The sequence below is a fragment of the Prionailurus bengalensis genome, chromosome X, assembly GCF_016509475.1.
Source record: "Prionailurus bengalensis isolate Pbe53 chromosome X, Fcat_Pben_1.1_paternal_pri, whole genome shotgun sequence".
Classification (NCBI taxonomy): Eukaryota; Metazoa; Chordata; class Mammalia; order Carnivora; family Felidae; genus Prionailurus; species Prionailurus bengalensis.
The window spans coordinates 14,685,369-14,829,547 of record NC_057361.1 but is presented as its reverse complement, the minus strand read 5'-3'; the positions used below and the strand labels follow the sequence as shown (position 1 = coordinate 14,829,547).

The window sequence follows — 144,179 nt, the reverse complement described above, 5'->3', positions numbered from 1 at the left end:
CACAGTAATTGAGCTCCTTTAAAATTGTCGTGACCATGTGACACAATGACAAAGGAAGTGGTTGTGAGAGGCACCAAACTAGCAGAACGGTAGCAGACACAGGAGAGGACCGCAGCCCATACGCCCATCACATACACACCCCACGTGGTACATGGGGAAGCCAAGGCTCCTAGGGAGGAGGGGATCTGAATGGGAGATTTTTGTAAACATCAGATTACATGTGATGATTTTTAGTGTTTAGATCATGTGGGTCGTGATGCTTGTATCTCATGGATAATATTTTATTATTATATTTTCATCTTTTATATTTTCATACTTTTCATACTTTTATATTTTATATTTGGCCACTTTTCATCTGTGGCCAAATGCATGCTCTTTATCTTTCGCGGCTGACTGCTTTGGGTTCATGTTCAGTTTGTTCCAAGCTGAAAATAAAATCATACTTAAAGACTTTTTTTAACTTTTATTTATTTTTTTGAAGTTTATTTATTTATTTGTTTTTGGGGTGGGGAAGGAAGGGCAGAGGGAGCGGGAGAGAGAGAACCCCAAGCAGGCTCCACACTGTCAGCACAGAGCTCAACAAGGGGCTCAATCCCACGAACTGGGAAATCATGACCTGAGCTGAAATCAAGAGTCAGGTGCTTAACTAACTGAGCCACCGAGGTGTCCCAACTTTTTTTTTTTTTGAGTGCCCAATGTGGGGCTCAAACTCACAACTCCAAGATCAAGAGTTACATGCTCTACCGACATAGCCAGCCAGGTGCCCCTAAACTGAAAACAAAATTACATTTAAAGATAACTGCTCAGGGCACCTAAGTGGCTCAGTCAGTCAAGTGTCAGACTCTTGATTTTGGCTCAGGTCATGATCTCACGGTTTGTGAATTGGAACCCCACATCGGTGTGGAAACTGCTTGGAATTCTCTCTTTCTCCCTCTCTATGTGTCCCTTCCTTGCTTGTGCTGTCTCTCAAAATAAATAAATAACTTTTTTAAAACGAGAGAAAATAAAGGTAACTGCTCAAGATCAGAAACTTGGTGGGTAGTCGGGGAAAGGGTGGTCCCTGAAGCCAACAAGATCCTTCCAGTATATCACACTGCCTGCCTATGAGGCAGGACACAGATTTATTTATGTAACCTATTACTCATTAGAATATTCACAGGCAATACAAGGAAGCAGGTTGTTGGTTACAGTGATATAATATTTTTTTTCTCAAATGATCACTGTAGTTGTTACCGTGTCTAATAATTACAAATAAACTTCCTTAATGACTATACCAGTAACATTGACTTTGTGGTTGAGCTGAAACGTACCTTTGCATTTGCTATAGTGAAAAGTTTGTTAAACAAATTAATTGTGTAGACAAGCCTACTGAGTGGAAAGGCTGTATTCAATCCCTTTAGAGGCAACCTTTTACAAACAACATGCAAACACTTGATACGCCAAATATAAGCACTAAATCAGTATGCTGATGGCAAACATTTTTATCTGTTTGCTACAATTGGTTTCCTGGGTAAGACATTATAAGTCTAATTACAGATGCTATATGTTTTCGAAAGCATGAAAACCTGATTTAGATCACGAAATTCCTACTGTTTTCTAAACAAATTATGCTGTTCTTACTTCATTGTAATTATTAAATTTGACTATTTCTAAAATAATAGGAGTCTAGCCTAACCATGTCATTTTATGAGTTAGGAAACTGAGGCTCAAAAGCTTCGGTGATGGAAATATACATCCCCTGGTGACATTCAGTTTATGTCACAGTCTTGAGCAGTTTGTTTCATGAGTACAAAGAAGGTTCAAAGTCACTGGCACTTTCCTGCTGCTGCTGCCACTATAAACTTCTAATTCTGCCATCTATTTGTCCTACACCAGTTTGGCTGGTATGATCAATTGGCACCCGGCAGACATTTCAACCTCCTTCTTGTAGGTATCCTGTACCGCATAAGCTAAAAGGCTAAAAAGTACATTCCCCAGGTGGAAGTGAGGTGGAAACCACCTTCCTGTTGCTTCGGCGCTACCACTGGCAAGCGCGATCCTGACGACGTGGGGTTCATGCACCCAAGACCTGGGGTCTCGTTGGCCTGGTGAGCGTAAAGAGGCCATTGTAGCCATGGAAACTAGATTTCAGCTGGGCATCCAATCACTACGGTAGCAGGCCCTTACTCCTCACTTTCTTCCTCACTGCACTGTTGTCTAGTCTCCCAGGCAAAAGTGGCCACCAGGACTTCCTTTCTCCCAATGTCAGCTACTCTGAGCTACCCTAGGACAGCTGGAGAAGCCAGGGCTCTGCGCCCTCCTTGCCCCCTGCACTCCCTGCAAATGAAAGCTGGTGGGAGCTCCGGGAGATCCAAATCTTTTCTTGCAAAAAAGCCCAAACACAAAACCATACATCATTTCTGGAGGAAAAAAAAAATGTATCTTCCTCATAATACAAAAGCTTCCGTGAAGTTAGATCGCGTAGGAAAAAACTATGGATTCCTTGAACACTTTTGTACTTGACCTTTAAGAAACAGGGAGAAATGAAATGTTTCTAGCGTGACCACAGCGCTGTCTTAGGAAGATAGATCTAGCAAGAATTAGAGGAGAAGAAGGTGGAATCAGGTAAGCTATGGGGGAGGCTGTTTTCATAACACATTGTGCGTTCATTCACTTGAGATACACTTATTAAGCTGTTATTACTCCCCACTCATCGCACCACATGCTGAGGATACAACCGAAGCCAGACTGCCCCTGCCTTCGAGAAGCTTACAGTAACCAAGCGGGAGATGGCAATCCAGCAGAGTCAACACTAAATAGAGGACACAACCAGACAACCTCTGAAGACACAACCAGAACAACCAGAGAAAACAACATTTAAGTTGACAACAGAAGGATGAGTCAGGAATCGGCCTGGGGAAGGGGTGGGAAGAGCCCCTCGGGCAGCAGGAAGAGAGTTCAAAGTTCGGAGGCGAGGGAAAGACAGCTTCTTTGAGGAACTGAAAGTTCAGTGTATCTAGAGCCTCTGAGTTGAAGGTGGGGAAGAAGAGGATGAAATGGGGAGAGATGAAGTTGCAGAGAGAGAACGAAGCCTTGAAGGGCTTTCCAAGCCTGTTAAGTGTTCCGGATTTCCCTGGGGACCGACAGGAAGCCACTTAAACAGCACAGTGAATAATTACATTTGCTTTGCAGAAATTTATTCTGGCCGCCGTATGGGAAATGCACAACCTAGAAGGAAACTGGAGGTTGAGAGACCAGCTGGGAGGCTGCTGCCAAAGGCCAGGGGCAGGACAACGATGGCCTAGATTCAGGCAGTGGCAGATGGCGATGAAACAGATGAAAAACACCTTTCAAAGAGGAATCTTCAAGACATCCCTTTGTACCATTCTTCTAAGAAATGATTTTGCTTTTTCAAAATCAGGTAAGTGGATGGGGCGCCTGGGTGGCTCAGTCGGCTGAGCATCCGACTCTTGACTTCGGCTCTGGTCATGATCTCACAGTTGGTGGGTTTGAGCCCCGTGTCGGGCTCTGTGCCGACAATGTGGAGCCTGCTTGGGATTTTCTCTCTCCCTCTCTCTCTGCCTCTCTCTCTCAAAATAAATTAATTAAAAAAAAATTTTAAAGATCATGTAAGTGGAAATGTGGATTTTGACACACCTCTCATTGTGTACATTGGAGTGCCTAACCACTGGATACCTATTAAGACACCAAGATGAATGGCTTATGGCCACAGAGAATAAAACTGATTTTTATTTTATTATTTTTTTTTTTAATTTTTTTTTCAATGTTTATTTATTTTTGGGACAGAGAGAGACAGAGCATGAACGGGGGAGGGGCAGAGAAAGAGGGAGACACAGAATCGGAAACAGGCTCCAGGCTCTGAGCCATCAGCCCAGAGCCCGACGCGGGGCTCGAACTCCCAGACCGCGAGATCGTGACCTGGCTGAAGTCGGACACTTAACCGACTGCGCCACCCAGGCGCCCCAAAACTGATTTTTATAGGGTAGTCTTGCAAAATTAAATCAATTATGTGATGCCAAATGTCTATCTCATTTCTCCAACTGAATTCTTAATTTCTGTTTTTTTAATATGAAATTTATTGACAAATTGGTTTCCATACAACACCCAGTGCTCATTCCAAAGGGTGCCCTCCTCAGTGCCCATCACCCACTTTCCCCTCCCTCCACCCCCATCAACCCTCAGTTTATTCTCAGTTTTTAAGAGCCTCTTATGGTTTGGCTCTCTCCCTCTCTAATTTTTTTTTTCCTTCCCCTCCCCCATGGTCTTCTGTTAAGTTTCTCAGGATCCACATAAGAGTGAAAACATATGGTATCTGTCTTTCTCTGTATGACTTATTTCACTTAGAATAACACTCTCCAGTTCTATCCACGTTGCTACAAAAGGCCAGATTTCATTCTTTCTCATTGCCACGTAGTACTCCATTGTGTATATAAACCACAATTTCTTTATCCATTCATCAGTTGATGGACATTTAGGCTCTTTCCATAATTTGGCTATTGCTGAAAGTGCTGCTCTAAACATTGGGGTACACGTGCCCCTATGCATCAGCACTCCTGTATCCCTTGGGCAAATTCCTAGCAGTGCTATTGCTGGGTCATAGGGTAGGTCTATTTTTAATTTTTTGAGGAACCTCCACACTGTTTTCCAGAGTGAATTCTTAATTTCTAAAAGGCAAGGGTTGTGGTGTGAGTTGACATAGAGAGAAAGGAAGGGGAAGCTTACCAGAAAACCTTATAAACCATGGGAAGGACTTTTGTCTTTACCTGAAGCATAATGGGAAGTTATGGAGGGATTCTAGGTAGGGAATTCACAGAATCGGCATGCATTTTTTTGTTCATATATTCAAAAATATTTTATTTTATTTTGAGAGACAGAGAGAGAGAGTGCATGAGCATGGGAGGGGCAGAGAGAGAGGGAGAGAGAGAATCCCAAGGGGTGCTGTTACCATCTCAGGGCCCAACTCGGGGCTCAAACTTGAGAACTGTGAGATCAAGACCTGATCTGAAATCAGGAGTTGGATGTTTAGCCAATTGAGCCACCCAGGTGCCCCTATGATGGATATTAATTCCTTAACTGTAATATATGTCACACACATTTTTTACTGCTCTACTGCCGGTCTTTTTTTTTTTTTTTTTTTTTTTAATTCATTGTTGGGAGAGAGTGTGTGAGCGCCAGCAGGGGAGAAGCAGAGGGAGGGAGACAGGATCTGAAGCAGGCTCCGAGCTGACAGTACAGAGCCTAATGAGGGGCTCGAACTCACGAACTGGGAGATCATGACCTGAGCCGAAGTTGGATGCTTAACTGACTGAGCCACCCAGGCACCCCAATGTTTATTTTTGAGAGAGAGAGAGACACAGAGCATGAGCAGAGGAAGGGGCAGAAAGAGAGGGAGACACAGAATCCAAAGCAGGCTCCAGGCTGTCACCTCAGAGCCCAATCTACTGCCTGTCTTTAAATTTGTAATGTCTTTTTGGGGTGCCTGGGTGGCTCAGTTGGTTACATGTCCAACTCTTGGTGTCGGCTCAGGTCATGATCTAATAGTTCGTGGGTTCAAGGCTCTATGCTAATGGTGCAGAGAGCTTGCCTGGGATTCTCTCTCTCCCTTTCTTTCTACCCCTCCCCTGCTCTCTCTCTCTAAAATAAATAAACTTAAAAAATTTTTTTAATGAAAATAAAAAAATAAACTTATAGTGTCTTTTAAAATGGGACAGCAGGTTTTAATTTTTACTTAGTCAAAATTACAAATATTTCCCTTGATGGTTTGTGAACTTTTTTCTTGCTTAGGATGAGTGACTCTGTAGCAGGTTTATAAACACAATCCCTTATGTATCTTTTTTTAATATTTTTAGAGATTTTTTTTACAGTTACACCCTTAATCCATCTGGAATTCCTTTTTGTTTATCATAAAGTATGGGTCCTTTTTCCCTACTGGATAACCAATTGTTCCAACCCTTCTAACTGACCAAGCTATCCTTTGCCCACTGATTTGAAATACTACCTTTATCATACATTAACTACTCATATAAATAAGTCTATATTCAAATTCCCCGTTCAGTTTCATTGATCTGGTTTTTTCATCAGTACCATATTATTTTATTTATATAATTTTATTATTTATTTGTTTATTAAAAAAATTTTTTTAATGTTTATTTTTTTCTGAGACAGAGCATGAGTGGGGAAGGGGCAGAGACAGAGGGAGACATAGAATCTGAAGCAGGCTCCAGGCTCCGAGCTGTCAGCACAGAGCCCGACGTGGGGCTCGAACTCACAGACCGAGAGATCATGACCTGAGCCAAAGTCGGATGCTCAACCAACTGAGCCACCCAGGTGCCCCTATTTATTTATTTTTTAAAGAACAGCCTTCACTGTTTTTTGTTTTGAGAAAGAGAGAGAGGAGAGAGAGGACAACCAGGGGAGGGGCAGAGAGACAGGGAGGGCGGGGAGGGGGGGACAGAGGATTCAAAGCCGGCTCCGTGCTGCCAGCTGAGAGCCCGATGGGCTTGCATTCACGAGCGATGAGAACATGACCTGAGCCGAAGTTGGACGCTTAACAGACAGAGCCACCCAGGTGCCCCCACTTATATAGTTTTAAAGAATATTTCATATCTAGTGAGGTGTTATCTCTAACTGGTATTATTGCGATTTTTAAAATTCTGTATGAAAAGCTGCATCCCTTCATTACGTGACTAGTAACACCCGCTCCGTGTTACCATGAAGACGGAACTGGCTTCTTGCTTGAACACTCCTTGCTAGGGAAGAATACCAATTGAGTCCCCCACCACTGCAGCTGGTGCAGCCAAGTCCCAGGCATCTGGGGAAGTAGCAAGGACCCATGTGTCTCCTGTGTTTCAGGTAAACCCCCAACTGGGAAATGTGCCCTCGTATAAATCTCTAACTGGTGTTATTAAATTCTAGTTCTGAGATTCAACCCTCCTCTTCTGTTAAAGAATCCCTAAGGTCCACTGTCTGCTTGCATCTGTCATTACAAAATCTCAATGCACATGTTACAGTTCCCAGGTTTACTAGAATTTTTTCTATACATTTTAGGTTGAGAAGAGATTGTAATCTTTAAAATCAGTTGGTCTTGGGGTGCCTGGCTGGCTTAGTCGGTAGACTATGTGACTGTTGATCTCAGGATCGAGTTCAAATCCCACACAGGGCACAGAGATTACCAATAAACAAACAAACAAACAAACAAACAAATCAGTCCGTCTCAAATGACACCCTGCTGTTGGATCCTGGGACACATTCTGTCAGCCAACCTTTTCATGGGTTCTAGATCCTGGTGAATTTCTAATAATACTTCTTTCCTTTTTTTGGGTCTGGATTTGGGAGTCTTTACATGTTAATTTTGTTTTGTTTTATTTTTTTAAATAATCTCTACACTCAACATGGGGCTCGAACCTACAACCCCCCAAGATCAAGAGTCTCATGCTCTACCTACTGAGCCAGCCAGGGGCCCCTTTCCATGTTAATTTTGATTAATCTCTAGCCACCTTCATCAGACTATGGAAGTGAGGTATCTCCAACTTGTTGTATTTAATTGAATGTAACCAAATGTTAGCTTTGCTTTTATTCTTTTTTTTTTAAATGTTATTTTATTTTTGAGGGGTGGGGGAAGGGCAGATAGAGAGAGAGGGAGACACAGAATCCGAAGCAGGTTCCAGGCTCTGAGCTGTCAGCACAAAGCCTGGCGCCCGGCTCGAATCCACGAGCCATGAGATCTGAGCCGAAGTCAGAGACGCTTAACCAACTGAGCTACCAAGGCGCCCCAGCTTTGCTTATATTCTGACAGGTGGGCAAACTCTTCCCCACCGTTAGAATTCAAGGAGCAGAAGAGTCTGACTTTGAAGCAACTTTTGAGTTGCTTTTAGAAAAATGTTTTTCAGTGCCTTCAGACAATTAAGACGGTATCTGTATGAGTGAAAGCTTTAAGTGAAGTTAACTTTGTAGCTAGAAAAAGAGGGGTGGCTTGATTGCTAAGACTTGCCTAATGCATTTTTTTTTAAACTGGGAAAATGAAATATGACATCTTTTAACTTGAAAAAAATAGCACGATATTAATCTGATCAAGATGTGACTTTTAAGTTTTTACCATTCATCAAAATCCTTATCATTTTAACTATTCTAAGGATTTTTTTTAATGTGAAAAACCATAATAGAAATTAGTTATAAAAATAGCCCCTGTCAGTAATCCTTCATGCCTGGAGTCTGCCACATGTACAGAATTTTGAAACTAATTAGACTTCATTTTACAAAAGGAGCTTTTTAAAGAAAGCACTCATTTACATACTAATGAGACAAGTCATTTGCATGTTCATTGAACGCCTCACAAGTTCCCAAACTCATCTTGCCCTGTCTTGCAGAGCTCCATGATATATTTGTACGTTTCCCCTCCTCGGTCCTTTACTGGGGCTATAGCAGCTTTGTCTCTTGCCTGAAATTTTTCGCCTGCAAACTCCAATTCATCTATCACGATCCAGTTCATTTTTAAAAAAATTTTTTTAAACATTTATTCATTTTTGAGACAGAGAGGGACAGAGCATGAGCAGGGGAGGGGCAGAGAGAGAGAGAGGGAGACACAGAATCTGAAACAGGCTCCAGGCTCTGAGCGGTCAGCACAGAGCCCAACGTGGGGCTTGAACTCAAGGACCGCAAGATCATGACCTGAACCAAAGTCAGACGCTTAACCGACTGAGCCACCCAGGTGCCCCAATCAAGACCCAGTTCAAATGTCACCTCCTCTGAGAAGCCAACTCTTACTTTCCCGGGAAGAATTGGTCACTTTTCTTCTAGTAGACTGTCCTTCCCTCTCTTTGTATCAGTTGACTCGCTTACCTTCCTTTCAAAACTCCGAGTTCCTCACCCCCAACAATGCTCCACCACAGTTGCGCTCCATAAATGGAATGGATGAAGAAATATGAAAAGCTGAGATTTTCTTACCTTTCTCTTCTTGGTATTCCAGTCCTTATTCTTTTCTCTAATATGCTCGCAGAATGTTTTCCATAATAATAATGTGTTATTTTTCCCAGTGTTTTGCATTTTTTTAAGCAGTTTCATTCATCTGTTTCTTTTCAGCCTTTCAACTATCTTTTGATGGGCAGGTAGGTTCTCCATCCCCCCATTTTACAGAATCCTTAAAAAAATTTTTTTTTTAATTTTTTTTTTCAACTTTTTTAAATTTATTTTGGGGACAGAGAGAGACAGAGCATGAACGGGGGAGGGGCGGAGAGAGAGGGAGACACAGAATCGGAAACAGGCTCCAGGCTCCGAGCCATCAGCCCAGAGCCTGACGCGGGGCTCGAACTCCCGGACCGCGAGATCGTGACCTGGCTGAAGTCGGACGCTTAACCGACTGCGCCACCCAGGCGCCCCGTGAATCCTTAAAAAATTTTATTTATTTATTTATTTCTTTTCAATTTAAATCCAAATTAGTTAACGTATAATGTATTAATGATTTCAGGAGTAGAATGTAGTGATGCATCATTTACATATAACACCCGGTGCTCGTCCCAACAAGTACCCTCCTTATTGCTCCTCACCCTTAACCCACCCCCCACCCAGCACCGCGCTAGAGACCCTCAGCTTGTTCTCCATATCTAAGAGTCTCTTATGGTTAGTCTCCCTCTCTGTTTTTGTATTATTTTTGCCTCCCTTCCCCTATGTTCATCTGTTTTGTATCTTAAATTCCACATATGAGTGAAATCATATCATACTTGTTTTTCTCTGACTGACTTATTTTGCTTAGCATAATATACCAGTTCCATCCATTTGGTGCAAATGGCAAGATTTCATTCTTTTTGATTGCCAAGTAATATTCCATTGTGTATATATATATATATATATATATATATATATACCACATCTTCTTTATCCATTCATCCGTCGATAGACATTTGGGCTCTTTCCATACTTTGGCTATTGCTGATAGTGCTGCTAAAAACATGGGGGTGCATGTGTCCCTTCGAAACAGCATACCTGTATCCCGTGGATAAATGCCTAGTAGTGCCATTGCTGGGTCGTAGGGTAGTTCTATTTTTAGTTTTTTGAGAAACTTCCATACTGTTTTCCAGAGTGGCTGCACCAGTTTGCATTCCCATAAGCCGTGCAAAAGGGTTTCCCTTTCTCCACATCTTCACCAACATCTGTTGTTGCTTGTGTTGTTAATTTTAGCCATTCAGACAGGTGTAAGGTGGTATCTCATTGTGGATTTAATTTGCATTTCTCTGGTGATGAGTGATGAACATTTTTTCATGTGTCTGTTAGCCATCTGTATGCCTTCTTTGGAAGTGTCTATTCATGTCTTTTGCCCATTTCTTCCCTGGATTAATTTGTTTTGGGGATGTTGAGTTTGGTAAGTTTTTTATAGATTTTGGATACTAACACTTTATCTGATATGTCGTTTGCAAATATCTTCTCCCATTCTGTCATTTGCCTTTTAGTTTTGCTGATAGTTTCCCTTGCTGTTCAGAAGCTTTTTATCTTGATGAGGTTCCAGTAGTTCATTTTTGCTTTTGCTTCCCTTGCCTCTGGAGACACGTCAAGTAAGAAGTTGCTGTAGCCGAGGTCATAGAGATTGTTGCCTATTTTCTTCTCTAGGATTTTGATGGCTTCCTGTCTTATGTTTAGATCTTTCATCCATTTTGAGTTTATTTTTGGGTATGGTATAAGAACGTGGTCCAGGTTAGTTCTTCTGCATGTCATTGTCCTGTTTTACCAATACCATTTGCTGAAGAGACTTTTTTCCGTTGAATATTCTTTCCTGCTTTGTCAAAGATTAGTTGGCCATATGTTTGCGGCTCTATTTCTGGGTTCTTTATTCTGTTCCATGATCTATATCTTAAACATTGCACGATTTATTTATTATTATTTTAAATGTTTATTTAATTATTTTTGAGAGAGAAAGAGAGGGACAGAGCATAAGCAGAAGAGGGGCAGAGAGAGAGGGAGACAGAGAATCCCAAGCAGGCTCTGCACCATTAGCACAGAGCCTGACATGGGGCTCAAACTCACGGCCCATGAGTTCATGACCTAAGATGAAATCAAGAGTCGGACACTTAACCAACTGAGCCACCCAGACACCCCTTTAATATTGCACAATTTAAAATGTATTAAAAGAATCGCTTAAAAAACTAAGTCTACTCTTAAATCTCCAACTTTGAATTTTTTTTTAATGTTTATTTATTTTTGAGAGAGACAGAGACAGAATGTGAGTGGGTTAGGGGCAGACAGAGAGGGAGACACAGAATCGGAAGCAGGCTCTAAGCTCCGAGCTGTCAGCACAGAGCCCGACTCGGGACTCAAACTCACAAACTGTGAGATCATGACCTGAGCTGAAGTCGGACGCTTAGCCGACTGAGCACCCAGGCGCCCCTCCAACTTTGAATTTTTTTTTAAACTCCTGCTCTGAACAATAGTATTTGTTCTAACTTGAAAAAAAAAACCCATATATATATATATATACACATATATATATATATTTTTTTTTACTCATACTCTAAGAATATATACAAAGATTACACTGGCATGCTTCATACATTTTTGGATGAACCCTGTCCCTTTGTAATATCTACATGAAAAAGTGTACTAAATTACAAAAAGGGAGAAAGCAGTACCAAAATATGTCCTTGATTATTAGCCATTTCTTGAACTGGTGCAGGCAAAGGCATGAATCTTCCAAAATGATTCATCTCTTGATTTGGAACTTGGCATATATTGTTCCACATAACTGGTATTCCCAGAATTTCTTCCCTTGTTCCTCTTTTCTTCTTCAACTCTGTGTTCTCCTTGGTAATCTCAGCCCCTCCTATGGCTTCACCTTCCAGGTGCCGATTTAGAACTGCCAACATTTTAACTCCAGCTGTGATCAAAGCTCTTCCCTAAAAATTCCCTGAGGTTACTTGGTATCGTCCAGATCTTCATCTCTGGCCTAGTTTGTCCCACAGCATCTTTTCTGATCTTTTGGTCACCTGTCTTTCCCTTCTTTTTTTTTTTTAATTTTTTAATGTTTATTTATTTATTTATTTATTTTGAGAGAGAGAGAGCGCACAAGTGGGGGCGGGACAGAGTGAGAGGGAGAGAGGGTGAATCCCAAGCAGGCTCCATGCTGCCAGCGCAGAGCCTGATCCCATGAACCATGAGATCAAAACCTGAGCCGAAATCAAGAGTCAGACGCTTAACCAACTGAGCCACCCAGGTGCCCCATGTCCTTCTGTAGCCCATTCTTCACACCAATGTCAGGTTCCCTCCCCAAACCAAATCTAGCAGTCCAATTTCCTTGATTGAAAACCTTCCCTAGAAAAAAGACAAATTTCCCACGCAGAAGAATTCCAAATAATTTATGTAGACACTCCAGCCTTAGGGAGGTGAAGTTTAATACACACACACACACACACACACACACACGTACACATGCCTCTTGAGGGTGGGCTGCACTGACTTCTTTCCAAAGAGAAGAGTATGGAAATTGTGGGGCCAGGAGTGAGGGGAGTAGCTTTACAGTGGAGAAACCTGGCAAACACTATCTCAGCCAGGTGATCAAGTTTAACATCACCAGTGATAAGTCATGTTGACAGCATGTTCCCTTAATATGATGTGGTAGCAATGGTATTTTACCTCTGTGGTCTTCTTCACAGAAATGCATAACATCTATCTTCCTGAGAAAAACACAAGACAATGGGGCGCCCAGGCGACTCAGTCAGTTAAGCGTCTAACTTCGGCTCGGGTCAGGATCTCACGGTTCATGGGTTCGAGCCCCACATGGGGCTCTGTGCTGACAGCTTGGAGCCTGGAGCCTGCTTTGGATTCTGCGTCTGCCTCTCTCTCTCTGCCCCTCCCCTGCTTGCGTTCTCTCTCTCAAAAATAAATAAACATTAAAAAATGTTTAATTAGGGGCGCCTGGGTGGCGCAGTCGGTTAAGCGTCCGACTTCAGCCAGGTCACGATCTCGCGGTCCGGGAGTTCGAGCCCCGAGTCAGGCTCTGGGCTGATGGCTCAGAGCCTGGAGCCTGTTTCCGATTCTGTGTCTCCCTCTCTCTCTGCCCCTCCCCCGTTCATGCTCTGTCTCTCGCTGTCCCCAAAATAAATAAACGTTGAAAAAAAAATTAAAAAAAAATGTTTAATTAAAAAAAAAAGAAAGAAAAACACAAGACAAATTCCAATTGAGGGACATTCTACAAAATACCTGACCAGTCCTCCTCAAGACTGTCAAAGTTATCAAAAACACGGAAAGTCTGGAAAACTGTCATAGGGGCGCCTGGGTGGCGCAGTCGGTTGAGCGTCCGACTTCAGCCAGGTCACGATCTTGCGGTCCGGGAGTTCGAGCCCCGCGTCAGGCTCTGGGCTGATGGCTCGGAGCCTGGAGCCTGGTTCCGATTCTGTGTCTCCCTCTCTCTCTGCTCCTCCCCCATTCATGCTCTGTCTCTCTCTGTCCCAAAAAGAAAAGAAAAAAAAAAAAGAAAAAGTTGAAAAAAAAGAAAACTGTCACAGACAGTTGGGCCTGAAGGAGACATGATGACTAAATGTAATCTGGTATTCGGGATGGGTTCTTGGGACAAGAAAAAGACATTGGGTAAAAACTAAGGTAATCCTAACAAACCAATATATCAATAGTGATTCTTTAGTTGTGATAAGTGTGCTAAACCAATGTGAGCTGTCAGCAATAGGGAAAGCTAGGTATGGGGTATGTGAGAACTCTACTATCTTCACAACTTTTTTTTAAGTAGGCTCCATGCCCAACGTGGGGCTCGAACCCACGGCCCCAAGATCAAGAGTCACATGCTCTGTCGACTGAGCCAGGTGCCCCTATCTTCACAACTTTTATGTAGACCTGAAACTATTCTAAAATAAAAATTTTATTTTAAATTTCTTAAGGAGAAAAAAACACAACCTCTGCTGGCTACCTCTTACCTTTAGGATAAATCCAAATCCGGTATTATTGGCATTGGAAAACTGTCCACAACGTGGCCTCATCCACTATTTCATACTAATTTTCTGCCACTTCCTACATGTCCAGCACTCCACGCTCGATTAGCTTTTCACCATTCTACAAATGCACCGGGTTTCAGCATATTTTGTTGGGTCAATGATTAGATGTGCCCACAAAGTCCTGTTTAACCCAAAGACATGGTATGTGTTAGTCATACTTATTCTAAAAGATATTGGGTTTGCTAAGCCTCTTGAAAGAGCAAAGTAAACTGTTTTGTCCAGTACCTTGCAATCACGCCGACGACCTCCCATACAATGTCTTCTGGCTCTACTTCTATGGGACATTGGCCTTTCAAAGAATTCCAATAAGATCAGGGTTAAATGTTAATGAAGAGAAAAAAAACAATTTTGGTCTCAATTTTATAAGTTTTATGGTATAATCTCAATTTTGTAAAAACACAGAAAACAGAAAGGGTGTTTATGTCCAGGAAAAGAGAAAAAGAACAGGAAGGAAATCTCTTAAAATGCAAAACTATGTATATTCCCAAGTGGTGGATTATACACAATATTTTCTCTCTTTTTTGTACTTGCCCATATTTACCTTAATAAAATAATGAAATATAACCTACATATAAAAATGTGGCTCATACATATGTGCTTTCTATTTCAAAGTCAAAAAAAGACCAACAAATACAGTGTGACTGCCATCTACATCAATAAAATAGAACCTCATGGAAGTTTTTCACAGGCAACCCCCTTGACCACGACCCTCAATCTCCTCCCCAGATGTAACTCCTAATTCCTGATAATCAAGTCCTTGTTTGTCACGTTTCTTTGTTTCTGTTTTACCGCTAGGTTTGCATCCTGCGTTTGAGTATTGGCTGAATGGAATCATACTGTTTGGGTTCTCTCTCTCTCTCTCTCTCTCTCTCTCACACACACACACACACGCACACAGACACACACAAACACTCTCTTGCTCTTTCTCTTCTCTTGTTTAACATTATGTTTTTGAGATTTCATCTATGTCACAGTGTGGAGCTGTGTATTTTATTGCTATAGCATATTCATTCCATTGAATAAATATTCCACAGTATGTATTTCCATTTTACCATAGACGCACTCGGGGTTTTCATTTGGGCACTATGACAAATCATGTTGCCATGAACATTCTTAAACATTTATCTTGTTTACAATGTTCATGTGCCAGTTTTTCCAGAGTATATACATAAAGAAGTGCTGACCTCAGGCTGTGTTTGCCTTCAACTTTATTAGATAATGTCAAACTGTCTCCTAAAGCATTTCTACCAATTTATAGTCCCACCAGCAGTGTATGAGTTTTCCTGTGATCCACATTATTGTCAAAAGCTGATATTGTCATTTTTTTGGATTGGCGTTCTTTGAAAAGACTGCACATTAAATTTGTTGCCAATTTGGAGGGTTTGTAGTGGTATCCCACTGTGACTTTAATTTGCATTTCCCTTATTGCTAATGAGGTTAATGACTGTTTAGTATGTTTATATTTAAAAACAAAAACAGAAAGTGAAATTTAAGTAAATATACCATTTACAACACCCACAAAAATTCATCATACTTTTCCCTTTTTCCTGGAAGTTCATGGCACTTAGAATACCTTAATTCTACTTACCTACTTCTCGATTTATATTCACGATGGTTAAATACTCTGGTTTGCCCAGCAACATCCCGGTTTACGCCTGTTGTCCCTGTGTAATTATTAATATCTCCGCCTTTCACTCTCAACCATTTCTGGGTTGTATACAAAATAATACAGTCATCCTACTTGCATGTCTTTGTTTTGTATATTTTTATTTTCTTGTTTCTGTCTGTCTCTGTCTTTTTTAAAAATTTCTTTCTTTATTTTTTTGACAGAGAGAGAGGGAGCAGAAAAGAGAGAGGATCCTAAGCAGGCTTCACACTGTCAGCTCACAGCCTGACATGGGGCTCGAACTCATGAATTGTGAGATCATGACCTGAGCCAAAATCAAGAGTCAGACCCTTAACCGTCTGAGCCACCCGGGTGCCCCTGTCTGTCTCTCTCTCTATATATATATATTTGTGTGCGTGTGTGTGTATGTGTGTGTACATGCATACTGGATATTTGGTGTCCTCCTCAAATTCACATATGGAAGACTTAACTCCCCAGTATAATGGTATTAGGAGATGGCACCTTTAGGAAGTAATTAGGTTTAGATGAGGTCATAAGGATGGAGCCCCCATGATATGATTATTACCCTTTTAAGAAGAAGAGGCCCCAGAGCTTCTCCCCTGCCATGTGAGCACATAGCAAGAAGGAGGCCATCCTCAAACCAGGAAGAGGGCCCAGACTCCACCAGAACCCAATCATGCTGGCATCCTGATCTCAGGCTTCCAGCCTCCAGAACTGTGAGAAATAAATTTTTGCAGTTTAAGCCCCCTCACCCCCAGTCTGTGGTATTTTATTATGGCAGCCCAAGCTAAGTAGCACAGATGTATGTGTCCCATACGACATTATAATACTGTTACATGCAGCCAATATTCATTTAGATTTACCCGTGTATTTACCATTTCATTAGCCTGTAATCTTTTTTGTGTCTCTGATCTTCCTTCTGGAATCTTTTTTTTTTTTTAAACTATTCTCTGTGCCCAATGTAGGGCTTGAACTCATGACTCTGAGATCAAGGGTGGCAGGCTCTACCAACTGACCCAGCCAGGTGCCCCTGGGATCATTTTTCTTTTGTCTGGAGACCTCACTTTAGTATTCATTTTAGTGCAGGTCTTACAGAAACTCATTCTCTCAGTTTTTGTTTGTCTTCAATCTTGAAGAATATTTTTAACGGGCATAGAATTTTAGGTTGGCTGTTACTTTATTTCAGCATAGTGAAAAAATCTGCCTTCCGGGTTTTCGTTTCTTTGTTGAAAATTCACCTATGAATCTAGCCATTACTCCTTTGAAATGGTCTATTTCCTTTTCTTTGCTACTTTTCAGATTTCCTTTGTCTTTGGTTTTCTGAAGTTTTGCTATGATGTGACTGCTTTGAATTTCTTTTATCTCACTTAAGATTCACTGATATTTTAGAATCTGTGGGTTGTTATCTTTCAACAGGTCTGAAAGATTTTCAGCCAATTTTTTTTTTTTGAGAGAGAGAGGGTGTAAGTGTAGGAGGGGCAGAGAGAGAGAGGAGGAGAGAGAGAGGAGGAGAGAGAGAGAGGAGGAGAGAGAGAGAGAGAGAGAGAGAGAGAGAGAGAGAGAGAGAGAGAAAATCCTATGAGGGGCAGAAAGAGAGAGAGAGAGAAGGAGGGAAAGAGAGCAAGAAGTGGGGCTCACCGGAAGCAGGGCTTGTGTTTTGCTGAAGCAGGGCACGAGCTCACCTGATGAGGGACTTGAATTCATGAACTGTAAGAGCCGAAGTCAGATGCTTAACTGACTGAGCCACCCCAGGCGTCCCAGCCAACATCTCTTTATGTATTCATTCATTCATTCATTCATTCATTCATTCATTTATTAACGTTTATTTATTTTTGAGACAGAGAGAGAGAGAAAGGGAGGGAGAACATGAGCGGGGGAGGGGCAGAGAGAGAGGGAGACACAGAATCCGAAGCAGGCTCCAGGCTCCGAGCTGTCAGCACAGAGCCCGACACTGGGATTGAACCCACCAACTGTGAGATCATGACCTGAGCCAAAGTCGGATGCTTAACCGACTGAGCCACCCAGGCGCCCCTTTTTTGTCCCTTCAAAAAAAAGTTTATTTATTTATTTTGAGAGAGAGAGAGAGAGAGAGAGAGAGAGAGAGAGAGAAAGCAAGAGCACGAAAGCAGGGGAGGGGCAAAGAGAGATGGAGAGAGAAAGAATCCCAAGCAGGCTCCAGACTGTCAGTGAGGAGCCCAACGCAGGGCTAGATGTTGGACCAGATGCAGGCTTCGAACTCACGAACCATGAGATCACAACCTGAGCTGAAACCAAAAGTCAGAAGCTCAATGGACTGAGCCACCCAGGTGCCCCTCTCTTTTCCCTGCTATTCTTTCTGAGTCCAGGCAAGCATTCCTGCAGAGGTAAAAGCAGTGGCAGGTTGACTTCTGGTTCACTTTTGTCCCAGTTCAGTGTGGTCAAGGTCTCCTATTGGACTCCTCTACTTTGGCTTTCAAAACCAAAGCCTGATTCTGCAACTTAGTATTTTACAGAATGCTTTTTTGCTTAGGGCAAAAGCAGCAAAAAGTGCCCTGTTTACCTCCCTGTCTACTTGATTTCTCTTAAATTTTCACCTGATTCTTAAAATCCTGTCGGCTTTTCGATGTTTTTATGAAGTTTTTCTGTTTGTTTTCATGAAGTTTTAAAAACAATATTTTATTCAGGCTTTGTAGTTGTTTTCATAAGGAGAATTGGTCCAAATATCATGGCCTATCACTGCAGAAATTAGAAGTCCTCTTTTCTTTATTTTCCAAAGTTACTCAGGGAAGGTAAAAAATTATCTTCTAAATTTAGAAACATGTTATTTTTAAAAATCATTTTATTTCAATTCCAGTATAGTTAACGTACAACATTATTAGTTTCAGTTTCAAGTGTGCTTTTAATTTTTAAAAATTTATGTTGTTTTAATTCCAGTATAGTTAACATACAGCATTGAAACAAATGTCATTAAAAGATTTTTAAAATTGAGATATAATATACCTAAAGTGCACAAATCTTAAGTGTACAGCTTGATTAATTTTTACTTATGTCTACACCTGTGTTACCACGACCCAGATCAATACACAGGATGTTTCTAGCACCTCTAAAGTCCCTCTTGTGTTCCCAGTCAGTATCCCATCTCCCAAGGTTAACTGCTGGAACTATAGATTAGTTTTGCCTTAAAAAAAAAATTAGAAAGAAAAAACCCCAGATATCTCTGATAACCTCCTAGTCACCTAAATACAGTGGAGTTTCTAGGACTTTGATTGGTGGACGCGTCATACTTGCAATTTCGAGTTTATCTTGTTTCTTGCCCAGCGTCTCTTTTTCCCATCCTCTAAGTTTAGATGAATACCAATGTCCCAGATAGATATTTTTTAATGTTTATTAATTTTATTTTGAGAGAGAGCACGAGCAAAGGAGAGGCATAGAGAGAAGGAGAGAAGGAGAATCCCAAGCCGGCTCCCCGCTGTTGGCACAGAGCCCAACCATGGCTGGAACCCACCAACCATGAGATCATGACCTGAGCTGAAATCAAGAGTCAGACACTTAACCGCTTAACCAACTGAGCCACACAGGCGCCCCACCAATGTCCCGGTTATTAATTTATTGACTCCGGGCTTCAAACCCACCCTTCTTTTTCCCACTTTGTAAAATTGGAGCCCGTCTCTACAAACCACAGTTCCTCCTTTGGCAGCGGGCTCGATGTTAGGCTCTGCCAATAGGGGGCGCTGGAGGACTTTTCTGCTTCCTGTTTGCTCATTCGTTTCATCTTCCCATTGCTGTGATTGGCTTGACTGGCTCGGTGAGCCACTGGTCCCTTCGGTGTTCTCTGTGGGGTGGGCTCCTCTTGACAGTTCTGCGGAGCTGCCTCCAGTGGGTTTCTTTCTCAGTCTTGCGGTGGATAATGAGTTCCTGCAGCAGTGGCCCCATCTATCCAGAGGTCTGAATCTCAGCTTTGCCGGGGCGGGAGTTGGGAGGCTCCTCGAATTTTCCAAGGTACTTCTTTGTTCACTTTTCCCTCAGCCCTGCAAGTGGTAGCCCCTTTCCTCAGTAGTTATTTCTGTTACGACTTTGAGGTCTCTACATTTCAGTAGTTAACCACCCTTCGCTTGGTTAACAACCCTTTATATTCAGTTTTCACTGTTAGGATCACTGGTGTGGTTCCTGTTTCCTGCCTGCACCCGGATTCTGCTTTTGATCTAATCCTCGCTTTCTGTATACCTCTCCCTTATAAATCTCCCCCCAAATCCATGACTTTGAAATTTATATCTCCATTTGTACCTTTCTCTAAGATTCCAGCTTAGCATGATCAGTTGTAAGCTGGCTCTGATTTTCCTCCACTACCTCCTCCAGCTGTCATACTGCGATTTATAATAAGAAATATATATTTGGTCTTCCACCAGTTCCTGGCACAGAGCTCCTAAAGCCCTTGGAATTTCCTGTGATAAGAGCCACAAAGGTGTCTTTAGTTATGTTAATGAGCGGCTTTTGGAAAGCCCTTAGGTAACTGAAATGGGGGCTGGTTGCTAGGGGAACCAACCTATGATTAGAGAGTTGGAACTTGGGATACCCACCCCCCACAAACCTCCGGGGAGGGGAGAAGGGTTGGAAGTTGCATCCACGGCCGGTGACTGAATCAATCATGCCTGTATAATGAATCCTCCATAAAAACCCGAAGGGACTGGGTTCAGAGAGCTTCCCGTTTGGTGAGGAAGTGCGGGAACAGTGGTGCCCTGGAGAGAGCAGGGAAGCCCTGTGTTTCCCCATGCCTGGCCTTGTGTATCTATTCCATCGGGCTGTTCCCGAGTTACGTCCTTTTGTAATACACTGACAACCTAGTAAGTAAAATGTTTCCGGAGTTCGCCAGCCGCTCTAGCAAATTAACTGAACCCAGGAGGGGATCCTGGGAACCTTTGATTTATAGCCAGTCGATCAGAAATGCAGGTGACAACCTGGACTTGCATTTGGCATCCCGAATGGGAGGTGGTCGTTGGGACCTCCGGTTTGTGGCCGGTCGGTCCGAAGCACAGGTGATAATCTGGATTTGTGAGTGGCATCTGAAGTGTGGGGAATGGGCAGTCTTGTAGGACTGAACCCTTAACCTGTGGAATCAATGCTGTCTCCAAGTAGGTCGTGTCAGAATCGAGTTAAACTGTAGGATACCCAGCTGGTTGGTGTGGGGGGAATCTACCCACACACACTGAAATTGGTGACCAGAACCCTAATTACCCGAATTCCTTATTTCTGTCAAACACAGTGCCATCGTCCTGGACTGCAAGTCTCAAAGTCATCTATGAATAGTGAAACCAAAAAAGAGGTAAGTATTGGTTATGACAGCCTATCTTTTAATTTTGTCTCTTCTACAACTCGTGTAATTGTCCCCCCCGCACCATCCCTTCCCATTAGGACTGCTTTAAGTTGGCTACTCATTATGGGCCTCCAGTTTATAAGCTGTACACCTGTTCCATAAACTGTCCGCCCGTTCCATAAATTGTACACATATTCCATAAACTGAAGAAGAGCAGCTCTGATCATGTCATTCTGAAAAACCTGTAGTGACTCCCCATTTTCTAGTGAGCAATATCCAGGCTCCATTGATTGTCATTCAAGGTCCTCTAGGAAACGGAATCAGCCTGTTTAACCGACACACTCTGCTCTGTGCTTTGCTCCAGCCAAGTGGACTGATTTGCTCTTATGCACCTCACCAATTTCTTCACTTTTGTGCTCTTGCCTAAAAAAGCCCTTTGGAGCTTCCGCATGAAGTCTTCCCAAGTGCATCCTTTTGTCTAGAAAGAAATCCCTCTCTTCGTTTGCTTAGCTCTCTGTGCACTCTTGACCCACACTTGTTCTAGCATCTACAGTCGTATCCTAGTTTTCATGGGGGCAGGGGCAGTAATACCTGGCTGGTCGAGAGGTGGGGCCTGGAACTGACTCCTCCCTAGCTTGGGTGAGCTGGAACAACAAGGAGGGTGGACATATGAAGGGGTTTAAGGTCCAAGAACAATTATGGTGAGTCTAACAGAAACAGGGAATAGGGGACCCAGGACGATGTAGTCGATGTAGTCGGCATCCTCAACAAGTCACAGTAATTTGAAAGTGCGCATATGTCGCGTCAGCGAGCATATTCAAGAAGAACTTACAAGGCTCAATCTATTAGCCGCAGTTTGGGGACAGTTCCCTGGTTCAAGGACCCCAAGCCAAAGAGAAGACATTTTCTTTCACATACTGTGAAAGTTACTAGAACCAGAAACGAAGGGCAGTGGCCAAGGTAGAATTCATTGATAAGCCCTGGAGCGGGGCTTGATCTCACAAACCAAAAGTCAGACACTTAACAGACTGAGCCACCCAGACGCCTCTGTTTTTAACTTTTAAAAAGGGTATCAAGGTGCACCTGGATGGCTCAGTGGATTAAGCGTCAGACTTCGGCTGAGGTCATGATCTCACGGTTTTTGTGTTCGAGTCCTACGTTGGGGTCTGTGCTGACAGCTCAGGGCCTGGAGCCTGCTTCGGATTCCTTGTCTCTCTCTCTCTCTCTCTCTCTTTCAAAAATAAACATTAAAAAAATTGTAAATAAGTAAATACATAAATAAAAAGGGTATCAAGTTATAGGGAATATTTGCAGCCTTGATCTACTTAGTATTATATTGCTAAGCTTTGTCCTTATTGGTATGTGTTGTTGTAGTTTATTTATTTTGATGGGGTATAATAATCCGTTGTATGAATATACTACAGTTGATCAAATCTACTCTTCTGTCAATGAATATTTAGGTTGTTTTCAGATTTTTGATATTGTGAACAATGCTACTATGGCCATACATGTACATGTCTCCTAAGATACTTGTATAAGAGTTTCTCTGTGATGGATTTAGGAGTAGAATTACTGGATCATAGAGCATGTGACTGTTCAACTTCATGATATAAGGTCAAACTATTTTCTAAGATGATTATATCAATACACTCTCCTAACAGCAATATATAAGAGATTCTCTTGATGTATATCCTTTCCCACACTTGGTAGCCAGACTTTAAAATTTTTGCCAACTAATAGGTGTGAAATAGCATCTCATTGTGGTCTTGTGATTTGAATTTCCTTAATCATTATTGGTGTTTAACATCTATTAACATGTCAGTTGATCATACGTGTTTTCTGTGAAGTGTCCATTTATGCCTGTCTTAGTGCCCCAAGGCTGCTATAACAGAATACCGTAGACTGGATGGCTTATAAACAACAGAAATTTATTTCTCATGGTTCTGGGGTCTGAGAAGTCCAAGATCAAGGTGATGGCAGATTTAGTGTCTGGTGAGAACTTGCTTCCTGTTTCCTTTTTTTCCTCTCCCAGTGTTTATTTATTTATTTTGTGTGTGTGTGTGTGTGTGTGTGTGTGTGTGTGAGAGAGAGAGAGAGAGAGAGAGAGACAGAGAGAGAGAGAGAGAGAGAGCGCACGCATGCGCACGCACACGCAAGTGTAAGTGAGCTGGGGAGGGGCAGAGAAAGAGAGGGAGGGAGAGAATCCCAAGTAGGCCCCATGCTGTCATTGCAGAGCCTGAAGCAGGGGCGGGGGTGGAGGTGAGGGTGGGAGTGGGGGGGTGGTCTTGGTCTCAGGACCTTGAGATCCTGACCCAGCTGAAATCAAGAGTCAGATGCTCAACTGATTGAGCCACCCAGGCGCCCCTGGGGTCTTTTTTATAAAGGCGCTAATCTCATTCATGAGGGCTCCACCCTCATTACCCAATCACCTCCCAGAGTCTCCATATCCTAATATCATCACACTGAGGGGTTATTATTTCAACATATGAATTTTGGGAGGACACAAACCTTTAGTCCATAACAATATCTTTTGTCCATTTTCCTGTTTGGTTGCTTGTGTTGTTTTTATTCATTTGTTTTTTTGTTTTTTGTTTTCTTTTTCAAATTTTTATTTAAATTCTGGTTAGTTAACATATGTTCTTATTCATTTGTAGGAGTTCTTTATATATTCTAGTTGTCTCGATTGCAAATACCTTCTCTTAGTTTGTAATTCGGGAGGACTATATCTGGGCTCGCTGGTCTATTCTAGTACCATATCATTGTCCTAATTACTATAACTTCATAATTAGTCCTGAGATCTGGGAGACCAATCTGTTCTACTTCAGAAGTATTCTGGCTATTTTTGGTTCCTTCCTTTTAAAGTTACAAAGCTGTTGTTCTCATCTGGGAATGATATTATCACCTTCTCCCCCGGGGACATTGGCAGTGTCTATGGTCATTTTTGATCGTCACAACTTGAGGTGGGGAAATAGGTTTCTACTGGTATATAGTAGGTGGAGGCCAGGGATGCTGTAAGACATCCTCCAATGCAATACAGCACAACTCCCCAGGACAAAAAATTATTTGGCCCCAAATGTCAGCATTAACATACAAGGGTAAGAAACCCTGATACAAAGTTTAGAGTCAGCTTATCAGGAAAGGAACCTTATTGGAATTTTGACTGGAATTGCCCTGAATCTACAGATTAATCTGAGGAAAATTGATTGAATATGAGAATCATTTCTAAGTATGTTTCCTTTTTTTTCAAGAACCAACTTTCAGCTTTGCTAGTCTATTCTTTTTTTATTTCATTGATATTCTCACTTGCTTTTATTTTTTCTTTCCTTCTGCTTTCCTTGGATTTATTCTTTATTTTTAAAACTTTTTTAAAAGTATTTACTTATTTTAAGAGAGAGAGAAAGCCTGAGTGGAGGAGGAGCAGAGAGAGAGGGGGAGAATCCTAACTAAGCAGGCTCTGTGCTGCCTGATGTGGGATTCAAACCCACAAACCATGAGATTGTGACCTGAGCTGAAATCAAGAGTTGGACATTTAACCTACTGAACCACCCAGGTGCCCCCCTTTTTTAAATGTTTTAGGTTGGATAATTAATTTTAAATCTTTCCTGTTTTCTACCCTAGGCATCTATAAAAGTTAAGTTATAAAGCATGACAATAAAATTAGTATCTGGGAACCAACCACTTACCTTTTGTTTTCTGATTCTGGACACTTCCTTATTAATAGCATATTTTGCCACTTCTCTTTTTGTTATCCATTCTTATCTTTATAGGACTAGTATTTCTTCATTGGTAGGTGTTCTTTTGTCTGGGGGTTTCTTATCTGCTGCTGTTGCTGTTAAAATACTGTGGTTGTGTTTTATCTGGGTCTTATTATTGGCTAGAGTCAACAAGTGTGTATTTAATGGTAGGAGTTATAGGGTTCAGAAAATGAGAAAACCTCATTTTTATCCTCAAGGATGTAAACATTTTATTCAGAAAGCCAACACTTAAAAAACAGATAAAACATAGCAAATACAGAAAAATACTGTATAGAATTCTGTCTGATTGTATAAGCTACAAATTGGCAAAATACTCAGCCCAAACCTTATATCAATACTTGTTTTAGCTCATGGAATATAGAATAAGGAGATCTTTAGCTGAGTTTCTAAGGTGCATAAACTGTTAGATTTACTTATAGTATCATTTTTTTAATTTTAATGTTTATTTAATCAGCCTAGTTAAACAGCCTAGAGAGAGAGAGACAGAGCACGAGCGGGGGACGGGCGGGAAGAGAGGGAGACACAGAATCGGAAGCAGGCTCCAGGCTCCGAGCTTTCAGCACAGAACCCAATGCAGGGCTCGAACCCACGAACTATGAGATCACAACCTGAGCTGAAGTCAAATGCTTAACCGACTGAGCCACCCAGGCGCCCCATACGTATAATGTCATTTCATTTTACCTCTGTTTAAAACTCTAATACTCAAAGTTTAAGACCAGAAGCAGTTTTGAGATCAAATCATTTATAGCAGTGGTTCTTAACCTCGGCTGCCCATCAGAATCCTGGAGAGTTTTAAAAACAGACCAGTGCCCGATTCCAGAGTACTAAGAATCACCTAGAGTGATTGTTTAACATACAGATTCCTATACACCTGCTCTTAGGAGTCAAATTTAGTAGGTCAAGGGCAAAGCCCTGGACTCTGAATGGTTAATGAGTATACTAGGTAATTCTTATGATCAAGCCAATCTGGAAAACACTGATTTAGACCAGTGCTCCTCAAACTTTAATATGCACGCAAGTTGCCTGGGCCTCTTGTAAAAATGAAGATTCTGATGAAGTGGGTTTGAGGGGGGGCATGAGATTCTTTGTTCTTTTTTTTTTTCAACGTTTTTTATTTATTTTGGGGACAGAGAGAGACAGAGCATGAACGGGGGAGGGGCAGAGAGAGAGGGAGACACAGAATCGGAAACAGGCTCCAGGCTCCGAGCCATCAGCCCAGAGCCCGACGCGGGGCTTGAACCCACAGACCGCGAGATCGTGACCTGGCTGAAGTCGGACGCTTAACCGACTGCGCCACCCAGGCACCCCGATTCTGTGTTCTTAACAAGCTCTTGGATGCTGCTAAGGTTGCTAGCCCATCCTTTGAGCAGTAAGAGTTTAGAACAGGGGCGCCTGGGTGGCTCAGTCTGTTGAGCGTCCGGCCTTGGCTCAGGTCATGATCTCACAGTTTGTGAGTTCGAGCCCTGTATTGGGCTCTGTGCTGACAGCTCAGAGCGTGGAGCCTGCTTCGGATTCTGTGTCTCCCCCTCTCTCTGCCCCTTCCCCGCTCATGCGCTGTCTCTCTCTCTCTCTCTCTCTCTCTCTCTCTCTCTCTCTCAAAAATAAATAAACATTAAAAAAAAAGAATTTAGGGGCGCCTGGGTGGCTCAGTCAGTTAAGCGGCCGACTTTGGCTCAGGTCATGATTTTGCGGTCCGTGAGTTCGAGCCCCGCGTCGGGCTCTGTGCTGACGGCTCAGAGCCTGGAGCCCGTTTCAGATTCTGTGTCTCCCTCTCTCTGACCCTCCCCTGTTCATCCTCTGTCTCTCTATGTCTCAAAAATAAATAAACGTTAAAAAAATTAAAAAAAAGAATTTAGAACCATTTTGTTCTGTATGACTTTCTTCGAGATGGAAATGTTCTGCATTGTCCAATATGACAGCCACTAGCCACAAGCAGTTGTGTAGCGTTTGAAATGAGGCTAGTATGACTAAGGGATTGAATTTTATGTTTTATTTCATTTTAATTAATTGAGACTGAAATTGAAATAGCTACATGTGGCGAGTGGCTACCATTTTGGGAGGCAGGTTTAGAGCAAACATCCTTCAGGATAACTAGGCTGAAAGAACTCTAGAATCATTTCAGGTTAGTAAGTTCTGCTGGTTACTCAAAACTTTGATTTAGAAATCAGTATTCTCATATAGTAAAAACTGTGGGTGTGTATTATTCCTGGAAGCCTCAGTAGCCATGTTGTCTTTATAGTATGCTTTCTAGGAAATGTTTATTTGTCTCAACCTTTGCAATTTTGGCTGCTAAAGTTTGTTTCACATTTACAAAGTTTTCCAAAGTCATCAACATGTAAGAAAGGGAATTAGGATAACTCATTTATTGAGATATTTGTTGGAAAAACTCCCCCTAAAAGAATCCTGAATGTCCAATTCAGAAATAGTAAAACATATTTGGGACTGTTGGCAAGTCTATTTACCAAGGGTTTAAAATACTTAAGGCTGTTCACACTAAAAAACATTTGCAGTCATTTCCTTAGAGAGACCGCCAGAAAGCTGGCCCATCCTGTGCTGCCAAAATGTTTTCTGAAAATTTAGAGCTTGCCTGTTATTTGTGGAAACTGTGCTAGCAAATGGGTAGACGACAAGGACCTGATTGTTCATGACACTAAACCTTTAATGCGTTGTGTCGTGCTTTGGAAGCTGGCAGACTTAGGTTTGGTATATTTTTTTCCCTTTTCCTAGCCGGCACTATATAATAAAAAAGGTTTACACACTGGGGGTTTACACAAAGCATCCTAACAAAACCACAACTTTCCATCTTCTTTTCTCAGGCACCTGGGTTGAGGTCCCTGGCCCTAGATGGGAGAAGAGAGGCCATTGAGAGCACTGTGCTATTCAAGACCTGCCGGACCCCAGGCTTTAGACCGTGTGGTTGACTGACTTCCTCCCTCTAGATGCCTAGAGGGAAGGTTTGGAAAGACAACTTGCTGAGAATGTATGAAGAGTTTGGTGGAAATTTCCAGAAGCCAGGAGCTAAAGAACTTCTCTAAGAAAAGGAGGAAAATGTTCTCTGAGTGAATTTCATGTTACCTTGTCTACTTTCACTGTGTCCTGTGTTCAAAGTTTGCAGGAGTTTGCTTGACGGGTCATTTTTGGTCATTTACATAAACATGTAAAGGTCCATTTGCTCAACAAAGGAATACGTGTTGGTGCCTATAATCAATGTGTTAACTTCACTGATGGCCCTTACCCTTGAGATTGCTTGTTTATTTGTCTGCAGACTGGATGCATCTAGCACAGGACCTGGCACATAGGGGGCTCAGTAAATACTTCTTGCCTGGATGGGAAATGAATGTGCAAGGTGTTACAATGTGTCTGGCATTACAAGGCCAGATGCTGGCTTTAGACAGGTTGTCTGGACCAGCCTGAGAGGGGGTCATGGCTGGCTGGTGGGGTTGTTTTCCACTCACGTTACAGTCTGGCGCTCTTTAAGTTAGTCACAGTCCCAGAAAGGGGCAGAGCCGAATTTAATCCAGATCCCCTGACTCCCCATGCTTTCTCTATTATTCTCTATTCCGAAACCATGTATGTTGGAAATAGAGGTACTGCTATCAAACCTGTACAGAATGATTTGAATTGTGATTGTATCTTTCTGAATTCAAGCATTTGAATGCCAAAGTGCCCAAAGCATTGCCTTTTATTCTTTCCATCAACTTGTTCATTAACTCAACATTACAGTTGTTCTCCATTTTTAAAAATCTTGATGAGACTGTGCAGATTCTAAAGCATTCTTAATTTACCCTATTATTTCAAAGAAGTAATTTAAAATATTTTAAAAGAGTAGCCTTTATTTTTGAGTTTCTTTAACGTGTATTTGTTTTGTGTTGTTTTTTAATGGGTTTAGATCAGTGTTTCTCAACGTTTTGTTTCTTTTTTGTTATCGATTGAGGTACAATTGACATATAACATTAGTTTCGGGTGTACGATGTAGTGATTCAATATTTGTATATATTGCAAAATGTTCATCACAGTAAGTCTAGTTAGCGTCCATCACCACACATAGCTACAAAGAATTTTTTTCCTGTGATGCGAACTTTTAAGATTTGCTTTCTTAGTGGCTTACAAATATACGATATAGTATTAGTAACCATAGTCAGTATGCTGTACATTACATCTCCAAGGACTTGTTTATCTTATAACTGGAAGTTTGTGCCTTTTGACCACCTTCCCCCATTTCAGCCTTCCCCTCCCCCACCCCGCAACCACCAGTTTGTCCTATTTGTGAGTTTGGTTTTTCTTTCCTCCTTTTTTTTTTTAATGTTTACTTATTTCTGAGAGAGAGAGAGACAGAGAGAGAGAGCGTGCCAGTGAGAGTGGGGGAGGGGCAGAGAGAGAGGGAGAGAGAGAATCCCAAGCAGGCGCCACACTGTCAGTGCAGAGCCCAACTCAGGGCTCAAACTCATGAACTGTGAGATCATGACCTGAGCCAAAATCGGATTCTTAACCAACTGAGCCACCCAGGCGCCCCAAGTTTGGTTTTTCTTTTCTTTTTTTAAAAAAAAATTTTTTTTAAACTTTTATTTATTATTGAGAGACAGAGAGAAACAGAGTGTGAGCAGGGGAGGGGTAGAGAGAGGGGGAGACACAGAATCTGAAGCAGGCTCCAGGCTCTGAGCTGTCAGCCCAGAGCCAGACGTGGGGCTCGAACTCACAACCTGCGAGATCATGACCTGAACTGAAGTCGGTCGCTTAACCAACTGAGCCACACAGGCGCCCCCCAAGTTTGGTTTTTCTCATGTGTGTTTTTCAATGAAGCAGTGTTGATTCTATATTTACACCTTTTGAATTAATCACTTAAAAATATGTTTGCTCTTCTGGCTGCCTCTTTTGAGCATGGTCTTTCTTTTGGAGGTTTTTCTTTATTTTGCCAAAACCCTTTTGGGTTAAGGTCAGTCTTTTTTTTTTTTTTTTAAGTTTATGTATTTATTTTTGTTGGGGGGCAGAGAGGGAGAGAGAGAATCCCAAGCAGGCATTGCCTGATAGTGCAGAGCCCCATGCGGGGCTCCAAACCGTGAACAGTGAGATCATGACCTGGGCTAAAACCAAGAGTTGGACGCTTAACTGACTGAGCCGCCCAGGCGCCCCTAGTTCATGTCAATCTTAAATTTCAGCATTGGGCAACCCATGAACTATCAGCAAGACTTCCTAAACTTTAACCTGCATCAGAACCTCCTAAAGGACTTGTTCAAACTCAGATTGCTAGGCACCACCTAAGTATTTCTGGTTCAGTGAGTCTGGGGTGAGGCCGGAGGCTTTGCCTTTCTGACAAGTTTACAAGTAAAGCAGACACTCCTGGTCTGAGGACCACACTTGAGAACTGCTGATCTAACAGATCTGGGCACTGCCATCAATATCTGCTGACATCATAAAATGAGGGACAAACAGGCATTATGTGCCTCCTGATGGGAGAACACATTATATGTACTACCCAGGAATTAGTCTTGCAGAAAAAAAAAAAAAAAAAGAACTTGGTTCTTACCAAGCTCTAAATTACCAATTTATAGAAAATATGAGGGACAGAGGAACACGTTAAACCGTGGGGATGACATTAGCAAAGTCCAGACCATAGGAAACCAGAGTCCTCCAACTAATAAATTGCAAGGAAAAATGAAGAATGGAGGAGGAATCTATAGAGGAGAATGTATAGAGAGGAATCTCTATAAAAGAGACCTCAAAGGCATATCATCCAATTGCAGTGTGTGGACCTTATTTGCATCCTTTTTTACCTAAGTTGTAGAAAGATGTTTGATATTTTATGGGACAATTGGACATTTGAATAGTGAATGGATATTTGATATTAAGACATTTCTAATTATTTATTGAAATCAAATTATTTTTAATTATGTTATTGTGGTAGACACGATAATGCCTTTCCCCCAAAGGGATCTACACCCTGATCCCTGGAACCTGTGAATATGCGGCAAAAGGGACTTCACAGATGTGATTAAGTTAAGGATCTCATATGGGGAAATGATTTTGGATTACTGAGGTGTGCCAAGTGTCATCGCAGGGTCCTTATAAAGGAAAGAGGGTTTAGGAGGGTCAGAGTCAGGGGAGATGTGATGATTGAAGCAAAGGTCAGAGTGAGAGAGAGGGAGATCGGAAGATGTTACACTGCTAGCTTTGCAGATGAAGGAAGCCGCCACAAGCCAAAGAATGCAGGTGGTGTCTGGAAGCTGGAAAAGCAAGGAAACCACTTCTCTAGAACCTCCAAAAAGAGCATATCCCTACCTACCCATTTTAGACTTCTGACCTCTGGAACTATAATATGATAAACTCTCGTTGTTTTAAACTGATAAGTTTGTGGGAATTTGTTACAGCAGCATAAGAACAGCAATACAGTTAGTTTCTTTTTAAAGCTTATTTAATTATTTTTGAGAGAGACAGAGACAGTGCAAATGGGGGAGGAACAGAGAGAGAGGGAGAGAGAGAATGCCAAGTAGGCTCTGTGCTCACAGCGTAGAGCCCGATGCTGGGCTTGAACCCACGAAGCCAAAGCCAAGAGATCATGACCTGAGCCGGCACCAAGAGTCAGATGCTTAACTGGCTGAGCCACCCAGGAGCCCCAATACAGTTGTGTTATATAGAGAGTCGCCTTTTAGAGATATCTAATTAAATATTTACAAAATAAATGATATGGTGTCTAGAATCTGTTTCAATATAATAGGAGTCTGGGCAGATTACAGAGGGGTTTGGATGAGGCAGGATTGGCCATAATTGTGGGTGCTGAGTGATGGGTGCATAGGGTCCATTATAGTATTCTACTTTTGTGCATTTTAATTTACTTTGTTTATTTTTAAAGATTTTATTTTTAAGTAATCTCTACACCTAATGTGGGGCTTGAACTCACAACCCCGAGATTAAGAGTTTCATGCTCCACCCACTGAGCCAGTCAGGTGCCCCTACTTTTGTGTATTTGAAAAATTAAACACATATACACACATAAGAAAAAAAATAGTTAAGTTCAAGTATTAAGACTTAAAAGACTTCCGAAGACTTAGCTTGGTGAAATCCAAGCTGTACTAGGAGTGGTAACATAGCCAGAGTGAAAGTCTATTATCAGGACCAGAAGTGAGAGGGGCCATTCATCAAGGTGGCACTGGGGACTCCAGGAGACCTAAGGAGGCCAGCCCAGGAAAGACGGGGGCTGGGAGGGAAATGAATGTGTGAGGCCCCAGGGAAGTGGAAGAGGTAAACCAGCAAAGATACCAATATACACAAAAGAACAGAAAAAGAATTCAAAAGAATTGAACCCACCAAGGAGCAAAGGACATTGCATGCCTCACAGGGCAAGAAATGCTATGTGCTCTTAGGCTCCCAGTCACCTTTGCCCTCAAGGGTAGGCAGGTGACCACTTCTACCCACCATTTTCCCGGTTCCCTTGTACTCACATTCCCCTGATTATACTCTTCCTTTTGTCAGATACCATTTCCTGCTATTTCCATTATTACCTATATTAGTTTGCCTTTCTACCTTTCCAATCAACTTCTCTTGGTTGTTTGCTTTTATTTATTTTTGATTTTGAATAAAGCAAAGCTTTCATTATCAAGATTATAAGGTTTAATATAATTGGAGGCCAAACTACTGCCTTAAAGAGAATTCATCATAAGAGAGGAAAGGAGAGGGACACCTGGCTGGCTCAGTTGGAGGAGCGTGTGACTCTTGATATTGGGGTCGTGAGTTCAAGTCCCGAATTGGGTGTAGAGGTTACTTAAAAAAAATTTCTAGGGGCGCCTGGGTGGCTCAGTCGGTTAAGCGGCTGACTTCGGCTCAGGTCATGATCTCGCGGTCTGTGAGTTCGAGCCCCGCGTCGGGCTCTGTGCTGACAGCTCGGAGCCTGGAGCCTGTTTCAGATTCTGTGTCTCCCTCTCTCTGACCCTCCCCTGTTCATGCTCTGTCTCTCCCTATCTCAAAAATAAATAAAACGTTAAAAAAAAAAGAAAAAACAAAAAAAATTCTTTTTTTTTAATATATGAAATTTATTGTCAAATTGGTTTCCATACAGCACCCAGTGCTCATCCCAAAAGATGCCCTCTTTAATACCCATCACCCATCCTCCCCTCCCTCCCACCCCCCATCAACCCTCAGTTTGTTCTCAGTTTTTAAGAGTCTCTTATGCTTTGGCTCTCTCCCACTCTAATCTCTTTTAAAAAAAAATTCTTAAAAAAAAAAGAAAAGAAGAAAATAATTGGAAGACACATTACAGTAGCTTTAATAAAAAGAACAGCTCATGGGAAAGAGGGGACAGTGAAATCGTCTGCAAGACTTGCTAAGCATGAGGATGATGCTTCAACAACAGGGGTGAATCTTGGGGACATAATGTGAAGTGAAAGAAGCCAGATGGAAAACAGAACGTACCGAGTAAGTCCATCTATAGGGTATCCAAGAACAGGCAAAGTAATCTATAATGATAGAAGCCAGAATAATGGTTGCTTGGTTGGGTGTGTGTGGGGTGGGTGTTCTTGACTGGGAGTGGCCATAAGATTTTTCTGGGGTGCTGAAAATTATACCTTGATGTCGGTGTGATTACGTAGGTGCATACCTGTGTAGAACTTAATGGGGTTGTACATTTATGATTTGTGCACTTTATTGCATGTAGGTTAAAGTTCAGCTGGGAAAAAAAAAAAAAGCCCAGGATGAGACCACGTTTGTTGAAGTGGCCTTGTGGGGTTGTCCATCCAGTCGGTTCAATGCCCGCTCTGGTCCTCACCCCCCTCCCCGTGACCATCAAAGCATAACTGCTGTTGACTGTTTCCAGTATCTGCCTGCTCCGGCCCTAATTCTCCAGGTCAGCTGCCAGAGGCCCAGCGGCCTGCCAGCGCTCGCCCCATCTCGGGCTGCAGAGGTCCAGCTTCCAGTGGGAGAGGAGAGCAGAACCCTGCAAGCTGTAGCAGCAGCCAGAAGGGTTGCAGATGCCTCTACAACTTCTCTTCTTAAAGGCTCCCTGTCATTCACTGAATAAGGTTCAGGCACCTTAGCCTGGCACTCAAAGTCCTCTCTAAATTGACCTTTCCTTAGTTTGTTTGGCACAACGAACCTTTCAGTGTTCAAGGACTTTTCACTACCTTGCATGCATGTTGTTCCCTACGAGCTTCCACATCTACTTGGCAAACTTTTCATTCTCCCCTTTCAGTTCAAATGTCACCTTTTACTCTCTTAAGAGATAGGCACATGGGGAACTCATGGTGGAGTGTTCGTTGTCAACAAATAGACAGCATGTAGGTGCTTTTCACGTGTTATCCTCTTTAACCTTCACTCTAAGACAATATATCGCCAGTTGATTTCATCCACTCATAGTTCACAGTATTATAATGACTTGTTTACACATGATCGGCTATGAACCCTGTAGGTGCTGTACACAGTGCCTCAAATATAAGTTCTTAAAGGGCTTACAGACCTGCTTGAAGACCCTACCCTATCTTCTCAATTAGTTGGCTCAAAACATGAAAAGAAAACCATCTCAATAATGGTCCCGGCAGGAACAGAAAGTACAATCACATGTTATTTTGAAGAGAATTGGATGAATTATTTACAGAGATGTGGGTAGATTTAAAGGAGCTAACAAGGGATATTGAGGTTGCCCAGGGATTAGGAAAAAATGGAAGATGGAAACTGTACCTGTTCCTCTCACTTCCTGAAGACCCAGCGAGGCTCAATCCCTGGAAGGAGAGCCCTTTCTTGGAGGTGTCATGGAGCCACCGCTACTGCCAGACTGAGATCCTAGGCAGGAAGGGAGTGGGGACAAAGTCTTCTCACACACTTGACTACAGTCACTCCTGACAGTACCTGCCGTTGGCCAAACCAGCTGTTGAAAGTGATAGGCTACTGAAGGTTAAGTCCCCTGGGGCACAGAATAAGGCAAAGAGGGTGAAAATTCATGGGGGTGGGGGATGGCTCAAATGCGGAATAACCAGTACAAAAAGTGTAAAATCAAAATTGGGGCGCCTGGGTGGCTCAGTCGGTTAAACATCCAACTTCAGCTCAGGTCATGATCTCACGGTTTGTGAGTTCGAGCCCCACATTGGGCTCTATGCTGTCAGCACAGGGCCTGTTTCAGATCCTCTGTCTCCCTCTCTCTCTCTCTGCCCCTTACCTGCTCGAGCTCTCTCTGTCTCAAAAACAAATGAGTAAACATTTTAAAAAGTGTAAAATCAAAATTAATAAATGTTTTAATTAAATGTGCAAAGGATATTACATCAGCTGGTCAGCTAGGTATACAATATTTTATGGGTACTTCTAAAAATGTTTGATTATGCTGAAGGGTGTAATAAACCCTACTTCTTTTGAAGATCTTAAAATCTCTGTGAGCGCGCTCTCTCTCTCCCTCTCTCTCCTCTTTGGACTGGGTGTAAGATTCTGGAGTGTTCAGTTTGTCTTATACATCTTGGTATCCCCACCTCTCGCAGAGTGGCATACAATAGCATTCAATGAATGTTTGGTGTTTGAATAAAGAACTGAGTGAATGTAATAAATGGCCAAGTATAGTTTATAATGTTGAGTTTATGCCAGTTTTCACAGCATATAGAATACTTGACTTGGCCAAAGTCAGCTTCAATTTCATACACTTTGTTGGTGAAAGACTAATTTATGGTTTTTTTTTTTTTTTAACATTTTTTTAAACGTGGGCTCCATTAAGGAAAGACCAGGGTTTGGTTTTCTGATAGATTTGGGTAGCATAGTCTCATCTGTGAAGTAAGTGTGGCAGATTTTATTATCCTTATTTTGAAGATGAAAAAAGCTGAGGCATGGTAAGATTCTAAAGAAAGATTTAAGACAAAAGTTTAAACCTCCTGATACAGCTGTGTCCTTTGACAAGACAGTCTTCTTGTTAGACTAGAGTCTCTCTTCATATCACAGCCTTCACCTCTTGATATTTTTCCAAAAAAGTTACTATTTTGAAGCTAGGAAAAGAGGTTTATTGTAATCATCAGCAATACTAAGAACAATTTATATCTTACTGAGATGTGTTCTTGGTTTAATGGGGAGAAACGGGCAATTTGTTAGAAACCAGGATCTGAACATGTTTGTAAACTCAGTTACTATGTTAGTTATTTAATACCTACTCTATGGATTTTTTCTAGTAAGGTGGAAATACGACTGGTGAATTTATCAGGAATACCTTGGATCCCTAGCCTCTGCCAGGCTGAGTTAGGCTTCTGTGTTTTAGGGAGGAAGGAATGGGAAAACTAGAGGGAGACTTCCCTAAAATGGTAACTTTACCTATGCAAGTAATATCTCTTCAATATGAGCATGTGTGCTGATGGAAATCTAGGTTAAATTTTGCTTATCTAGGAAAGATCATCTTTTTATTCTGAGGGACTGATCTTAAATTCTAAAGAAAGCTACAAAAGGAAGTAATCAAACATACTTGTGATATAGGAGTATTTTGCACTGGATTGGGGCAGAGTGAGGATGATATATCTTTTTTAAGGTCATCATAGATCTTGGGCTGAGCCAGAACTATAGGAGCAAATGGATAGAAACAAATCAGATTTGAAAAACCATCATAAAAATTTGGATTTTACCAGCCTTAGCTCTTATTCTTTCAGTTCAGCTATTCTCCTTATTTTTGTTTTCTAGGCAAAATTAACTGAATTGGTCATAATAGGTATTCATCCATCCATTCAGTCATTCAACGAATATTTACCAAACTCCTATGTGCAAGGTGCTTCCATATAATGTAAAGAAAGTGATGTTCTGACCTATGCTAACAGCATTAAAAAGCTGTCTCAAGTTTACTTTGGCAAAGGGGGAAAAGGAAAAGCAGAGTATAAGTACATAAAAATATTGTTATTAGACGTTTATATACATAGTCTATGATGAAAGCATATGATTTATGACAGGTACAAGGGATAGGAAAGGTTCAGGTATATTTATGTTTAGAAGTTGATTCTGCCACTTAGTTGCTATTTAATATTCAATTCCCTCATCTATAAACTGGGAATAAGGGAACTTACCTCCTAAGAACTCTTTGAAAGAATATTATGAAAATTGACAACTATGTATCTGAAAAGGCTAGAGGATTCTCAGCACATGGTAGCTGTCACCATTAACAATAACTCGTATTTAATGTAACAGTCACACTTCTATAAATGCTTTGATGAACATAGTAACTGATAAGATGTTCTAATATAGATCATGCAAATTACATTTTTAGAGGAAAGGCTTCAGTAATTTCATAGTAAAAACAGGAATATGGGAAGTAGATGAGGTGCCGGTGAGACAGGCAATTTAATAATCAGAGTACAGTAGTATTTCTACAACTTGATGAGGGGTCCATAGATGAAAAAGATGAGTCACAACCCAAATCTTTCTGATACAGAATATAGAGATGAATTTCAAATATTTCCATTGCATCAGGATTAGAAAGACAATGGCCAATAATTAAAAATTTAAGCTCCCTCATCCCTCCAAGCCCTGCTGTAGTCCATACTAGGGGTCTGCTTAGATTAAACTTGTTTTTTTCTCTCAAAGATATCTTTTTGGCCTTTGAAACATTTCGAACCTTGATCGTGGACCATTTCAACATTCCTTACTAAATGGTATGTATATATTATACAATTGGTATGACCAAATCTCTCTTTAGTATTTGAGTAATAGTGGCCTAGTTTTTCTATTTCGCCTTAAAGTTTTCTTGAATTTTGCGTGAACATTTATTTCGGCAGTTTGATTTTGTGCTATTGGCCAATGTTTACATACAATAAAAAAAACACTTAAATTTGGCCTTCGTTTAATATTGCAAAAGTTCTGTATGAAAATAATTGTATTCTGCATTGTAGAAAATGGATATATTCCGCGGTTGTGTGTATGGTTTTTTTTTTTTTTTTTTTTTAGTTTTAGGCTTCAACTTCCTAATTATGATTTTAAAAATACAATATGCCCCATATACCAAGTTAAGGCGATCACAGACGAAAAACCCACATCCAGCTTTTCAGAGTTGGAGAGAGATGGCCTGCCAGTGGGTTACTTTTCGCTAACACAGCACATTGTATTATTTTTCAAACAAAAGTTTTAAATCTGCTTATACCCAACCTCACAACGAGGGATGGAGGGATGGGATGTTTTTCTCGGATTTTCTGTTTGCCACATTTTGTGCTGAGAGAGTCTTGAGCCAGTTCAAGGTTATTTTTACGACCTCCCCCTTCCCTTCGGGCGCAACCTCCACCTGCACAACGGCCCGCCCCTGGCGAGGAATATCCACCAGAGGAGATCACAAAATGCACTCTCGAGGACGGTCCCAAGCAGTCTCAAACTAGTGAGCAAATGGCTTTCCCCTCCGGGTTAACCTAGCCCCGTTAGCTCCAGTTTGGGCTTAGAGGAACAACCAAATTCAGAACGTGGACCTGGAGGGGAATGCGTGGCAAAAACCCATGGGGGTGGGGGGAAGCTGTTTCAAGGAACATGCTGCAACCCGCGAAGGAGTGGCTTTGCTCAAGCTGCTATAAAGAGTTGCATTTTCTTTGCTCATCGAACTTGCTTCAGTTCCCAGGGAAGCGCCTGCGTTTTCGGTGCGTGGTCAGTGTGGGTGGTGACCGAGAGTCAAAGGCAATGGCCAAGAGGAGCAAGTTCCCGCGATGGAACTTGACGGGGACTCCGGGGTCTCAGTTAGGGTCCCGTCACAGTCTTGGGTGCAAAGGGCTGCGACTGGCTTTTTTTTTTTTTTTTTTTTTTTTTTTTTTTGGCGGGAGGGCAGATAGTGGGGGGAGGATGAAGGAAAACTACCCAGGGCTTTCCCGGGCTCGCAGCGTCTCTTCGCCCGCCACCGCTCACGCGGCCTTCCGGCAGTGCCCCCAGCTCGGGCCCCGCACGCGGCGGCGGTCATAGGGCGTGCTTGCGGCAACCGCCGAGCACGCGGGCCAGCCGGGGCGGGGGCGGGGCGGCGGTGGCGGTTGCGGGGCATGCGCGGCTCCGCGCGCGGCTTCTCAAATATGGCGGCGGCGGTGTGAAGACCGGTACCGGCTCGCGGGACCAGTGTCACAATTTCGCTCCTTTCGCTGACGAGACTCGAAGGTGCGTGGCGACTGTGGGCCCCGTGAAGACCAGAGAGGCGGAGCCGTGGCATCTGGTCTCTGGTCGTTGTCCGCGGGCGGTCGGGTGGCCGGGAGACCTCCGCGGCGCGTCCCGCGTGAGTAACGCCCCCTTACCGCCCCGCGGGGTCCGGCCTTATCTTGGCTTCTTACCCGCGTGGCCCACCTTTGGCAGCCTCACGCCAGAGGCCAGGGCTCCCCTGCCCCATTTAGCGCCCTCCGCGACGCCTCATAGCCGCTTTTGCGCAGCCCCTCACATTCCCCCGGGGCCCCGTCGCGGGTCACGGGCCCATCCCTCGGGCGGTGTTTGGTCGCCGTGTCGCTCTCTAGCTGCCCCCCTGGCCCGAAGCGCGGACAGCACTCTTCGGAGCATCCTCCTGCTGTGGGTGGGGCTGGGCTGGGGGTGGGGGGCGAGCTGGGGCCCGGGGGCAGCGCCGGCGGGCGGTGGGGCTGAGGAGCCGGGATGACTTTGCGTGGTCTGGGCTGAAGCCCGCCCGGTTGCCTTCCGGGACTTGTGAGATAACTTTTGGAGTTTGGGAGGGAAACGTTAGCCCGGAAGGATGCGCCTGTGGCGGAGCGCGGGCTCGGGTCCCGGCGCCAGGTGCCCGTCGGACTCGAGCCCCGGGACTCCCGGCGGTTGGGCGAGGGGGTGGGGGTGGGGGCGCCGGTGGCTCTCTCTCAGGGGAGAAGTAGGGCGGGAGGGGTGCGGCCCTCCTTGCGTGTTTGGGGGGGGCGCGGAGAGCGGGGCTCCCAGTCCCAAAGAGCTGCGAGGCGGCCGCTGTGCTTTCGCGGCATGAACTGGTCTAGGGACCATTAGTGCCTTCTTAAGGGATAGCGTTCTTGGCTTTTTCCACCTGGCTAGTGGTTGTGCTGCATCCTAGTGTAAAAATCGCCAAATCGCCAGAGGGAGAGCTAGCAGGCGAATTTAATAGATTTTGCACCTTGAGGTTCTGCATAGCTTAGAGGGCTGTAATTTGCCCCCTCCCCCGCCCCCAAATATTTGGCCAGCACCGGTATTTACAAATTCCCATTTAAGACTTGATTTTTTTTTAAGGTTGTAGAACACTTGTTCATTACAAAGTGTGATTATAATTTGAAATTAGCCTTGATCTTGAAGAACTAGATTAGCATTTATGATTTATCTGTTAAGGTGACATTAGGATATCTCTAGAAAGTGGATGGATCTGTTAATAGGGGGAAACTAAGGCAGGGAAAGTGGATACTTCCTTACACAAAATTGTCAGGGATAGTTTTCTTTACCAAAACAACTGCAGATGCTCCATTTTTAATGCTCGCACAGCTATTCATATTTCTGTTTTGGGCAAAGAGTATTATAAGACATATAACATTTACGGAATACAACTTTCTGTGACAAGCAATTGTATTATAACAGTAGTTCATAGACTGATATAATTCTTTTCAACAGCGATGCTTGGGAATGTTCTTCAAAAATGACAATTTTGCCTTTCTTGCCATTCTTTTTCTTAATTACTCATGAAATAAAGTATTTCCAAGGATCTGTGTTTTTTCGGTCTGTGATTTTGTATATTTAATGGGAGGATTGTGAAAATAAGCTTTTGGAAACAAGTCCAGTTGGGATTTTGAGAAAGGAGTGAATTTATGAGCACTCACCTGATGCTTTGTATTCGTTTGGCTATAGTTTTATCCATTGTCTTCAAAACAGTGTGATAGATTTTTTTTTCAAAGCTTTAAACACTTTTAAAACTGCTTTGAAATTTTTGAATGAATGTCGTGTGTATCATGCAACCTCACAAGCTTAAGTGTGTATATCTGTTTCCTTTAGAGAACTTGATTTGTTTTGAAATTATTTGGAAGAGAAGATTAGTGTAACTGAACTACATTATGTGTGAGGTTGCCTTAAAGCTAATGATGTCATGATATGTACAAAAATCATTGGAGTCAGTCTTAAAGAGGTGGTATCAGTTTTTCTCATGAGGCAATTGGTCAGTCTTTCTATGTTTCAATCAGTACATCTTTATTAAGTGCCTGTGCTGTCTGTAGTATGGAGTTTGGTTCAAGTTGCTTTTATTCAGAGGCTGTGCTTGTTGGCTTTTGGGTGTTTAAGGCTTCCTATCAATACTTTATTCCTGAACATTTCAAAGTTATAGCTAAGAAAATCAGTATGAATGTAAAACAAGTAGTTCTTTTATTTTAAGGCAAATTTAGGGAGTCAGTGTTTTGGTAATAATTCTCTAAACAAAATTCTGGGTGTAACTGAATTATTTCTGGTTTGTGTGATACTAACTTTGTGCCTCTTTATGATTAAATAAAGCTGTACATTTTTATGAAAGATTATTTTCTAGGTCATACAGATAAACATACTGGTTAGGCTTGAGAAGAAAAATGAATTATTGGTATAAATTGAAATCTATGTGCTTTGGAGATTGGGTCTTTTTTAATGCTAAATAACTTCATTTCTATGGCCAAGTAAGTAGTTTAGACTGTAACTGATAATTTAGAGCACTTTATTTTTTCAAAATGTTTCAGAAATCTCTGAGCTCAAAAATAACAAGGGTTATGATGGCCAGCTATAAGCCAGATGTGACTCATTTTCTTTTGGGTTTGTTCCTTTTTAGCTGCCTGCCTGTTCCTCCCAGATGCTTCCTATCTCCCCTCTTCCTGCCCCCCGTTCCCTTTGCTGTTGGTGTCTGTTTCCGCATCAGTGAAATGGTCAGGGTAATCCTGCGCTGCCTCATGGAGAAATAATTGATGATAGTAAAGTGCCTTGAAAAGGCTGAATAAATACCAAGTCTTTTGAATGAAAATGATGTAGCCCCTTGTTCCATTTAAGGAAAATCCAAATTCCAATTTTAGTTTGAGCTCTTGGGGCGGGGGATGGGGAGAGAGGGAGAGAGGAAGAAATTTCACCTGAATATTTTACTGCCCCTCTCTTTGGGTTAATAGAAATGATTCTTGTAACTTTAGTAACTGGAACATTAGAGAATGCAAAGGATCTTCTGTTCTTTAAGTTTTATTAGTGGCCTCTAGTGTTGTGTTTTTTTGTTTTTTTTGTGTGTGTGTGTGGTTTTTTTTTTTTTTTTTTTTTTTTTTGCCAGGTTACCCTGTCTGCCTCCCTTTTCTTTTCCCCTTTATGCCAGCTCTATTCTGATTCCAGCTGTGAATGGAAATCTGAGGTCAGTTTCTCTTTTAGTTCACTTCCCTGGGAGTCTCATTGTCTCCTCATAATCATATTCCTGGTTTTTACGATACACAAGATATGAACAAAGTCTGCCAGCCATCAGTGTTAGAACCATGAGACTATGGTGTGAATATAGGTCTGGCATTGCCAGGAGATGTTTTGTAGTTTGAAGTGAGCAAATCAAGCACCCCTAAGAATTTTAAGAACATTATTAATGTCTGAAAATTACTACATAATATCTCAGGATTTGGAGTGATAGTTAATTTCAGGAACCAAAACCCTGGAAATTTTGAAAATGGCTGATGTTGATGATTTTGAAAGAAAAAGTTCACCCTTTCCTGGCTTGGGGTCTTAATATTTATGATCCTTTTGTCTTAGGGAAATAGATGAAAGAAACCACTGCTGTTTATCTTACATTAGAATAGGTTGGTATAATTTAGTGGTAAGTTTTCCAGGCTCTAACTTGTTTGGGCTTTGGTTACTCTAAGTATAGAAATGCCTTTACTATAGTGATAACATCTCATTTTTAAAAAAATAGCAGAGGTGATGGTTCTTAAAGCTGGATAACTTGAAAATAATTTTAGAAAAATCATCTAAGATTTGGAATGTGCATATGCTCTTTGGTTTTCATGGGTAAGGCATATTTGCTTCTTTTGTCTTTATGTTGTCTAACATAAGTAAACCTTGGCCACCTTAGAAATAATAATATGAGTGATTTTTATGCTAAATGATTTCTACGAAATATATGTCCATCCCTAAACCTTTCCTCTACTTCCATTTTTTGGGCATGTGGTGGTAAGGTTTTGATGTAAAAAATGAGGGTATCTTATTGTGTGAAAAGCAAAAGATTTGAGGCTCCTTTAAGCAGTTTATATGATGGTGCTGTTCAATTTAATTTTACACTCATCTCACCTAGGCTAGATGAATTCCTTATTTAACAAAAGAGTAAAAAATAAATAAATAAGCGTTTTTATGAGTAAAGAGCTAGGAAACATTTAAAGATAGAGAGCATTTGACTACTACTACTTGTGACCTGTGTTTATGGCTGTGGCTCTGCCCCTTCCTAAGTTTATAGGAGCAAATTGTTATAAGAGCGGAAAGAGTGCCCACCTTTTGTGGTAATGCGCCATTGTAAACTTCAGAAGGGACAGATACACTGTAATTTAGGGCATACCTTTGGGATACTTTATTTTCTCACGGAAAAGTTGGTGGGGCTCTCTTTTCTTTAGAATACATATTTGATTTTTCTCAACCTCCGTTTCTTGTAAGGATTAACTAGTGCTGAATTCCAGACATAAACAGCTTCAATTATACCTTGTAGCCTTGACAGAGTCTTTTAAATTAGGTACGTGTATTGACAGGGTTCTTACTTTCTTTAACATTCGGTCACTTTTCTTACCTTTCATCATTTTAAGCTAGTTTAAGGTTTTGATTGTACCTTTATTTTTAAATTAATGAGTCACATGTGTTTCTTCTGTTACCTTGCCTCTCTGTACAGTTGTAAACATATGCTTTTTGCTGTGAAACTGTCTTTTTTTCTTCCATTTGAAAGATTAAAGTATTATTTGGAGTATTAATACACTTTAATGTTATTTGAAAAAAATGATCAATATTATCTTTATTTTTTATTAACTTGGTATAGTTTCATAAATCTGTTCAAATGAAACACATCGTCTTTGATGATTATTAAAAGAATTTAAATGCAGTACTTGATACTGGTAAGTACCTTTAAATTTTGCTGTGTTTTAGATTAGAAACTCTGATTTGAGATTTTTTGGGTTGACATTTTGAGAGGTTGTAGAAATAACTTAAATGAATAATTTACTGACACCTGCCTCATGTTTTAAGTATTGTGAGGGATGTTTAGTTTTCTGATCACTTCAGATTGTGGTTTATTGCATGCTTTTCTGTAGTCTGTTGTCTAGCAGGGATTGTTGTTGTCATCATTTCCATTATTTCTTGTAGGGCTGGTGTTAGAAACCATAAATCTAGACTGCTGTGATAATAGGAACAGGCTGTAACCTGACCCAGTTCTTTTGTCAAAATGTCGCACCGAGAGCTGCCTGTAGTAAATTGACATGCCCTGCTATTAACTTCAGTCCTCCGCAAATGTCGGTGGGCAGCAGGTCTTTGGGCAATTAGCCTGTGGCTGTGCTTTAAAACCTTAGGAATTTACAACTATAAACTGGGATTTTGGCAACCCTTGACTTGTCTTTCAGTTATCTGTTTTCTGAAATAACATACTTCTTAAGTAAATACATAGCTTTCACATAAATTATTTTAAATTTGCAAATAAATAATTATTTCAACTTGTAGACTATAATTTTTTAGATAACTTAAATTAAAAATTCCTAAAAAGTTATTTTCTTCTTGGGTTTGTTTTGCACAGAAAAAGATTAATTTCTAATTTGTTGGGGTAGACTTTACTAAAGCAAAATTAAAATTGTTCCTCTAGAAACCTTAATTTCCTCCAGGAGGCTAGATTTAATAAATCTTCACTACCAAAAATGTTCATTCTTAATATTGATTATTCACAATTCAGAGATGGAATTTTATAGTTACAACATTAGAATTCAGAGGTTTTTTCCTGATTACCTTTATAGATAATGCAGAAAAGGGGAAATTTGATTATTTACTTGAGTGAATTGAGTAGGTATTTGTGAAATCTTTAAGTAATGAATCATGTCCAATTCCAACAAGTTATGTATGGCTATACGGTGGATATATACACTTTTTCTATCCTGTGTTAGGATAATCACCATTACCAGAAGCAAAAAAAAGTTTAAGTTAAAAGAGCCAGCTGTTCTTTGTCAAAGGAAAATATGTAGCTTTAATGTATTTCACTTAAATCAATATGAGTTTTTGCATTTAGGTATAAATGTGAAATACTTGTTGAAACCAAAGTAATAAACTGTTTTGAAGTCAAAATGAAAAACTTAAAGGTGCTGTCTTAAACGCAGTTAACTCAGGCTTCCCCATCATCATCTTACATATTGACAGGACAGTAAAGAAGAGCTTTTTTGTTTGTTATTCAATTTTGAGATGAGTGTCGTTATAACAAGATAGACTAAAAAAGAAAAAAAAAGTTGTGGTATTTCACTAATAGTCTCTGGTGAATTATGTGTGTGTATAACTTTATCACTTCTTCCAACATTTTCTTTAAAAATACCAGCAAGCATATTTGTGAACTTCTCCTAGCCTTGAAACTTCCCAAGGGGATGGAATAAAATATTTATGCAACCAAATTATTTGTGTGTAGTGACCGTCTTTTCCTTTTTGTGCATTTGAATATTGATTTAAAGCATGTGTTTTAGTTTCAACTGCAATGTAATTGGAATTTATCAACTGAGTTCTGGTATAGCATATATTGCTAGTTGTTCTCCCTTAAAATACCCACACCTATAATAGCGACCAATTTACACTTGGGGCCTGTCTTTTTGAGACCTCATACAGCCTAGAAATCAAATTCAGAGTAAAAAGTAAAAGGTCTATTAGGTGTTAGGAAGGAGGATGGTGTGGGTAGTGAGGGACTCTGTCTCATCTCACAGAATTTTCTCCGTGGCCCATGATCTAGACTTGTGAAAATTTAGCCACAGCAGATTAGACATTGCAGAAAGGAACAGAGAAGAACAATAATGACAGCCAAAAGAAAAGCTCTCCCCCCTCCTTTTTTTTTTTTTTTTAAACCACAGTGTCCTGGGACTGTATGGTTTAGGTATAAGTAACCTGTAGCACAGCAGATTATATTTACTCATTTAGCAAACATTTAGAGGGCACTACCTATGATAGACCCTGTGGGTAGGCACGGGAGGATACAAAGATGATCCAGACATAATACTGCCCCTAAAAGCTTACATCTGCCCGGGGAGATAAAGCATGTACATAAACATAACAGAAGAACTTTAGCAAATGGTTAAGCATTCAAGGACCTAGATCCAAATCTAACTGGGTGATCTTGTGCAGATTTTTGAGCCTCAATATTCTTTTTTTTTAAATTATTTTTAAAAAATTTTTTGGGTGCCTGGGTGGCCCAGTCAGTTAAGCGTCTGACTTTGGCTCAGGTCATGATCTTGTGGTTCATGAGTTTGAGCCTTGCATCAGGCTCTGTGCTGACAGCTCAGGGCCTGGGAAGTGTTTGAGATTCTGAGTCTCCCTCTTTCTCTTTGCCCCTCTCCCACTCTCTTTCTCAAAAATAAATAAGAGCATTAAAAACATTTTTTTTAAAGTAGTCTCCACACCCAACATAGGACTTGAACTCCTGACCCTGAGATTAGGACTTGCACGCTGTACTGACTGAGCCAGCCAGGCACCCTGAGCCTCAATATTCTTAACTTTTAAGTGGACATTAATAACAGTAACAACCCTACAAGCTTATAATAGGCTTTAGGTAGGAAAAGTGTATATAAATGCCCTAGTAGGTTAACAGACATTTAGCAAGAGTTCAGTAAGTGACACCTCTTAGTATTTATTATTACCATTTTCATCACCACCACCGTTAGACCCTAAGGACCATAATCTTTATTTTCTCCTGCCTCATGGGTCCATTCTATCCAGGATGCATGGTGTGTCTCCTTACTTTTCCCTTTTAAAGTATGAGCAGTGTATTGAAACCCTGTCTTTTTGGTGTCTTACTTAGGTTTGAATCATTTTTCTTTCACACCAGCTTTCTGATCTTTAAGAATCAGCAGAACTTGGTAATTGGTAAGATCCTGGACAAATGAGGAAGAGAATCAAAGATGACTTCTAATTCAGAAGATTGGGTATTAGTAATGCCTATTAAAAAAGGAAGCAGAGGAAGAGTCACTTATTTTGGAAGGCAGAAGAGTTTGATTTCTTAAATATGTAATGTTTGAGGTCGTTGTGAGACATTTAGACTGATGTTCAATTGACTAGAAATTTTGGAGAGAGATTGGGGAGTAGAGATGCTGATATATGAGTCATCCACATAGGAGTGTTGCATCAACCATAGTATAGAATGAGATTCTAGACTCTAAAATTAATAGAATCTAGAGGAAGAGACTAAGTGATTTGAGACCAATGGCTAGGACAGAAGGAGGAAGTAGATGCAGAGAGATAATAGAGGTAGAACAACCAGAGAATCTGAGGCTCAGAGATGTCTGTTATGAGGGGTGACCTATCGCTCCTGAAGTGTCAAGGAGAGTAAGGACTGAAACACTGAAATGGGGTCTGGTGTCTGAATTAGGGTCTTGGAAAGCAGTTGTAGGAAACAAAGGAATGTTGCAAAAAGTAAGGTATCCCAGAAACTCTTTGTGTTTTAGGTGTTGTTATATTTATTACCAAAATCTTAGTCATCAGGAAAAGGTTAGTCTGGTAAATGTATAGTATAGTAGAGAATTTTTTCTACACTGATAAAAATTGGATGTTGTCTCAATTTAAGGCCACTTAGCTCTTTCAAAAAATGTGGATATTAATATCTGCCAGATGGGAGGTTCAGTGAACAAGTCTAATAATAAATGCTCAAGTTTGGACATTACATATTCCCACCTATGGGACTTTTGCAAACTTTGCTGTTGGTTCAGGAACGGATTTATGTTTTTCAGCTTAACATCTGTATTTTGTTTATTTTTATACTCTCTCAGGTTGAGATTCTATATAATTCCATTCATTTTATAACATCTGATCAATGGCCTAAAGTTGAAAAGAGCCCTGGGAGATTTCTTCCTTGTTAAATTCCTGCCCTTGTCAAAATGTTTACCCTCACGGACTCTTCAGATAGTGGTCTCTAATTAGAGACTCAAGGTGTATTACCTTATCTTTAAAACAAAACAAAACAAAGGAAAAGCAAACAAACAACCCGAAGCAAACAAGTAATGGAAAGGCCCTGTAATCTTGGAATTATAGATTCATTAACTTGCTAAATAGTTCTTTAAAACTCTGGGGTGGGGGGGGGGGGGAGTAGACTTTTCTTCAGAATCAGTTCAGAGCAATGGGAATTGTAGGTTTAATAATTCCACTATTAATCATTGTTTACATTGTTAAATCGTATTGAGAAAATGGCTGAAGACAGTGCAGGATTTTTCAAAGCATTTGTTGATCTCTTATCAGCTCCGAATTCTGCAAGAAGATACAGTCTTCAAAACAAATGGTTTTGTAAAAGATCCTGGTGCTTGTTCAAAGTCTGCTAGATACAGCAGCTAGGTTTAGTGTAACTGGTATTTAAGTAAAAGAAATGTCAAATGTCAGACACTTATTATAAAATAGTGCTGACCTAATACCTTTTTTTGGATGGTTTACATTCGAAAAAAGACTTAATGCAGTGAAGTTGTTCCTTATATGCATTCAGTGAAGCAACTTCTCTATAAGCTGGCAAAAACAAAGCTTTTAATTTTTTTCCTTGTCCAAATTTTCTCTCTCGTATAACATGGAGAACGACTTCAGGAGTCTTATTTGAGTCCTTCTTAAAAGTGCTGAAGCACTTCAAAGTATATTGAGAGCAAAATTAAGCTTTTCTGTTGTTTCCTCTATAGATGACGACTGTGTGAGATGCGTCTTTATTTCTAAAAGAATGTTAGGCTCTTAATTTTTTCCAGAAAGACAGCAGCTGTGCTTTCTGCATATCTGGTATGTAAGTCATATAGGTATGTTCTTAGCTGCACAACCTCTTTATTTGAGGCACTGGGGATTCATCTATGAGTTGATGTTGTCCAGTATTTACCAATAGATCATGGTCTATTCTTTAGACTTCTATAATCTCTGCTTTTGTATTGTGAAGAAAGACATGAGTGAATTATAGTGTAATGCTGGGGCATTTTAAGAGGGACAATAGAACTTTTATGTTTTCTTAAATTATAGTCAAAGATAGTTTCTATTAAATTAACCAGTATTCCTTTACATTAGGATCTGTACATATTCCTCCTGATTACTCAGTCCTAGGAAGATGTTTATCCTATTGAATTTGTATGTATTTTTATCTTGTAGTGAAACTTTATATAGACCAGAGAGAAATTAATCATTCAGGTTGGGTACTCATTTTTTTTTCCAACTAGTACATTTTTATTTGCTCTTTTTAATAATGAATGCTCCACCCTTTTATAAGTATGTTTTTATCTTGCAGCTGCTAATCCTTTTTAAAAGCATGGTATAGGATATAACAATTATATAGAAATGGTGAAAAGTTTTGGTGATCAAACATCCTTAAAAAATGTTTGATAAATATAAATTTAAAAATTAACCCAATGTCCTAGTAAATATATTTTCATCTTCCATGGTGTTTTTTCACTTTTTAGATTACAAAATAAGCACTAATTTTTCTCCTGTTTTGAGTGTTAATCTTGAGAATAATGGAGTTTTTTCTTAAGGCACGAACTTTTAAAAGGCATTTATTATTGTCCAGTTTTTATTTTAACTAGAAGTGTTGGCTTTATGAATTATGGGCAGAATTTTATTTGAGGATTATTGATATATGGAATTTGGAAAGTGTATATTTAAAAGTGGTTCAAATGTGTATTATATATGGATTTACATATATGATTTTTCATTGAAAGGATATATACCTGTTAACAGATGGTTAATGGCACACATATTGTTTGATGAGGGGATTATAGATGATTTTTTTTCCTTCTACTTTTAATTTTTGGGGGGGGGGGTGATGTGTGTGTGTAAAAAACAAACAAACCCCAAAAACGATTCCAGTTTCTAGAAGTCCACAAAGGCTGTTTTGGTTCACAAAGGGCCAAAAGCTATTTTCAGTACTCATCAACCCCTAAAGGAAATTCATGAATAATTAGGCCTCAAAGTCAACCAACACTGGGTGACATCCAGTATCTTTTGGCTTTAGCTAGAATGTATGTATTCTAATAATGCCGGTTAGTAGATGGCAACTGCTTTCTTTGGTAATTATATGCCTGGGCATTATAAAAAGCATATGTATATTTATTTACTTATTACTGCTTAATTTAAGAGTGATTTAAACTTAGTGTTTCTGGGGGCGCCTGGGTGGCTCAGTCGGTTGAGCGTCCGACTTTGCTCAGGTCACGATCTCACGGTCCGTGAGTTCGAGCCCCGCATCAGGCTCTGTGCCGACAGCTCAGAGCCTGGAGCCTGCTTCAGATTCTGTGTCTCCCTCTCTCTCTGGCCCTCCCCCCATTCATGCTTTGTCTCTCTCTGTCTCAAAAATAAATACATGTTAAAAAAAAAATTTTTAAACTTAGTGTTTCTGTTTATAGAACACCTTTATGTTCTGTACTTTGGTAGAGAATAATTAAGTAATGCTTAGGAATCAAAGTAGGAACATAGTGTCATTTTATAACATAATTAATGTTGAGTGTTAATGCCGAAACTCACTGCTCTCAGGGAGTTTTAATTAGGACAGATGGGGTGGGGTAGAAATCAGCCTTTGAGCTTCCATTTGTTTCAGATACTATGCTCGGTGCTCCACCTACACTATCTCATTTTAATTTTCATGACTATACTAAGAAGTGTAAGTGGTATTCGCTTTAATTTACACATGGGAAAACCAGGAGTGAGGGAGGTGAAGTAACTTGTAATGGCTTTGACCACTTAAAATATTATTTCTGTGTAATTGATATGGCTACCACTAATCATGGCAGCATAAATTGTTTAAGAATATATAATTTGTTGGGGGCCTGGGTGGCTCAGTCGGTTAAGCATCTGACTTTGGCTCAGGTCATGGTCTCGTGGTTCGTGAGTTCAAGCCCCTCGTCGGGCTCTGTGCTGACAGGTTGGAAGTTGGAGCCTGCTTCAGATTCTGTGTCTTCCTCTCTTTCTGTTCCTCCCCTGCTCGTTCTCTGTCTCTGTCTCTCAAAAAAAATAATTTAAAAAAAAGAATATATAATTTGTTAAGCATATGCCATAGGCCAGCATTGCATAAACAGAGCTTAATATAACAGCATTAAGGGATTATTAAAAAAAAACTATCAGGATATATTCCCCCCCCTCCACAATGAAAATGACTTAATTATTATTTCATACATCCCATTGTAGAGCATACAAATAGTGCATAAAAATATAACAAAATTAAGGTCACCTAAAATCTTACCACTCTGTAATGTAAGAAAGGAAGATCACCAAAATATTTTTGTGTTACTTTATGCAAACTTACATACAATTTTATACAAATAGGGTTATATCATGCAGGGTATATTTATAAAATACACTCCCTTTCCCCTCAGCACACACTAGCATCTTTGCCCTCCTGGGTAAGCCTTATTAATAACCTATTAAATGTCCTGTTTCTCTTCATGCTTAAATAATCTTTTACTCATGTAATCCTATACAAGTCTATTTATACATTTATAGTGTAATTTTAGTCACTATCATTGAATGTTTAAGAACTTTTTAAGTGCAAGGTTTTGTGCTAGCCGTGGGGGAGGTATAAGGAAGAGTAACCGTGTGGCCTGTATTCTCAACCACTTAATATGTGAGAAGAGATGAGCAGGTAAACAACTTGTATTATACAAAATTTGCTTTGATATCTGTTAAATGTTGGGTGAAAACACAGCCTGAGAGCCCTGCTGGGGAGCGTCCAGAGAGCAGAGGCCTTGCTTTATTTATTCGTATGGGCACAAACTCCTGACACATGGGATTATGCCCACTTGTCTGTAAAGTCATGTGTTCAAGTGATTAAAAGAAGGTTATTCTTTTGATTGGTTTAAGTGGATTGTAGTTTGAGAGCCATTAAAGAAGCAGTTTGTGTATTTGCTTTGTTTCTTTGTTATGGAAGTATCCATTCTCCCATTAGGGAATTTAATTTTTTTCTCTTTAAGGTTTGGGCATTTTTGTAACAAGGAGGAGGCTGTAATATTTCGCTGTATAGTGCATGGAAGTTGGGAGTTTAGGATAGTTTAAGTAGTTAGTAATTTTTTTCTAAGTTTATTTATTTTTGAGAGAGGGCACACACCTGAGTGAGGGAGGGGCAGAGAGAGAATCCCAAGCAGGCTCTGCACTTTTAGTGCAGAACCCATGAACCATGAGCCAAAATCAAGAGTCAGACCCTTAACCAACTGAGCCATCCTGGTGCCCCAATAATTCTTTTTCTTTTTCTTTTTCTTTTTCTTTTTCTTTCTTTCTTTCTTTCTTTCTTTCTTTCTTTCTTTAACTTTTTAAAGTTTATTTTTATTTATTTTGTGAGAGTCCAGGTAAAGGGCAGAGAGGGCGGAAGAGAGAGAGAATCCCAAGCAGGCTCCTTGCTATTAGTGTAGAGCCCAACGCAGGGCTCGAACCTGTGAACCATGAGATCATGACCTGAGCTGAAACCAAGAGCCAGATGCTTTACTGACTGAGCCATCCAGGTGCCCCTCCAGTAATACTTTCTAACACAGAAGTTTTTATTTGCTCAAAAGTAAGCTCAAGCATTCACTTGATTTTGTATATAGCGCCTAGATTAAATGAGAATTTATGCATTTGCATATGCCAAATATAAACCTTGTATTGTAGGCATATTGTGGAGAATGAGGAGGGAAAACAAGTCTCCAACAAAATGTATGAATTTCAGAATATTTGAAAATAAATATTTTATTAAAGATTGGTAAATATTCACTCAAGTATTCAGTTTGAATCTACCTTGTGCTTAGCACTGTTCTAGGTGCTCTGGAATATATATATATAAAGGAAATAAAGACAGAAACAGGGGCATATTCTCTTAAAGGGAAAATTATTTCATTTAACAGTGAAATTATTGGTGTAGTGAAATATGGAAGCTATATGGCTTAAGAGGGAAAATAGTAAAGCCTGTCTATAGTGAAAGAAGAATGTTTAGGGCAAATGATTTTGATTTTATTGTGACCCTGAAAGAATCCTTAAATTACTACAGTGTACCCAAGCTCACATTTTATTTTATTCTAATTCCAATATAATTAACATGAAGTGTTATATTAGTTTTAGGTATACAGCATCGTGATTCAGCAATTCCATACATCACCCAGTGCTCATCAGGACAAGTGCATTCCTTAATCCCCATCGCGTGTTTTACTCATTACCCCCACCCACCTCCCCTCTGGTAACCATCAGTTTATTCTCTATAGTTAAGAGTCTGGATGGTGTCTTCAAACAACTCAGTGCATTTTAACACCATGATTACTGAAAGGGAAAGCTTAATGAGTCACTGACTCATTTCCTAAACTGTTTGAGTTCTTTTTGTGTACTGAAGGCTTTGGACTTCACAAGATGATATGTCTGCTCACTGGTGCTGAGTGAGTGACTATGATAATTGAAAAGGAAAAGTTTCCAAACTCTGAAAGAGCTGATTTTATCTAATATGGCTAATCTCAAACCAGAGGGATCTGGAATTCTTCCTATCTTTATCTGGGGATAAGTTGAGTATTTTATTCCTTGGCCTGTGGTTCTACCTTTAAAATAAGTGGTTTGGATTCCAAAGCATTGATTTTGAAATTAGGAATATTTGCTTTGCATTTAATTCTAAGAAAGTTCTGTTTTTATAGAAATACTTATTTTATTTTCCCACCAGCAATGTATCAGAGTTCTAGTTGTTCCACATCCTTACCAACATTTGGTATTGTCAGCTATTTTAATTTTAGCCATTTGTGTCGTGGTATTTCATTGTAGTTTTAATTTATGCTTCCTTGAATACTAATAATGTTGAGTATCTTTTCACATGCTTCTTGGCCATTTGTGTATCTTCTTTAGTGAAATGATTGTCCAAATCTTTTACCAATTATGTTTTTATTGGGCTGTTTGCCTTTTTAAAATTGAGTTGTGAAAGTTCTTTATGTATTCTGGATGTAGATCTTTTATCGGATAGTATTTTGCAAGTATTTTCTCCCATTCTATGGCTTATCCTTTTCTTAGCAGTATCATTTGTAGAGCAGTTGTTAGTTTTGATAAAGTTCAGTTTTGCAATTTTTTGTGTTGTGCTTTTTTGTAAAAGAAATTATGGCAAAACTTAGAGTCATAAGGTCTCTGTTCTAGAAATTTTATAGTTGTAGGCTTTACGTTTAGATTTATGATCTGTTTCAAGGTAGTTTTTGTGCGTTAACTTGTGAGATAAGTGTTTTTTTTCCCATTTTTTGGTATATGGAAATGTTCTAGTACCATTTGTTAAAAAACAAAAACTACCCTTTCTCCATTAAATTACCTTGGTACTTGTGTTGAAAATCTGTTCACTATATATATGTGCATCTTTTAAGGCTTTATTCTGTTCCATTGGTCTGTATGTCAATCCTTATGCCAGTACCACTCCATCTTTAAAAAGATTTTTTTAATGTTTATTTTATTTTTGAGAGAGAGAAACAGAGTGTGAATGGAGGAGGGACAGAGAGAGAGGGAGACACAGAATCCAAAGCAGGTTCCAGGCTCCGAGCTGTCAGCACAGAGCCCAATGTGGGGCTTGAGTTCACAGATTGTGAGATCATGACCTGAGCTGAAATCACTTAAACGACTGAGCCACCCAGGTGCCCCTAATGCCACTCCATCTTGATTAAATATTGCCTTTAGATAAATTATTAAATCTAGTTTATCAATATTTTCTTTTATGGTTAGTGTATTTTTATGCCTATTCAAGAAATCTTCCAACTTGTGTACATGGTACATGGATTTATTTATTTAGGTCTTCAAGGATTTACTTTTAATCATCTCTGTACACACATCTTCATCTTCTAGAATTACAAGATTACTTACTCAACTAATGGGAGCAATTGATACCAGTTGAGATTAAGAATTCAGTTATGGTTCTCCCAAAGCCAAGAGCACACTGTATACACTGTATGATAGCTAACTTGATAACAAATTATATAAAAAAAAATTTAAAAAAAGAATTCAGTTATGGTTTAGAGATTTGAGAGAAGAACATTGGAACCTGGCTATACCTTCTATGTGTGATCCATCGCTCAGTTTTTCTTCTTTTTTTTTAAAAACATTTTTTACTGTTTATTTTTGAGAGGGAGAGAGAGAGAGAGAGAGAGAGAGAGAGTGTGTGTGTGTGTGTGTGCGTGCAAGCCAGGGAGGCACAGAGAGAGGGAGATAGTGGGCTCCACGCTGACAGCAAGAGAGTCTGATGTGGAGCTTGAACTCATGAACCGTGAGATCATGACCTGAGCTGAAGTCGGACACTAAAGCGTTTTAGTGACTGAGCCACCCAGATGCCCCAGCAGAAGCCTCTTTAGTGTTCGCTCATTTTGTGTCTTCAGCCTGAAATTCCTCTCTGTCTTCTCTGCTCATTGAAATACTCATCCTTCAAAGGGCCAGGTCAAGTGCCACTTCTTTGAATGTGCTTCTTATATGTTCCCAGTTAATTGTGCTTTCTGTCTTCTCACAGAGCACCACTTTTGCCTCTCTCTTTTTTAAAAAAATTTTTAATGTTTATTTTGGGGAGAGAGAGCACACACGCGTGTGTGAGTGGAGAGGGAGCAGGGAGAGAGGGGGACACAAAATCTCAAGCAGACTCCAGGCTCTGAGCTATCAGCACAGAGCCTGATGCGGGACTTGAACCCATGAACCATGAGATCATGACCTGACCTGAAGTTGGATGCTTAACCCACTTAGCCACCCAGGCGCCCCTTACCTCTGTTAGTAGAGTTTGTATTTTATTCTTTGTTCAATAATTATTAATAGTCTCTCACTGGATTTCTAAGCTCTTTTGTAGTAGACTGTATATTCTGTCCATATAGTGCCAAACACATAGGAATTCTGTAAATAATTTTTAAATATGGGAATGCAAGCTGGTGCAGCCACTCTGGAAAACAGTATGGAGGTTCCTCAAAAAACTAAAAATAGAACTACCCTAAGACCCAGCAATTGCACTACTAGGCATTTATCCACGGAATACAGGTGTGCTGTTTTGAAGGGACACTTTCACCCCCATGTTTATAGAAGTACTATCAACAATAGCCAAAGCATGGAAAGAGCCCAAATGGACATTTGGGAAAATGTGGTGTATATACACAATGGAGTATTACTTGGAAATCAAAAAGAATGAAATCTTTCCATTTGCAACTATGTCGATGGAACTGGAGGGTATTATGCCAAGTGAAATTAGTCAAAGAAAGACAAAAATCATATGACTTACTTATATGAGGACTTTAAGAGACAAAAAAGATGAACATAAGGGAAGGGAAACAAAAATAATATAAAAACAGGGAGGGGGACACAGCAGAAGAGACTCATAGATAGGGAGAACAAACAGAGGGTAGCTGGAGGGGTTGTGGGGAGGGATGGGCTAAATGGGTAAGGGGCATTAAGGAATCTACTCCTGAAATCATTGTTGCACTATATGCTAACCAATTTGGATGTAAATTAAAAAAAATTAAAAATAAAATAAAAAAAATAATTTTAAATAAATGACTATATCACACCTGGAAACAGATGGTGGTAATATAGAAAGAAGAAAGAGGTGGGATTTATGTTTGGTCTTAAAGGATGGGTAGGATTTCAAGAAGCAGCAGCAGGAGCAGAAGAAGAAAAGGTATCCTATGCAGATAGAATAGCATGAGTTTTGAGCCAGGCCATAGGATAGCTGTAGGTGATAGATGTCAGGTGACTTTGAAATTGTGAGTTAGCTTAAATAGACCTGCAGAAGACTTTTTTGTTCAATTCAGTATGGTGAAATTATTGAAGCAGGAAGGTGATTTGGGCAGAAAGCAGCTTAGTTCATACCTGTCATGTATTGGGTAGATTGGGGTAGGGAAAGACCCTTGTGGCAAGAGGAGTTAGGTGGCTCTGGTATTAACTAGGCAGGAGCTAACGAGGGTGTAAATCAGTGTGAGGGGAAAGAGAAATGAGAGCACGCATGTTGACTACTGACTGAATGTGTGAGTGAAAGAAGAGAACCTCACACATTCAGTCATACCTGGGGTTTTAAGTCCAAGTACCTGGAAGAGTAGTGTGTTGGTAAGAGAAAAATGTCAGAAGGAGCAAGTTTTGAAGAGATGCTGCTTGAGTTTAAGTCTGTTGAGTGAGAGGTGCAAAAGGCGTTCTGGGTGGCTTAATGAATGTGTTCTCCATAGACTTCCTTAAATAACAAATTACCTTCCATTATACACATAATCATGTTCTGACCACAGGCACACAGAGTAATGGGAGATGGATATCCTTTTGCCATGTTCAATATTTTTGTGTACATATTTTATAGCACTCATACTGTGTTTTGTTCATATGCCTGTTTCTGACTGGATGGAATTGTTGGAGGGCAAGGACAGTATTTTATTTATCTTTGTTGTAGAGTGCCTGGCATACTGAGGACATGTAGGAAAAGTTTGAATTAGTGAATGAATTAGCGGCTCACAATACATATGTCTTTGAGCAAGTAATTGTCTTGTTAGAAGACTTGACTCTTGCAGTTCTTACAAGTTTTACCAACACAGGCGTGATACTTCCACTACTCCAAAATATGGGCTTAAGAGGGTTTTTGGATAGGCCTCAGGCTGAATCCCAACTCTACCAGTTTACCATCTGCTCTTTTTAATTAATTTAACCATAAAATTCACCCTTTTATTATTTTTTTAATGTTTATTTTTGAGAGAGAACGAGAGAGTGGGTGAGCAGGGAGGGGCAGAGAAAGAGGGAGAGAGAGAATCCCAAGCAGGCTCTGTGCTTGTCAGCCCAGAACTGTGAGATCATGACCTGAGCCGAAATCAAGAGCCAGATGCTTAACCGACTGAGCAACCCAGGTGCTCCTAAAATTCACTCTTTTAAAGTTTACAATTCAGTGGTTTTTAGTGTATTCACAAGGTTGTGCAACTGTCACGACTATTTAATTCCAGAATATTATTATCACCCCACAAAAGAAACCCCTTACCCATACCCACTAGTAGTTGTTCCCTAGTCCCTATTTCCCCAGCCTCTGCAAGCTACTCATCTACTGAGCTTATTTTTTTAATTTATTTTTTAAATTTACATCCAAGTTAGTTAGCATATAGTGCAACAATGATCTCAGGAGTAGATTCCTTAATGCCCCTTACCTGTTTAGCCCATCCCTCCTCCCACACCCCCTCCAGTAACCCTCTGTTTTCCATATTTAAGAGTCTCTTATGGGGGCGCCTGGGTGGCGCAGTCGGTTAAGCGTCCGACTTCAGCCAGGTCACGATCTCGTGGTCCGTGAGTTTGAGCCCCGCGTCAGGCTCTGGGCTAATGGCTCGGAGCCTGGAGCCTGTTTCCGATTCTGCATCTCCCTCTCTCTCTGCCCCTCCCCCGTTCATGCTCTGTCTCTCTCTGTCCCAAAAATAAATAAACGTTGAAAAAAAAATTAAAAAAAAAAAGTCTCTTATGTTTTGTCCCCTTCCCTGTTTTTATGATTTTTGCTTCCCTTCCCTTATGTTCATCTGTTTTGTATCTTAAAGTCCTCATATGTGTGAAGTCATATGATTTTTGTCTTTCTCTGACTCATTTCACTTAGCATGATGCCCTTTAGTTCCATCCATGTAGTTGCAAATGGCAGGATTTCATTCTTTTTGATTGCCGAGGAATACTCCGTTGAATATATATACCACATTTTCTTTATCCATTCATCCATCGATGGACATTTGGGCTCTTTCCATATTTTGGCTATTGTCGATAGTGCTGCTATGCACATGGGGGTGCATGTGCCCCTTCGAAACAGCATACCTGTATCCCTTGGATAAATACCTAGTAGTGCAATTGCTGGGTCTTAGGGTAGTTCTATTTTTAATTTTTTGAGGAACCTCCATACTGTTTTCCAGAGTGGCTGCACCAGTTTACATCCCCATCAGCAGCGCAAAAGAGATCCTCTTTCTCTGCATTCTCGCCAACATCTGCTGTTGCCTGAGTTGTTAATGTTAGCCATTCTGACAGGTGTGAGGTGGTTCTCATTGTGGTTTTGATTTGTATTTCCCTGATGAGTGATGTTGAGCATTTTTTCATGTGTCAGTTGGCCATCTGGATGTATTCTTTGGAGAAGTGTCCATATTCTGTCTTTTTGCCCATTGCTTCCCTGGATTATTTGTTTTTTGGGTGTTGAGTTTGAGAAGTTCTTTATAGAATTTTGGATACTAACCCTTTATCTGATATGTCGTTTGCAAATGTCTTCTCCCATTCCATCGGTTGCCTTTTGGTTTTGCTGATTGTTTCCTTTGCTGTGCAGAAGCTTTTTATTTTGATGAGGTCCTAGTAGTTCATTTTTGCTTTCGTTTGCCTCGCTTCCGGAGACGTGTTGAGGTAGAAGTTGCTGCGGCCAAAGTCAAAGAGGTTTTTGCCTGCTTTCTCCTCGATTTTGATGGCTTCCTGTCTTACATTTAGGTCTTTCATCCATTTTGAGTTTATTTTTGTGTATGGTGTAAAAAAGTGGTCCAGGTTCATTCTTCTGCATGTCTCTGTCCAGTTTTCCCAGCACCACTTGCTTAAGAGACTATCTTTATTCTACTGGATATTCTTTCCTGCTTTGTCAAAGATTTGTTGGGCATACGTTTTTGGGTCCATTTCTGGGTTCTCTATTCTGTTCCATTGATCTGAGTGTCTGTTTTTGTGCCAGAGCTTATTTTTATGCAAAGGAAAGATTAGAATGATTTAACTCTATAACTGATTTCTTATAATCCTATTCTTCAGAAATGTGCTGAAAGGAGGCTTTAATTGGTCTTTCTCCTTGTAGGAAAGAATACCGGAAATGGATATCAGGGGGCAAACAGAGAATGAAGGTAAGATTTACTTTCCAAAGATGATAGTATTTTTAGTATTCATTTGGAATGAATATCTTCTAGTAGACTGAACTTTTGAAAAAAAAAAACCCTTTTAGAAATAAAGTCACAAGAGATGTTAGGTGCTTAGAATTGACGTTTTATTTTTTTTTTATTTTTTATTTTTTTTTAATTTTTTTTCAACGTTTACTTATTTTTGGGACAGAGAGAGACAGAGCATGAACGGGGGAGGGGCAGAGAGAGGGAGACACAGAATTGGAAACAGGCTCCAGGCTCTGAGCCATCAGCCCAGAGCCTGATGCGGGGATCGAACTCACGGACCGCGAGATCGTGACCCGGCTGAAGTCGGACGCTTTACCGACTGCACCACCCAGGCGCCCCATGAATTGACATTTTAGAACCAAATAGCTAGTAAAGATAATTTTGTCTTTCCTTCCTAGTTTTATAAGTGAAAAAATGGACACTCAGGGAGTTTAAGTCAACAGGTTCTACAACAATCTGTGACAAAATCAGAATCAAAATCTCCTAACTCTAATTATAAATGGTTAAAAAATGCTTCATCCTGTCCTGCTTTAGTGAGAGGTATGCTTACTGTCCCATGAATATGCCACACTCATTTTCACTCTCTTTTGAGTTGTACAGTTGACCCTTGAACAACACGGGTTTGAATTGCATGGGTCCACTAATGCATGGATTGTGGAGCCTCCCTGGGATTCTCTCTCTGACCCTCCCCTGCTCTCTCTCTCTCTCTCTCTCTCTCTCTTTCTTTGTCTCTCTCAAAAATAATAAATAAACATTAAAAAAAAAAGACCCAGTTCAAGTCCTGTGTCTCTTAGGAGTTTTTCTCTGGCTGAATGCTGAATGTTGTTTTCTGCTGTTCCCAATTTTGTCAAGTTTACTTTGGTCTCTGTGAGTAGATTCTCAGCTTCTCTAGAGCAGGAACCATATCTTTACAGTTTCACTTTCTTTCCTATTAGAAAATCTTACTGTAGGGGCACCTGGGTGGCTCAGTCCGTTGAGGGTCCGACTTTTGGTTTCAGCTCAGGCCAAGATCTCATGGTCATGGGATCGAACCTCATGTCAGTCTCAGGGCTGAGGATGGAACATGCTTGGGATTTTCTCTCTTCCTCTCCCTCCCCCAACTCGTGTGTGCGCTCTCTCTCTCAAAATAAATAAACATTAAAAAAAAATAGCAACTTAGGTATCCATCTGAAATGTTCACATGTCTTAAATAAGAGTCACTGAGTCATAACCAGAAAGTAGATCTGTTACCTTAAATTGTATACCTGGTATCATTCATAGATCTTTCTTTGAGAAGTTTGTCATTTGACAATTTGGTCATCAATAAGGGTAAAACAGCCATGAATTGGCAACAACACATTAAGTATGGTTAAATTCATGAGTTCATAATGATACAACAAAATAAAACTTATTGGTTATCTGTGGAGAATGCTAGGGATCCAACTCATTATTTTGAAAACTAGAAAATAAAGGAAAAGAACAAAGTATTGCTTGTGAGTTTCTTATATGATCTGTACCTCAGGGTAATTGAATGATTGGAAAGGGTAGGTTTCTTTCCAAGTTTTCTGGCTAATTAAGACAGGATGATAGAGGCACCTGGGTGCCTCAGTCAGTTGAGCATCTGACTTTGGCTCGGGTCATGATCTCACAGTTTGTGAGTTCGAGCCCTGTGTCGGGCTCTAAGGTGACAGCTCAGAGCCTGGAACCTGCTTCAGATCCTGTGTCTCCCTATCTTTGCCCCTCCCCTTCTTACTGTCTGTCTGTCTCTCTCTCTCTCAAAAATAAATAAATATTAAAAAAAATTCTTTAAGACAGGAGGGTAAAATTAGAATACCTCCAGGGCACCTGGGTGGCTCAGTCGGTTAAGCAGCAGACTTCAGCTCAGGTCATGATCTCATGGCTCATGGGTTCAAGCCCCGTGTCAGGCTCTGTGCTAACAGGTCAGAGCCTGGAGCCTGCTTCAGATTCTGTGTCTCCCTCTCTCTCTGCCCCTCCCTCTCTCTCAAAAATAAATAAACATTAAAAAAATTAGAATATTTCCATTTTGCAGCTGCTAATGAACTAATGGATCTAGGCAATAGCCATCCATGGCTGCTTATATCACAAAAAGAGAGAGAACTAGATATTAGGAGCCTCCTGTGAGAAGTTCACAATACCTCCTGTGAAGTCATCTTCTCACCTCAGAAAAGCCAAACCTAGGTGCCTGGGTGGCCCAGTTGGTTGAGCGTCTGACTTTGGCTCTGGTCATGATCTCACAGTTTGTGGGTTCGAGCCCCACGTTGGGCTCTGTGCTGACAGCTCAGAGCCTGGAGCCTGCTTCAGATTCTGTGTCTCCATCTCTCTCTGCCCTTCCCCCATTCACACTCTGTCTCTCTTGCTCTCAAAAAATAAATATATATATAAAAAAAGAAAAACCAAACCTAAATCTGATTATGCTTTCTGGATCAAAACACTAATACGAATTTAGAGAAAATATAAGGACCAGAAGAACCCAGTACCATAGGAGCTAGTCAGCATAATCCAGACTGGAAAACTAAACTGGTATCATCAGCAAAAAAAATTCCCAGAGGAAGGAAAAGAAAAAGGAGGAGGAGGGAGCCTATAAGTATCAAGAGAGACTGAAAACACTTATCATCCCTTGCTATATACGGACCTTATTTGGGTCCTGATTCATAGAGACACACTTAAAATAAGACAGTTGGGGAAATAGGAACACTGACTGCTTATTTGGTGTTATAATGGAATTCTGGTTAATCTTTTCAGCATAATAACAGCATTATGGTTAATTTAGAAAAGAGATAAATATATGTGGACAGAATAATGTCTTGGTAAGTCACAAGGTTCAGTGCTATTGGAGCTCCTCAACTTGGCCCAGAGAAAAATCTCTGCCTAATTACATTGTATTCCAGCTTCCCTCTTATGTTAAAAAAAATTTGAGAGAGGGGCGCCTGGGTGGCGCAGTCGGTTAAGCGTCCGACTTCAGCCAGGTCACGATCTCGCGGTCCATGAGTTCGAGCCCCGCGTCGGGCTCTGGGCTGATGGCTCAGAGCCTGGAGCCTGTTTCTGATTCTGTGTCTCCCTCTCTCTCTGCCCCTCCCCCGTTCATGCTCTGTCTCTCTCTGTCCCAAAAATAAATAAACGTTGAAAAAAAAAAATTTAAAAAAAAAAAAAATTTGAGAGAGAGAGTGTGAGAGCGAGCGTGAGCAGGGAGAGGGGCAGAGGGGGAGAGAGAGAGAGAAAATATCTTAAGCAGACTCCACACTCAGCACAGAGCCTGATGGCAGGGCTTGATTCCAAGACCCTGGGATCATGATCTGGGCCAAAATCAAGATTTGGGTGCTCAACTGACTGAGCCACCCAGGTGCCCCTATCAGTTTTTAAAATTCTCAAAAGCATGCAGTTTATTTCTAGGGCATGTTAATTCTAACAAATGCTTAATGATGTTCTGCATGCCAGGTCCTAATCTAGGCACTGAGGATACAGCAGTGAACAAAAGAAACAAAATAAAATAAATAGATCCCTGCCCTTTTGGAGCTTACATGAGTGGAGTGAGACATATAACAAACAAAATAAATGAGCAAATTTTAAGATACATGGTATGTTAGTGAAGTCCTATGCAGGAAATATGCAAAAATTTAAATGGGCTCCTATTAGAAAATAGTTTCAGTTTATAGGTTTTCTTTTTTTTTTTTTAAGTTTATTTATCAGAGAGAGAGAGAGAGAGAGAGAGAGAGAGAGAGAGAGAGAGAGAATGAGCAGGGGGAGGGGCAGAGAGAGAGGGAGAGAGAGAATCCCAAGCAGGCTCCATACTGCCATCGCAGAGTGTGATGTGGGGCCCAAACCCACAAACTGAGATCATGACTTGAGCTGAATTCAGATGCTTAACCGAATGAGTCACCCAGGTGCCCCTCATTTACAGGTTTTCTAAGAACTCTTTCAGACTTTTCCTATGGCCTTCCATATTGCTCACTATTTCCTTTCTTTTTTTAGATCCAATGGATGACAAGAAGGAGAATCAAGAGAAAGTGCCTGACTCAGGCACACCTTCTGTGCAGAGTGGTAGGTTTTAAAGTATTTCAGTACAATGTATTTTTCTTCCTCATTCAGTGTTGATATGAACTCTTAATGCTTTTGGTATAGTATACATGTATGGTAAACTCCTGTAAATATAAAACCTAAGCAATGGGAAAAGTAAAACAATAGCATTTATTTTAAAAATTTTACTTTGGTTTTATTTTAGAGATATTGGTATGGGATTAAAGTAAAAAAAAAACATGTATTTCAATGCACATTTTGCCAAATTAATGGTGCATAGTTAATAATTACCATTTATTACCAATTAGAAATAATCTGTTTATTAATAAAAATTCTTCTAATATTAGAGTCAATATGAAAATCCTTTTTTTTATGGTCAAAAGACAGTTCATTGGATAAAAGCTTAGGTATTGGGAGGTTTGACAGATCTGTTCTAGAATCCTGGCCTCATTCTTTACTGGCCTTGTGACCTTGGGCAAATTACTCAATGTTATTAGTCTCTTTTGTCTTCTCTGTAGCACAGGGATAATACTACTTAATTCATAGGACTATTGAAATTAAATAAAGGAAATGAATGTAAAGCACCTAATATAATGCCTAGGCATGCAGTAAAATGATCAGTAAATGTTTATTTATTAACCTGGAGTTATTAATTCATGTTTTAAGTTCTTTATTGTGAACAGCATGTGTATAGCACTGCATTAGAGACTCAGGAGATAGAATCTGACCCATTGTACCTGCTATTAAGGAAAATGAAAAAATTAGTCACATGCACATAAAAGGCTGAATTGAAAAAATACTCTAACAAACTGTGTTTATCAGAGATTTCCAGGTAAACATTTTGCCCCTTGTTTTTCTTTTGTCCTGTCCTGCCAGCCCCACTCTCGGGGTAGTTCACCTGTGACTTTCTGTTCCTACAGGAAGATTGTCTATAAAGGTAATCCCCATGGAATAATTTTTTCTCACTGTAGCTGGGCTCCCAGTGCTTCCTTAGCTTCCTTTTCCATTGGCCTCATTTGTTTTTCAGCAATTCCCTCCAACCTCCAAAACCCTCCAAGGAAAGGGAGGCTATTAGGTTAGAATATTCTTCCTTAATCCCTACAAATTCCTCTCCATCTGTCTTATTTTTTTAATATAACATTTTTATTGAGATACAATTTACATACCATAGAATTCACCCATTTAAAGTATACAATTCATTAGCTCTTGATATATTCACAGACTTGTGCAATCATCACCACAATCAATTTTAGAACATTTTCATCATCCTAAATAGAAATCCCATACCCAGTTAGCAGTCACTCCCCATTTTTCCCCAGTGCCTCTCCCCTGCCTCATCTCTAGGCAACCACTTATGTATTTCCTGTCTCTGTAGATTTGCTATTCTGGACATTTCATAGAAATAAATTTAAAATATATATTCTTAAAGATTGAAACTAGTAACTTCAAAATTCTCAAACTGTTGATTGAAAAAAAATGAGATTACTTAATGAAACTGACAGACATCTGCAGGTATTGCTCAGGGCTCTGACCCTAACGTTTCATCTTAGAAATCTGTGATTGTTAGAAGGTAAACTCCAAGAGAGCCAGGACTTTTGTTTTTTTTTTATTAATTGCTGTGTCCACTGTACCTAGGACAGTGCCTCGCACATACTGGCAACTTTGTATGAGAAACCAGTGATGAATAAGACAAACATGATTCCTGCCTTCTTTGAGCTTAGGGGGCAAGATTGACATTAAACAAATGCCCAGTTACAGGTGTGATAATTGCCATGCATTAGTAGCTGCTGATCATTCAGCCAAGAAGCTTCTAGTTCTGGATATTTTTCTCATCTTCTTTATTTACATACCCTCTAAACTCAAGCCTAGTACTGATGAGAGACATCAGAAATCTGATTTACTCTGGAGAAGACCAAGGGGGCTCATATAGATTATTTTCAGTTTGCCAAAAGGTGTTTGGGCTAATGTATGGACTAGATTAGAGTACAAGTCAAACAAGGACCATGGACATGTGTTAATAACAATCAGACCATGAGGTTATGTGTATACACCTGTCTCACGAACAAACCTGTCAGTTGCCAGGCTTCTTTTCTGAGAGAGAATAACATCCCCCTGCCCCAGTCTGTCCATGAGGATAAGATGCAGAGGCCGACTGGGACCTCAGGTTTGGGTAAGACTTTCTATTTTGGCTCTTGGTCAGGAATTCTAGCTGTGGTATTATTGTGGATGTGTCAAATTTAAATTTAAGTAAATCCTGTTGGTCTGTGTGTGTTTCCCCCTGTGTTATTGGTAGGGTCTCAGCACATGGGTAGCCAAATTGAATGGTTTTGGGAACTGAAAATTTTGCCTTATGAATGAAGGAAAAAAGTTAAGGCTCCAATGGTTAAGTACTACATAGGGTCATTAGCTAGCACTATGATAGAAGTGAGAGAAAATGATCATATTACAGTGTACTGGTATAAAGGATTTGCTAGCTTAAATTATAGCCCGTTCAGACATTAATGGTGATAGAATAAAAACTTGTGTTAGATAAATTAAATATTTTCCACTGTCATTGAAAATTTTTACAAGTGTAGCTGGTTTATTTGAGATGTAATTGTGAAATGACTTTAGTTTCCCAGTCATTATTTTCAACTTCCTTTCCTTTCTTTCTGGGATGTTGGCTCTTTAATCCATAGTCAGATTTTTCTCTCCATTCGTGTTGTGTTTTGTTCTTTTTTTAAAATGCTCTCTAAGATCATATGGTGGTAGAACTTCATTTAGAACCTTGAGTCTCCTTATTGTCAGGTTAGTAGTTAGGAGGTCACTGAAATATCCTGGTCAGTTCTATTTTGGACCTATGGATCACTTTATATATATATATATATTTATATATATATTTATATTTATATTTATATATATACACAATATATATACACACACATTATATATCTTGTATATATTTTGTATATATATGTTTTATATATATAAATTTATACATAATATAAATACAAATTATAAAATATATATATATTTTAAAGTTTATTTATTTTGAGAGAGAGAGGGAGCATGAGCGGGACAGGACCAGAGAGAGAGGGAGAGAGAGAATCCCAAGCAAGCTCCACACTGGCAGTGCAGAACCCGACACGGGGCTCAAACTCATGAACCGCGAGATCATGACCTGAGCCGAAGTTGGATGCTTAACAGACTGAGCCTCCCAGGTGTCCCTAATATATTAAAAATTTTTTTATTTTAAGTAGGCTCCACATCCAACATGGGGCTTCAACTCATGACCCTGAGATCAAGAGTCCCACACTCTATGGCTGAGCTAGCCAGGCACCCCTCAGTTTTTACGTTTGACAAAGCTATCCAGTATTAATAAATTTGGCACAGCTATGACATTTAGTTTTAGAATAATCATACCTTTTATTGAGTGACTTACATGTATGCTGTGTCACTTAATTCTCAAAATACCTTGTACCATATGTATTACTTTTCCTCATTTGGTAGATGATAAGGAACTGAGGCTGAGAAAGTGAAATGACTTGATCAGGTCACAAAGGTTTTAAGAAGCAGAACCAAACTAGAAAAAAGCAGGTTCGACTGCTGAGCCCATATTCTTGACATTTTGCCACATGCCATTCAGCACTGTGGTAGTGCTAGCTTCATATCATTTAGAAGTGGAGTTAATCCCAGTATTTTTTTCTTTTAATGGAGCAGTCTCTTAAATTTATGGTTAAAAAAAGCAGGGTGTACAATGTTATGTCTGACATGCTTAATGCCATATATAATATGTATACATATGCATATAAATGCATACACACACATAACAGTGGTATGCTGATGCTGGCTCACATCAGGTTGGGAGAGGGTCACTTGTGCACATGTCTTCCCAACTTCATAGTTGTTGACTTGACCTTGGCACCTTGCAATCAGCCATGGTAGTAGTATTTATACCATAGAAATCTGGAAATATTATCAGTTAGGCTTCTTATTTGTATATTTTAGAAAGCTGGTTGCTGATTTATCAGCATTCCATTTGTGTGTGTGTGTGTGTGTGTGTGTGTGTGTGTGTGTGTGTAAACATTATACCCTTCAAAAGTCAAAGGATATATAAGAGGCTTGTCATGCAGATTTCCCCAAGAAGGGAAACTGTCAAACCCAGTATATATTTTTTAATGTTTGTTTATTTATTTTGAGGGGGGAGGGAAGCACACGCAAGAACAGTGGAGAGGCAGAGAGACAGTGGGAGAGAAAGAATCCCAAGCACAGAGCCTAACTCGGGGCTTGATCTCATGAATTGTGAGGTCATGACCTGAGCTGAAATCAAGAGTCAGATGCTTAACCAACTGTGCCACCCAGGTGCCCCAAACCCAATATTTTTATAGTGAGGAAGTTAAACAAGAGTATAGGTGGTTGATGAGAATTAAACTTGGTATGAATTAAAAGTACCTTTAATACTGCTGTTAAGTCTTTTTCTTAGTGTCTTGGTAGTCTTAACTGGAACAGTGAATTGAAGTGTTCAAGTCAGGCAAAGTACATTGCTTTCTGACTTTCCTCAATACCATTGTAGTATATCATGAAGACTGAATGAGAGAAGGACAGCAAGGGTTTGTAGAAAATATAGATCATTAAAATAATTCATATCAGTGACTGTACTGATGACTGGTTTATTGCTTTATTCTGCCACTGTATTCTTTTATTTCTAATGTTTATTTGTTTTTGAGAGAGAATGTGAGTGGGGGAGAGGCAGAGAGAGGATGATAGAGAATCCAAAGCAGGCTCTGTGCTGACAGCAGAGAACCCAGTGTGGGCTCGAACCCACAACCTGACCTGAGCCAAAGTTGGAGCTTAACTGACTGAGCTACCCAGGTGCCCCTCTGCCACCATATTCTTAACATCCTGTATGGAGATCTAATAGTCAATTGAGAAACAACTCTGATTCTCAGATTTTTTTCTCTTTCCATAAAGCATTGCAGGGGTAAGATTCTGTTAGACCACATACCTAAACACCTTTAGTTCTCCATGAAAAAATAAAAAAGTGCCTTCACATTAATGGGATGAAATGGTCTTGAGTAAACACATGTCTTGAGTAAATTTATATTAGAGACAGATGAGAAGAATTTGCTGTTACTCTATAAAAAATCATTTTGTTCTTAGAATCCACATTGTTAGAATCACTGTGCTAATTTCTCGTGACATTGAGAAGATCTTGAGTGTAATTTGAATCAGAACCAGTATTATCAGAAAGTTGTCTCTTTCATTTCTGTGCTGGTAATTAAATGTAGATCAGGAAATTTGAATATGCCCTGTAGGAAGTCTTTTAAATTTTTTTTTTATTTTGGGGGGGTGGGGAGAGAGAGAGAATGAATGAATGAATGAATGAATCTTAAGCAGGCTCCATGCACAGTGTAGAGCCCAATGCAGGGCTTGATCCCATGACCCTGGGATCATGACTTTAGCCGAAATCTAGATTCAGACACTCAACCGATGGAGCCACCCAGGCGCCGCTAGGAAGTCTTTCCCACCTTTTTTTTTTACATTTAAATATTAGTTAACATACAGTGCAATATTGGTTTCAGGATAGAATTCAATGATTCATCACTTACATACTTACATAGAACACCCATGCTCGTCACAAACAAGTGCCCTCCTTAGTACCCATCTAACCCATTTCCTACCCACTTCCCCACAAACCCACAAACCCATAGTTTGTTCTCTATCATTAAGAGTCTCTTGGGGCACCTGGGTGGCTCATTTGGTTAAGTGACTGGACTTCGGCTCAGGTCATAATCTCACAGTTCGTGGGTTCGAGCCTTGAGTCGGGCTCTGTGCTGACAGCTCAGAGCCTAGAGCCTGCTTTGGATTCTGTGTCTCCCTCTCTCTCTGTCCCTCCTTTGCTTGTGCTCTGTCTCTCAACAATAAATGTTATAAAAATGTGTTTAAAAAGTCTCTTGTGGTTTGTTTCCCTCTCCTGTTCCCCCATATGTTCATCTGTTTTGTTTCTTACGTTCCACATATGCGTGAAATCATATGGTATTTGTCTTTCTCTGATTGACTTATTTCTCTTAGTTCCATCCACATCATTGCAGATGGTAAGATTTCATTCTTTTTGATATATATACATACCACATCTTAATGATCCATTCATCAGTTGATGGACATTTGAGCTCTCACCCTAGTTTGGTTAATGTTAATAATGCTGCTATAAACGCTGGGGTGCATGTACCCTTCGAATCTGTATTTTTGTATAGGAAGTCTTTTTTTTTTTTTAACGTGTATTCATTTTTGAGACAGAGAGCATGAACGGGGGAAGGTCAGAGAGAGAGGGAGACACAGAATCTGAAACAGGCTCTAGGCTCTGAGCTGTCAGCACAGAGCCCGATGTGGGGCTCGAACTCACGGACCGCGAGATCATGACCTGAGCCGAAGTTGGACGCCCAACCGACTGAGCCACCCAGGCGCCCTAGGAAGTCTTTTTTAAAAGAGAGATGGAGGGGTGGGCTCAGTGGGTTAAGTCACCGATTCTTGGTTTTGGCTCAGGTCACGATCTTGTGTTTTGTGGAATCAAGCCTCGTGTCAGGCTCTGTGCTGAGTGCAGAGCCTGGTTGGGATTCTCTCTCTCCTCTCTCTCTGCCCCTACCTTGCTCATACTTGTCAAATATATAAGCTTAAAAAAATAAAAGAGATATGGAACTAAAGTCCATTTTACTCCTGAAAGTTAGTATACATATTATATATACTAAAAAACCTATTTCATGCGTTTTTCCCCCCAGATGAGTTCCACTGGGAAAATTACTTGAAAGAGACTGGATCTTTGGGTGCTCCTTCAGAGTGCTTCAGACAGGTATGCCCAAATTCTGTAGAAGTTGTATATATTAATGTGAACTGTTAATTTGTTGAAGGATGTTTGTGCGATTGTTAGATTCTAGTAGTGCGAAGAGGTAACGGGGATTGTGGTAGTGCCACTTAAGGGGCAGATGGTATCTTTGCATTTGTTCATTAAGAAGTTACTCTACGTCAGGTATACTAAGCCCTTATGGCTGTCCATCCGGAGGGGGAGACAGACATGTAAAAAGTTAATTATGAAAATATGATTACTGTACTGCGAGTGCTCACAGAAGAGATGGTATCTGAGATGGTTGGAATGAGGGCAGAGATATTCCAGGTAGAGAGAACATCCAAAGCAAAGGCACATGGGTGTAAAAGAACCTGAGTGTTGAGGGATGGCATGGGTGGCTGGAGCACAAAGTGGGTAGAGGTGATAGTGTAGAAATAAGGTTAAAGGTGTGGGGGCTTTTAAACTGTACTGAAGACTTGCACTTAAGCAGGGGTGAGCTGCCAGTTGGTTTATTTCAAGGGGAATGGCCTAATCAGATTCTTATTTTAGAAAGCCTCTCAGGGTGCCTTGTAGAGGGTGTATTTGAATTGCCTGGAAATGGGCAGAGGAGTAAGACCAGCAATGAGCAGGGTTTTTATGCTTCATGTCAAGCCAAGGAGAGGATTTGGAGATCTTTTCCTTGACCCTTATAGTTCTTTTGCTTACCATCTGCTATGACTGGTACTTAAAACATTTATTGAGTATTGTGGTAACATAACTGACCATTTGTTTTTCTTACAGTTGATACATTTTAACAAAACTGTGTGTGTGTGTGTGTGTGTGTGTGTGTGTGTGCGCGCGCGCGCTTGTGCGTGCGTGCACGTGTGCATATGCACGGATGTAATATATACATATATATGTATGCAGTCTAAGGTTCCACCAGCTAATGAATTCAAAGTTGGCATGAAATTGGAAGCCCATGACCCTCGCAATATGACTTCAATATGTGTAGCCACGGTCGTCGGAATTACTGGTGCCAGGCTACGTTTAAGACTGGATGGTAGTGACAACAGAAATGATTTTTGGAGGCTTGTTGATTCTCCAGACATACAGCCTATTGGGACATGTGAAAAGGAAGGGGACTTACTTCAGCCTCCACTGGGTAAGAATAAACAGTTTTTAAAATAGCATATTCTTACTAATGTAACATTCAGTAGAAATAGTTTTAAGTGGCCTTATTTTTTAAAGATTTTATTTTATTTTTTAAAGTTTATTTAATTTGAGAGAGAGTGTGTGGACATGAGCAGGGGAGGACAGAGAGAGGGAGAGTGAGAACCCCAAGCAGGCCCTACACTATCAGTGTGGACCCCAGTGTGGGGCTCAAGCCCAGGAACCATGAGACAATGACCTGAGCCAAAACCAAGAGTAGGATCGTCAACTGACTGAGCCACTCAAGAGCCCCAAGATTTTATTTTTAAGAAATCTCTACATTGATCGTGGGGCTCGAACTCATAACCCCAGGATCAAGTGTTCCCTGCTCTACTGACTGAGTCAGCCAGGTGCCCCTGAAGTGGCCTTTTAGAAATCTCTTCTAGGGATTTTTGCAAATAGATTGTCAGGTGGTTCCTGTGGAGAATGTATGAGAGAGGAACTCTGTAGCCTATGTTACAGAGTTTCACTTAAATACACATGTGGCATATATATGTATGCTGAAGGTTCCCCACTCCAGGGCAATACATATGCTGTCTTCAAACTTGAAATGTGAGAAATAGCACTACTAGGTTACACATGCAGATTCAGAAACCCTTCTGGGGGAGAAGTTTGTAGCATTTGTTACAAGTTATTCTTTCCTTATTATTGTCCACTGAGCCATTTAGTATTTTCACCATGGGGATGAGCACAGGGGAAGAGTATGATTCCACATCCAGACTCCAGTTTCAACTTTGAAAATTTCATTATATCTACAATGGGAGGAAATCATAGTGAGAGGAGTAAGGGTCTTTAGGACTTTGAAAAGGAGGAGATTGTTGGAACTTTAGAAGCAAAGGTTTTAAAAAGCTGTCAAGTTTGAGTTTTTAAAAGGTGAAAAGTAGGTGACTCCAATTTGGGGCAAAATAGTTCACTCTTAATATTTAGATGTACTCTGATATTCTGTAGAAAATAAATGATTTCCTTTATTCTGCTATCTGTGAGTGAATGGTGGATATTGGTTTTTGTTTCTTCTTTACAATGCTGAAAATGAAAATTCTCTTGTAAAGGAAAATGAGGAGATGGATTTTTTTGGTCTCCTACTAGTTAAAAATTCCCTGAGAATGCAAAATTTAAGATATTAATAATAACCACTCTTGGGGTGCCTGGCTAGCTCAGTCGGAAGAGCATGAGACTCTTGACCTGGGGTTTGTGAGTTTGAGCCCCACGTTAGGTATAGAGATGATTTAAAATCTTTAGAAAAAAAATAACCACTTTTTTAGCAATATATTTTTATACTTTCCTTGCTCTAGTTGTTCATCATTCCTAATTTGGTTTAAAATGTTTAAAAAAAAAACTAATTAGAGATGTGTTCTTCCAAGAGGGTGGTTTAGGGTGTGTGTGTGTTTTCTGCTTTTTGCCTTCTTTCTTCATATCACTTATGTTTTTTGTTTACTCTTCTCTCTTAAATCATACAGAATTCTATAAGAGATAGAAGTGTAAATCTGAGGCTTAGTGCTTCCCTGCTGGGATTTGATTTCTGTTTACAAATGGTAATAGGTTTTTGTATTTAAAGGAAGCACAGCTATTGTGATTGTCAGGATTTCAAACACATAGCCAGATTTATGATCATTCCTTTTTCAAATTACTTTTAGAGTTTATTTTTATTAATTAAAAATATCAAGTACATAGTAGTACATGCTGATTAATAGATATTTTGGTAGTACATGTTAAAAACACACAAGCTTTGCCAGTCTGCTCATTAGGTGTTTTTGAATAGTTTAGTTTCCATTTTAATATAACGCAATTTACTTGGTTTTCTTCTTTTAAAGATTATTTAAACCTTAAAGGTTATTATTTAAAAGAATTTTTAAAGTTTTAGCATACAAACAGAAGAGTATACACATCATAAGCGTACAGCTTATAAATGAACACATCTATGTATAACCATCACTCAAATCAAGAAACAGAACATTATCAGCACCCCAGAAACCCCACTCCTCCTGATCTCCAGTTATAAACCTCCCATTCCCAAAGGTACCCCTGCCTAGACTTCCTAACATTATAGATTAGTTTTATCTGTGTTTGAATTTTTATTTTGTGTATGTATGTATTTATTTTTAGGTTTGTTTTGAGAGAGAGAGAGAGCACACACAAGCAGTGTAGTGACAGAGAGAAAGGGAGAGAGAGAGAATCCCAAGCAGGTTCCGCACGGCTAGCTCAGACCCCGATGAGGGCCTCGAACTCAAGAACCATGAAATCATGACCTGAGCCAAAACTAAGAGTTGGATGTTTAACTGACTGAGCAACCCAGGAGCCCCTGTGTTTGAATTTTTATATGCACTTTCATCTATTTTTGTCCTTTTAATCTATGTTTGACTTTAGGCAATTGAAGAATTAAGAAAAATGTCAAGTTAAGGTGATGGTGATGATAATGATTGCGTGATAGAAGAGGATAAGATGGGGGTTAAGAAAAAGGCATAAGGACCAGAGAACAACTGTTATGCAATATTCTAACCATAATGTGGCAAATCCATGTTGTGGATGATTATTTATTAGATATCACTAATAATACTGATTTATTATAAAGGAGTATATAATAAATCTCCCCTTTCCCCATTTTTTTTCCTAACAACAATTATTTTCTCAACAACAATTATTTTCCCTGGTCAATTAAGGAGATTTTGGTGCAGGATTATTATAGAGTAACTTTCTGTCTGAACTTTTTTGCATGTTTTATCTTATTGATGGACCCAGTGCCAGTGATTGCCAGTGATTCATATGCCTCCCTATCTTAATGCACGTATTCATCAGGAATGCATGCCAAGTTCTCTTTAATTCTGGCATCAGGGCAGGCAAGTGTTGCATGAAACAGATTGCCCCCAGAAAGCAATAAAACTAGCAGACCTCTCTACTCCCTGTTGCACATGGCAGATGCTGTGATATCCACCATTAATTGATGAGATCTCCAAAAAAGACACCTGTTGAGTCTCTTTTGATTGCATCTGATGCAAATTCTAAGAGAAGATCATGTTTAATGTGTATAAAGATTGCTAAAGTGAGAGCTATCTTTTTTACTAACATACTGTATAAAAAATTTCAAATACAGGAAAAGTGAAAGAATTTTACAGTGAACACCCACATACCCATTACCTAGATTCTACCATTGTCATTTTCCATACTGGCTTTATCACTTACTTGTGAATCTGTCCTTCTATCGATTCATCAATCCATCTTATTTTTAAATGCATTTATTGATGTCAGTACATTTCCCCTAAATACTTCAGCATACATATCAGTAACTGGAGTTCAGTGTTTATTGGCAGTTTTTTAAGATTTTGAGGTGAAATTTATATACAATTAAATGCACCATCCTAAGTGTACGTTTGCTGAGTTTCACAGAAAACTGTCTTTTTTTGAAAGGAAAATGAGGCAGGGACTCTGAGGAAAAAGAGGCTGGAAGTCTTTTGCAGCCTTTGCGGTGCTTTTGTGGCTATTAGTGGGGACTGGAAGCTCTTCTGGGTTTTGCCTTGGGTCACCCATAGTATTATGGCCCATTCCTAAAGTACTTATGTGTATGTTGGTGAACTCAAGCTAGTGGCTTTTCTAAAATGAGAGTTTCTACCCCTACTGTAGCATTGTTGCCAGATAGTACAGGGGTACAGTAGAACTTATTGGAGGGTGCATCTGCTCCTCTTGCCCATTTCCTGGGTTTCTTGGTAAGCAAATAATTCTCTGGAGAAGAATGTTAAACAAAACCTATTTTTTATACCATCTTGCTATAATATCACAGGAAGGCTTTTTCATGCTGATTTATTTTATAAAATAGGATACCAGATGAATGCGTCATCTTGGCCAATGTTCCTCTTAAGAACCCTGAATGGATCTGAAATGGCACCTGCAACATTGTTTAAGAAGGTAAGAAAGATGTTATAAAAAGCTTCCATCGGGGTGCCTGGGTGGCTCAGTCAGTTGAGCATTTGACTCTTGATTTTGGCTCAGGTCATGATCCCAGGGTTGTGGGATCGAGCCCCATGTCGGGCTCTGTGCTGAACATGAAGCCTGGTTAAGATTCCCTCTCTCTCTCTCTCTCTCTCTCTCTCTCTTTCTCTCTCTCTCTCTCTCTCTCACCCTCACCCCGTCTCCCATCCTTCCATTCTCCTCTCTACCTCTTTCCCCTGCTCATGCCCGCATGCTCGCTCATGTGCTGTCTCTCTCTCTCTCTCTCTCTCTCTCGCTCTCTCGCTCTCTCGCTCTCTCGCTCTCTGTGGTTTTATTGTTTTTATAGGAGCACTTAAATGCCCACGGACTGGGTAGCTTAAACAATAGAAATTTAATTTTTCGCAATTCTGGGAGCTAGAAGTCCAAAATCAAAGGGCCATCAGGGTTGGTTTTTGGTGAGGCCTCTTTCCTCAGCTTATAGATGGCTACCTTTTTGCTGTGTCCTCATGTGGCCTCTCCTCTGTGCATGTGGGGAAGGGGAGGTATCTCTGGTTTCTCTGACTCTTATAAGGACACCAGTCCTATTGGATTAAGGCCCCACCCTTAGGACCTCAGTTAACCTTTGTTACCTCCTTAAAGGCCCTGTCTTTAAATAAAGTGACTTTGGGTATTAGGGCAAATTTATGAATTTGAGAGGATACCATTCAGTTCATTCCAGTGGCTTAAACAACAGAAATTTATTTTCTTACAGCTCTGGAGGTTCATAGTCTGAGATCAAGATGTCAGCAGACTTGGTTTCTTTTGAGGCCTCTCTCCTTGACTTTTAACAATCTGTGTGTCTGTGTCCTACTTTCCTCCTCTTGGATTAGGGCCCACCCTAATAACCTCGTTTTAACTTAATTACCTCTTTAAAGACCCTGTCTCGAAATGAAATCACATTCTGAGGTACTGGGGGTTAGGATTTAAACATGAGTTTGGCTGGGGTGGGGGACACAATTCAATCCATAACAGCAAGTCATAAAAAAGTCTTAATTATAATCACTCACTAGTCAAAATGAATTTGTACTCTCTTTCAAGACTTTAGATATGAAACGAGTGCTCTACTAGAAGCAAATATTCATTGCTATTTTTTATTTGCCTTCAGAAGTGGAGCTTCCCCTCACTTTGCTGTATTAGTCATCCTTTGACATTGGAGAAAATGATGATAGGCCAAAAAACCACTTGAAAGAGAAATTTTGTTTCAGAAGTAAAAGAATGTTAAAAACAGTCATCAGAAAGAATTTGTTATAAGGAAATATTTGTTATATAACAAAAGAGGGAAAATTCCAAAAATAGTTTATGCTCTTGAGAAAATGTTGAAAAAGTACACTATGTTAAGAAACAGTGAATAAAAGCCAACTTTTAGTTAAATTATGGGTCAAAATATTTCTTTCTCACCCTGTGTCCTGATTGTTTTCTCAGTCAAATTTTATTGCAATTATTCATATCAGGGGATGCCTGGGTGGTTCAGTCGGTTGAGCACCCAATTCTTGATCTCAGCTGAAGTCTTGATCTCAGGGTCATGACTTCAAGCCCCACTTTGGGCCCCCTGCTGGAAATGGAGCCTACTTAAGAAAAATAAAACAAGGTAAACAATTATTCATATCAAGAATGGTAAATATTGTAGTTTTTTTTTTTTTTAACTATTCAATAGTTCTATACATTTCTCAGTGCTGATTATCAAGGTAAGTGTACTCTTGTGGTGCCTGGGTGTCTCAGTCCTTTAAATGTCCAACTCTTGATTTTGGTTCAGGTCACAGTCTCACAGTTTGTGACTTTGAGGCCCTTGTCTGGCTCTGCGCTGATAGCGCAGAGCCTGCATGGGATTCTCTTTCTCCCTCTCTCTGTGCCCCTCCCCCATTCTAATGCACATGTGCTCTCTCTCTGTGTCTTTGAAAAATAAATAAATAAACTTAAAAAAAAGAGAGACAGTTTGGAGCGCCTGGGTGGCTCAGTGGGTTAAGCGTCTGACTTCAGCTCAGGTCATGATCTCATGGTTTGTGAGTTCCAACCCCACATGGGGCTCTCTGCTGTCAGCACGAGTGGGCTTTGGATCCTCTGCCCTCCTTCTTTCTGCCCCTCCCCCACTCACATGCCCTCTTGAGTGTGCATGCCCTCTCTGTCTCTCAAAAATAAATAAACTCTAAAAAAGAAAGTTTAAAGATAAGTGTACTCTTTTTTAGGTTTATTTATGGGGCCCCTGGGTGGCCTTAAGTATACTTAAGGGTTAAGTATCTGACTTTGGCCCAGGTCATGGTCTCACAGTTTGTGAGTTTAAACCCCACTCTGGGTGAGCTCAAACCCTGTTCCAGGCTCTGCACTCTCCCTCTCTCTTTGCACCTCATGGGACTCTTTCTCTCTCTCTCTCTACCCCTCGCTCACTCCCACTGTCTCTCAAAAGTAAGTAAATAAAAAGTTTATTTTTTTGAAAGAGAGGGAGAGAATAGGCACAAGTAGGGGAAGGGCAGAGAAGGAGGGAGGGAGGAAGGAAGAGAGAAAGAGAATTCCAAGCAGGCTTCTCACTGTCAGCACAGAGCCAGATGCAGGGCTTGAGCTCACAGTGAGATCATGACCTGAGCTGAAATCCAGAGTCAGATGCTTAATCAACTGAGCCACCCAGGTGCCCCAAAATAAATGTATTCTTAATCCCCTTTATCTGTTTAACCCCTCTCCCCACCCATCTCCCCTCTGGCAACTACCAGTTCTCTAAGAGTCTGTTTTTCTGTTTGTCTTTTTTTTTTCTTTGTTCGTTTGTTTTGTTTCTTAAATTCCACATGAGCGAAATCTTATGGATTTCTTATGGACTCTCCTGCTTTAGGGCCTTGGCCCTGGCTGTTCTTTGTCTGGAGTACTCTTCCTGTGGGTAACTGTGGTTAATAATCACTTTTAGGGTTCTGCTCACTTGTCCCCTTCCATTTGAAGTTTGTTCTGATTACCCTATTTAAAGTTTTGCACAAAACCCCCCTTACATTTTTCTCTGGATCTCACTCTGCTATATACTTCCTTTTATTGAATAGCACTTATCATTTCTTTTTTTTAAAAAATTATTTATTTATTTATTTTGAGAGAGAGAGAGAGAGAGAGAGAGAGACAGAGACAGCGCAAGTGGAGGAGGGGCAGAGAGAAAGGGAGAGAGAGAATTCCAAGCAGGCTCTGTGCTCACGCCACTCGGCACTTGGGGCTTGAACTCATGAAACCGGGAGATCATGACCTGAGCTGAAACCAAGAGTCAGATGCTTAACTGACTGAGCCACCCAGGCACCCTGCGCTTAACATTTCTAACATAGAGTATATTTTGCTTGTATTGTTGTTTCTCGTCTTTCTCTTTACTAGCAGGTGAGCACCACAAGGATGGGATTTTTGTCTATTTTGCCACTTAATGTATATCTGGAGCCTTCATTAGTGTCTGACATTTAGTAGGCACTTAGTAAATATTTGTGAATCAATAAATGAAGTTTAAAGGACTAGAATTTTTGATGAGGTCAAAGAAGTAGTTGATTAAAAGTAAGGAAGTAGAAGTTAAGGATAGGAGTTTGTGGTCAGAGGTAGACTCTGGGAATACAGCTATAAATAAGACAGTAAAAAAACTGTCCTTATGGGGCTTGCCTTCTAGCTGGGGAGATGGATAATAAACCATACAAAATAAAGTATATATTATGTTTGATAGTTGTACATGCTAAGGAAAAGGGAGGCCTTAGAGTCTGTGGGATATGAAAAGAAATAGCCTTTAAGGAGAAGTGTATTGTAGGTAGATAGGCAAGGAAAGATAGGAGAGAGATTAAAAGAATATTCTTTACTAGTCACCTTCTAGGAAAGAATCATTTTTTTTTCTCACAGTAAAAAAGAATGGGTCCTTGTTTATTTTAGCTATTGCTTTCGTAAATTATATCTTTTTTTTTTTTTTTTTTTAATAAGCTCTGTGCCCAAGGTGGGTCTTGAACTCACAACCCCGAGATTAAGAGTCACATGTTGTACCAACCAAGCCAGCCAGGTCCCCCTACAAATTATATCTTTGTGTTTAGGAAGTCATTCAGGAACTGATGATGACAAACCATATTCTTTAAAAACATTTAAGGGGCACCTGGGTAGCTCAGTCAAGCTTCTGATTCTTGATTTTGGCTCATGTCATCTCACAATTTGTGAATTTGAGCCCTGCACTAGGCTCATGCTGACAGTTCAGAGCCTGCTTGGGATTCTCTTTCTCCTTCTCTTTCTGTCTGCCCCCACCCCAAAATACATAAACTTAAAAAAAAATTAAAACATATAAACATAAAGCAACTTTATATTATTACCTTTTGTGGACAGCAGAGGGTACTATTTTGCCAGTTATCTAAATCTGGAGGTAGCTTGTTTTGAGATAAAACCCTCTCATTTATTTATGAAAAAGAGTAGTCCCTTTGATTTTTTAAGAAAATAAATACTTGTTTTCTTCCAGAGCTCTGTTTATTTGTATGGCTATACATATGTAAGTAACTTTGATAGAATATTCGTGAAATTTAGAAGAATTAATAAACAGTGTAAAAATCTTCGGAGAATAAATTGCATTTTGTCCATTATCAATTGTCTGGTTTTTGTTACTTGTCAGTTCATAGTGGCATTGATGACATACTGTCACATTTGGGATATCTTTTTAAATTATACATTTGAATCTTAAAATTCTGTTTCTCTGCTCATTCCTGTCTTCTGTTTTGTAGCAGAAAATGTATATTGTCATTTGAACTTAGTTTGCTTTGCTACAGAAAGTCTTATTGTTATTTGGTTATTTGACAGTATAAGGGCCTAAGAAACTTCTGTGTGCTTTGAATGTTTTCTCCATTCTGTGAATATGTAGGACAAATTTATAAACTGCCAAAGTTATCCTTTGTTAAATCCACCTCCCTCTTTTCCTTCCATATGTAATAACAGTTAGCTGACCTTTAGCCCCTTCATGAAGTGGTAGTATGTAACTTTGCTTCTTATTTACCAGCAACTTATTTATCAAATACCTTTGATCTTTGACCAAGCTAACTTTTGCCCTGCTGACTTTAGGGTGGTTTTTAAGAATCAAGTTAAGATTATGTAATTAAAAGGACTTTGAAGGCTAATAATTAAGGAACTTACAAGACTTCAGAGGTATAAAGGATATCACTGGAAAAGCACAGGACGATGAGATGGGTTTAAAGGGGGCATTTAAAAAAGAAATCAACCTACCAGATACGTGTTTAAATTATATCTTGGTGAAAGAATTACTTGAATTACTTGAAAGCTTGTTTACTGTTCTTCAGGTGATTACTTGGTTAATTCATTTTTTTAAAATCTTGTTGAGTACTCTGCTGGAAATAGCAATATGAATAAGATGTATCTGCTTTTGAGAATCCCTTGGTCTCAGAGGAGTGAACACGTTTCAAGGGTAGTTTAGCAGTTGAAGGCAAGAGCATCTTCTTTGAGGGGGCTTAGGAGTGGGCAGGAGTTGGCCAGGGAAGCCTTAAGGAGACCAGAAGAGCTGGGCTTTGAAGTAGATCAGTTGGAGTTGTCCAGGCAGATGATGTGGTAGGATGTTCCAAGGAGTTGTCTGCCTATGTTTAAGATCCAGCTCCTGATCTCATATTTATGGTGTATTCTTAGGCAATCATGCATCAATTTCATCATCTATAAAATGGGAATAATAATTGCATTGACTTTATAGGGTTGTGAGAATTAAAACATGCTTGGCATATACTGAACAATTGAGGGCTAACTTTTCATGTTGTTACAGGATTCTAGAGATCTAGGTGATAGAATTGGCAGGTTGTAGTCTTTGAATGTGAGTGTTAAGGGGAATATTATGCATCTGGCCTGGTGGTTCTCAGCCTTGGATGCACATTAGGATCACCTGGGGAATTAGTATGTGCTAATGCCTGGGCCCCACCCCAGACAAATTAAATCAAAATCCTGGCTGTGGGGTCCCAAGTGATTTTGAAGTTCAGTTGGACTGATAACCCCTGGTCTAGGGCTTTTTCCAGGCTTCTGGCTTGAGCAACTGGGTTGATGATGGTGCTATTTATTTACTGTGATAAAAACCAAATTGAAAGAAAAGCTGTTGCTTTTAACATTGCACTTAGGCTTTCTAAGAATCCTGTTAGCATTTGCATGCTTTAAATTTTGGTAACTAAAGTATGCTTTTTTAAATATTGGTTTCTGGGGGTGCCTGGGTGGCTCAGTCAGTTAAGCGGCCGACTTCGGCTTGGGTCATGATCTCGCGGTCTGTGAGTTCGAGCCCCGCGTCAGGCTCTGTGCTGACGCTCAGAGCCTGGAGCCTGTTTCAGATTCTGTGTCTCCCTCTCTCTGACCATCCCCTGTTCATGCTCTGTCTCTCTCTGTCTCAAAAGTAAATAAACGTTAAAAAAATTTTTAAATATTGGTTTCTGGATTGGATATCATAAATGACCCCAAGCTATATGACTTTCATGTTCTTGTGTCTGCAATAAAACTTGGAGGCTTTTTAATTTTTGTATGTTGTCTGGTGCTATTCCTTTTCGTTTTTTTTTTTTTTAAGTTTATTTATTTTGAGAGAGAGAGAGAGCAGGGGAGGGGCAGAGAGAGAGGGAGAGAGAATCCCAAGCAGGCTCCGCACCATCCACATGGAGCCCAGTGTGGGGCTTGAACTCATGAACCATGAGATCATGACCTAAGCCAACACCAAGAGTTGGGCTTTTAACTGACTGAGCCATCCAGGCACCCGTTTTTCTTTGGACTTACCAACTTTCAACATACCCTGTAATTTACACATTAATTGGGTTTGTTTGATTCCCTCATTTAAAATTTCTTGTTGGTTTCTTCTCTCTTTTTCCCTCACCTGCACCCTGATCACTACTACCACAACCACTAGAAGGTAAGTTCCACCAGAGTAGGGATCTTTGATATTTTTTGTTCACCAGCGAATCCTAAATTTCTGGTACCTAGTATATAACACCTATTTCTTAAATGAATAAATGAATTACTATCAGTTTGGGTTTGTTTCCTTCCATGTTCTTGGTTCTGCTTCAGAGTAAGTAAGATGTTGTAGAGCAGAGTTTCACAGAGATCTCTGACAACTGTTTTCATGGAGTTTAATTTTTGGTTGATAAGGGTTGTAAGAATACAATTGAGCAAATTCTTCTTATTGCATCTTAACAAAAACTTTTTTTTAATGTTTTGGTAGGAACCACCAAAGCCACCTCTAAATAATTTCAAAGTGGGAATGAAGCTTGAGGCCATAGATAAAAAGAACCCTTATATGATCTGCCCTGCAACGATTGGAGATGTCAAAGGAGATGAAATTTACATCACATTTGATGGCTGGAGTGGAGCTTTTGATTATTGGTGCAAGTACGATTGTCGAGATATTTTCCCAGTTGGGTGGTGTCGCCTGACAGGAGATGTATTACAACCACCAGGAACTCAAGGTAAGATAATAAGTAACTATGTATTTTTTAAATTTTATTGAAGTTAGATATAACTGCTATTGGCATTGAGGTTAGGGCTTCATGCTCAACTGGAGCAGCAGACAGAATAGTGAGGGCCCTGTCTAGGCTTGAGAACTACAGGTAGAAGAAGGTAATAATTACATTTCTTGAGGGCCAACTCAGCATCATAATCTGAATTGACAATCCACATTGGAGAATGTGGACAAACTACAAGTCACACTTGGACCATTGAAGCCTAGTTACTGTAGCCATTTTGGGGTGCTTAGCTACCTTTGTAGTTGATATTTCAATTTAAAATTACACATAGTATTCCACTATTTATATCTCAGACCATTTTCATTTTTTTATTAAAATTTTTTTTTTTAATGTTTATTTTTGAGAGAGAAAGAGAGAACAGGGAAGGGGCAGAGAGAGAGGAAGACAAAGAATCTGAAGCAGGCACCAGGCTCTGAGCTGTCAGCACAGAGCCTGACCCAGGGCTCAAACCCACAGGCCACGAGATCATGACCTGAGCTGAAGTCAGATGCTTAACCGCCTGAGCCACCCAGGCACCCCTCAAAGATAGTTTTTAAAAGGTTAGGCTTAACTGTTATATATATGTTTTGTACACTTTAGGTCAATTTTTGCAAGTCAAGTTGATACTTTGATAGTCTTTTTTTAATTAAAAGTTTTTAATGTTTATTTATTTTTGAGAGAGAGAAACAGAGTGCAAACAGGGGAGAGGCAGAGAGTGCGGGCGACACAGAATCCGAAGCAGGCTCCAGGCTCTGAGCTGTCAGCATAGATCCCGACGCAGGGCTCAAACCCACAAGCTGTGAGATTATGACCTGAGCCGAAGTCAGAGGCTTTACTGACTGAGCCCCCCAGGCACCCCAGTACTTTGATAGTCTTAAGTAAAATCTCCCAATCAATGAAAATTTTATGCTATGGAAGCCATCATAAATTAATACGTTATCATAGTCAGGTGTTTATCAGTTGTAATGCTGTGCTTCCTAAGTTGAATACTATGATCATCTAGATGTTTTCTTTCAGAGAAAAATCATCAAAATATTGAGGCTCCTCAGTCACTCTCCCAAGGGCTTAGAGATGCCTAAACTGGTCTTCTGTGATGGAATAACTGCTGAGATATAAGTGGGATCTAAGCAAAGCACCTAATCATCTATCTAAGTTAAATATAAAATTAATAGAATCAAATGTAAACATAAAATTTATCCAACTAGAATTTATTTGTACCATAAAAAAAGAAAGATGAGTGTAGAAAATTAGTAAGTAATGTGTGCCAGAAAAGAGCAATGGCTAGATAAAAGCATAGAGCCATATTCTTGTAACTGCTGTTAGAATCTTCTATGATTTGGGACTCTTAACACATCCCATTATATTACAATAATACATACCATAGTGTCCGTTTTATTAGGTACTTATTTTACCAGTTCCATGCTGCCATAATTCTAGGAAGCAGATATTAATGGCTGATTTTTGTGAAATGTAGTATGCTGTAGATCTGTATGTATATGATGCTGAGGCAGTCTCTGCCCTCAAGGAGTTTACCTTCTAGTGGAAGACAGATGAATGGAGGGATAGACTTTAAAAAAATATTAGAATTAACAATGCAAAAGTAGAATTGTATGCTAGATACAAAAGTGACCCAAAGACATCCAGTCTGTTTAGGCTGGAGGGAAAGGTGGTTGGGTGAAGGAAAGCTTCACAGAAAGATACATGATGTGAATATTAAGAGAAGGAGTTTGCCAGGAGATAAAGGCAAGGAGATAAAGAAAGGAGATAAAGGTAGGGTAGACAGATCACAAAGGTATAAAATTGCACAGTATATCCTGAAAACTAGGGAGTTCAGTTTGGGACATGGTAACTTTGGAATGTGTGGCCAAGAATGCTGTAGTTAGTCTTCCACCCTCTGGTTTCCCTTTTTTTCTTAGTAACGCAATTCAGCTACCTAACGTGAAGACTATAGTTACAGCCTCCCTAGCAGTTATATATGACCGTGAGACTAAGTCCTGGTCAATGAGATAAAAGTACAGGTCATATGTTCTACTTCCAAGAAGTGTATTAGAGATCAATGTACCTTTCTCTATTCTATCTTCCTGCTTCTATCCTGCTGCTAGGAATGTGCTTGTTTTGGGTGGAGTTCCATCTTGAACCATGAAATGGGACCATATTCTAGGCATAGTGGAGTGGAAAGCAGAAAGGAGCCAGAGTCCCTGAGAATTTTGTGGAGCAGAATTTTCATACTGGCCTCTTCCAGACTATTATTTTATTTATTTATTTATTTTTACAAATTTTTTAGTGTTTATTTATTTTTGAGAGAGTGAGAGCATGAGCAGGGGAGGGGCAGAGAGAGAGGGAGATACAGGATCTGAAGCAGGCTCCAGGCTCTGAGCTGTCAGCATGGAGCCCGATACGGGGCTTGAACCCACGAGCTGTGAGATCATGACCTGAGCTGTAGTCTGACGCTTAACCAACCAACTGAGCCACCCAGGTGCCCCTTCTTACTGTTATTTGAGAGAAATAAACTTCTGTGTTGTATAAACCAATATTCTTTTAAGTTTTTCTGTTATCGTTAGCTGAACTTAATCCTAACTAATTCAGAGTAACTTTAGGACATTGGATAGCAGCGAATGCAGGTATGGAGCCTGAAAGAGATAGGTCTTAATTGACAAAGCAGGTTTGAGAGTCATCATGCTCATTCAAATAAATACTCTGTATCAGGTGGGATTATAGGTACTGGCAGTGGCCGGGAGTGGAGGTAGGCAGCTACACATCCAATTAATAGCAGTAAGGGGGGAAGTTTTGGGTGTTGTTTTTTTTTATTTATCTATTTTGAGAGAGCAAGAAAGTGTGAGTAGGGGAGGGACAAAGAGAGGGGGAGAGAGAATCCCAAGCAGGCTCCATACTGTCAGCATGGAGCCCAACTCAGAACTCGAACCCACAAACCGTGAGATCATGACCTGAGCCGAAGTTGGACACTTAACCAACAGTCACCCAGGCACCCTGGGTGTGGTTTTAATTGTGCATGTGTAACAGGTAGAAGAGGATTAAGGACAGAACCTTGTGAGTAAATATTTAAGACAATTCTCATACTTGAATCACCTGGTAGGGGGAGCTCATTCAAAGGCTGATGCTCTGGGGGCACCTGGGTGGCTCAGTCGGTTAAGCGCCCAACTTTGGCTCAGGTCATGATCTCACGGTTTGTGGGTTCGAGTCCCGCATCGGGCTCTGTGCTGACAGCTCAGAGCCTGGAGCCTGTTTCAGATTCTGTGTCTCCCTCTCTCTCTGCCCCTCCCCCACTTGCACTCTGTCTCTCTATGTCTCAAAAATAAATAAACATTAAAAAAAAAAAAACAAAAACAAAGGCTGATGTTCTGAAGCTCATACCCAGGGGTTCTGAATCAGTAGGTCCGGAGTGGGATTCAGGTGTTTCAATTGCACTTGGTTTGAGGCCCACCGTTTGAGAAACACAAAAATAAAGGGTGAGTGGAAGATAGAAATCAATTTAGGGCACTGAGAAGAGAAGAGCTCATTAGTGGTCTTAAAAACATGGTTACTAGGCTACTTTGCAAAGCCAGACTTAGAAAGCTGTGTAAATAGGAGATGCAAAGTGTTTTTTAAAAAATGTGGTTTCACAGATACTTTGTGAGATCTGCCTCCTCTGTCCTTTACCCCACTAGACATTTCACTAAAGTGAATTTTAGAAACCTTACCTCAGTTTATATTCCTTTACCCTCCCCTATTCATCATATAATCTTAAGTATTTCCTCTACATTCATCGAGAATGGCATTGGACAGTGGTAAGACTTTTGTTAAACCATTGAACATAATTTAAAAACTCAGGAGAAGGAAAGTATTGTATTTACCCACAGTTTTGACATTTCAGTTCTTCCTGATCTTCAGATTCCTTTTTTTTTTTAATAATTTCCTTTCTGTTTAGAGAACTTCTTTTAGTCATTCTTTTAGGGTAGGTCAGCTAGCAACAAATTCTTAGCTTTCCATCATCCAAGAATGTATTTATTTCCCCTTCATTCCTGAAGGATAGTTGCTGGATATAGAGTTCTAGGTTGACAGCTCTTTTCTTTCAGTACTTAAAGAATGTAGTACAACTTCCTTCTGGCTTCCAAGGTTTCTGATGAGAAGTTTGCTTTTATTCGAATGGTTTTTTCCCCTGGAGGGTCCGTTATGATTATGAGTCCATTTTTCTGTATAGTTCTTCTAAGTGTTTACTTTATGCTTTATCTGTTTTGTGGCTACATTATCAGGTGTGTACAAATTTTGAACTGTTACAACTTCCTGGTCAGTTGAACCTTCAGTAGTAACCCTCTTTATGGTTATTCTTTTTTTAATACTTCAAAGTCTGCTTTATCTTGTATTAATGTAGTTACACCAGCTTTTGTTTGGTTGGTGTTCTTGTTCTCTCTCCAATGTTCAACATTTATCTATTCTTATCTAAAAAGATACATTTATTTCAAATAGGTGGATTTTGATTTTTTGGCTCGTCAGCCAGTCTGTCTTTTAACTGGAGCTTTTAATCTATGTATATTTATTGTGATTACAGATATATTTGGTTTTCATTATGGAACCTTATTTTGAGCTTTTTACTTTCCTGCCTTTTTTATGTTTTCTTTCCATTCTTGTCCTATTTTGGGCATTTTTTCTTATTCTATTTCCCCCCTTGTTTGGAAGTTCTACATTATATTTTCTGTTCTTTGAATACTCTAGAAATTTTAACATGCTTTCTTAACATAATGGAAGTCTGAAATTGATCAGTATCTATTCTGTACTAAGACAGTAAAAGGAACTTAGAATACCCACTTACTCCCTTCAAATTCATGTGGTTACTGTTGTATATTTTAATTAGTTACATCTTTTACAGGAACCCTATTAGCTATTATTATTATTCATATAGTCAGTATTTGTTGAGACTCATCAGCATATTGAAAATGTTCTTTATTATTCCTTTTTAGTATCTCAGATCTTTCGTTTGAGAGTAATTTTCTTCTGTCTGAGGTAGATTCGTCAGATTTTTCTTTAGTGAGGGGTCTGCTAGTGGCATGCCCTCTCAGTTTATGTTCATCTGAATATGTCATTTCAACTCCTCTCTTGAAAGATATTTTTTCAAGGTGTAGAATTCTAGAGTGACACCCATTTTCTTACAGGACTTTGAAGATCGCATTCTTTTACCTTTTGGTTTCCGTTGCTTTTTAGAATTTAACTGTCAGTCTAATTATTTTTCCTCTGTAATCTTTAATTTTTTCTCTAATTACTTTAATATTTTCACATCATCTTTGGTGTTTTGCAGTTTTACTCTGATACTTCTAGGTGTGGGTTTTGTTGAATCTTGATATCTTGGCAAAACCACACATGCAGATGATGAGTTGTTTATTTTGATGTATGAGAAATTTTAAATTTTTGATGTTCTATTTTAACTGTTTTATCATCATTGTGGATTTCAAATGGCACAAATAATTTGACATTATAAAGCACTTTTCATGACTGCATTTTGAATACAAATAACTCAAACCGTGTTAAAGTAGAACTTGGAAACATTAGAATAGAAACACAGATGTGCCCACTGATGCCACATTCTGTTTTGTAAAGATTCACAGGTGTCCCCAGAAGAACCTTAGGATTCTGGGCAAAGTATGGTTAAAGATTGTTAGTTGAGGGATGCCTAAGTGGCTCAGTTAAGCATCCACCTCTTGATTTCAGCTCAGGTCATGATCTCACATTTCTTGAGTTCTAGCCCTGAGTCAGGCTCCGGGCTGACAGCGTGGAGTCTATCTCCCTCTCTCTGCCCCTCCCTGACTCGTGTGCTCTTTCTCTCTCTCTAAAAATAAAATAAATAAACTTTAAAATAAAAGGATTGTTAGTTGAGGGGTGCCTGGGTGGCTCAGTTGGTTGGGTGTCCAACTCTTGGTTTAGGCTTGGGTCATGATCTCATGGTTCAGGACCTTGGGCTCCATGTTGACATTGCAGAGCCTGCTTGGGATTCTCTCTGTCTCTCCCTCTCTTGCTTCCCCTCCCCCACTTGTGCTCTCTTTTCTCTCTCAAAATAAATAAATAAACATAAAAAAAGATGATACTCACCCAAAGACATTGCATAAATGATTCATTTTGATTTTTTCCCAAGCATTGGTTATTCATTACATAGGTTAATAGAGTTACTACTATACTTACACAAGGTGAAATACTTATATTTCTCTTTGAGTAGAGAGTTACTTGTATACTCTCTTTGAGTAGAGAAAACAGTTACTTTAGCCAATACAACATTAAGTGACAGCTGTAATATAAAAATACCGTTTCTTTTTTTTTTTTAAGTTTATTTCTTTATCTTAAAAGAGAGCACAAGCTGGGGAGGGGAAGAGAGAGAGAGAGAGAGAGAGAGAGAGAGAGAGAAATAGAGAAAATCCCAAGCAGGACACATGCCATCAGCGCAGAGCCCAACGTGGGGCTTGAACTCACGAACTGTGAGATCATGACCTGAGCTGAAATCAAGAGTTGGATGCTTTAACTGACTGAGCCACCCAGGCATCTCTAAAAATATCATTTTTTTAGATGTAATGTGATACATTCTTAAAATCATAATACTTTAAAATTATTTTTATTATTTTTAATATAACAGGTTTTCTCTAATATAAAAAGTAATGCTCAAACCGAAAAATTCAGAAAAGCATGCAGAGATAAGCATGGCAAATAATTTGATCTGTATTTGGCCTCATACTGCTTTTTCTTCTTTTTGTCTTACACATAATAGCTTTAGAACATACACATGGTCAAATCAAAGAAATGTTGAAATAGGTTATAGTACAGTTATTCCTTAGAATAATATAGAATCATTTAGAAGAATGAGAGGATTCCTGTTTACTAAGAAAGATAGCTCTCCAGGATGTAGTAAGTGAAAAAAGCAACCCCCAAAATCCATACAGCATAATGCCAAATCAAAACAAAACAAAGATGTATTTCTATATTAGATGTATGTATATACATACATAGAAAAGATTTGAAAGGCTGTATTATCAAATTTGTAGGAGTGATTATATATGGAAAGAGGTGTTGGGTAGTAAAGGGAACTTCTGCTTTTATCTGTGGCTCTTTTTTTTTTAAACAAGAATGTATTTGTAGGTTACATTTGTACTTTAAAATAATTAATAATTTTGAAAAAAGATTATTTTGCATTTTCTAGTTTCCTCCCTAACTTTTTCTTAATATATTGTGATTGTGTTCCCATATAAAGTATATCCCTACAAATTTGATTTTATTTCTATGTTGTATTACATCATATGGCTGTACCCTAATTTATTTAACCAAACTTTTATTTTGTTTGACATAGATAATGTGATGAATATATCTTTGCATATCTCTGATTATTTCCATAGAATGTTTGCTGGGTTAGGGGATATGTTTCTAAGGGTGAAAAAATTTTATTTATTTATTTATTTATTGGTTGAAATTATTTTTTTTAATATTCAAGTTAGTTAATATACAATGTGGTCTTGGCTTCAAGAGTAGAACCCAGTGATTGATCTCTTACATGTGACATCCAGTGCTCATTCCAAAAAGTGCCATCCTTAATGCCCGTCACCCTTTTAACCCATTCCCCATCCACCTCCCTTCCAGCAACCCTCAGTTTGTTCTCTGTATTTAAGAGTCTCTTAAGGTTTGCCTCCCTCTCTGTTTTTATCTTATTTTTCCTTCCCTTCCCCTGTGTTCATCTGTTGAGTTTCTCAAATTCCACCTATGAGTGAAATCATATATCTGTCTTTCTCTAACTTATTTTGCTTAGCATAATACCCTCTAGTTCCATCCATGTTGTTGCAAATGGCAAGATTTCATTCTTTTTCATTGCCGAGTAGTATTCCGTGTGTGTGTATGTGTGTGTGTATTTCATTGTGTGTATATGTATACATAATATATATATATTATATAAAACATATATATTCCAGTGTACGTATGTATACACACACACACACATTTATATATATATAACACATCTTCCTTATCCATTCATCAGTTGTTGTTGGACATTTGGGCTCTTTCCACAATTTCGTGATTGTTGATAGCACTGCTGTAAACATTGGGTGCATGTGCCTCTTTGAATCAGCATTTTTGTATCCTTTGGATAAATTCCTAGTAGTGCAATTGCTGGGTTGTAGGGTAATTCTGGTTTTAATTTTTTGAGGAACCTCCATACTGTTTTCCAGAGTGGCTGCACCAGTTTGCATTCCCACCAATATTTCAAAAGCATTCCCCTTTTTTCCACATTCTCACCAACATCTGTTGTTTCCTGAGTTGTTAATGTTAGCCATTCTGACAGGTGTGAGGTGGTATCTCACTGTGGTTTTGATTTGTATTTGCCTGATGATGAGTGATGTTGAGCATCTTTTCATGTCTGTTTGCCATCGGGATGTCTTCTTTGGAGAAGTGTCTATTCATGTCTTCTGCCCATTTCTTCACTGGATTATTTGTTTTTTGGGTGTTGAGTTTGGTAAGTTCTGTATAGATTTTGGATACTAACCCTCTATCTGATATGTCATTTGCAAACATCTCCCATTCTGTCAGTTGCCTTTTACTTTTGTTGATTCTTTCCTTTGCTGTGCAAAAGCTTTTTATTTTGATGAGGTCCCAGTAGTTCATTTTTGCTTCTATTTCCCTTGCCTCTGGAAACATGTCCAGTAAGAAATTGCTGCAGCTGAGGTCAAAGAGGTTGCTGCCTGTTTTCTCCTATAGGATTTTGATGGTTTCATGTCTCACATTTAGGTCTTTCTCGCATTTTGAATTTATTTTTGTGTATGGGGTAAGAATGTGATCCATATCATTCTTCTTCATGTCACTGTCCTGTTCTTCCAGCACTGTTTGCTAAAAAGACTTTTTTTTTTTCCATTGGATACTCTTTCCTGCTTTGTCGAAGATTAGTTGGCCATATATTTGTGGGTCCATTTCTGGGTTCTCTATTCCATTGATCTATGTGTCTGTTTTTGTGCCAATACCATACTGTCTTGATGATTACAGTTTGGTAATACAGCTTACAGTCTGGAATTGTGATGCCTCCAGCTTTGGTTTTCTTTTTCAGGATTGCTTTGGCTATTTGGGGTCTTCTGTTGTTCCATACAAATTTTAGGGTTATTTGTTCTAATTTGGTGAAGAATGCTGGTGTTATTTTGACAGTTATTGCATTGAGTGTATAGACTGCTTTGGGTAGTATCAGCATTTTAATAATATTTGTTCTTCCAGTCCATGAGCATGGAACGATTTTCTTCCATTTCTTTGTGTCTTCTTTGATTTCTTCTATAAGCTTTCTATAGCTTTCAGTGTACAGATCTTTTACCTCTTTGGTTACGTTTATTCCTAGGTATTTTATGGTTTTTGGTACAATTGTAAGTGGGATCGATTCTTTGATTCCTCTTTCTGCTGCTTCATTATTGGTGTATAGGAATGCAACCAATTTATGTACATTGATTTTATATCCTGTGACTTTGCTGAGTTCATATATCACTTGTAGTAGTTTTTTGGTGAAGTCTTTCGGGTTTTCCATGTAGAGTATCATGTCATCTGAGAATAGTGAAAGTTTGACTTCTTCTTTGCCAATTTGGATGCCGTTTATTTCATTTTGTTGTCTGATTGCTGAGGCTAGGACTTCCAACACTATGTTAAACAGCAGTGGTGAAAGTGGACATCCCTGTCGTGTTCCTGATCTCAGGGGAAAAGCTCTCAGTTTTTCCCCATTGAGGATGATAATAGCTGTGGGTGTTTCATATATAGCTTTTATGATGTTGTGTTCCTTCTATCCTGACTTTCTTGAGGATTTTTATCAAGAAAGGATGCTATATTTTGTCAAATGCTTTTTTTGCATCTATTGATAGGATCATATGGTTCTTATCCTTTTCTCTATTAATGTGGTGTATCACATTGATTGATTTGTGAACATTGAACCATCCCTGCATCCCAGGAGCGAATCCCACTTGATCATGGTGAATAACTCTTTTAATGTACTTTTGAATTTGATTTGCTAGTATCTTATTGAGAATTTTTGCGTCCAGGTTCATCAGGGATATTGGCCTGTAATTCTCCTTTTTAGTGGGGTCTTTGTCTGGTTTTGGAATCAAGGTAATGCTGGCTTCATAGAATGAATTCGGAAGCTTTCCTTCCCATTTATATTTTTTGGACCAGTTTGAGAAGAACAGGTATAACTCTGCTTTAAATGTCTGGTAGAATTTCCCCTGGGAAGCCATCTTGTCCAGGACTCTTATTTGTTGGGAGCTTTTTCTTTTTAGTTTTTTAAAAAAATGTTTATTTATTTTTGAGGGGGAGAGCACAAGCAAGGGAGGGGCAGAGAGAGAGAGAGAAAGAGAGAGAGAGAGAGAATGAATATCAAGCAGGGTCCACACCGTCAGCATAGAGCCCGATGAGGGGCTCAAACCCACAACTATGAGATAGTGACCTGAGCTGAAGCCGGACACTTAATTGACTGAGCCACCCAGGTGCCCCTGTTGGAAGATTTTTGATAACTATTTCAATTTCTTTGCTGTTTTTAGGTCTGTCCAAATTTTCTGTTTCTTAGCATTTGAGTTTTGGTAGTGTGTGTCTAGGAATTTGTCCACTTCTTTCAGATTGTCCAGCTTGTTGGCATATAATTTTTCAGTGTTCTCTTATAATTGTTTGGTTGTGATCTCTCTCCTCTTTAATTCATGATTTTATCCGTTTGGGTCCTCTTTTCTTTTTGAGAAGTCTGGCTAAGGATTTATCAATTTTGTTTATTCTTTTAAAACCAGCTGTTAGTTTCATTGATCTGGTTTTTTAAAATTTTATATCATTTATTTCTGCTCTAATATTTATTATTTCCCTTCTTCTCCTGGCTTTGGGCTTCATTTGCTGTTCCTTTTCTAGCTCCTTTAGGTTTAAGGTTAGGTTGTGTATTTGGGACCTTTCTTCTTTTTTAAAAATATTTTTTAACATTTAGTTTTTTAGAGAGTACGTGCACACACAAGTGGGGGAGAGGCAGAGAGAAGGAGACAGAGGATCTGAAGCAGGCTCCACACTATGAGCACAGAGCCTGATGTGGAGCTTGAACTCATGTACTCTGTGAGATCATGACCTGTACTGAAATCAAGATTCGGCTGTTGAACCAGCTGAGCCACCCTGGCGCCTCTTTTCGTTCTTGAGATAGGCTTGAATTGCAATGTATTTTCCTTTTAGGACTGCCTTTGCTGCATCTCAAAGAGTTTGGACTGGTGTTTTCATTTTCATTTGTCTCCATGTATATTTAAAATTTTCTTCTTTAATTTCCTGGTTAACCCATTCATTCTTTAGTAGGATGTTCTTTAACTTCCATGTATTTAGGTGCTTTCCAAAGTTCTTGTGGTTGATTTCAAGTTTCATAGCATTGTGATCTGAAAATATGCATGGTATGAGCTCAATCTTTTTGTACACGTTAAGGACTGTTTTGTGACCCAATATGTGGTCTGTTTTGGAGAATATTCCATGTGCACTCAAGAAGAATGTGTATTCTGCTGCTTTAGGATGAAATGTTCTGAATATATGTTAGGTCCATCTGGTCCAATGTGTCATTCAGAGGTGTTTCCTTATTGATTTTCTGCCTAGATGATCTGTCCATTACTATAAGTAGAGTATTAAAATCTCCTACAGTTACAGTATTACTATCAAAAAGTTTGCTTGTTTGTGTTTCATTGATTTATATATTTAGGTTTTCCACATTGGGGGCACAAATATTTACAGTCGTTAGCTCTGCTTGATAAATAGACCCCTTAATTATCATATAATGCCCTTCTTCATCTCTTTTTACAGTTATTGTTTTAAAGTCTGGTTTGTCTGATATAAGTATGGCTAACTCTGGCTTTCTTTTGATGTCCATTAACATGAGAGATGGTTCTTTATCCACTAACTTTGAATCTGCAGGTGTCCTCAGGTCTAAAATGAGTCTCTTGTAGGCAGCATGTAGATGGATCTTATTGTTTTATCCATTCTGATACCCTATGTCTTTCGATTGGGGTATTTAGTCCATTTACATTCAGAGTGAGAAAAATATGGATTTAGTGCCATTGTGTTATCTGTAGATTTTATGTTTGTGGTCATGTCCTCTGGTCCTATTTAGTCTTTGCTACTTTCCACTCAGAGTCCCCCTTAGGATCTCTTGCAGGGCTGGTTTAGTAGTCATGAACTCCTTTAGTTTTTGTTTGTCTGGGGAAAGTCTTTATTTCTCCTTCTATTCTGAATGACAGCCTTGCCAGAGAAAGGATTCTTGGCTGCATATTTTTTCTATTCAGTACATTGGTTATTTTCTGCCACTCCTTTCTGACCTGCCAAATTTCAGTGGACAGATCCACTACTACCCTTATGTGTCTACCCTTGTAGGTTAAGGCCCATTTGTCCCTAGCTCTTTTCAGAATTCTCTCTTTATCTTTGTATTTTGCCAGTTTCATTATGGTATACCATGGTGTTGACCTGTTTTTGTTGATTTTGAAGGGAGTTCTCTGTGCCTCTTGGATTTGGATGCCTGTTTCCTTCCCCAGATTAGGGAAGTTCTCAGCTATGATTTGTTCAAATAAACCATCTGCCCCTTTCTCTCACTCTTTCTGACACTCCTATGATACAGATATTGTTTCATTTCATGGAATCACTTAACTCTCTAATTTTCCCCTTGTGATGTAGTAATTTCCTTTCCCTCTTTTTTTTCAGCTTCATTATTTTTCCATAATTTTGTCTTCTGTTTCACCTATTCTCTGCCTCTTGCATCCTCACTGTCACTATATCGAGTTTATTTTGCATCTAGCATTTTTTAAATTCATCCTGACTAGTTCTTAGGTCTTTAATCTCTGCAGCAAGAGTTTGTCTGGTATCATATATGCTCTTTTCAAGCCCAGCTGTTAGTCATATGATGGTTATTCTAAGTTTTTGTTAAGATATATTGTTTATATCTGTTTTGAGCAAGTTTCTGTGATTTCTTCTTGAACTTTGTTTTGGGGAGAATTCTTCTGTTTTGTCATTTTGGCTACGTTTCTGTCTTTTGCGTTTTAAAAGCTTGTTATGTGTCCTGCACCTGAGAGTACTACTATATTAAAAAGGGGTAATACGCTGTCCAGAGTTTGGTACTCCAGGAAGTGTTTCTGGTGTATGTTGCATGCACTCTGTTGTTGAATTTTGGCTGCTCTACCCCACTGGTCAGTGCTCTGCAGAGCTCCTCCTTGCTTGTAGTGGTGGAGTGTTTGGACCTTCAGCTAGGTGTGCTTTGATTTATTTGTTGAAGTAACCCTGGGGGGAGAAAAAGGAAAGGGAGGGGGGAAGCCTGCTTACATAAAAAGAGAAAAATGAAAGGGGAGAAAAGAAATACAAACAGAGAATCAAAAACTATAAGGCTAAATCCAGAGAAAGAGAGAGGAAAATGAAGAAGAAGAAAGAGGGTGGAAAAAGAAGAGAATAAAAATGCCTGATCAAAAAAAATATATGGTAAGAATTGACCAAAAACAAGTCAGAAACTATGAGCCTGATCCAAAAAAAAAAAAAAAAAAAAGAAGAAGAAGAAAAGGGAGGAAACAAATACGAAATGAAATGAAATAAAATAGTAAAGAAAAAAAAAAAAACAGTTGTCTGTTGGTGCCTGGGACTTGTGACTATGCTGGTGTGGAGAGGCCAGCTGCATTGGGTCAGTCAGTCTTGCCCCAATAAATCATCAGTTGCCAGGCACGGGGTCTTGGGGTTTGGCTTAAGCAGGTCCCATCTCCACTGGGGGCCCCTGTGCTGCTCTCTGAAGGCCCACCCTGTTGATGTCAGGGAGAAAAAGGGCAACGCCCCAATCTCTCCTCCCCTTACTGGATATCTCAACCCATGCTGATAGAATAGTGAGGGCCATCAGCTTGCCCTGCTCCACAATTCTCTGCCTTCTAGGTGCTCAGCTGGGATTCAGAACTCCAGGTCTTAACGGACCCAGCCCAGTGTGGCTCCTCTCCCCTGTTCTGGAGTAGAGCCACTCTGTGTGATAAACCCTCTTCCCAAAGTACTCTGGGAAGGGGACTGTTCTCTCCCAGTGTTCCTCTGAGATTGCTACACCATGCTATGCACTCCTGGCCGGCTCCCTTCTCCCCTGTAGTGTGCGCCACAGCTTCCAGCTCCATTCCGGAGAAAGTCGCCCTTTTCTGAAACCTCTGAGTTTCAGCTCCTAAGGCTGTTGGCAAAAAAGACACTTGCACTCTCTGTATTTCTCGTTCCCCAGTCCGTGTTCCAGAGAGGTTTTCCATTTGTGCTAATTCGATGCCACACTTTCACAACTCCTCTCTCTTTCTCTCCCTTTTGTCTCTCCACAGAAGGGGTTCCCTCCCCTCCGTGCCTATGCCGTTTTATCTCCCACAGTTCACATACATGCACTTCGATCCTGCCAAGCGGTCTCCCTCCAACCGTGGAGATCCTTCTGCCCCTCTGCAGATCGATTTCCTGGCTGTTCCGAGTGATCTGACCTCAATACAGCTGTGTTTGAGGGACGAGGAAAATCCTGGTCCCCCTACTTCTCTGCCATCTTAACTCCCTTCCTGACAAATGGTCTTTTAGAAAGTCATACCCACTTCCACTCCCCTCAGAGGTGAGTGACAGTGTTTTTTTCCTTCTCTTGTCAACTTTAGGCATTATCTTATTATTTTTGCTAATTTAAAAAATGTTTTTAAAATTTTCATTTCTTAGCTAGTGAGGGTGAATCTTTTTCTTTGCATATATCTTTGCCATTAATATTCTTTTATAATTTTCCTGCTAACTAACCTTTTCCTACTTTTTTCTTATTTCCTTTCTTGTTCATTTGGGTGCTTCATTTATTGCACATAGCAATAAATGTCACGAAAGTAAAAACTTTTTGTCAGTCATTTGCTTTTTTAAAGATTCCAGTATAGTTTTTAAAGATTCCAGTATATGTTAACTATACTGGCATTTTTAGGCATATACTGGCAATTTTAGGCATATAATACAGTGATTCAATAATTCTATGCATTACTCATTATTCATCATGATAAGTGTACTCTTTCATCCCCTTAACCTATTTCATGTATCCCCCCAGCCCCCCTCCCTTCTAGTAACTATCACTTTGTTCTCTACAGTTAAGAGTCTGTTTCTTGCTTTGTCTATTTTTCCTTTGCTCATTTGTTTTATTTCTTAAATTCTGCATATGAGTACAGTATTTGTCTTTCTCTGACTTATTTCACTTAGCATTATGGTCTCTAGCTCCATCCATGTTGTTGCAAATGGCAAGATGTCATTCTTTTTATGGCTGAATGATATTCCATTGTGTGTGTATGTGACACATATACATATCCACATCTTTATCCATTCATTTATGAGTGGATACTTGGGCTGCTTCCATAATCTGGCCATTGTAAATAATGCTGCAGTAAACATAGGGGTTCGTGTATCCCTTTTTTTTTTAATTTTTTTAATGTTTATTTATTTTTGAGACTGAGAGAGACAGAGCACGAATGGGGGAGGGGCAGAGAGAGAGGGAGACACAGAATCGGAAGCAGGCTCCAGGCTCTGAGCCATCAGCCCAGAGCCCGACGCGGGGCTCGAACTCACGGACCGTGAGATCATGACCTGAGCTGAAGTCGGACGCTTAACCGACTGAGCCACCCAGGAGCCCCATCGTGTATCCCTTTAAGTTAGTGTTTTTGTATTTTTTGGGCAAATACCCCGTAGTGTGATTACTGGATCATAAGGTGGTTTTATTTTTAACTTTTTGAGGAACCTCCATACTGTCTTCCACAGTTGCATTCCCACCAACAGTGCACAATAGTTCCTTTTTCTCCACATCCTTGCCAACACTTGTCTCTTGTGTTTTTGATTTTAGTCATTCTGACAGGTGTGAGGTGATATCTCACTGTGGTTTTGATTTGTATTTCCCTGATGGGTGAAAAATACTGAGCATCTTTTCATGTGTTTGTTGGCCATCTGTGTGTCTTCTTTGGAGAAATGCCCATTCATGTCTTCTGCCCATTTTTTAATTACATTATTTCTTTTTGGGGGATGTTGAGTTATATCACTTCTTTATATATTTTGGATACTAACCCTTAATAGGTTATGTCATTTGCAAATAACTTCTTCCATTCCATATGTTGTCTTTTAGTTCTGTGATTGTTTCCTTTGCTCTGCAAAAGCTTTTTATTTTAATGTGTCCCAATAGCTTATTTTTGCTTTTATTTCCCTTGCCTCATGATACATATCTAGAAAGATGTTGCTATGGCAGATGTTAGAGAAATTACTACCTGTGCTCTCTTCTAGGATTTTTATGGTTTCAGGTCTCATATTTAGGTCCTTAATCTTAATCCATTTTGAGTTTATTTTTGTGTATGGTGGCATAAAAGTAAAAACTTTTTTCTCATTTGCTTTTTAATGTTATTTATGGTCTTTAAAAATGTACAGAAATGTTAATTTTATTGACTTGAACATTAAATAATATAAGGGTCTAAATTAAGGATCTTAGCTAAGTAATTTCAAAAGGCACACAAATAATGTTAAACTGATTGAATTTCATAAATTTTAAAAAGTCTGTATTTTTTGGTTCATTTTGAATATTTCTTTTTTTAAATTTTTTAAACATTTTTATTCATTTTTTGAAAGACAGAGACTGTGAGTGGGGGAGGGGCAGAGAGAGAGGGACACACAGAATCCGAAGCAGCCTCCAGGCTCTGAGCTGTCAGCACAGAGCCCGACGCTGGGCTCAAACCCACGAACCGTGAGATCATGACCCGAGCCAAAGTCTACTGCTTAACCCACTGAGCCACCCTGGCGCCCCCATTTTGAATATTTCTTAAACACACGTAAATGCTTGGTTTTCAACCTTTGAATAATTGCTTTTCCAACATTTTTTAAGCATATAACACTTAAAACTTTTTCAAATACTTAATGACTAAAGACAGTTCACTTGGATAATTTCTTAAAGAAATGTAATGAGGCATCTATGAATGCCACTTGGTTTGACTTTACATAAAAAAACTACTTATTTAAGCTTTACTTTTTCTCTTCAAAAACAGTAATACAGTTTAATATATTTTAAAGCTTACTCTAAGAAAATTTTTTCTCCCTGTGTTAACACTTCTATAATCAGAAACAGCCAGGTTCTTTTTAGGCTTATCATTGGTCGAAAAATCCACTGGGAAACTTACCTTGGATAGAAAATTGAGCAAGCTGTGTGGTTTTTTTTTTCCTCTTGTTTATTTAGGTTTTTGTTTCTTGGCTCTCATTATGACCCTCCAGTCTTTCAAAGTCCTTCACTGCTGGTTGGTGCTGTCACAGCTCATCAGATTTATTCTGGACCTGTACAGGGTATCTGGGGGGAAAGAGGAAAGAAGTATGTGTACTGCTGTGTCCTTGACAATTTAAAGAAGGCTGGGTCAAGTAAACTAAAACAAGGCCCAGTGTAGACTTTTTCTTCTTGAATAATTTATTTGGTCTTGCTGTTTTCTGTTTCATTTTGTTCCCCACCTCCTTTGTATCCTACAACTTCATTCTCTCTGAAAAAAAATGATAGAAATTTAGGAATGTTCTATAAGCTATTGATTTATTCCCATATTACCTTTCTTTTGTCTCTGGTACATAGGATACATAGCCAGTTATCTCATTGAAGTTCACACATTTAATATGTGAAAGAGCAAGACCCGGAATCTAATAACTTAGGATCACAACTGGAACTAATGTTATTTTAAAGGCTATGTGTGCTTTTTGTATTTAATATTTTAATGTTTCCTGTCTTTATTTGGGAAAGTTTCTAAACAAATAGGTTGCTGTTTTTTATGATTTTATTTATGAACACAATAAATGTAGGTTTCTAGTCTTTGAGAAAATGGATATATTAAGAGGCAGAGGATTCTTAGAAATATTTACCCTAATACTAATTTTTTTCTCATATTGTGGTATATTGAAAGTTTTTTTTTTTTAAAATAAATTGCTATATTGTAAACCATTCTACCTGGCTTTAGAGGTACTTAAAGTTAAATACTTTTAAGTTAACTATGTAAATTAAACTTTCAACTTATGTAATTTCTAAAACACTAATGAATTAGTTTTATTTAACTTAGCTTCAGATTTATGCATCACTGGTTATAAATTAACAACCTACGCTGGTGTGAAGTGTCATATTGTAGCCTAATTCTTTATGCAGTTGTGACCACATAGACCAACCAGGAAGGAGGGCAGCAAACTTCCAGATGCTTTGAGTATAAAGTTGCAGGGTCCCGAGGGTTTAGAGGAATTCCTCTGGTCCATAGGGAACTGTGGAGGAGGGGAAAACCTAGAATCAGGAAACATTCCTGTCTAGTGGTATAGCCTATCAGTGACCATCTTAGCTCCTTTCTTGGTAAAATCCTTCAGTTTTATTGGGTTCCCCAGCCCCCACCTCTAACAGAAAAAGCTTTAATTTCTAGGTAGAACTCGGTGGTAACATGGCATTTCTTCCATAGCTTTGTAAAATATTTTTGATGATGTTTGATAGAACTGGCATATTAGAGTTTCTCTGTTGGTAGTTCAGATACAAACTGTATGAATAGGAACTTGTTTCTTAAGAGTAAAGTAAAATGCTTTGAATAGGTTTTAAATGAGATTGTCTTGGGCACTGTTAGCTGCTTCGAATGCTGGTTTATTTTGTGGTTGTGTGTGTGGTGTGTATGTGGTTTAGGTTTTTTTTTTTTAATTTAAAATTTTAAGGGAGTGGGTTTTAAAATCTGAACTTTTGATCTTTTTAAAAATGTAACTAGTCATTTTATATAGTAGTCTTATTTGGTAAAGCCCTTCCTATGTAGAATTTTCCTTTTGAACCCTTTCAAAGTTAGTCTTTTGAGAAACATTTCAGACCTTCCATTGAGCAAACAAATACTCTATCCCCCACCCCTACCCCCACCTCAGTCTCATTTTTTTTTTTTTTTAAGAAACAAAACCAGAAATTATGGCTGCTTTTGTTTTTTGTTCAGGGGTGCATAGAGGAGTATGTGGTTTCTGTAACTTGGTCTTCACCTTTCTCTAAGTTTTAAAATTAAGATTTTATAGTTTTTAGGACATATCTTTACCACCCATTCCCCTCTTTTTATACAACTGTGTATGTTTAGTAAAAACCACATAAAGCAGCATTTTTTCCTTTATGTTATAATGGGTCAAAAGTAACAGACATACATGTAATTAAGGCTGTAAAAAGTTCAAGGTGTGTCAGTGCCATGAGAAAGCTTCTGAATGAACACTTAATTTTAAGTATTTGTTTAGATTTTTGCACTTAATGTAGCTTATGATGAAATACAGGCTATACTTAATTTATTTAGTACTCTTTTTGTTTGGCATAAATGAAATAGAAATGCTATCACCCCAAATTATTCACTCAAAAGCCATGAAATTTAAAACAGCTGATATTTTCTTTTTCATACTAACAGCTTGGAACAAATGTTTTGCTTGTGCAAATGAGATGGCTATTGTGATGCAAAGAAGTATCTTGAAAAAACCAAATGTCCTTTCTCTGTTTTGAGTATTTCAGTTAAATACTGCAATAATTGTAAGCAGAGCCTGGAGTTTCTTTCTTGTTTCTGTTCTGCGATATATTTTAACAAGTTCTCTTGTGACTTTTAAAATGTCTTGGTTTTAGGACACGTGGTTCAGCGGGGATAACTTTGTCTACAGACGCAATGGGTTAGCAGTTAGATTTTGCAAGTCTTCTCATTTCTTTCCAGATTCTCTGACCCAGGGTAACCTTTGGTTCTTCTCTGAAGGCAGGAGTGAGGGAAGTTTGAGCAGGTGACTGATGATCACTGTCCATACAGCCCACAGACAATATACGAATTACTTTAGCAGTCCTCTTAGTCCCTCCTCCCACTCTTCCTCCCCTTAAACCAACAAATGCAAATAGCCTCATCCCCATTTGCTAGAAATCTAGGCTTGCTCTGGCAACATGGGCTTTGTTGTTGACTCGCTTTCTCCAGAAAGGCAGTTTTATTTCTGGTAAAAGAGAAAGGCTATCAAGTGGAACCTAAGTCACTTTAATGGTAAATATAGCAACAGCTTGTTTCTCTGGAATATTTCTAAAGGTAGGAATTACCCCAAAGTTTCTTTATATTGTAGTTGAAGTACGGTTAAAGAAGTTCATTGTCTGCTTTGTTAGCTTTTGTGTACTAAATATCCAATCATTTCTATTATCTCAAAAAATTCTCTTTTTTGCTCTAAATATTACTTACTGAAATTGGTGGTACTATTATTTGATTAGTCTTTTATAAAAATTGTTTTATGGTAGAAGGGAAAAGTCAGTCTGGTTATTTTTACCATAAAGATGGCTTTAAATAAAGAAAGAACAACCCTATTGTGACTCAAACTTGATAATTTAAATCTCCAGTTTGTGATGGAAAGTGTTATCATATATTTTTCTATAGCCTTGAGGAATATGACATGATTTTTCATTAGAATTACCTGAGACTTAGTAAAAGTATTTGTACAGTAATAGAGATGTGGATAACATTTTACTAATTAAATATCGTGTCAGTACATTTGGTTTGTGGAAATCCTAGCAGTGACTGCTATGTTGTTGTTTTTTTTTTTTAACAGCATAATGCAAGTCATTCTGTAAGAAAAAAGGTGCTGTGATTTAAAAATTGAGTGGCTTTTAAGAACTCAGAATTGTTAAATGAATTATGAATTGACCTGAAACAACTGAAGTTGCTTCTTTTCATGTGAACTTTCTTCTGAAAATATTAAAGGTGTTGGAAATTGTCATCTTCTTTAATGTCATTGTGACCAAAATCTTGGTTTCTTTTGAAGTGAGCAGATATGAGTAGCGATTGTGAAATATAATGGTCTTCATGGGAAGCACCCCCATGAAGCTGAAGTGAGTAGTTTACAGAGCGTCTGTGATGGGGCAAGTATTGTTAAAAGAACGCTCTTAAGGCCCTTCTAAAATTTAATTGTGATTTCTAGCTGCTGCTTGCATTTTTTTGGTTTCCTTTCTAGGCTGAATGCTTATATCATTATATAACAAGTTAGGAAAACCATATAAATTCCACTAAATTAGATTTTATTTTAATTTAGCATGTATGCCAAGAAAAAAGGCAGTGTCATTTATGTACAAGGTAAATAACTTTAACTGGACTTTTGTATTTTGTTTAATTTAGAGAGCTATCCATTAACCTTCTAATTGTGTTTGGGATATTTTTCCCTGTAGCATTTTTGTAAGTTTTCAGTAACCTTATAGAATATTCTATACAGATTAAGGTATGTTTTATAAGGTGTGTAAAGGGTGTCTTTTCTCTTCTTGAATCTGTTTGTCTTAGATCTCCAAGTCTTATTTTGAAATGGGGGAGACAGAAATTAAAGCTACAAAGACTTTCAGTATATTGGTTTTGGTTTAGTTGTCCAGACATAATTTTTAAAAGCTCCTAGAAAAGACATAGCAGCATTTCCCAAATGGGGATGCTCTGTCATACCGCCCCAAAACAAGCTCTTTTAAATCAGATCTTTACTTTCGTGAGTGAATGGCTTGTTTTTCTTTTTATGTGGGAGTTATCTTTTATTGTATGTTTATTTTATATTATTTTTTAACAAGCTTTTAAAAAATGTTTACTTTTGAGAACAAGTGAGAGAGAGAGAGAGAGTTGGGGAGAGGCAGAGAGAGAGGAGAGGGAGACAGAGCATCCCAAAGTGGACTCTGCACTGACAGTGGAGAGCCCGATGTGGGGCTCAAACTCACGAACCACGAGATCATGACGTGAGCTGAAGTCGGACGCTTAACCAACTGAGCCACCCGGGCACCCCTATTTTATTATTATTTTTTTTATGTTTAGTTTTGGGAGAGAGAGAGAGCAAGCTTGTGCAGGCAGGGAAGGGGCAGAGAGAGAGGGAGACAGAGGATCCAAAGCAGGCTCCACACTGACAGCACAGAGCCCAACGTGGGGCTCAAACTCACGAACTGTGAGATCATGACCTGAGCTGAAGGACATTTACCCGACTGAGACACCCGGGCGCCCCTTATTGTATGTTTAAAGTATTTTTAATACTGTAAAACTGTGGTTCTTGGTTTTGGGGAGGGAAACCTACCTAGGTCATGAGGAGACTCAGGAAAGACAGTGGAGGAGCGAAGGCAATAGGGCTGGGCCTGTTCACACTATTGGATGCCAACAATGCCAACTAAACCATCTCTTCTTGGTAAATGAGCAGGGAACTGGGCAGAACATTCAAGTTAGAATAGGTCCAATAAGGGTTAAAATATGAAAAGACAGTACCATTTCCACAAAAACTGGGGACAGCTACCACTAAGAATTAGAGACCTTCTTTTCCTTTTTAACTTTTTCAGTGTTTGCCATTCTTTTTCCTTGTAGTGATTAGTTGTAAAACAAATAAACCTTTTAAAATGATAGGGCAGGGGGCAGGTCTCAAAAAGAACTTTTATACTTGTTTTGGGCACAGTGAGAAAGTGAGAAAAGTGAAAAAGTATCTTAGAGGTCTTTAAGTAATGGTAAAAGGAAGAGTGATAAGCAGAGGCCTTTGGGAGGTGTGTGACCAAGACCAAGAGTGCCCCTGCTACTGTGAATGGAAATAGAGACCATGTGTCTCTGCTGGTCAGCTGCTTGGCCAATAATGATGCTTTTACAGTTCTATTCTGCTGAGTCAGCCTGGGCTACTGAGGGGATCTACTCTTTAATTCTGAAATTGCTGGAGACAGCTGCAGATTCTAGAGGTCACTGCCAGTATGCAGTGAGTCTGCATGGGTATCTCTACTGTTATTTTTTAGTGGATTCTTGTATGTCTTTACAAGTTGTATGGCTTTTTATCAAAATACAATATTAGTAATGCTTATGTCAAATAATTGTTTTCTTTAGAGACATGACTTGTTCTGTTATTTTAAAAAGTGACTAGGTTTGGGGCACCTGGGTGGCTCAGTCGGTTAAGCGTCCAGCACTTGATTTCAGCTCATGTCATGATCTCATGGTCGTAAGATTGAGTCTCACATTGGGCTGTGTGCTGTGCTTGGAGCCTGCTTAAGATATTCTCTTTCTCTCTCTCTCTCTCTCTTTCTCTTTCTCTCTCTCTCTCTCTCTCTCTCCACCCCCCCCCCCCAAATGGCTAGGTTTATCTTTGTGAGGGCATTTTATAATCTTTATGACAAAATTGGAATTGTAGAACATTTAGAAAACAAAGCGATAGGGTAAAATCTAAAAATTGCTTGTATTCTTGCCTGTATTCTTGCCAGTATTCTTCCCATCCTCTAATATTTTGATATATAAACCTTAGGATATTTTAATTAAAAAATCAGAAATATTAATTAATTGCCAGTAGTCATTGAGACCAGCTGAGGATGTCTTTAGAAGCATGTGTTGTATTCTGTTCCATGTATACAGAATTGTATTGGTTTGGTCCCATCTACTTAAGTATTCTTGCTTTGTTATTATAATAATTAATAGACATAAAATGTGTTTGGATTATAAATGTTTCATTTTGAGAAAATACATAAGAAAATTTAGAGTACAGAAGGTTCTCCTCTAATATTTGATGCATTTTTCCCTTAAGGAAAAATTCTCTTTTAGCCAAGAGAATTTAAAAAAAGGAAAGCCCCTAAATACTGGATTATTAAGGGCATGTTGATAATTTGTTTTTAGCACCACTTTAGATATTTTTATCTGTGGTTTACACAGAAGCTCCCTCAAATTTGAACCTTAAGAAATGTTTAACCCAACTATTTAATTCTGCATTTGAGTTTGTTAAGATTATAGAAGAAAATATTTTAATTGTCTTTTCATTGCTTACCTCACTAGTTTAAAACAGTACCCACTTTAAGCAAGGAGCATGGGCTTTTGGGTGAGACAGTCCCGAATGTGAATCCCATTCCTACCACTATGAGACTAGCTGTGTGATACTGGATTAGATGTTACTTAATGCACTAAGCCTCTGTTTTCTTCTTCTTCTTCTTCTTCTTCTTCTTCTTCTTCTTCTTCTTCTTTCTCTTCTTCCTCTTCTTCCTCTTCTTCTTCCTCTTCTTCCTCTTCTTCTTCTTCTGTTTTTTTTTTTTTAATTTTTTTTTCAACGTTTATTTATTTTTGGGACAGAGAGAGACAGAGCATGAACGGGGGAGGGGCAGAGAGAGAGGGAGACACAGAATCGGAAGCAGGCTCCAGGCCCTGAGCCATCAGCCCAGAGCCCGACGCGGGGCTTGAACTCACCGACCGCGAGATCGTGACCTGGCTGAAGTCGGACACTTAACCGACTGCGCCACCCAGGTGCCCCTTCTTCTTCTGTTTTTGATGCAGGGCTCAAACTCATGGTTCTAGAGATCGTGACCTGAGCCAAAGTCAGATGCTTAACCAACTGAGCCACCCAGGTGCCCCAAGCCTCTATTTCTTTATATGTAAAATGGGGATAATAATACTTGCTTTACAAAATTATAGAAACAAATTTTAATAATGTATGCAAAATACTTGACCCATTCGAAGTATACAGATTTCTTTCTTTTTTCCCCCAGTGTTGTGTTTTAAAATGAGGTGCAATTCACATAATATAAAATTAACTATTTCAAAATGCACAATTTAGAGTCAGTACGTTCATAATGTTGTACAACTACCACCTTTATCTAGTTTGGAAATATTTTCATCACCTTAAAAGAAAACTCTGTACCCACTAAGCATTTGCTTCCTATTCTCTCCTCCCTCTTGCCCCTGTGATCACTAATCTGTATTCTGTTGCTATAGATTTACTTATTCAGATATTTCATATAAATTGAATCATATAGTATGTGATTTTGTGTCTGGCTTCTTTCACTTAGTGTAATGTTTTCAAGGTTCATTCATGCCATTTCAGCTACCAATACTTCATTCCTTTTTATGGATGAATAATATTCCATTGTATGCCTGTGTAACACATTGGTTATCCATTTATCCATTGATGTACATTTGAGCTGTTTCTACCTTTTGGCTACTGTGAATAGTGCTGCTATGAATATCCCTGTACATGTTCTTATTAGAGTCCCTGTTTTCATTTATTTTGAGTATATACCTAGGAATGGAATTGTTGGTTCAAATGTTACTTCTGTGTTAACTTTATCTGCTACTGCCAAACTGTTTGCCGCAGGAGCTGCACCACTTTACATTCCCATCAGCAATGTATGGGGGTTACAGTTTCTCCATATCCTTGTCAGCACTTAACTGTTTTTCTTTTTAATAGCCATCTTAGTAGGTGTAAAGTGGTACCAAATTGTGATTTTGATTTGCAGTCCTTCCTTCATTTTTGAATGGAGTGTATTCTTAGAAGTTGATTTTTTTTTTAACACATTGTCAAAGATTATCTTTTATTTGGTTTGAGACAAGGTGTTTTCCTTTAAACAGACAAACAAAAAATTAAACATTCACTCCATATATCTTGGATTACAATGTCATGGGTTTGGGCATTTTGGGGTTACCATAACAGCAGCACCTTAGAAACTGGGTGAGAGGAAACACTACAGATAAGAGATTTTATTTCCTCCTTTCTTAGAAGTTGATTTTTAAGTTGGTTGATTGGTATTTGAAGTTTTTTTTTTTCATACAGTGTTATATTAGTTTCAGGTGTACAAAATAGTGATTCAACAATTCTATACATTACTCAGTGCTCACCACGATAAGTGGACTCTTAATTCCCTTCATATATTTCACCCATCCAGCCATCCATCTCCCCTCTGGTAACCACCAGTTTGTTCTCTGTAGTTAAGAGTCTGTTTTTTGGTTTGTCTCTTTTTTTTTTTTTTAATGATTTTTTTTAAGTTTATTTATTTATTTTGAGACAGAGAGAGAGAGAGATGCAGGAGGGGCAGAGAGAAAGATGGAGACAGAATTCCAAGCAGGCTCTGCAGTGTCAGCTCAGAAACCTGTGCGGGGCTCAAACTCACTTCCTGTGAGATCATGACCTGAGCTGAAATCAAGAGTCAGATGCTTTAACTGACTGAGCCACCTAGGCGCCCTTGTCTCTTTTTTTTTCTTTGTTTTGTTTCTTAAATTCCACATGAGTGAAATCCTATGGTCTTTGTCTTTCTCTGACTGACTTATTTCTGTTAGCATTGTATTCTCTAGATCCATCCATGTTGTTGCAGATGGCAAGCTTTCTTTTTTTATGGCTTAGTAACATTCCAATGTATGTATGTGTATATACATACACACACACACACACACACACACACACACACCACATCATCTTTATCCATTCATCTGTCATTGGGCACTTGAGTTGCTTCCATAATTTGGCTATTACAAATAATGCTGCAGTAAACATAGGGGTGCATATATCTTTTTAAATTAGTGTTTTTATATTTTTTGGGTAAATACCCAGTAGTGGAATTATTGGACCCTATTGTAATTCTCTTTTTAATTGTTTGAGGAACCTTCATACTGTCTTGCACAGTGGCTGCACCAGTTTGTATTCCCACCAACAGTGCAAAAACCGTTCCTTTTTCTCCATATCCTCACCAGCACTTGTCTCTTGTGCTTTTGATTTTAGTCATTCTGACAGGTGTGAGGTGATATCTCATTGTGGTTTTGATTTGCATTTCCTTGATGGATGAGTGGTATTGAGCATCTTTTTATGTGTTTGTTGGTCATCTGTGTGTCTTCTTTTGAGAAATGCCTGTTCATATCTTCTGCTCATTTTAAATTATTTGTTTTTGGGGTTATTGATTTGTATAAGATCTTTATATATTTTGGATACTAAACCCTTATCAGATCTGTCATTTACATGTATCTTCCCCCATTCAGAAGGTTGCCTTTTTGTTTTGTTGGTGGTTTCCTTTGCTGTGTAGAAGCTTTTTATTTTGGTATAGTTGCAGTAGTTTATTTTTGCTTTTGTTTCCCTTGCCTCAGGAGACAAATGTAGAAAAGTGTTGCTATGGCCAATGTCAGACAAAATTACTGCCTGTTCTTCTCTACGATTTTTATGGTTTCAGATCTCACATTTAGATCTTTAATCCGTTTTGAGTTTATTTTTGTGTGTGGTGGAAGAAAGGGGTATAATTTCATTCTTTTGCATGTAGCTGTCCAGTTTTCTCAGTGCCATTTGTAGAAGAGACCGTCTTTTTCCCATTGCATACCCTTGCCTCCTTTGTTGAAGATCAATTGACCACATAATTGTGGATATATTTCTGGGCTCTCTCTTTTGTCCCATTGATGTATGTATTGTTTTTTTGTGCCAGTACCATACTGTTTTGATTGCAACAGCTTTGTAGTATATCTTGAAATCTGGGATTGAAATACCTTAAATTCTGTTCTTTTTCAAAATTACTTTGGCTGTTTGGGGTCTTTTGGGGTTCCATACAAATTTTAGGGTAATTTGTTCAGTTTTGTGAAAAATGCTGTTGGTATTTTGATAGGGATTGCTTTGAATCTATGTATTGTTTTGAGTAATATGGACATTTTAACAATATTGGTTCTCCCAATCCATGAACATGGAATATCTTTCCATTTGTGACATCTTCCATTTCTTTCATCAGTATTTTATAGCTTCTAGAGTACAGGTCTTTCACCTCCTTGGTTAACTTTATTCCTAAGTATTTTATTATTTTTGGTGCAATTGTAAGTGGGATTGTTTTCTTAATTTTTCTTTTTGCTACTTCATTATTAGTGTATAGAAACACAGTGGATTTCTATTGATTTTGTATCCTGTGACTTTACTGAATTGATTTATTAGTTCTAGTAGTGTCTTGGAGTTTTTAGGGTTTCTATATATAATATCATGTCATCTGGAGATAGTGAAAGCTTTATTTCTTCCTTACCAGTTTGGATGCCTTTTATTTCTTTTTGTTGTGTGATTGCTGTGGCTAGGACTTCCAGTACTATGTTGAATAAAAGTGGTGAGAGTAGACATCCTTGTCTTACTCCTGACCTTAGGGGAAAAACTCAGTTTTTCATCATTGCATATAATGTTAGTGGTGGGTTTTTCATATATGGCCCTTATTATTGAGTTGAAGTATGTACCCTCTGTAACCTTCTTTGTTGAGGTGAAGCATTTTTTTCCCAGCAAACTGTAAAATGTTGTTATTAAACCATGGTGGCCTATTTGATGCATAAGCTACCCAACTTGTTTCTATGGGAATATAAGACCAGAGACAAAACTTGGATGTTAAACATTTATTCATTTAACAAACATTTCTTGGATGCCTGTTATGTGGCAGGCCCTCAACCACATGTTGGAGGTATAATAATGGTTTGAACTTACATAGTTCCTTCTAAAGGAATTCACAGTGTAGTGGGACAGGTAGATATCTAAGAAAAGATAAGATGCTGTAATACCTATGCTGCTAGAGATAAATGCAGTCTGTGAAGTTTATTAGCATGAAGTCCTATGGTTTGCCTCAGAGCTTAGTGCTGGAATTTTGCAGTGCTCATGATTGAGCTCGTCATTGACAATGAGAGGGAAGGCCTTTCCTGGATCAGCTTCTGCAAGGCAGTAAGGGTCAGAATATTTGGGGACCTGAAACATGATTATGACTGAATCTATAAGGATAGTTGGAGAATAGAGGATATGAGATTGTGAAGATATGTAGAGGGCCTTGGACACCAGGCCAAAGACTTTAGATTTTAGCATATGGGTAATGTGGCATCACTGAAGATTTTCTTTTCAATGTTTGTTTATTTTTGAGAGAGAGACAGACAGACAGACAGAGCATGAGTGGGGGAGGGCCAGAGAGAGAGGGAGACACAGAATCTGAAGCAGGCTCCAGGCTCTGAGCTGTCATCACAGAGCCCTATGCAGGGCTCGAACCCATGGAACTGTGAGATTATGACTGGAACTGAAGTCAGAGGCTTAACTGACTGAGCCAGCCAGGTGCCCCAGCATCACTGAAGATTTTTAAGAGGAAAAGTGACATATAGTTTGTATTTTAGAAAGATCATGATTATGTGCTATCAAATATGGATTGTAAAGGTTAGCCAGGAATGCTAGTAAAGAGGCTAGTGCTATAGCTTATGTGAGAAGTCATTTCATGGGCATAAAGAAGAACACAACTAGGAAGTACTTCAGGTAGGCTTGGTTTCACACGTCGATGGTGGAAGAGTACAAAGATGTCTTCAAGATTTCCGATTACTGATAATTGAGTGTAAAAGGTAATGTCATTCAAGATAAGCGTGATGAATTTGGTTTTGGACATGTTGAGTGAGAGATGCCTATATATGATTATTGAGTTGGCTATTGAAAACACAGCTCTGGAACTTAAGAGGCCTATGATGGGTAGGGGGTGGCTTACGAATGCTTAAGTGGGCAGAAGAACATGAGAGCAAGCAATTTGGTGATCATTATATGTAGGCAGTAGCTGAAATCAAGGGAGTGAACTAAAAGCACTCAAAACTGAGGTGGGGGTAGGGGGAAGGTGACTAATCCTGGGGAACACCACAGGAAACATGACAGAGGTATAAGAAGGACCAGGAGGGAGTGGCTGTGTGAAATCCAATAACGAATTTAAAAAAGACATCATCAAAAGTGTTTAGTGCTATTAGGAGGTTGTGGGTTACCTTAGCATTCAAAGCTTCCCTAAAAAGAGGTGTCTAAAAGTGTAATTGCAGAGGGTTGAAAAATAAGAAAATGGCAGTGGTAGTGAACATGGGCTAGTCTTTTAAGAAGTTTGGTCATGAAAGGAAGGAGGAAAGGGATCAGAATGTCAGTAAATAGGAGATCCTTATTTGGATGAAACTTTTTTTCTTGCATTTGTTAGGCATTGACAACAAGGTTTCCCTGATATCCCATCCATTGATAGAAGAGGGCCAGGAGCACCCTCAGGGCCTGGAAAGAGAAGGTGAGAATCAAGGCAGGGCTGCTGCTGATGGTGCTGCTGCTGCTGCTGCTGCTGCTGCTGCTATTAACAGTTAACATTTATTGAAATATGTACCATGTGCCACATGCTGAATTTAAATAATTGTCCCAAGACCTCATAATTATTATGTGGTAAATCTGGATTTGAACCTAATTAATCTAGAACCAGTGTCTCTCCCTAGATAATGAGAAGCAGGGAAGGGAATAGGTTATTATGACCGGTTGGTACAGGAGTCCCATGCCCAGCTGATCTCTACTCTGCTTCTTCTGAGAAAATTCATAGTCCTCACCTGGCTTCTGGCTTCCAAATATCTGCTGTGGTATTAGGAACATGCTTCCTTGTTTTCCTTTCCACTAGTAACTACCCCCTGTGGTTTTCTTTAAGAGTTTTTCTTAGCTTGGGGTGCCTGTGTGGTTCATTCGGTTAGGCTTCTGACTCTTGGGTTCAACTCAGGTCATGATCTCATGGTTCATGAGTTCAAGCCCTGCATCAGGCTTTGCGATGGCAGTGCTGAGCCTGCTTTGGATTCTCTCTTTCTCTCTTTTTCAGCCTCTCCCCCACTTGTGCTCTTTCTCAAAATATAAATAAATAAATATAATATTTTTTTAAGTTTATTTTTGAGAGAGAGAGAGAAAGTGCAGGAGTATGAGCAGGGGAGAGGGAGAGAGAATCCCAACCAGGCTCCGTGCTGTCAGCACACAGCCCATTGGGGGCTCGGTCCCACAAACCATGAGATCATGACCTGAGCCGTGGCCAAGAGTCAGAGGCCCAACCCACTGAGCCACCCAGGTGCCCCTAAATAAATAAATTTTAAAGAAATTTTAAAAAGAGTTTTTCTTAGCTAATTTGAAGGTTTCTTTCTTTCTTTTTTTTTTTTTAAGTTTATTTATTTATTTTGAGAGAGAAAGAGAGTACACACAGGAGGGGCAGAGAGAGGACAAGAGAGAATCCCAAGCAGGCCGCTCTCAGTGCAGAGCCTGATGTGGGGCTTGAACTCAGGAACTGCGAGATCATAACCCGAGCCAAAACCAAGAGTTGATCGCTTAACTGACTGAGCCACCCAGGCACCCCTTATTTGAGGCTTTGTAAAATGAGTTTTTTATTGCTGAAGATAAGGAAATATACATTTAAAAGACTCTCGGGGCACCCAGGTGGCTCAGTCAGTTAAGCATCCATCTTTGGCTCGGGTTATGATCTCACAGTTGGTGAGTTCAAAACCCCCGCACTGGGCTCTCTGCTGTCAGCACAGAGCCTGCTTCAGATCCTCTATCCCCTTCTCTCTGCCCCTCCCCATGTTGTGCACATGTTCTCCCTCAAAAAAATAAAACATTAAAAAAATAAGTAAAAATAATAAAAGACACTTAGCATGCTAATGGGAAGGGAAAGTTACTCTTATATGACAAGAACAGTCCTTGGGTATTCCAAAAGGCTAATTTCAGGGGAAAAACAGACTCTGGCTGTTATCAAATGTTTAGTTTCTCAAGCAGGGTTTCGCTTCTGGAATGGCATGGGTGGCTTCCTCTGGTACAGGTTGGGAGAAGAGAGAGGAGAAATGGGGCAGAATCTGAAACACCAGTCAAGGGAGCTGGTGCTTTGGTATGGGATGGCAGCAGGAGTGAATGAAGGAAGATCAGGGGGTTTCCCCTTTGCTCTTGCTGCCGCCCACGACCAGTTTGTGGCAATGTGAGCTCGTTCTATGAGTCAGGGAGCAAAATTCCAGATAGAGGCATTGGGTGCCTCAAGTGAGCTTTTGTGACTATCAGGCCTCAAGGTTGGATAGTGATAGTGTAAGTGTAGCCATCTCTATTGCTATGTCTATGTTTTTCAAAGTTGAGGCTTATATTGTTTCTTTGGGTTTATAGTTAGCAGTATGAAGGATTTTTTTTAATGTTTATTTTTGAGAGAGAGAGAGAGAGAGAGAGAGAGAGAGTGGAGGGAGGGGCAGAGAGAGAGGGAGACACAGAATCCAAAGCAGGCTCCAGGCTCTGAGCTGTCAGCACAGAGCCTGATGTGGGGCCTGAACCCACAGGCTGTGAGACCATGACCTGAGCCGGAGTCGGACACTTAACTGACTGAGCCACCCAGGTACCCCATAAGTTTTTCTTTTTAATGTTTTATTTATTTTTGAGAAAGCACGTGAGTGGAGGAGGGACAGAGAGGGTGGGGGGGACAGATCTGAAGCGGACTCTGTGCTGACAGCAGCGAGCTCGATGAAGGGCTTGAACTCATGGAAGATCATGACGTGAGCCGAAGTTGGACGCTCAACTAACTGAGCCCCCTGGGCACCCCTTGAAAGATTTTAGTATAAATGATAGTTTAGTTGTACATGCAGTTTTAAGAATAAGGAAGATGACTTGGAAAGAATTGCTAAATTTGAAAAAGGTTCCAAAGTCAAATGTTTCCAATGACAGATGTTTTCTTTTTGACTTAGTTTTGGTTTTTCCAGACCATATCTTGCTTTTCTGTTTTTGGCTGTTCAGAATTTGACTTTGTTTATTACTTGCCTCAAATTCAAGCTATCTGTTTTTACAGTAATTTCTGCTCTTCTTGTCATATGGCTGTGTAATACACTATTCAGTTTATTTGAGGAGAAGGAAATCATGTATCATTGATCTACTTGAGATAGGAATTTTATGGATACACAACTACACTCACAGGATACACAAACTGTATGACTGGGGCCATATCTATTTCTTCTGAATCTCCTAAATTGCCTAGACTGGTAAAAAGTATACACTAAGTATTGAGTAAATAAATGGTGGATGGAAAATCTGGAGAACACTAAGCAACCATACCTCTTCAGTCTTTTTAGATCAAAAGCAAGATACATATTAATTCAAATCTCTGATCCATTTTAGTTTCTGTTCCAGTCAGCCATGTGTAAGCTAAACCAGCACATGTGGAACAGTAGCTGGAAATAGGGGGTTGCTGTTCATTTCTAAGTGTATTTCTTCTTCTGTGGTAATTATGTGTGCAGCTGTCTTCACAATTCAGAGAAGGCAAGCACTATCTTTCAATAATAAAGTGTCTTCATGGGTCAGCAGAAATGTATATTTAATGAGTACTATTTAGAAATAAATATTAAACAAGGTTAAATTCCCAGGCATGAAAAGTTTTACCAGTGTGTTTTTGTCTGTACTTACTTGTTAATGTTTTCTCTTTGTAAGTATGCCTCCACACCTGTTTTATTTTTTTAATTTTTTTTTTCAACATTTATTTATTTTTGGGACAGAGAGAGACAGAGCATGAACGGGGGAGGGGCAGAGAGAGAGGGAGACACAGAATCGGAAGCAGGCTCCAGGCTCTGAGCCATCAACCCAGAGCCTGACGCGGGGCTCGAACTCAAGGACCGAGAGATCGTGACCTGGCTGAAGTCGGCCACTTAACCGACTGCGCCACCCAGGTGCCCCACCACACCTGTTTTTTTAAAAAAAACCTAAGACTCCTTCTTAGAGAGCACCTCCTGACTCTCTAGTAAAATAGCACGTAGGAATTCACAAAGTTGTCTTTTGCCCCCCACCATTCCCTTTTTTTTTAAAACTTGTGTACTTTGACTCAGGGGAGTGAATTTAATAGCCTTTTTTTGTTTGAGGGCAGAAAGCAAGGTAGCATATTAGAAAAAGCATGCACTTAGGAGACCAAACTCTCTTAGCCAAATGGGTGATCTTGGCTGAGTTACCTCACCTCGCAGAGCCGAAGTTTCCTCATGTATAAAGTGGGGAAATGGTACCGACCTCAGGAATTTTGGGTGGATTAAATGGGATAATGCATATTGAAGTGCCTAGCCTGTAATGGGTAGCCAGTAAATATTGGCATCTCTCTCCTTTCTTCTGTTCCCCTTGTTCCAGGCTTCCAGGCCTCCTCTTGACTTTATTTACTTCCTCTGATGGTTTCCCAAAATTTACTAATTTTTTCTGCATTTCCACAATTCACTAACTTCTCATCTCCTGGACATTTTTCTTACCTGAAGTTCTCTGTTATATCTGAAGATAAGCTGAAGAACCAGTACATTTGGTTAGGTATTCATATAAAAATTTTATTAAAGATGGTTAGTATACCTTTCTATATTGTACATACTTTTTTCAAAAAGGTTTTTGTTCACTTTGTGGCTACTATGAACACACGGTTTTAGGACTATATATAGTTGGTGTGTGTGTGTTAATTTTATTTTTGTGCTGTGCTTTTCCCCCCTCAGTGCCCATTACAAAGAGTATAGCAAAAACACAGTCATCTCTTCCCAAAGCGGCCCCACATTCAATGCCGTCTCCACAGAAAACTGCTATAATATTACCAACGCAGCAGATCAGGAAATCAAGTCGGATTAAACCACCTCTACATACTTCAGCCCCCAAGAAGGGAAATTCTGCTAAAAATACCACACCAAGGAAGAAAGCCCCAAAAAAGGTTAGTTGTATCTCTTCCTGATTTGTTGTACTCTGGTTATTTATTATAACATACAGTTTAGGATCATACTAACAGTATGATGAGGCCTTTTAGGAATATACTGTACAAAGAGTATACATAAGGCTTTTTAAAGCCCACATAGCCATCAAGATTGGTATTTGTTTTTGAGTGTTTATTTATTTTGAGAGAGATACTAATGTGTGTGCGCATGTGGGAAGGGCAGAGAGGAAGGGAGGGAGAATCCCAAGCAGGCTCCACAGTGTCAGCACAGAGCCCACTTGTGGGGCCCGGATCCCATGAACCATGAGACCATGAACTGAACCAAAGTCAAGAGTTGGCTGCTCAACCAGCTGAGCCACCCAGGTGCCCCTGGTATTTCTTTTCTTGGGTAAACTTAAAACTTTGAATAATGTTTGACTTTTTCAGAACCACATTGAAAATACTGTGTGGGTATATTTACGTTCAGGCCAGTTTATTTAAAACTCAGTATACTTTAAATTTTTTTTTTAACATTTATTCATTTTTGAGAGACAAGAGACAGAATGCGAGCAGGGGAGGAGCAGAGAGAGAAGGAGACACACAATCTGAAGTAGGCTCCAGGCTCTGAGCTGTCAGCACAGAGCCTGTTGCCGGGCTTGAGCTTTCTGACTGTGAGATCATGACCTGAGCTGAAGTCGGATGCTTAACCAACTGAGCCATCCAGGTGCCCCAAAACTCAGTATACTTTAAAAGTGAGGTGAATTTTACTATACATAAATTATACCTCAATAAAGCAGATGGAAGGTGGAATCAGAATGATGAATTCAATGATGCTAGAGTCACATACCACCTAAGTGATTCCTGCAAAGAAAACAACTTTAAAACCTGGAAATAATAGGAAAAAAAACTAGCTACTTGAAGATACTGGACAGTGAATGGAAGCAGACACACTGTGGTTCAGGAGAGTACACACAGGAGATAGGAGTGTTACACAAAATTCTATATCCAGCAAAAATATTCTTCAGGAGTGAAGGTGAACTAAAGATATTTTTAGATAAAAACATCCTTAGAGGGGCGCCTGGGTGGCTCAGTTGGTTAAGCGTCCGACTTCGGCTCAGGTCACTATCTCGTGCTCTGTGAGTTCGAGCCCCGCGTCGGGCTCTGGGCTGATGGCTCGGAGCCTGGAGCCTGTTTCCGATTCTGTGTCTCCCTCTCTCTCTGCCCCTTCCCCGTTCATGCTCTGTCTCTCTCTGTCCCAAAAATAAATAAAGGTTAAAAAAAATTAAAAAAAACCCAAAACATCCTTAGAGAATTCATCACTGGCAGACAAACACTATAAGAAATGCTGAAGGAAATTTATCTCTGAGTGAATGCAAATGACTTTGTGTTTTGCTTTTTTCCTCTTAATTTCTCTCTGTCTCTTTCTTTTAATGTTTTATGTTACTTTTGAGAGAAAGAGAGAGAGAGAGATACAGAGTGCGAGCAGGAGAGGGGCAGAAGGAGAGGGAGACACAGAATCTGAAGCAGTCTCTAGGCACTGAGCTGTCAGCACAGAGCCCAATGCGGGGCTCAAACTCATGAATGGTGAGATCATGACCTGAGCCAAAGTCGGATGCTTAACCAAGTGAGCCACCCAGGTGCCCCCCTCTTAATTTCTTTATAATAATGTGACTAAAGCAATAATCATAATATGGTCTTACGGGGTAATGTAATACATATAGCATGATAGAATACATCATTATATAACATCAATACATAACATGAGGTAATACATGTAATACTTAGTATAAAGGCTTTGAGTGGAGGATACAGATTTATATCATTGCAAGGTTTCAACATTTTATGTTAAGTAGTACAATGTTAACTATGTAGATTATACATTATAATCCCCAGGGCATATTGTAAAAATACAAATGCAGAGAAGTATAGCTAAAAAGCCAATAGGAGAACTAAAATGAAATTCTAAGGAATATTCAAGTAACTAAAAAAAAAAAAAAAGAGGGATAGAGGAATAAAACACAAAGGAGACAAATAGAAAAGAAATAATAAAGGGTATACTAAGACCCAAACATATTAATAATTATTTTAAAAGTTAGTGGACTCGGGGCACCTGGGTGGCTCACTTGGCTAAGCATCTTATTCATGATCTCTGTTTCCTGAGTTTGCTACACTGTCAGTGCAGAGTCTGCTGGAGGCTCTCTTTCTGTGCCCCTGCCCCAACACATGTGCACTGGCTCTTTCTCTCTCTCTCTTACAAATAAACTTAAAAAAAAAAGTGGAGTAAACTTTCCATTTAAAAGACAGATTATAAAAATGGATTTTAAAAAGACCCAAATGTATCTGGTCTACAAGTGATACACTTTTAATATAAAAACATAGAATCTTCCTAGATGGATTAGAACTAAAATAGCAGTATTACTTAAACATTTCTGAGTTTAGCCATCTGAATATATATATATATATATATATATATATATATGTATGTGTATATATATATATGTATGTATGTATACATATGTATATAACATTTGTTTTGTTTTATCTAATGTTTGTTTGCAGTATGGAGCAAAATGACAATACCATTTTGATTTTAAAATTCTTAAATTGGGGTGTCTGGGTAGCTCAAGTCACTTGAGTGTCTGACTCTTAATTTCCACTCAGGTCATGATCTCATGGTTTGTGAGTTCGAGACTTGCATCAAGCTCTTGCTTACAGTGTGGAGCCTGCTTGGGATTCTCTCTCCCTCTCTCTCTGCCTGCCTCTCTCTCTCTCTGTCTCAAAATAAATAAAAACTTTAAAATAAAATGCTTAAAATAATACTGGTATTTTTATTTCAAAAAGCATTCAGAATTTTTAAATAAAAATTAAAAGTCAATAAATGTGAATATATTTCAAATATAAAATCATCAACATTGAAAAAATCAAATAAGCAGGTTATTCTAATGTAAATCATTAGCAGATTAAATTTTTAAAATTCAAAATAAATTGCATAGGGGCGCCTGGGTGGCTCAGTCGGTTAAGCGTCTGACTTCGGCTCAGGTCATTGATCTCATAGTTTGTGAGTTCGAGCCCCGCGTCTGGCTCTGTGCTGGCAGCTTGGAGCCTGGAGCCTGCTTTGGATTCTGTGTCTCCCTCTCTCTGTGCCCCTCCCCAACTCACACTCTGTCTCTGTCTCTCTCTCTCTCAAAAATAAATAAACATTAAAAAGAATTTTTTTTAAAATGCATAAAATTAAGGAAAGTTACAATATTTAAAGGGAAATAATTTTTTTTTAATTAAGTAGGTTCCACACCCAACATAGGGCACAAACTCAGGACCCCAAGATCAAGAGTCACATGACTGTCAGCCAGGCACCCCCAGAAATAATATTTTAAATGCTTTTTAAAAATTAAAATTATTAAGGGTGTCATTGATGCATATTTTTAATGTGTATTTTCCAGCTGTTGAAAAAAGTCTTTGTGATTAGTTGGTATAATGATGAAGATAAAACTACATGAAGTTTCTCTTTATGCCTTTATTTTCAAATAATTTTAGTTCTAATTTGACAATTTTGAAAAGGTGTTTTTGAAAATACTGTTTATAAGATGGTGGGGTCAGGTGAGGGATAGATTGATAGATTTTATAATTTTTTTTGATAATCTATTTTTTGTTTCAAAGGAAGAATTTTATTAAAAAATTTTTTTTAAGCTTATTTATTTATTTTGAGATAGAGAGAGGGAGGGAGTGCTATCACCTGGGCAGGGGAGAGGGGGGAGAGACAATCCCAAGCAGCCTCTGCACTGTCAGCACAGAGCCTGACACAGGACTTAATCTAACGAACCATGAGATCATTACCTGAGCCGAAGTCAAGAGTGTCCACACTTAACTGATTGAGCCACCCAGATGGCCCTCAGAGGAAGAATTTTAATTCACTATCTTCTCTGTCTTTATTATTTCATCATGAAAAGATGAAGATTCTCATGTGGTTACCTATATCTCTGTTTCAGTACTGTCATGCCATAGTTTAATTATTTAGGAAACCTTTGAACTAGAGTATGAATTATTCTTTACTTTGTCCACTCTCCACACATACCCCTCTTTAAGGATTCTAGTGGTATAGAAGCACATTTTTCAAATAAATGTACCTTTATTCAATATAAATAGCTAATGCAAGCATACTATATCTTGGTATGTCTTAAGACATAGGATTCAGATTTCAGATTTTTAAAATATTGTAAGAACAATAATATATCAACACAGTAATTATAGTTCAGTACTTAAAAATAATATGATTTACTGGGATACAGAGAACCCCAATGACAGTCATTAATTTAAACAAATAAGGAAAATCCAACAATATTGAATGTTATCCTATTTTATCCTCCTTTATCCCTGCTTTTAAAATATCCTCTATTAGGGGCACCTGGGTGGCTCAGTTAGTTAAGCATCTGACTTCAGCTCAGGTCAGATCTCTTGGTTCCTGAGTCGGAGCCCCATGTTGGGCTCTGTGCTGACAGCTCGGAGCCTGGAGCCTGCTTCAGATTCTGTGTCTCCTTCTCTCTCTGCCCCTCCCCCACCTGTGCTCTGTCTCTCTCTGTCTCTCAAAAATAAACATTAAAAAATAAAAGTATCCTCTATTATTACCTTTTCTAGGTATAAGAGCTCCTTCTCTGACATTGGAGAGTCATGTTTGAAGGTAGCTCCAAGAAAACTCCAAGAGTTGATACATAATAAACAAAATGCGAGTGATATTTAACAATGTCCAGAAGGCGTTTGGTTTTTACCAAATATAATAGACATAATTTTATATGGACTTTAGCAAGCCACTTATAATTTTTTAAAAATTATCACATATAATATGGAGAAATGCAGGCTAGATACAGTAAAAACCAGATAAGTGACTGCTTTGTAAAGATAAACTCTGTCCTCTGCTTTGTTGAGGTCCCCTACCCCATTCGATGTATTGCTGGATTAGATTTACAGGCTTTTCTTTAGTGGTGTGAAAAAAATAGTTGTACAGGGAACCTCAGAAAATAAAACAAGTTTTATAGAGTGAACTATTTTGGCTAAGGCGTGACCAGTTGGAGGAGGGATAACCCTGAGAATTCCAGCCTGTTGGTTTCTTCCTCTCCTACTTGACCAGCTCATGGGCCCTTCTGAGAGCACAGTTTGGAAAGTACTGTAGCTTGTGACACACACAGGGGTTTCCAACCCCAAGGGCTTCAGACAGCTGATCATTTGTGAACCAGTGAGGCTGATAATTTTTTCACCTCTGTCTTTAGGAATTTTTAAAAATGTGTAATGTATACTTGTGCTTTTTTTTTTTTTTACAGGAAAAATATTTTCCTGTTTTGTGTTCTACATCTTCAGCTTCTATAAATTCCCTGATCAGAGATCGTCGTGCTTATAATAGGGATGCCACTCCTGGAACATCTAAAATAGTGATGTCTACAGGTAAATTAGTATTTTTTAGAGAGTATAAAATTACTAATCTTTTACTCTGTGTTATTTTAGTGTCTTTGAAGTCTGAGGACTAAAATAAGAGGAGAACAAGATGCTGATAATCACATTTTTGAAGCATTTTTCATATTAAAGTATTTTTAAATTCTGGTTATTCATTTTGATGTTAAGGAAAAACTGTTTACACAAATCAGTTGAAAATTCAGTACTCTTAAAGTATTTTATCCATCTTAGTAAGATTTACAAAATTTACATCGTTGTCAGATCTGTTTTTGTCTTCCCTTATTTCATGATGTCTTTTTGTCTTGTGTGTAATTTTAAAGCTACCTCAAATCTTTTTAAAATGCCTTTTAAGGGGCGCCTTGGGTGGCTCAGTGGGTTAAGCGGCCGACTTCGGCTCAGGTCATGATCTCGCGGTCCGTGAGTTTGAGCCCCGCGTCGGGCTCTGTGCTGACAGCTCAGAGCCTGGAGCCTGTTTCAGATTCTGTGTCTTCCTCTCTCTGACCCTCCCCTGTTCATGCTCTGCCTCTCTCTGTCTCAAAAATAAATAAACATTAAAAAAAATAAAATGCCTTTTAAAATCTTGACAGATCCTTGCCTGTCAAGGGGCATGATGACTTTAAGTTATTCTCTGTTATGTGAAGAGTATGAAATGACACAGACCTAGATTGAACAATCCCCCTTTTATTTGTCATCTCTTGTACGTTTTCTTGTTCCCTTCCTTTTTTTAAAAGCATGTACTATTGCTTTTTCTCCTAGATCTTTATCTCCCTTATACTTTTCTGTTCTGTTGATTTTTCTCCCAGTTTTACTTTCCTCACTAAAAAGAGATTACTTTTTGAAGTAGAAAAGATCACCTAAAGATTATTGTAACATACTCAGTTTATTATTTCCGATTTTTAGGCCATTAGCAGGAAAGACTAAATGAGTATAATGCAAAGGAGATAAAACATTGAAATCTTTGTTTAGCTTCACTTGTGTTCAGTAGGGTTTTGTCCATGGCTTAAGATTTTTTAATGTTTATTTATTTTTGAGAGAGAGTGCGCATGTGCGCACGGGTGGGGGAGGGGCAGAGAGAGAGGGAGAGAGGGAGGCATAGAATCCGAAGTAGGCTCCAGGCTCTGAGTGACAGCAGAGAGCCCGACATGGGGCTTGAACTCCCCAACTGTGAGATCATGACCTGAGCTGAAGTCAGGACGCTTAACCAACTGAGCCACTGAGGTGCCCCACCATGGGTTAAGTTTTTAATAGCTGTTTCATTTCTGTGATAAGAGTCCATCCTTCCTCTGGCTGTTGCCACAAAGTTGAATTATCATATATTTCAAAATAGTGAAAGTGAGATTAATGGGTTTTTATTGTACTGAATATAGACTATATATAAAATTGGGCAGTATAAATTAAATGATGAATGAAAATAATGTGCTTCTTGATTTAGGGGGACAGTATATTTTGTGTTTGGTAATAATACAACCTCATATTGTTACATTGTATGTTGATTTAGATTTATTGATTCCCAGGGAAGAACTGTTATGGAAACGTGACATTTGCATGATTATAGATGATTTGTTTCTCATTCATATGCTTGGAGCGCCTGGGTGGCTCAGTAGGTTAAGCCTCCGACTTTTGATTTTGGCTCAGGTCATGATCTCACAGTCTGTGAGATCAAGCCCTGTGTTGGGCTTTGTGCAGACAGAACGGAGTCTGCTTGGGATTCTGTCTCTCCCCCTCTGCCCCACCTCCACTCGTACTCTGTTTCTCTCTCAAAATAAATAAATAAACATTTAAAAAATATAAATCATAAGCTTTTATTATACTAAGGAAAGCATTTAATTTTGGATTTTCTTCAGTGAACCTTGGCATATATATAAAGACCATTTTTTTTTCCTTAAGTTAATGAAAAAAATTGCTCTAGGTCATTAGAACTTACTGTGTGGCATGTATCTTAAATTATTTGGGTTACTTTAGAAAATATAATGAAGGTGCGGTGTTGGTGATTTAAAATAACCAGTCTAAGAAGGAGTTGTGACCAATTTTGAAAGAAAATTCTTACACTGTGTGTACAGTTGAAAGATGAAAATATTTATCTTCATACCATTTTATGTGATGTGGAAATGTGTAAAGAATTGTTTTATGATGCTACTAAACTTGGATAGTTTTTATTATAAGTTTAGGCAGAATTCTAGAAAATTGAATAAGCATTTGGATTATTTCTTTCTAGATTGAATATCTTTATACAAATGTGAAAAGACGTTTACATATGTATTTTTAGGTAGCAGAAATGGTCATTGATACTAACTATATTTGGGTTCTCTTTGAAGTGTGGTTAGTGGGATATAGTAATTACGTAGTGTTTATGTTGCTTTTAACCAGTCTGTTTGTTATTTTTGTATACACCTGTTTCCTCAAGTCTGTGTCTATGTAAACAAACATGGAAACTCTGGTCCTCACCTGGATCAGAAGAAAATCCAGCAACTGCCTGACCACTTTGGTCCAGGCCCAGTGAATGTGGTGCTCCGGAGGACTGTGCAGGCCTGTGTGGATTGTGCCTTTCAAAGCAAGACTGTTTTTGGATTTCTTAAGCCAGATCATCGTGGAGGAGAAGTGATAACTGGTATGCTCATCTAATCCTTTACTCAGTTTTTCTTCCAGATTTGATTTTAGGTTTTGAGAAGGCAAAGATTTTATAATATACAGGTTATTTTATAATACTTATAGTCTATGAGCTATTTATAATATTGGCATGCTTATATTGATATAATAGAATATTTATATAATTATATGTCTATAGACTTTTAACTCTGGTTTGAAAAGTTTAACTTTATGTTCAAAATAGACAAGTAATGTCAGAGTCATACTGTAAATTGAGGTAAAAGTTTTTTTTATATGCTATATTAAGTTCACTATAGACAAAATAACTTGGTTGATAATATATTTAAAATTTTTTTTTTTTCAACATTTATTTATTTTTGGGACAGAGAGAGACAGAGCATGAACGGGGGAGGGGCAGAGAGAGAGGGAGACACAGAATCGGAAACAGGCTCCAGGCTCTGAGCCATCAAGCCATCAGCCCAGAGCCCGACGCGGGGCTCGAACTCACGGACCGCGAGATCGTGACCTGACTGAAGTCGGACGCTTAACCGACTGCGCCACCCAGGCGCCCCGGTTGATAATATATTTTAATGTTTTTAGAAAACAGACTGATCTATAAGAGGCTCTAAATGAAAATGTGATTAAGAAAGCTTAGGAGATAAGATACAGCTGGCTTTCATGATTGTCTGATCAGATACTATATTTATACCCACAGAATGCTTGGAATAGCAGGAAGTGTTATTATACATCATTGGGTTGCTGCTGCTGATGCTGTTGTTGTTTGCCTTATGAATATTTTTAAATGAGAATGCTTTTACCAATACAGGCTCTTATGTTTTAATGAGAGGAACTTTATAATTTAAGATTATTCTTTTGTAAATTACAAAAACCACAAATTACATTTATAATACATTCCCTAAATTGATGGCTTTTTTTCGTTGTTGTAGTTTTCATCTTTCTATGATGTAACTGACATCTCTTTTCCCCCCGATAGCCTCCTTTGATGGGGAGACTCATTCTGTCCAGCTCCCTCCAGTGAATAGTGCATCATTTGCCCTTCGCTTTCTTGAGACCTTGTGCCACAGCCTGCAGTGTGATAACCTTTTGAGTAGCCAGCCCTTTAGCTCTTACAGAGGTAATACTCAGAGTCCTACAGAGCTTGATAAAAGTGTACCAGGTGAGAGAAAATGTAAAATTTTATACTGTGCTTCTATATTTCTATTACATTTTATAATTAACTTGAGAATCTTGTATCATTCAGGTTTTCCTTGTGTCCTCCTCAAAGTAGCCACAATGAACTAGACATATATAATATATAGTTGTTTTTGTTCATTCGAAACAAGAAAATAAATTCTTATATTCATAATGAACTTGAGAATCAAAACCTGAAAAGTATCCCATGGTTTGATTTGCGTTTCCCTAATGGCTGAGGTTGTTTGCATCTTTTCATGTGCTTACTGGCGATTTGTGATCTTTGGAGAAATGTCTATTTAAATCCTTTGTCTATTTTTAATTGGGTTCCTTGTTTTTTTATTGCACAGAAATAAAATATATTTGTTCCTGGTATATATCATATTGTAGTTGTTATATATAAAGAGTCTTTATATATTCTGGATATAAGTTCCTATCAGAAATACGCTTTGCACATATTTTCTTCCATTCTGTAGATTGTCCTTTCACTTTCTTGATGGTGTCCTTTGAAGCACAAAACTTTGTAATTTCAACGAAGTCCATTTTATCTATTTTTTCTTTTGTTTCTTGTACTTTTGGTGTCATGCCTAAGAAAATACTCCTTAGTAAAAGTTCACAAAGATTTACCTCTGTATTTTCTCCTAAGAATTTTATAGATTTAGCTGTGTATTTAGATTATTGATCTATTTTGAATTAATTTTTCTATATGTAGTGAGGTAGAGGGTCCAATTTCATGCTTTCACATTTGGATATCTAGTTGTCCCAGCACCATTTGTTAAAAGACTACTCTTTCCCTATTGACTTGTCTTTGCACCCTTGTCAAAATGTATGGATTTATTTCTGGACTTTGTATTTTATTGATCTGTATGTCAATCCTCATGGCAGTACCACACTGTCTTGGTTACCATAGCTTTTTGTAGTAAGTTTTGAGATTGGGAAGTATGTGTTTTCCAACTTTGTTCTCCTTTTTCAAAATCGTTTGGGCAAGTCTGGGTTTCCTTATGAATTTTAAGATCAGCTTGTCAATTTCTGCAAAGAAGCCAGCTGGAATTTTAATAGAGAGTGTGTTGAATCTGTAGATCATTTTAGGGATTATTGCCCTGTAATAATACTGAGTCTCCTAGTTCATGAACATGGGATGTCTATTTATTTAGGTCTCACTTAATTTATTTCAACAGTATTTTGTAGTTTTCAGAAAGGACATCTGGCACTTCTTTTGATAAATTCATCCTGAAACATTTTATTCTTCTTAACATTATTATAAGTGGAATTATTTCCTTAATTTTGGGATTGTTCATTGCAAGTGTATAGAGATACAATTGATTTTTTTATTATTAATCTTGTATTCTGTGGTCTTGCTGAATTTATTTGTTCTCATTGGAGTTTTTGTATGTGTGAATTTCTTAGGATTTTCTTAAAGTGTATTTTGTCTGATATTAGTATAGCCACTCCAGTTTTAAGTACTGTTTGTATGGTATATTTTTTCTCAGTCTTTTTCTATGAACTTATTTGTGTATTTGAATTTAAAGTCTGTCTTTTGTATTTAAGTATGTAATTGGAACATTTCTTTTAATCCATTCTGCTAATCTGATTTTTTTTTTTTACTGGAGTATTTTCTTATGCACAGTTAATATAATTACTAGTAAGGTAGGATTTATTTATTTTTTATTCATTCATTCATAAGGTAGGATTTACATCTACAATTTTGTTACTTGTTTTCTGTATATCTTAGGTTTCTTTTGGTCTTTTCTTCCATTACTTTCTTTTTATTGTTTGTTTGAAATAGATGGTTTTTTGTATACCATCTTAATTCCCTTGTTCCTTTTACTAAATTTATTGAGTTCTTTTTTTTTTTCTTTTCTGTCCAGGAGTTATCTTCTTAGTAGTTGCCTTGGGGATCACAATTAACATCTTAATTTAAAACAGTCTAGTTTGGATTAATACCAACTTAATTTTATTTTATTTTATTTTTTTTTAATTTTTTTTTCAACGTTTTTATTTATTTTTGGGACAGAGAGAGACAGAGCATGAACGGGGGAGGGGCAGAGAGAGAGGGAGACACAGAATCGGAAACAGGCTCCGAGCCATCAGCCCAGAGCCTGACGTGGGGCTCTAACTCACGGACCGCGAGATCGTGACCTGGCTGAAGTCGGACGCTTAACCGACTGCGCCACCCAGGCGCCCCCCAACTTAATTTTAATATTATGCAAAAACTTTGCTCCACTACAGCTCTATTTCCTGCCCCCTTCTTTGTTCTTTTATTGCCAAATTATATTTTATACATTATAAGCCCCCAAATACAATTTTTTAATTGTTGTTTTTTCATTTTTTTTATTACCATGTTTTTTATTTTTTAAAGTAAGCTCTCTGCCCAATGTGGGGCTTGAGCTAATGACCCTGTGATCAAGAGTTGCATGCTCTACTTTCTGAGCTAGCCAGGTGCCCCTAGTTGTTTTTTTAAAGGAAGAAGGAGAAGAAAAGAGTTACAAACACAAATAAATTTACTGGTACTCTTTGTTTTTTTATGTGGATTTGAATTGCTGTTGAATGTCATTTCATAAGCTGTTTAAGTGAGGAATCTTCTCACTTGTGAGCTGTTTAAAAACGTGAGGAATTTCTTATTTCTCCTTCATTTTTTAAAGGTTAGTTTTGCTGGATGTCGAATTCTTAGTTGACTGTCTTTTTGTCAATTTGAATGTCATCCCACTTCCTGGTAGCCTCTGTAGTTCCTGATGAAAAGGCAGTTGTTAATCTTATCAAGGATCTCTTTTACATGAAGACTTGCTTTTCTCTTGCTGATTTCAAGATTCTCTTTGTTTTTTGCTTTTGATTAGTTTGTCTGTTTTTTTTTACGTGTGGATATCTTTGAATTTTTCCTGGTTGGAGGTTGTTGAGGTTTTTGGATATTCGGGTCAATGTTTTTCATCAAATTTGGGAAACAGCCATTATTTTTTCAAATGTTCTTTCTGTCCTTTTCTCTCTGTCACCTCTCCTTCTGAAACTCTCTCATTATGTGTGTTTTGGTGTCCTTGATGGTATCCTATAGGTCTCTGGGGTCTGTTCATTTTTCCTCATTCTTTTTTCTTTCTGTTCCTTAGACTGTATAATTTCATTTGACATTTCTTTAAATCTGCTGGTTCTTTCTTGTGTTAGTTCAAAGCTGCTGTTGAGCCCATCTAGTGAATTTTTCATTTCATCTATACTACTTTTCAAGTCCTAAATTTCAATATCCTTCTTTTTTGTAATTTTTATATTGATTGTCCCTATTTGGTGAGATATTGTTCTCATATTATCCTTTAGTTCTTTGGATATTATTATTATTATTATTATTATTATTATTATTAGTTCTTTGAACATAAATAGAATCGCTGATTTAAAGTCCTTGTCTACTAAGTCCAGTATCTGGGCTTCCTCAGAGACAGTTTCCACTGACATATTTTCCCCTCTTTGTATGGGCCATACTTTTCTGTTTCTCTGCATGTCTCCTAATTTTTTAGTTGAAAACTGGGCATTTAAAAATAGGGTAAAGCAATAACTCTGAAAATCAGCTTTTCTCCCCTTCCCTAGGGTTTGTTGTTGCTGGTGCTGTTTGTATAGTGACTTTCCTGGACTAACTTAATGACTTCCTGTGCTCATTTGTTATATGTGGTCACTGAAGTCTGCTCATTTAGCTTAGTTTTCAGCAAATGATTGGACAGGGATTTCCATAAATGCCTGCAACTGGTCTTTTCCCCGTCCTTTGCCACGTAGTTCTGTGTATGTGCTAGAATTTACCTTGAACACTCCAGGAAGCAGTTTGTAAGTCTGCTTTGTGCAGAGCCTCAAGGTTAGCAAGAAATGAAAGATTAAGACCTTCTTAGGTCTTTCCTGGACATGGATACAGCCTTGCACATGCATATGGCCTTCTAGATTCCCAGGAATATCTCCATGTTTTTCAAAGTCTCCTAATGGACATTTTATTTTCCAGGGTTTTTGGTTTGGTTTGGTTTGGTTTGGTTTTTTAAGCTTTTTGGTCAACTTCTTGTGAGCCCCAGCTGGTAATGCTGGCTCGGGCAGCTGCATTGTTAAATAATTGCTACTTTGGGGTGCTTTGTTTTGTTTTGTTTTTTTGAGGGATGTCTTGGAGATAGGGCTGTTCACACAGAGTAGGCTCTGATTTAGGTCAAATAAAACAAGCCCTGAGATCAGAGCTTTTCATTGAGCTTCAAGATTGGTCAAATAGTGACAGTTCTCTGGGGATAGGGCCTTGTGGGAGCTCCAAACCCATTGTGCTGCCTCCAGTGACTACTAGGCTGCTGGTTTTCATAGCTCCGGTAGTTGTGAACCTGTTGGTTTACAAAGCTGCTGCAAAACTGAGTGAAGGGGATGATGTTAGGGAAGCTAAAATGGCACAGAATTTACTGTTCTGACATTTAGCCATTTTTTTCTTGAACAGATGCTTTTACGATTGTTGTAAGCTTTTACTTAATGTCCAGAGTTTTTGGAAAAGGTAATTTTGCCAATGTCTTCATTATTTTTATGAAGAAATGGATTTTTGGAGATCCTTAATCAGTCATCCTGGAAGTGCCTCGAGATGATGCCTTTTAAATTACTTCGTGAATTACCTGCTTTTTTCTGGTTATCTCTGCAGGAACAATTTCATGCCTGAGGTTATTTCTACGATATCCAGAAGCAGAAATTAAGACTCATTTTTATATTTTATCAGCCTCAGATAGTAATCCATATACCAACTTCATAAATTTTTCATAAAGCATTAGAATATTACAAGTAAAAGATGAGTAAAGTTTTTCTGATCTTGCTAAGAATCTGAGGTAAACAAACATCTATAAAAAACTAAATGTTAGTATTTGACTTTTCTGTGTCCATTTAATAATGGATATGAAAAGAGTCAAAAGAGAGTCAATTAAATTCTTTTTTTTTTTTTAATTTTTTTTTAACGTTTTTTTTTTTTTGGGACAGAGAGAGACAGAGCATGAATGGGGGAGGGGCAGAGAGAGAGAGAGGGAGACACAGAATCGGAAACAGGCTCCAGGCTCTGAGCCATCCGCCCAGAGCCTGATGCGGGGCTCGAACTCAAGGACCGCGAGATCGTGACCTGGCTGAAGTCGGCCGCTTAACCGACTGCGCCATCCAGGCACCCCGTCAATTAAATTCTTTATAAGAATTTAAATGTCCTATTTGTAGAAATATTCGTCATTCACTGAAATATGTTTTGTGTAATTTTGTAGTTCATGATTAAAAATAAAATCAAGTGGTAAGAGCTCTCTTAGACTCTTCAGTAATCAGTCAGTAACCAGATGGCTAAAGGTTGCTTATCAGGTGATCTTAAGAAGCATCCCCTGGCCCCCAGCCCTCTTGAACCAGATAAAGTTTGACTTTGGTACTTTCTTATTGTAATATTTCTTCTCACTCAAGTTCTATTATCAGACTTTTTAGATTTCTATTATACTTAATTTTTCCTTTTAGTTGAGGTTTAAATCAAGATATTGATTGATTTTTAGAGTGTAATTGATAATTTGATATGTCATTACTTTCAGGATCATGCCTTAAAGAGTAGTCCTTTAGGTAGAAATGCGTTTGGTTTAATAATCTGTAGAGTATATAGTAAGGGTAGCTCTAGGCCACGATTGTTGTGTGTAAAATGGGATGTCCATTGTACCCTGTCTTCTCCTTTTCTGAATTCTTAACTTTTCTTGTTGATGAGAATAATTTTCCCAGGCCTTTTGACACGGTATAATTGATTTTCTTACTGCTTCCTGAGGTATTTAGAGAGATGTGATGACCCTAGAATAAATGATGCCTAGACATAATGCTTTTAGCTCTTGAATATGATGTCAATGAAATATATAACAGGATGAAATGAACACACATTATTCATAAACAATCAAGTAATTGATAAATTATTGATGAAGTTATAGTAGGCAGATGATTTGGAAACAAAAGTGTTATATGCTGATGATCTGACAATGCTTGAGGAATGTTAATTAGTTATAACAGACACCTTTTTTTTAAAAACAGTAAAAGAAGACCTAACAGAAAAGAAAAGCCCCAAACGGCCTTCTCAGGAACCTTTACCTTATGTTGTTCCTGTGTCACCTAAGTTCCCCAAAACAAAGGTGCATGCTTCTACAGGTAAATAGTATTTATACATCCCAGGAGTGGGAAGAAAAGTCACTGTACTACCACTTACTGTATGCTCTTGGGTGGGGGTATATATTTGCTCAAATCAGTTTAGCAATCAGGCTACTGCTTTGGCAGCTTTGTGGAGTGTTTCATTCCCTTCAGAAGCGCACAGTTGTCGTTTCTCCTTAGATAAAAAAAAAATTATAGTAACATTTTCCATTCAGCTTTGTTGCTGAAAGCTCATAAAAGAAGATTAGAAAAACCTAGTACCTTTCTCCAGTGAAATTTGCTTTTTAATATTAATTTTTTTTATTTTTGAGAGACAGTAGGTGTGAGCCAGGGAGGGGCAGGGAGAGAGAATCCCAAGCAGGCTTCACGCTGTCAGCGCAGAACCTGATGTGGGGCTCAAACTCTCGAACCGTGAGATCATGACCTGAGCTGAAATCAGGAGTCGGATGCTTAACGGAGCCACCCAGGTGCCCTCCAGTGAAAGTTTTAAGTGCCCAAGTAGTAAGCAAATGTTAGAGCCAACTGTGTGGTCATATTATAACAAATATTTGTGGAGAACTGCATTCTTAAAAATGAATGCTTTAGTGAGGTGTTGACAGCCTTGGTGGCAAGACTGGCAAGGGACAGTTGCCATGAGAAACAGGTGATGTCATGGAATCAATTTGGATGTTAAGACGGTGTCCATTACTGAGAATGCCAAGAAGGGGATGGCCATGTACTTTGTGTTTAGAGGTTTGTGGTTCAGTATAGCATGGCTTAAGTGGCCTGTTGAAGATGACAAGATCTTTTGACCTTTGAAAGTATTTAAGCTGTAAGTCTACTGAAGATAATTGCCTTTGTCTTTTTTTCTTTTAGAAGAATCATTGTCTTCTGAAGGAAATGGCATGCCCAAGGAGGAGAAGCTTCCTGAAGATTCCAAAAGCCCACCACTAAGTCCAGCAAGTTCTGTAACTCCTGACAGCAGAAATCCTGTAAGCGCTCACACTGCAGTCTCCAGGGATTTTTCTCCAAGTGTGCCAGGCCCCTCAAGTTCAGCACTGGTGGGAACTAAATCTACCAAGAGCAGTCAACATGAAGTTAAATTCCAAACGCAGAAGAAAAGTGAAGGTATATTTAAAAACAGTGATTCTCAACCAGTGTGTTCCTTTACTCCTCAAGTTTTCCATGCCCAAAAATATCCCCTGAGAGTGTATGACATTGGAGAAAGTGCCAAAATTAAGGAGTTTGAGTCCTCCCTATTTATGTCACTGTCAGGATCAGGCCAGTACAGATGGCTCTGATCCTCATGGCAGCATAGAACTGTCTTTGGGGATCTGGATCACCAACCATGTCTCTCACAGAGACTTCTTAATTCATGGTTCTTATTAATGGTTCCCTTGTAATTTATCATTTCATTGGCTACTGTCTGGACTCACAAACAAACCTTCTGTGACACTGAGGCTTGGAACGATGTACTCCCTCTCCTTTTTGATGTACTCTCTTCCTTGTCAGAAGAGACCTTTCCTGGCCCTAGCCTGTGTGTGACTCCCAGATCTGGGTTCTGATATTCTGTTGCTGCAGCCATTTCTCCATTCTCCACACCCTCGGTTACTCCCTCAGACCCACCAGGAGTATTTAATATGTGTAAACACGGCAGCAGCATCTTGCCATTTGGAAAGAGCCAGCATAGTTTTCCATGTGCAAAGATAGCTGCCCTTTACCATTTTAAGCACTAAGAGGGTGGGGGTAGGGGTAGAGGTGGGGTGAGGTGGGTTAAGGGTGAGAATAAGTGTTCTATCCTTTTTGCCCTGGTAGGCATCTAGGTAAGGTGAGCAGTGAAGGCAGTAGGAACTGTCTGACTCAGTTGCTTTTTATCATGGATATTATCTACGGGCAACTGCACTGCATACATGCTATGACATATTTCATGTCGTCCCCTTCCATCTCCCACCCCATGTAGATTGCCTCTGCTTTCAGAGTGACGTTTGCAAGGAGTCTGACAATAGATGTTTATTCCATAAAGGGATAACATAGCTGGAATTTTAAGTATTTTCACAAAACACGAGCTTTTGAAGACGGGCCGCCTCAGTAAAAGGCTATAAGAGGTTACCTCCGATGCTGAATATCTCACTTTCAAATGTATGCCTAAGCATACCAAAGTAGCCTGTATTTGGGCTGGAGAAGGCTAGTTTCTGGTCTTTCCAGGAGTGAAAAGACTAATAGTAATAACATTACTTACTAGTAATTTTCTATTATTAATGATAGAAACCAGCATCATCTTCATCACTGTCTGCCATGTGCCAGGTGCATAATATTTTACATAGCCTTATACAGTACATCTTTACAATAATTCCTTGAGATGTATGTGCCTGTAAACATTTTTCTGTGAGAAATCTGAGAAGTCACTTGTCTAAGGTCCCCAGCTAGAAAGTGGCTGGGTCAGTCCTTGAATCCAGGTGCTCTGGCCCCAGGCCGTACACTTAACTTCTGGGCTGCTTCCATCTCCAGAGAATAGGTAAGCATTTCACTTGAAAAGTGTCTAGACATGTCATTACTATTACTTTCTTTAAGGTTTTGGAACTGTTACTTAAGGCTGAGTCCCCCCGGTTGCCGGTGATGCTTTCACAGCCCTCTGCCCTGCCCCATTATTTGAATGAAATAAATTGTTTATTTTTATTTTAGGAAAGAAGTCCAGTAACATTGTCGTGGATAAAATCAAATCACTTTCATTTTATTTGTTTCAGAAACATTTAGTGTATGTAAGACAAAGCCATTCATGAAAAAAAGCATGACTGAACTTTATTTTTCACATAGTTTATTTCATGTAATTATTGAGAATAACACTAATGTTTGCAATTATGATTGTTTTGAAGATGCAGGCCCACTTAAATTATTTTTCCATAATGGATTAAAAATAGATGATCTTACAGTTTTAACATAAAATTATAGCTTTATACCATAAATTATATCTTTGCCTATAGGTTTTCTGTTGTAATCTTTGAAACAAGTTACATGTTATTTGAGACCTAACTATATCAGATTCTGATGACGTAAACCAGAAATCCCACAAAAAAGTTAATTTAGAGGTATTGATTAGCTTTGCCAGTAACTTCTTAATCTCAAATTGAGTCTTTCTTGAGCTAAAGGAGAAGACTTTTCTGTCTAAATTGTTAAAATGCCTTAGGCATGGCATGGTCTATACACCGTCGTCATTTTCATTTGGGTTGACACAGCCCAGCGGCATTTCTTGGTAGATATGACCAACAATTTTATCTCTGACAAGTGGAAGGGAGGATGTATTTTAGTAAAGAGTTGTTGTTTCACATTGAAGTTGCAATAGTGAAAGAGAAAACAAATATGCTTTTGAGCTACACATAAAAAAAACTTACCATTGTGAGTTCTTTTATCTTCTGTTTTTCTTTGCCCTTTACCTGGGTAAATATCAAAATGCCCCTAAAATGGCTGGAGCCCAGATAGGAGAGAAAAAGTATATCTTTGGTTAATTCATACCAAAAACAAAAAAACCCAAATCTGTGTTGACGGTCCTTGTTTAAAGAAACAGATCTTCCTAGCAAATTACAAAACTCTCTTCTGTCACACATTAAACTTTAGAGAGTCAAGCCACTCTGGTTGAGTAAATGAATACTTGTCTGGACACAAAGAAATTATAGCACAACTTGGTGAACAGCACACCTAAAACTTTTTGAAGTATGAGTGTTTAATTTATTCTCTGTCTCAATTATTTCTTTTTTTTGACCTGAAACATTCAACCAGAATATCTGTTACCATGCAATTAAACTTGAGAGAGGTATTCAATATAATGTTAAAGTTACTTCTGACCTAGCCAAGCAGAAAATAATCCTCCTTTCTTCAAAATTCAGAGAAGCATTTAAGCCATTAGAGACAGGAATTTAAAAAGCAAAGTGATGCTAAAAATATCCATATTGAATACATGGGAGAGATTCAGTAAAAACTAATTTGGTTCTCAAAGATAATGGGGTTATTGAAATTCATTGATTAAAGTGAATAAATGTAAGCAATTAGAAAACCAAATCTGGAGACTTGCCATTGTATTTAGCTGGTAAGAGAAACCTAGTCTAGACATACTAAGAGGAGGGAGATTGAGAGAAATTCATCGAAATACTTAAAGAGAGTAATAGGTTAACTTAGATTAACCTAATTTAACCCAAGCAACAGATCTTTTGCTGTCTTTGCCTGTGGCCAACAAAGCCTCAGATTGCTCAGTCTGTTTTATGATTTTTGAAACTTTAGGGTAAATTCTGAAGCTGCTTTTGTTTTCGGGGGAGGTCAGATGGGGTACTCTTGGGTAGCCATCCTCAGGTCACCTCTAGCTAGACTTGCCCTGGATTCTACACTTAGAGTCCCGGGTCCTTGCTGGGGTGCTTACTAGAAGGTTCCAGGAATGAGAGACCATCTCTCCCTACCTAACATCTCTTCTTTCAGGATAATGATCAGGTCAAGTATGATTTGTCTTTTTTCCCCCCCATTGAAGCTCCAAGTTATATAGCTGTACCTGATCCCAGTGTCCTGAAACAAGGCTTCTCTAAGGACCCTTCAACCTGGTCTGTGGATGAAGTGATACAGTTTATGAAACATAAAGATCCTCAAATATCAGGCCCCCTCGCCGACCTCTTCAGGCAACATGTAATGTATCTTTTGATCCGGTTTTCCTGCCGTAATGCCTTTCAATGACCTCTGTGCAGGCCCTTCAGTTGGATGGATGCTGATTAGTGTGGATGGTGGGGGAACCCTATCAACTGATTTTTTTCCATATGTGAGAAAGCTTACTTGGCCCAAAGTTAGCTTCTTAAAAGGTAGAGGCTGGATCTGTGCTTTAAACGGGTACTCGAGTACCTAAAGTACTACAAGTCTTCAAGTTCTCCAGGGAAGATGATTCAACATGGCCACTCTCAGATGTCTTCTCCCACAAGGATCCTCCTCCCCTCTCCTCCTGCTTTGCCCCAGGACCGTGAGTAGGAGGGGGTAACCACAAGCTGTGACAGGGTATCTTCCTTGTTAATGATGCCCAATGAGTCCAGCAACTGTAAGATTAAATGCAGTTTTATTTTAAATAGGAGCTCGTTAATCCCAAATAATATGCTTCTGTGACATAAACTGGTTAACTAAGGAAATAAAGAAATTTTAGGAGGATGCCTTGTGTCTATTAAGTAATGTTTATAGTCTTTTCTGAGAAATCAGTGACCAAATATCTTACGTCCTTTTCAGTATTCTAAGAAAATCAGTAGTTTTAGCATTTAATTAGCTTCAGACAACTAACTAATTCGCTTTCAACATAAAGACAACACTGTGTATATAGCACATTTATAGTTTGCATTGATGCTGACATACTCATATTCCCAGCCTTTTTAAGAAAGTTAATGACCGTCTGAAATTTGTTTCTACAATTCATAGTTTTCTACTCTTTGTCATAGGTAGGTAGTATTGTATTCAACACACAGTACTTAAAATCAGACAGCTTGATGCTTAGGCCATTTCTGAAAGATACTGGATTAAATTTCCTTTTTCTTAAAATTTGAAGTAAACTTAAAAATTGTCAAATGATGTCTTGCTGTAGAAATTATATTTTTAATAGTTCTCAGGAAATAATGTTCAGAGAATATATATCGAGAATGTACAACTGCCCTCTATTTTACATGTTCTTATATAGAAATAACTTGACAAGGTAGGAATGCATCATTAATCATAGTTTCCTTTCTCTATAGGAAATTGATGGGAAGGCTCTGCTACTCCTCAAGAGTGAGGTGATGATGAAGTACATGGGGCTGAAGCTGGGCCCGGCATTAAAGTTGTGTTACTACATTGAAAAACTTAAAGAAGGAAAATACAACTAAAACAAAATTGTATGTTGAGATTGGACACAATTCTCAGTTGTCCTCATAACTTGTAATTTAAAAATGTTTTTATTCTCCTAGCAGCTTTTGTTTGGTAGACAGTTCCTCTAAAAGTATGTATATCCAGAATCGCAAAACAACGTTATAGTTCACTCTACTTTAAAAACCGTTTAACGTTAGTAGTAGTATATTCAAATTGGGAGTTCTTTATGTCTTTTTCTTATTTTACAGTTGAAAATTTATCATTTTATTGCACAGTTTACAAATTTATTTCATGCTGGAAACAGAGAAACACCTTTGATTTCAGTTAATGTTTATATATAGAACCAAAACAGCTGAATCCCAAAGGGGAAAGTATCAGGGACTGACAAGTTCTCTCATAAAATCCATGAGAAGTTTTCCTTAGAAGAGAATTTAAAGATGCAACTGCAGACATTATCTTTCTCCCAATATTTTATGTCTGTTACTGCCATTTTGTTTGTGTTCTGCCAGTTTCCAGAAAGGGAAAGCCATATAAATTATTTTCCTTTTGTTATTATTTCTCTGTATGTTGTATTCATATTTAAAGAAAAAAAGCAACCTTATAAGCTTTCATAAAGTGTTCTTAATCAGTTTTTGATAAATTTTGAACAATTATAGGATACATAGAATGGTTGTTTTATGCAGGAGATATTATACTACAAGGGTGGTTTGGATGGAGTCAGGTTAATTTTTTTTCAATAATATACCTATTAAAAACGTTACATATTTTCGCTAAGCGTAGACATTTAACTGGGCATTCATTCCTCACATCTCTATATGAAGACACCTGTGCCCAAATTTTTATAAGATATATATTTTATTGTCTGTGTTTATTCCTCATATGGATACTATACCATATTTATATATTATTCTATACCTGTAGGTATACGAACAAGTAAATCTCTTCTTTTTGAATTTAATATGGCACTTTGTACTGCCACAGAGGTGATGGTGAACTATTTATATAGTTAGAGGTTTTTATTCTATAAAAAATATGTGCATCATTTGCTATCACTATTACCTCTCAGCTTTGTCTTCAGGGGATAAGAAACAATCCGTAGGTTGGTTTTCACACAGGGAAGTTCTCTGTCCTATGCAATGTTTCTAGTGAATTTGCTTAGCTCTGAGCCATTTATTCTGCTACATTTTGGAAGATATTTGATTCTGACTTCTCATTTTGGGCTTTATTTTTAAAGTTAGAACTTTAAAGGGGAAATGGTGCTATATGTTTATTGTAATTACTTTGTACAACTTTGGTGTAATGTTTATAAGCTATGAGAATCTGTGCTAAAAGTCTTAGCCATTTGTTGTAAATGCCAATAAAATATACACCAGGGGCATGAATGTACATTTTCTTTCTCAGAAAACCAAATGTACTTTATATAAGAATGCAACTATTTAAAGGGTGATTTTATCTATGTTATTCCTTTTGTGTTATAAGACAGAATTCTAATTTAAACCTGGTTTTTCTTCAAATTGTTTGTGTGAAGATGCCGGTGCCCGGTTGAACAGTCCTCAGGTGTGTTTGTATGAATACTATGTTTTACAGTTTTCAGATTTAAAAATTTAATAAAGTTTAAAAAACACAATAATTAATGTCAGAGCCTCAGACTTGAGTTTATTCGCTTTCACGGCGTGACATTAATGCACGTACTTATTAGAGTTGATGAAGAGGCACTCTAGTAAGTTCGTGGGTTTCTGTGTCCAAATACTTGAGTTTTAACACTTGCCCTCTTCTACATTTAAGCGGATCCCTCGCAGGGGGGCCTGATCTCTCGTAGGGCCTTAAACGGGACCCCGGGGGAGCAGTGCGACGTGACCTCGGGGAGCTTCACACATCTGTCCTCAAAACCTGTTGCCCGCCGTGGTATTGCTTGATGATGGGAACGAACGTGCCAGAAAACGCCAGTGCCCCCGCGCATCTCGTCTGCCCTGAGTTCCACGTCTGGCTGGCAATTCTGGCTGCTCCTCTGCCACCGGGAGCCCGAAGCCGTTCTGCCTTTGTGCGTCCAGTTCTCCCAGCTTACGGGTGGCCAAGCCTGAGAGGCTGGGGCCTGGGCTCGAGTCGCCTTCGGCGTCTGACCCCTTGTCCCCCGCCCCTGCACCAGGAGCTACTGCTCCATGCCTTTGAACCCAGAAGCTCCTACCGCTGCAACAGTGGGCCTTGTAGTTCATCGGGGACGACGGGGCCCTCCCTCGCGGAGGCTCCGGGGCTGAGGCGCGAGTGCCCGGAATGGGGGGGGGGCGGGGGTACCTCTTCGCTGAGAACCTCTCGTTCTGCACTGTGTGCTTTGTAACCTCTTAGTCCAGAGAATATCACGCCACGTGAGGCTCTTGTGAAGCGTCGGGGCTTTCAAAACCGATCTTTCCCCCGGTTTTGCCTCTCGGCGCATCCTTCCGGCAAATTCCGCAAGCTGAGCTCGGCGGCCCTCTGCGCGCGTGGAGCATTTGCTTTCGTCTTTGCACGATTGCTAATCGTTGCAACGTCTTAAGATGTGCATTCCAGAGGAGGACTTGCCACCCTTAAACCCAGGCCCCCTCTGTAGGCATGAAAAAGCCATGCCCTTCTGTAATGTTAGAGATTGGGAACTCAACGTTATAACTAGCTAGGCACGATGTAGTCGGGAGGCAAGATACCGCGTTTTCAAGCTACGTCCGGGATTATATTCCCAGTCGGCCGAGTAACTGAAATAGGTGTGAAATTCTGGGGCTGTTCGCACAGTGAGGTGCTGGGACTGGCTTCTATTTAGAAGTCCTCTGAGGCGGACCCAGGGAGGGAGGGAGGGAGGGCTCCAGGGTATGGAGGACGTGCCGCCCAGGGCTCACGTTCAGAACGCGCGGCAGACGGTGTTCCTCCCTTGACCTCCCGACATGTCTCCTCTTTTGTCCTGAAGGTTGTTGAAGTTGAACCTGGAAAGCAACTCTCCACGGTGAGCATGCACTTGGAGCATGCGCTCTGATCGAGCTCGCCCGCTGTCCTTGCTATACTAGAGGCACCTGGAGAGACGGGACTATCTTCTCTGGCTTTGGCGGCGCTAGCAGCCCAAGGGGCCACGTTTGAGGACCAAGCGACCTGCCTCCTCCCCTCGAGCTGCCTAGAACATAATCGAGGTGACCGAGCGTTCATGGAAATGAGAGCCTCAGGATGCGTGTGATACAGCACGTGAGCCGGTTCCTAGCGACCACGAGTGATAAGCGTCCTAATACTCCAGTAATTCTGTGTCCTGCTCTTCAGCTGAAGAACCAAAGCACTGAATCAAGCTCCTTCGTTTGGGGAAATAATCCCTCAGGGGCAAGGGGACGGGCAGGGCAGCCTATGGCCTCAGGAAGCCCCCCTCTGCCTTTGGCGTCACTGTTGCACCTGCCTTTGGCTGGCCCTCGCCGTTCAAGTGCATTGACGTCGGGTGGGGTATACATACTCCGTGAGGTACAGAAGCCAATCCATTGGGAGGAGGACGAATGTATTACATGTTCCTTTCATTATTTTTTTATTTATATTTTTTAAGATTAAAAAAATTTTTTTTAAGTATTTATTTTTGACACAGAAAGAGACAGGGCATGTGCAGGGGAGGGGCAGAGAGAGGGGGGACACACAGAATCTAAAACAGGCTCCAGGCTCTGAGCTGTCGGCACAGAGCCCGACACGGGGCTCGAACTCACGGACCGCGAGATCATGACCCGAGCGGGAGTCGGACGCTTAACCGACCGAGCCCTCAGGCGCCCCCCACCCACCTTCCTAAGTTCTCCCCTGTGCAGCCCGGAAGTGGCATTTCCCAGGCCCCTTTTCCAGTAGGGGGCTTAGATTCTCCCACAAGTGGGGAGGAAGAAGGGATGGAGAAGCAGTTTTTCTGTGGTGGCTGCCTGGGACAGCCTTTGGCGTCAGCAGCAGGCAGACGTGCATTTGACCAGTGGCCTCTGGATGTCGTCCTGACATTTACCCACTTCATCGTGCAGGAGGCTGAAACCACTGAGCAGGCTTCCCTGCAACCCCTGTGCTCCCCCATCTCTAGAAACTGCCTCCCTCATCTTGGCCCCCTGCCTCCCAGCAGCTATAGAAGCTTCTGGTTCTGTATTAAACCACTTCCATTCTGCAGACTGAGAACGTCGTGTGTCCCCTCTCAGTCTACCTCCCTCCCTATAGAAGCTACCCACTGTTGGGAGGGAAGAGTAGAAGTTCCACAGGGAGGCCCTTTCTGTTCTCTAGTTTAAATAAGTGAGTACCTTTCATCAGACCTAGGACTCCTGTGGTCTCAAGATGCGCCACTGTCTTATAGACCAAATCGGAGAGAAGAACGTGGCCTATGGAATTGCACACCATGATCATATATGCAGGCAATCTCATCGATGTTAGGATGTGGAAAAAATGGGTGGGTTAAGACATAAAATGTCGGGGCGCCTGGGTGGCTCGGTCGGTTAAGCGTCCGACTTTGGCTCAGGTCATGATCTCACAGCGCGTGAGTTCGAGCCCCCCGTCGGGCTCTGTGCTGACAGCTCAGAGCCTGGAGCCTGCTTCAGATTCTGGGTCTCCCTCTCTCTCTGCCCCTCCCCCACTCACACTGTGTCTCTCTCTCAAAAATAAATAAACTTTAACAATTTTTTAAAAAGACATAAAATGTTAACTCTCAAAAGCTGAACAGGTAGTTTTAAAAGGTTAATGCAAAGAAATGAAGAACTAAAGGCCGATAACTCAAGCCCAGTGAACGAACGGCAAGAAAAGAGCAACGCTAGTCTGAGCTTTGGAACAACCACAGCCCGGAGGAAAACAAAAGCGATCTGATCAGATCTGCCGAAAATTCACAATTATCAAGATTGAAACGTGAACGGACGGCCAACAGCATAAGCAGAGGGTCTTGCCATGAGTGTATATTTTACCTTTAGGCATCAGCTGATGCTAGACAGAAGCCATCACGCTTAGCAGGTCATTTAACAATTTCCTTACATCCAGCAAAGAAACAAAAGAGGGAGCTGGAATGATTCTAGATTAACACTGTCTTAAAGACATGTCGTCCAGATGCCACGGGTAGACTTTGTTCAGATCCGGATTAAAAGACGCCAACGGTAGGGGTGCCTGGGTGGCTCCGTTGGTTAAGCATCTGACTCTTGATTTTGGCTCTGGTCCTGCTCTCACGGTTCGTGAGTTCAAGCCCTACGTCAGGCTCTGCACTGACAGCGCAGAGCCTGCTGGGGACTCTCTCTCTCCCTCTCTCTGCCCCTCCCCCACTTGTTCTCTCTCCCTCCCTCCGTGTCTCAAAATAAATTAACAAAATTTATTTTAAAAAGCCAACAGTAAAAGGCGTTTATGAGACAATCCAGGAAAGGCGAACGCCCGGTGGATATTAGATGCCAGTAAAGAGTTACTCATTTATGACCATGTGGCCGCGCCAGACTGTAATGGTGACCAGAAAAGTCTGTGCCCCACAACACCGGGAAATGGATCTTGGTAAACAGCCGGCAGTCTCAACCATACGTCGTGATCCCACTGGCAAAATAGAACACATTCATACCTTTCTGAAATTTGCCAATTTCCTGGGTGCCCCCCCTTCTCCCCGCCCCCCCCCCCCCCGCCATTATGCTCACATGCCTGGGTGCTCTAACCCTCCCTCCCTGCCATATTTTCTCCATAGCACTTAAACTTGGGACTGATTATATTAGTTCTAGCCCTCGCCTCTTCCTTTCCCTGTAAGAGGATCTTGCATCCGTCCATTGGCATGGGGCTCGCGGTTCCTTCTTGAAGACAAAGTCTATCGCCCATGCCGTTGTTGACCCTGAACTCTGCTCTGGCCAACGAGACATAAGTGGCCCTGAAGCACATCAAGTGCCAGCAGAAGCGTTACGATGGCTTCTTGGTCATCTCTCTCCCATTCCCCTCTGCCACGAGCA

The 144,179-nt window shown here is 39.4% G+C and overlaps 1 protein-coding gene across 8 annotated transcripts; it reads left to right on the top strand.

Annotated features, from left to right (window-relative positions):
* Positions 1–38,609: 38,609 nt before the first annotated feature.
* SCML2 (Scm polycomb group protein like 2) lies at positions 38,610–139,895 on the top strand. Of its 8 annotated transcripts, none has more exons than XM_043569739.1 (16): positions 38,610–38,712; positions 59,426–59,471; positions 63,483–63,551; positions 70,283–70,353; positions 71,254–71,488; positions 75,344–75,432; positions 82,655–82,898; positions 112,594–112,674; positions 116,888–117,096; positions 122,388–122,508; positions 124,922–125,125; positions 126,098–126,238; positions 132,313–132,426; positions 133,282–133,533; positions 136,919–137,070; positions 138,150–139,895. In XM_043569739.1, the coding sequence occupies exons 2-16, from the start codon at positions 59,441–59,443 to the stop codon at positions 138,276–138,278; spliced, it is 2,142 nt and encodes a 713-aa protein (XP_043425674.1). In that variant the 5' UTR covers positions 38,610–38,712; positions 59,426–59,440; the 3' UTR covers positions 138,279–139,895. The 8 variants fall into 8 exon arrangements, with proteins under 8 accessions (XP_043425674.1, XP_043425673.1, XP_043425675.1 ...); XM_043569738.1 differs by having other exon boundaries at positions 126,098–126,280; XM_043569740.1 differs by lacking the exon at positions 112,594–112,674 and having other exon boundaries at positions 126,098–126,280.
* The last annotated feature ends 4,284 nt before the right edge of the window (positions 139,896–144,179 follow it).

Bases quoted from the DNA above. Each gene is read 5' to 3' on its own strand.
- SCML2 (XM_043569738.1), top strand. From the start codon at position 59,441: ATGGATATCAGGGGGCAAACAGAGAATGAAG. The intron at 71,489-75,343 runs GTAAGAATAAAC...TTTATAAAATAG, and splicing joins CTTACTTCAGCCTCCACTGG to GATACCAGATGAATGCGTCA. The intron at 75,433-82,654 runs GTAAGAAAGATG...ATGTTTTGGTAG, and splicing joins CTGCAACATTGTTTAAGAAG to GAACCACCAAAGCCACCTCT.